Below are 121,205 nucleotides of genomic sequence, written 5' to 3' on the forward strand. Positions count from 1 at the left end.
CGATTCCAGTCTGTCGAAAGCCACTGCCGGTAAAATCTATAACAGTTGCTTCAGCACCTTCTCCCCGTGATCCTTCATCCCAGGATAGCAGCTGGACTCATCTTGGAATCAACAGCAGTTCAGCCCTCCCAACTGTTAGGAAGTCCCAGTGAGTGTTTATAACCCCAGCTTTCAGATGGCCGCTCAGCACAAAGCAGCTCTGTTTTCTCTAACGTAGGTTGGGCAGGGAAGCGGAACTCTGTGCAGGAGGGAGACCACAGGAAGGTGGCATCTAATGAAATGGCGTTTTAGATTGTTGGTGCTGGCAGAGCTCTTGGAGTTCATTTAGGCTATCTTCAGCATCGGTCTTCATCTTCCCATGGTAACGTGACACTAAAATCTTTCTCTCTGCTGCCTGCAGCGGTGGGACATACAAAGACGGACCTGAGCAAAGCACAAACCATTAGATCAAGGAGGGACCTCAGAGGATATCTACTCTCTGCCCATCCCCTACCAGGAAGAAACAGGGAGGGGACTGATGCCAGGTCTGTTTGTGTGGCACAGCACTGGGCACTGGGCAATGGGATGTGGTCCTGGCCCTTCTGGTGAGGAAAATTGACAAGACAATCTGCCCCTCTTCTGACCAGGGTAATGAGTGCTATTCTAGAAGCTTTTCTGGGGCACTGAGAGCAGAGAGGAGGGCACTGAAATGTGACTGTGTAGCAGGTCACTGAATGCTCCTTGGAGGAGGTAAGGCTGAGCTCATTTTGAAGGATGAGTTCGAAACAGTTGGTAGGAAGATAGGTGGCGGGGGGTATGCATGGGGGGGCCAGGAAAACTGAGTTCTGTATGCAGCAATGTCACTCATATGACCTTGAACTAAAAATCTCTCTAGAAAAACACGTGGCAAGAAAATCCTATGTAAGAACACAGAGAAAAGCAAAGCCGTGTTCCTTTCTCGAACATTTCTGTCCTTGAACACCTTTAGCAGGTGACAAAACTCAGAGGGATGACTGTCTACAGTGCTTGTCAATAGCAGTGGGCCCTGGAAATCTGGTGATTCGTTCTTTTTGTATTTAAAGTGACAAGTGAGAACAGCTGCTGTCTGAGGTCTGCTACCGTGAAAACCATAAGAATGTGCAAATTGGGGATTTCTCTGATTGCACTGAGGTCTTGCACAGGCTGCCCCTGTCCACACTTTGGAAATGCTGTGAATGGGCTTCAGCCAGTAGTTCTCTCCAGCAACATCAGTCCTTTGCTCAGGCTCCATATTGTTCATGCTTATGTATTAATTCATTATTCGCACATACTATGTGTTTTTTCAGTGCCATGCGCTAGACTAGAAACTACTCTACAAGGATGACACAGCTACAGTACCCTAAAATACGTGCAGGAGAGAACAACAAGCAAATCAGTGACTACAAGACAGTGTCATAAATGCTATGAAAAAAGCATGCATCGAATGGACATGGATGAGAGCTTGCTGGGTGGAAGAGGTCAGAGAAGGATTCCTGGAAAAGACAATCCTTGAACAGAGATTCTTGAAGGAGAAAGAGATATTAGCTGGACGAATATGTGCATGGGGGTGTTCAGGTGTGTGGGAAAGGATACGGTTAAAGCAGTTTTCTTAAATACATCAATTTTGCCATGCCATGTCTTGAAAGACTTCAAATGCAATTCTAACTACTTAGTACTTTAAAAATAATTCCCGAGGGATTATATCGATCTCTCCGTTTTAATACTCATGAAATTTGGTCTCCTCATGTAATAAGTTTTGAGGATAACTCTTATTGGAGGAGATACTAGAGCTGCTTTATTCATGGACCTCTCCAGTGCCCAAATTTCCTATGCAACATCCTTGAGAAAGAACTTTTCAAGTAGTCTCAGGTATTTTACTGATAATAAAGTGAAAACAGAGAAAGAACTTGGTAGACTTGAACTTCCTCTTTATATTCAAAAGTACATTAAGTATAAAGGATTAAGAACTTGTACTCTGGAACCAGACCATCTGGTATTGAAACCTGACCCTCTGACTTTCTAGATGTTGACCTTGAGCAAATTGCTTAGCCTCTATTATTCTCAGTTTCATCACCTCTAAAATAGTAATAACATATCCACCCCATGGGATAATCTGTGAAGTAGATTTTGCACTTGTACATGGTACAGATAAGTGCTCAATAAATTATATTCTTTCTATCTATATCTATCTATCCATCCATCCATCCATCCATTCATCCATCCATCCATCCATCCATCCATCCATCCATCCATCCATCCATCCATCCATCCATCTATCATCTAGTCTACCTAAATAAGCCCCCACCTCTTACTCCATCCTAAATAGGCAGTTGGACCATCTACAGTTTACACTTGAATTCACATTTAGTCTCACTGAAGTCATCATGAAATTTCAGGGAAAGCATAAAAATAAATTTCATTAGAAAAAAAATGGCTGCTTGCATGTTTTGTAACAATTTATGATATGAGAAACGAGTGCCTCTTGGGAGATGTAACACTGGGAATATTAAATCTCTGAGGAAACTGCAGGGTCCGTGTCTGTCCTGCCCTTTTGTGTCCCTCTCCATGTTCTTTCCAAGGACTAACTGACCCAGGAGACATAGGCCCCTGACGCTCCAAGCTACGTGGCAGCAGTGCAATGCATGGGCAGGCTGATGGGGACGTAGCACTTGTCACTCCCCAGTGCTCCCATAAAAATTGCCAGTATTTATGATACCTCCCCCACCCCAACATAGATATGAGGATGGATTAATGTATATTTCAACCAAACTGAAATTTGATAAACACTGTTCTAGAACCTGAAAGGGAAGCAAAAGTCCCAGGTGAATTAACTTTATCACAATACAAGCAAGGGCATGATTATATTACTTCATTAATTTCAGGCAAGAGTTGGGTATTTAGGTATTAAGGTAATGAGGATTGGAGAGTCAGAAAAACAAAAGATTTAAAAGGGGAACAGGGATTAAAAATGGAGACCTCCAAATCGAGTGCTCAGTTGCTGGATCACAGTATTCATGGGCGAAGGGAATTAAAATATTTATCCCCGAGTTTTAGATGTCGGGGGATCCAGCATTGACAGTAATGTTTGGTCTTTTGGGACCACAGTGAATGACTTTAATGCAGCTTTGAAGCTAAGGAGGAAATTAGGAGGTGAGCAGAAGTTTGAGAGCAGGATCAGTATGAAGAACACAGTAAGACAGCTACAGAATGGTACTTGGTCTGGAGTGTGGTGTTTTTTTTTTCTTTTCTGTTTTTTAATTACAATTTATTGGAGGTGACAATGGTTAGTAAAATCACATAGGTTTCAAGTGTACAATTCTGTAGTATCACGTTGTGTTTCACCACCCAGAGTCAGTTCTTCTTCCATCACCACATATAGAGTGTGTCAAAAAAGTGTACATTTTAAGAAAGGAAAAAAACTACTAAAATTGTAATACTGTATACAGATAACAAAAGATGAATACAAGTCACGTTTGACTTCTGCAATTACAAGAGGTGCTCATAGTGGTTCTCATCAGCATCCAGACACTTCTGATGACGGTGAACTACTGCTTGAGCAACGCTGACCAAATTGTCCACTTGTATACATGTTTTTAGCACCCCTGGTATTTGACTCAAGTGCAGTGTTTTCTAATGGGACAATGGCTGGTATTCACAAGTTGTTTTTAGAGGCTGGAATGCTTTAGGGTAGAAAGAAGGAAGCATCTGGGGAGATGAGCTCTGTGCCAATCAGTCACCATCCTTTTCTCAGTCCCCTCATGGGCTGTGGAAAGCTGGGGTGATGCAATTCTGCTGTGGTGAACTTCATCTTGTTAAAAGGAAAGATAACATCTTGTAAGGTCTATACCAGACAGAGATGATGACTGATGGTCAAGAGAAGAGAGAAGGTACTATAGAGGGAGGGGCTTGACAAAATGGGAAGGAAGAGAGAGGTGACCAGGAAGAAAGGATGGGGCAAGAGATGGGAGAGAAGAAAATGAGTGGATTTTTCATCTGTTGGCCTTTGTGGTTTCTGGATAAATTGATTTAACGGCTCAGGTCTGGATAAGTATTTTGGTATCCAGCCTTTGGCATATGAAGTAATGAAGTATCGCTGTAGATATAAAACCAGGCATGTATTATTCTCCAAAGCCGTGTTTGTCTTTATATATCGTGATGTGTACCATGCTGTTGTTTCAGCCATCGGCTGCCCAGAGCAAGGCTCTTGACACCTTTCTGCTATACTTTGATAGTCTACATTTCCAGAGAAAAAGGCAGGAAGACAAATGTATCAGTCTCCGTTATTTTCAATTCCAAAAGAAGACTTAAATCCAAGATGCTGTCATTGGTCGAGGAGGAATGATTTGAAGACTGAGAGATGCTTCTAAGGTATGTTTGTTTTCTGTGCGTATTGTTTTGGGGGCAAGACATTATTTTCTATTTTACTGCATATGATTTCCTTTGCTTGGAATATTTTTCTTTCTTTTAACTCTGTCCTCCGATGTCAGATGTTATTAGGTTGGTGCAAAAGTCATTGCAGCTTACAAGGTTGAAAATAGTTGCGAAAACTACAATGACCTTTGCACTGACGTAGTATTTTACTTAGATCTCTTCCCTAACTCTCTGCCATTGCCCTTGACCTGTCAGGGTTGAAAGTCATCCCGTATGTGTCTACAGAGATCATTCTCCTCTTTTCCCATCAGAATCCCTAAAATGTCATACTGTGATGGCTGGCTTCTTTAATTCTCTGCCTCCCTCATTGGAAGGTAAACTCTGGGACGGCAGGGCCGTGGGTGTTTTGTTCACCATTGATCTCCTAGGACACAGCAGAAACTATTGTACTTAGCAGGCACTCAGTGGATACTTGTGAATTGAATTAAGTCTTTTTTTTTTCTTTTTTTCTTTTTTCAGATCCTGCAACTAAGAATTAAATCTTTTCAACAACTCTCGCTTCCTTCCCTTTTTTCCCTCCTCCACTTACTATCTACCACTGCCCAGCCTCTCATCATCTCACACATGGATTATGGCAAAACCTCCATGCCCCTCACCACCTCATAATCCTCATCCTCCCAAATCATCATATACACCAATGACAGATTGTTACGCCCATATTCTTCCTGTCACTTCTTTGAAGAGTTCGTAATTGTTTTGCGATTGCCTATCAGATTAAGCTCAGAGTCCTTTCATCATTCCAAGACTTTAATATTCCAGGCTTACCTGAATAGACAAACTCGGGTACCTTCTATTCCCAAATATAAACCCCTTTCCCTAGACAGGCTACTATCTAGTCGATGTCCTTGCTAATCTCCCACATGTGCTAAAATCAGGCTTACCTCATTTACTCTCTGCTGTTCCCTCAACTTCTTCTCTGGTCTCCCTTCTATCTTTCCAATCCCTTGCTTCCTTCAAAGCGCAAGCCTATTTCCATGAATCCTTCTTTTAGTCATTCATGCATGCATTAATCTTATAACCATCTCTGAAATTTATAGCCAGTTATAAAACATCAGTACTCTCTCATTTGTTTCTAATTTCATAGACAATTTCCTCAACTCAATTTTAAGACGCTTGAAGTCAGGGATTATGCCTTGAAATAGTCTATCACAACCTGACCTAGCATGGTAGGTTGATTGATATAATATGATGTTCTTAAGCCAGTTCACTGATTGATATCTAAAAAAGTCATACAAGAATGATATAAGGTACTTAAATTTAAGTTCTTTTAAATTAAGTGTTACCTTGTTATCCAATAGAATAAGTAGAAGTCCTATACACCTCAACTCCATTCCAGGCAAATCTTCCTTAATGGGAACATAGGATTGCAAACCGTGACATTTGTCATGGGTCCCAAGCATTGGGGGGCATTTGATGTCACAGCCAGCCAACAACTGGAGCTTTACTTGGCAACTCAAACAAGCAACAAACAAGGAAAGGTGACAATACCAACTGAAATGCAGCCAGGGCCTGCTGTAAGAGCCCTCCACCCTCTGTCAGTAAAGAAATGAATGATGGACTTGTTTTTATGCTGACAGAGCATGTGTAAAAGAAAGAATCACTGTGCCTGCCCCTGGGGCACTTAAATCCCATAGGGGTGGTACAGGAGCACACACATACCAATGCACGAATATGTCAGGTGCGATAGGTGTGTGTAGGGATGCAGGCCAGAACGTTCCAAGATTTCGGTCTGGGATACTGAAACAAAATGGAAAGTCAGGAAATGAGGCCATGAGGAGGAAAAAAGATGCAAAATTTGGTTTTGAGGCCATTTGAGGGTAAAGCATTCAATTTCATTGGAGGTAGATCAGAAATGAGTGCTCTTGGTGGGAATGTAATTTGGCCAGTTGCGGGGCATAAAGATAACAACTGAAGCAAGGAGATAAGTTACCCAGAGGTTGTGAGTGAGTTTTCCTACATGATAGTTTCTCATCTGTAAACCAATATTGATAATACTTGATTTCCACTTCACGTGAAGTTCTGAGAATTATTCTTAGATCTTGAAAGTGCTTTATTTAACTTGTCCTGACTGATCAAAGGAAGTGAGCTTTCCTCTGGCTGCTGAGAAGTTCCTGGGAGGTTTCAGTAGAGGGGAGGGGTCAGGAAGCTACTTTCCCTTCACCCGCAGGGCACGGAAAGGAGATGGCATCTTGTCTGACTGTGACCACCGCTGGAAGGCACTGATAGAGGTGGCACATCTAGGACAGGTCTCAAACAGCTGTACTTAGGCAATGGTTCTTCAACCATTGCGTAACCAAACTGTACAACAAAGCATCCTGGAACCAAATTGAGAAAATTCAAATCAACTCATCTCAGCATCGTAATAGTTAGCTTAAGCACAGTTAATGATGCCTTGGTCTGTTTATAGTGGAGTGCTGTTTAAAACATCTTTCTGTAAAATACCTTATGTGTATATTTGTATATGCTCTAGCTAGATCGAGCTGCCCCTTTAGACGTGCTTTCTCCATGTTAAGCACTGTATTAGATGCTTTACGCCCAGAAGCCTGGCTTCACAGGTGTGCATTTGCACAATTGGCTCAGAATTCTGTCAAAAATTGGCACTTTTGTAAAATTCTGGGCTCAGAAACAAAGGCCCCCCATTTGGCTTATAGCTCTGCCATCAGCATCTTGAAATTCTTAATAATTTTTGAATGAGGGACCCCACATTTTTATTTAGCACTGGACCTCGCATACTAGGTAGCTGATCCTGTATGCACGCTGTTTTCTGTAATCCTTACAACTGCTCTGTGTGATAGGATATTCAATGCCATTTCACAGATAAGGCAACTGGCGCACACGTAGTAATTTGCCACGATCTTCAACCCCGCTGAACTAGCTGGTCTTTCCACTCGGGCCTGCGGGACTCCCAAGCCTTTGTTCTCAGTCTGTGCTGACAGATGAGTGTGTACCCGAGGGAGCTCACAGCCTCCCTCCATCAGGTTTACCTGAGGAGCTTGTCATGTGCAGATTTCTAATACGCAAGGGCCTGGGAATATGCATTTCATTCACTGCCTGGGTGATGCTTGTCTGCACTCAAGTCTGGGAACAAATCTCTGCATCTGTGGCTTTCCAGCCTTTTGGGCCCCATCCTTGTAAGAAAGACATGTTACATCAAGACCCAGTATACACACATACGACCAAAGTGCCATGAAATTGTATTTACCCTTACTACACATGAGGCATTGATGATCATTTCATTCTATTCTAATTTGTTTTTTAATGCCCATAATGATTCATGGTACAAATCACAACTTGTAATTTGGAAAACACAGTGACTAGAGGAAGAGGGAATATTACATAAGGCTTGAATCTAAGACTGGAGAAAACCGAGGTAGACAGGAAGCTACCATTCCTTTAGAAGTTTTAAACGTTTTTAATGCAACGCTTAAAAATCTGATTAAAACGAAGCCCCATTTTACAGTAAAATTCACATACACACAGACTTTCTCATTTCTTTTCAGGCAGTTTTTGGGTGTCCCTCTTTCTCAGACTGCAGATAAATATTTCTTAATTTAACTGTAGCTCTACGCAGAAGCAAGAGTAAAGAATGGGCAGCTTCCCATCATTCTGTCCTTGGGGGGTCGACGGGGGTGGGGGCTTGAAGTTCCAGGAATTTATTTCCTTTCAGTCTTGATACCCATTGGCTGTTCTTTATTTTCTAGTTATCTGATATCACAGGAATGTAGTCATTACAGAAAAATGTTGCCAAAGGATAAGGATAGCTGATAGGAAGCATTTTTTTAATTTTTAATTTTATTATTAGTTTCAGGTGTACAAAACAATGTAATAGACATTTACACCCCTCACAAAGTGACAACTCCCCTCCCCAATCTAAAGGAGGCAGAGGTCGTTAGCCGAGGTGGCAGAGGTCACTAAAAACAAAGGGTGGGCAGGAGAAAGGACATGTACGGTCCCTGACTCACTTGGGCCCCACTGACTCAGCAGAGGAACTGGGACAAGGAGGAGAGAGCAGTCCCCCTGGGACGTGTTCTGCTCTGACTAAGCACAGCCATGGCATGTCTCAGGAATCCCCGAGATTGCCCAGGAGTGGTGTGCAACCTTGGAGTTGTTTGGGCAAGCCTAGAATATTTAGCTTTCTTTACAAGAAGGCCATATCTATTCCCAGTGATTCAGGAGCTCCTCAGATGCAGCTCTGACCTTGAGGTGGAGAAAAAAGCTGAGAAGATGCTATCTGTAACCGCCCGCCCCCCCACCCCCAGCCCTAACTGCAAACGCCTACTTGCATAGGCATGTGGTCAGCATTCAGAAGAGTTTGGGGGAGGGCACGGGAAGGAGTGATGGAGAGTTGGGAAGGGTGCTTTAGCGCTGCTCAAAGGATGGTTGTCCCCTCACCAGTGCTGAACCCCACATTGTTGATTGTCATTCGGCGATAAGCTCCGTACAAATGGAGAGTGTTTAGAAGCATATAGAATTCGGCAGAGTGATTTTATGTCTGTTGAAACTAATAATACATGTAAGCTTTTGTTTTGTATGTCTACATTTAACATTGTTAAGTTTTTCTGTGAATGCACTCTTATTGCATTTTACAAAAGTGCCAATTTTTGACAGATTTGAAATTTGGTGTGGGGGGTTGTAAGGACCTAGCTTTTCGGCACACATAGAGCAACAGATGCAGGATCAGAAGCCTAGGGGCGTAATCCAAAGACCAGAGTTAGGCACCCCACCCTCAGAACTGGGCCACATAGAAATGAATGGAATTTTCAGTGGTATTTCGGTGGTCACCTGAGAGGGCTCAGGTGAATGAATGATCAGTACTCTATTCTGGAAACTTTCCCTCTGACATCACAGAGATTTTTCTATTTTTACCATAAACAGAAGAGAGTACCTTTAAGCCTATATTTACACATCTATTTATTTACATTATTTGTTTACATTTGAACTTCATTAGGACTTTGAACTTCTTTTCGATGCATTGACTGAAGTGAAAATGGCTGTCTTCATTTACTGGATAGAGAAACTGAGGCACCAAGAATAAACATCACGAGCCACGTTGAAACCCGGAATCAGACCCAGCGTTCCGATCATTCCATCCATCTGGTACGGTTTAACATCCAGATCCCACTTCCTCCCCAGAGGAGATGCTGGGGGGGTTAGGATTATGTTCATGTATTGTTTATTGTTGAAAGCTCTTGCTATCACAAATAAATGGTCTATAAAAATAACAGACAGAAAAGCAAAGCAAACATATTTCTCCAGTAATGCATTCAAGCATCTTACCAGAATAAGTTTCCACATGTTGAACAGCAAAATATTCTTGCAGTACAAATAGTTGTGGTCTTATTTTGGGAAAGAAAGTCAGCAAATGCACAACAATACATTTCAACTCTAAACTAAAATTGCGTTCTGCACTTAGGGAATTCAAAACTTTCGTGATTCTTCTATTTTGGGAGTGCTGCTAGAATTTAGAGTCGCCCAAATCCAAGAAGAGTTGAATGGTCCCAGTGGGAGCAAACTATTAAGGAGTTGAAAAGAGCGATCAGTGGTTCCCAGCATTATTTTAAAGCCATCTTGGTTTCAGAAGCTCATGCTTCTATTCGAGGAGAGGTACTGTTATTCCCACTTGGGGCAGTTTATTTCTTTTTGTCCAGTTGACAGAGTCCTAGAACATTCCTAAATCTTCCGAGGGTCAGCCCATCCTGTCCGGCATTTCTTCAGTGTATCAGCTCAGGCATTTTCTCAAACTTCCACATACCGCTATGCAAATCTAGGTGGCATTTTCTAATCAATATCTTTGCTCAGTGGTGGCCTGTCTATTCTTAAGTGTGCACTGATGGACGACCCTTATAGTCATTTGTAGCATGATAGTTACTTGAGCAATTTGACCTGCACCCACTAAAAGAAAAGACCTAAATCTTTTAGCAGCATAATTAGGCCACAAGCTCTCTCCCAAGCATCATTCAGGCAACATTTCTCACCATTCCTGCATGTAAGTGTGCTCCCCTCCCTACCCGCCCCCTCACACACAAACACATACTCTCCAGGCTGTGTGTTACATCTTTTCATGATTTCTTTCTTAATTCTAGTTTGCTCTTGATTATAATTCTAATCTGATTTCATCCGGATAAAAACATCAAACAAGCTACATAATGCAGTTTGGCCTGGATCCTGCCTCTAGGGCCAGACCTGATTTTATTTCACATTTGTACCAAATAAGTTCACAGCAGTTATTTACATAGTTTTCTGCCCTTAACCCTCAATGTCGTGTTTCAGTTGCACTTATGTTCTCACATGCAGGAGGCTGGCAATGGTTTTTAGGAAGAGTAAATGGAAAAGAGAGATAAGGATATAGGAGTCAGTGATCCTTCCGTAGATTTCCAGGCATCTAGGCCAGAGACCCAGAAATGAATGAAAAGAGGCCTGGGTTCTGGCCTGGAGGGCTGGTGTTTCCAGGTCAGTTTGTCATGAAATGTATGCTACTCGGCAATCATTTCCCCTTTTGATGCTTCATTTTTTCTTTGGGGGAATGAACTAAGAGTATTTGTCTGCTTACCAGAATTTTAGTGTGGATTACCAGAGGTAACGTACACAAAGGCTTTAGAAAATAAACATAAACATTAGCTCTTTTTGTTTCATTTTTATTGAGGTATAATTGACATGTAACGTTATATTAGTTTCAGGTGTAAAATTTAATGACTTGATATTTGTATGTGTTGTCAAATCATCACCACAAGTTTAGTTAACATTGGTCACCACGCATAGTTGCAAATCTTTTTTTTTATGATGAGAACTTTTAAGATCTACTCTCTTAGCAACTTTTAAATAGTTCATCTATTACTATTATTAACTATAGTCACCATGAAATGCATTACATCCCCACGATTTATTTATTTTACACCTGGGAATTTGTACCTTTTAGACCCTGTCACCCACTTCACTTACCCGCTTCCAACCCCCTGCCTCTGGCAACCACCAATCTGTTCTCTGTATCTGTGAGCAGCTTGTTGGTTTTTTTAGACTCCACATGTAAATGAGATCATACAGTAATCGTGTTTCTCTGTCTGACTTATTTCACTTAGCATAATGCCCTCGAGGTCCATCCATATTGTCACAAATGGCAAGATTTCATTCTTTTTCATGGATGAATGATAAATCGTGTGTGTATGTGTGTGTGTGTGTGTATTTTTCTTTCTTTATCCATTTATCTTTTGGTGGACATTTAGATTGTTTCCAACGGTTGGCTATTGTAAACAATGCTTCAATGAACATAGAGGTGCAGATACCTTTTCAAATTAGTATTTTCATTTTCTTTGGATATATTTCCAGAAGTGGAATTGCTGGATCCTATGGTAGTTCTGTTTTCAGTTGTTTGAGGATCCTCCATACTATTTTCCATCGTGGCTGCACCAATTTACATTCCCACCAACAGTGCACAAGAATTGCCTTTTCTCCAAATCCTCGCCAACACTTGTTATTTCTTGTCTTGTTGATAACAGCCATTCTAACAGGTATGAGATGATAGCTCATTGTGGATTTTATTTACATTTGCATGATGATCAGTGATATTGAGCATCTTTTCATGTAGCTGTTGGCCATCTGTAATGAAGACGACAATGATAAGTATTGATTATAATAGAATCGATGCTCTTATATTAAGTCTCTTCACTTTTGTTTGCCTCTAGGACCCATTGACACTTAGCAATTAACACTCTATTTTGTTCTTTAACTTCTCATATCTTTCTATCAATATTGCATGTTCCTAACTGCATGAGCCATGTGACCACGTGTAGAAGAGATTATAAAACAATGAGAACATCTCTTAAAATAGTCAGTTTTCAAGGTTTTATGCTTATTCCAAAATGGCTGTCATCTTTCCGTGTTTTTTTTTTTTTTTAATCTTTCAGTGTGTTATAAGTGCTTCTTTAAAGCATGACCCAACTTGATGAATACAGGAAAATATTGTTGAAACTATTACACTTCTAATTTTGATCAAATGTGAGATTATCCAATTTAATCATCCATGCTACTCATCAATGTTGGTTCTGCATGACTCTGCACTAAAAATAAACCTTGAATGACAAAGACTTACCACCAGTGAGAGTACACAAAAGCTCATGCCACATGCTCCAGAGGCAGTTACAAAACGGGAGTTCCTTTTTGGAGTGAAGGTTCAACTCTACTTTTGTTACATAAGTCTTGCCATATTTGTGTAAAAATTAGTTGCAACATGTTAGAGTCAAATCTTGTGTACAACTCCTCTTAGAATAGTACAAAGCACGTAGTAGGTGCTCAATAGTATGCAATTGATTTGTGGCTAAGGTGGAATTCAGGTTTGATCTGAGACCAGTAGATAGCAAAAGAATGGTTAAAAATATTACAAAGGAAATACATTTTTTCACATATAAGTAAACCTGGATTCTAGCCATCGTAATATTCTGAGATGCATATTCCAAGATTTCAATGCTTTTAAAAAGGGGCACTTATAAGTTTAGGAATTTGGATACTTGTTTTACAACTAGAAAAAGAAGATAAGGCAAATAGTGGAAAAAGTTAATCTGGAGCCTTGTCAATTGAGCTGTTAAGCAATGGGTGGCACTTGCCCAGGGGGTGACTATGGAGACCCAGTTTGGAAAGATTACGGGGTCACTTAAACTGAATCCTTCACTTATGAGTGGCAGGATACTAATGTTGTCTGAAGAAATCTGGGATCGAAAAACATATGTTCAAACTCAGAGAAATTATTCGATCTATGATTCAAAGGTTAAACGAGTAACTCCCATATTCCAGGAACTATACTAGGCCCCGGAAACATAGCACTAGAAAGAATGCTCACAGCGTCTCCCTGTTAGTCATTCTTGTAAGAGCTATGAAAGAAAAGTGGAATATACCACCAAAGTGAGTCTTGGGGGCTTAAGTTTTATAGGACAGAGAAGAACTTTCTAAAGCTGTTTCTTCGTCTGAAAAAAAGTGCTGCTAAAATGGCTATAAACGTAGAGTTGTATTTATTACACGACTCTTGCAGAAGTACTACACTATTGACAGTTTATCTGGGTCTAATGGAAACAGGAAGAAAATGACCAGTGATTGAAGATAAAGCAGTTCATAATGATGAAATATGGAAGTCTACTGGTGTCAAGATAATAAAAGCTGGCATAATATTATAAAATGTAGATCAAATACAAGTCACTTGGTCAGGAAGCCATTTTTATTATGGTTTTAAAGTGCCCAAGCTACTCGTGGAACCAGTTGAAGCTGTTTATACAAAATCTTATTGGAAAAAGGCCAAAATATTAAGAGAGAAAACAATTACCTTTGGATGGGAGAAAAGATCTAGCTACTGCAATTCATTACTTAAAAAAAAAAGAAAAAAGAAACCTGTTTGTTTCTGTTTGTTCAAAGAAAAAATAACCGATGAATAACATAAAAGGTTATTTGTATTATGGGAGCCTCTGGTTTGGAACTGTCTAGACATTGAAAGTGCCTGTCAAACTGTAAACTTCATGTGGGTGGGATTTTTATCTATCTTGTCTACTGCTTTTTCTGAAGATCTTAGATTAGTGCCTGGCATCAGCAGGGCTCAATGTTTTCAAATGAATGAATGAATGAATAACAAAGTAACAAATGGTGTCAATATTTATGTAGTAGTAAAGAAAAAAATCATCAAAATGCAAGTAATGTAACATTTAACATAGAAAAAAAAATTGGAAGGATTGAATAAATTAAATGGAGTTTATGGACAGAAACTACAAAACTGATATTTTCATACTAACAAAATTAGTATAAAAATATAAAGGAACAGTTCACCTAGAATGCCGTCCATGAAATCAGGTAATCAAATTACAAGGTTGTTAAAAGGGTATTAAATTTCATTATGTTCAATTTGTAGTGCAAATGCCAAGTGAAAGAAACTAAACTCTTACTGGGGAATGGCTACCATAAGACTTTCAAAGGATTGTTTTGCTTTCTATGTGACGTTCCCAGAACACAGTTTGGAAGGTACAATAATATGGGTGTATTCATACTGCATGAGTCTTACGTAACCAACGTCCCTTTGTTTGAAGATGAGGCTGTTGATGCTGATTTTCACCTGCATGTTTTCCATGTTGCCAAAGACCAGTGTGTAACACTACCAACAGTCACTTCCACGTGTTTTGCCCTTTGTTTTGCTGTCCCGATTTGCACTGACAAGTGATGCTGTGACAGTCTGCGGAAAATCTTTTGCGTGGGGAGAGCCACCCAATTCCTGATGACTCCCCCATGGCAGATCTGCTAGCTGTTGATTTCAGCACTCCAACAGCACGTCATTGCACTTTTAATTTTCCATCCGACCTTTGAAGCACTCCTCCTGACCAAGGAAGTACTTGCTGGCAGTATACCTTGGTTTATGGAGATGCCCGCTTAAAAGACAGTTTTATGAAATATCAGTGATGAGCAACTCCTATGTGTGGACAAAAATGACTGATCACCATAAAATTACAGAGCAGTAAAATTTAGCAGCACTGTTATGCAACTACTCTATAGGAAACAGAACAGGGTCACTTTGCTACCCCATCAATGACATTTATTGGGAAGGTGTTTGGTATCCCAAGTGAACTCTTATCTACTCCTATAGTCCCTGTTGCAAACTTTAATGATTTTTCTATAATATATATTTAATTCCCATATGATGCTTCTTAGAAATTCAAAAGAATGTGGAGGTGCAGGAAGATTTATATGGGACAAGTCCATGAAGGTCATTTAGGAAATTGTCGGTATCTACTAATTGCTAGGCACTGCGTTAGGTCCTGGGCAAAAAGGGTTAAATATTAATAAGACATGTTCCCTTCCTTGAGCCAGCTCTCAGTGGGCAGGTGACCAGCCAGTTACACAGAGCCAGGAGAGCCACAGCGGAAGAATGTCCAGGGTGCGGAGGTGGTGCCGACAGTGAGGAATTAACTCTGTAGGGGTGTCGGGGAGGCTTTCCAAGAGAAGGTTTCGAAAGACCAGCTCTGAGTCCATCAGGCAGAGAAGAAGGGAGGATACTCCAGGAAGAGAGAACAGACGACACAATGGCGCAGAGGAGTCAACCGGGTGGTGTAATTGGGGGATTCCACACAGGGTGACATTGCTGAGTCTAGGGAGCTTGGGGGCAGTGGGAGGAGATTGCATGTCACTTAGACATAGATTGTGTTTGTGAGGTGCGGGGTAGCCCCACCTGAGCAACCACTGAGCTGACTTCTGAGCTGACACTGACAGCTACGAAGCTATGAAGACAAGTGCAGTGTGTATCAGCACAAAGCTTTTTACTCCTAGGACCACATATACGATGTAAGAGGCAGCAGCCTTACTCCGGTCTTTGAGATAAAATATATCTTTTCTCTTGAGGCCCTTTGCCATTTCAGTAATTCTACATTTACGTAGTGACTGTTGATACGCAAAAAAAATTTACCTTCTTAACCATCAGAGAGCAACTGGAACCCAGTTTATGTTACAAAAAGAACAGATCATTCTTTTCCTGATGGCCATTAACCACGCTTCTCTTCAGAGGGGACAACTCTTTGTTACCTTACAGAACGGCCCATCTTGTAGTTTTCTTGTGTGGGTTAAATGAAAGATTGCAGATAACCTTGTATCCTATGGAAACAAAGTATGCCCTCAAGAAACAGTTCCTGGGATCAAATATATAGTGATAGAAAGAGAACTGACTCTGGGTGGTGAACACACAATGTGATATATAGATGATGTATTACAGAATTGTACACCTGAAATCTTGACTAACTTTACTAACATTTGTCACCCCAATAAACTTTGATTAAAAAAAAAAAGGAAAAGAAATAGTTACTGACTGGCCAAGCCTATCAGACATTTGGTACACTTAATACACCAGCTAGATATATAAGAAGTGTACAGTTTTATGAGTTTATGATGATCTCTGCTGAACCTGTCGCATTTGAGAAATTCTGTTTACAAATGAGTGCTATCTGATAACACTCATTTGTATGAATTCACCATGTTTTGCTTTTAACTCTGTAAAAAAGAAAATTATAATGCTAACTGCTGGCAACTATCAGGTAAACAATATTTCCTTTAAAAACTACAGTGCTTGGCATGTGGTAGAGTGGTACTCAATAAATGTTGAGTCAGAGGATGAAGTATTAATAGCTTCTAATCAAGGTCTTTGATTCCTCAGCAACTAAACCTCTTTATTCTCAATTGTTACCTTATAGAGAGGTGCTGTGCAATAGAGATATAATTTAAGTCACATGTCATTTTATATCTGTCAGTATATCCACATTTGGAAAAGTAAAAAGAAACAGTTGAAATTACTTGAATAATATATTTCACTTAACCCAACATGTCAAAATATTAGCATTTCAATATATAATCAATGTAATATCTGTTCAAGAGATATTTTACTCTCTTCTTTCCTACTAAGTCTTTAAAATTCTGGTGTGCATTTTATAACAGCATGTCTCAATTCAGATGACAAATGGTTCATCAGAAATACTTGATCTGCTTTTATAATTCAGAATATTTATAGTTGAGAAGGTAGGTTTGTGTACCCCAGTTCTTTTCCAACATAATTAAAAATTTTTGAATAACTGAATAAAATATCAGTTTATAAATTATTTAAAATGAAATCAAATAAAAACTTCAGTCCCTCAGTCACAGTAGTAACATGTCAAGAGCTCAACGGCCACATGTAGTTCATATGTACTGTATACGACAGTGTAGTTCTAGAGAATTCTTCTCCATAAGGCTGCTGGTGGGCAATGCTCTTTTAGCACATTTCAGCGTGGGTTTGGCACGCGTAGATTTTATTTTTGTTTTCTCACTACTTCAATTTCTTTCTGAAACCTTTCTTACCCTAATACCTTAGGCTAGAAACCTCTAAATTAAACATGCCACATTTGGCTAATAATCCTAAAGAAAATTACTCAAAGCCTTAAAATATTCTTTCTGTCATTTCTTTGTAGTCACAGGTGTAAGAAGCTATATATAGTGACACCAGAAAATTTTGCTCATGAACGTTCTTTATTAAGGCTATGGCTAAACAGTTTGATTCAATCACAACAGTGCCTCATGCGATTTAAAGGGGGTGAGAGCTTACACAGGGGTACACACTCCTTTTAACCAACATAATGACTCTTTATAACCTATGCTATGTGAATTTTCATTATATAACAAGCCTAAAATGGTAGGCACGAATTATTAGAAAGCCATTTTTTGAACAGAGTTGTTTCTAGTCTATTTTGTTAACCAGAATTGTGGACTTGAGAGTTACCCACCCAATGAAGACTCCCTTTGGATTTAGCTCCACTGTTACAAAACTGGATTTATGGGTTGATTTAAAAAAATAAGTATCTCAAGGGGAGTGGGGGGAGATAGAAAAGGGTAAAGGGAGTCAAATATATGATGACAGAAGGAGATTTGACTTTGGATGGTGAACACATAATGCAATATGGATGATGTATGATAGAACTGCACACTTGAACCCTCTATCATTTTATTAAGCAATGTCACCCCAATACATTTAATAGAATTTAAAAAGTAAGTATCCCTTACTATTGTTATGCAATTTTCAGTTTAGTGTCAATATGTGAACACGGTGGAGCAAATATAGCTAAGGGATTTGCCCATGATTTTTAATGTACTCTATAGTCTTGGAAGCAAGCCACTGTGCCCGAATCTTGGGCTCTCCTTTCAGCTCAGTCTCTAATTAGCCGTTATACCTTCCAGGTATGATGAACCTTATGGGGTGAACCTGTAGGTTTTGTGACTGGTGCAAGATTAACAATACCACATAACCCAGTTATCTTCTTCTGTACAATATTAACTTGGTGTCATAAGTCAGTTGAGTGGATTTTATAAAATGGAAATACGATTGTCTTTGTCAACACAAGGGTCAAAGACCTATAGGATAATATGTTAGTGGGCACTGAAAAGCAAATGATTGATAGTCCAAAGGGGTTGAACACCCATTCACAGATACTTGTTTATTCCCAGGTTAACATGAGCACTATGGTAACACAAGACACTCTGGAGTGACTGCAATGGTCGGTGGTCCTGCTGACCCTGCGTTAGCAGCCCCTGTAGGCAGCCCTGGCTCTGGCTGAACAGAAAAGTGCAAGCTTCTGCCCTGGCAACTTCAGTGCACCTTGGTGATTCAGGATGTCCACGAGAGACTGTACAAGTTTGGCATTCCTGGCTGCACACCAGAATTCAGGACGCAGCCTGAATTCGGTTTGTCAACACCAAAGGGATCTTGTGATTTTCATTTGCTTTGTGAAACTGGCAAGTGTTTGCAAGATAAAATGCTAAAGAAACAAATACATAGATGGTGTTCTAGAAATGAAGACACACTGGGTGAGAACTTTTTCTGAGGATCTCTGTATGTGATATTTTTAGGTCTTTGGGAACATGTTGTAAGGGTCAAGTGTTAACTTTCCGGAAATTACCTCTAATGAATCAGGATAAAAACCATCTGGTGCAGGGGTTCTTTTTTCCAATGTATGAAACTTCAGGTGAGAGGAGGAATTGCCCAGCATCTTGAGATTCCCATTGAAGGATTATGGAAGTGGCTCAACAATTAGATCTACAACCTTCCATCATTGCTCTTTTTATCTTCCTGCGCACCCTTGAAAGGACGTGAAAAGTAAATCTTGGTAAGAAGAAGAACAGAGAGATGGTAAGGTTTTTGTCCTAGAGGCTGAGTGCACAAAATGCAAGCTCTCGAATAAGATAGTAAGCAGCAGCATTGCTTTCTAAGAGGCTAATGGGCCCCTTCTGTAGGGATATCCGCAGGATGTGAGAAGTGGCAGGTGGGTGGAAGGGTGAAAAAGCCACCTGGAGGAGGTAGAACAGGGCCAAAATCAGAGACTGCTCTGTCTCCCTCCCTAATCGAGCTCGCCTAAGTGACGCTTCCTTGTGTCCCAGGAAGTGACGATCAGCCAGTGTAGACGTTGTCACTCCCGGGTCTCATCCACTCCGGGGGTGCTGCGGTGGGCACTGGGTGACCTCTTTCATGGGCCCCATTGCCAAGAGGCCTCGCCGTCCGGAGCACCTGGGCTAGTCCTGAGCCCCCTGCTGGCGCTTCTCGGGGCTTTTGTGCCGTTTGCCCAACTATCAGGGTGACCCTGACCCCAAGGTTTCCCTGCAGAAGGGGACTGAGAGAGGGCTCCAGGAAGGGCAGGAATTGAGAAAGCTTGGCGACCGGGGCGGAGGAGAAGAGTTGAAGAATGCGAGCAGTCCCCGGGTAGCAAACCGGCGGCGCCGGACCCAGGGTCGGAGCGCACCCGGTGCTTCCCTAACGACAGCGATAATACAAGGGCCGCTCCGTGGCATCCGCGCCCTCCCACCTCCAGCCGGCAAAACCCAACCACCGAGAAAAAGAGAAAGCACCCGAGGCTCTCAGACGACCGTCCTCCGCGGGTGGGGCGCCGGCCAGAAATAAACAGGGGCCGGAGCGCGAGCGCGGGCGGGCGGGAGGCGGCGGCGGCCCCGCATCCCTAATGAGGGAATGAATGGAGAGGCCCCGCGGGCGGCGCCCGCCCACCCGCCGGCCGCCGCCAAGTGCCTCGGGGCGCTGCGTGGCGCGCCCGCCGCTCCTCCCGGCTGAGCGGCGGGGGCGGGCGCGCGGGCCGAGCCGGGACGGGGCGCCGGGGAGCGGGCGCCGCCGCTGGGCCCCGCGCGCGTGGCTGCGGCTGCGGCTGGGCCCGCGAGCGCCGCGCACCTGAGGCGGGGCGGGGGGCGCTGTCCGGCCGTGATTGGAGGCGCGAGCTCCCCTGCAGCCGCGGCCCCGGGAGCCTGGCGGGGCCCGGACGCCGCCCCCGGCTCCTCCACCCCGCGGCGCCGCCCGGCCCGCGCCGGCAACCGCCCTCGCCCGGAGCCCTCCCCCGCCGCCGCCCGCGTCCCCGGCGCCGCCGCGGGCAGCCGTCCCCCTCCCCTTCCTCCGCGGCCTCTTCCCCGCGCCGCGCCGCGGCCGCTTGTTGCACCTCCTCGCGGCCTGGGGGAGCGCTCGGCCCGGCCGCCGCCACCCGGTTCCTGCGATCCCCGGAGCCCGCACCGCCGCCCGGCCGGCGAGCCCCCGGCCCGACCCCGCCGCCCGCACAAGATGTCGGCCCGGACGCCATTGCCGACGGTGAACGAGCGGGACGCGGAGAATGTGAGTAACCGGAGCCGACCCTCCTCCGACCCCCGCGGCCGCGCCGCCCCGGTCCCCGGTGGGACACCCGCGCGCGGCGGGGGCTCCGCTGCAGCCCGCCTGCCCTTCGCCCGCCGCTCAGCCCGGTCCCCGTCCCACCCCGTCCCGCTTCTGTCCCCTCCAGGGGGAGGGTGGCGGGCGGTGCGCGGCGCCCTCCGCGCCGAGGGGTCCCCCCGGAGAGGACGGGGTGATGGAGGGCGGAGCGGCGGGCGAGGGCACGGCGGGCATCCCGGCTCCTCGGCGTTCCGCATCCCCACCCGAACGCCCGCTCCCGGGTCACGGACGAGCCCGCCGACTGTTTCTTTGCTTTCCCGTCTCGTTCAGTCCTTTGCACACCCCCTGCCCTCCCCTCCGCATTGCCCCATGACTTTGCTTTTTGTAGCGCGGGGTCCACACTTGGGGTCGTGGGCACCGAGAGGGAAGGTCAGGCTGGAAGGGACGAGAATGGTAGTAGAGATGGCTGTGTGTGTTTGTGCATAGGAGTTGGCAGTGCTGTGACACTCTTCAGTAGTCAGGAGTGCAAGCAGCTCACCAACAGCTTCTTCTGGGGCCCTGGGCTTACAGCAAAATGTGTAAGAGCCGAAGGAAGCCAAGGGCTTGTCGTCTCTTCCTCAAGTCAGGGATAATAAATCAGGGCAGGTTTTACTGTAGCTCTCCTCCTCCTTGGAGTGTCACAAAGGTGCATGTCTTTGAAGGAACGATTTTCTGTGTTTTTGATCAACCTGCCCTCAAGAGTTTTTATCTAGATGCAGACGTCCCTGGTGTTGAAACTCTTGAAAACCAAGGGAACAAGGTCAGTGGTGTTTCCACCTTCTGCAAAGTACAAGTCTGTGTATTTCCACCTTCTGAAAAGTACAAGTGTGTGTGTGTGTGTGTGTGTGTGTGTGTGTTTTCTTTTGTGGAAAAGGTTTTTTAAAAACAACAACAAAAACTCTCATGACCTGTAAATAGGGTTTTGGCTGATTTTCAGACTTCTTTTAAGGAGTTTGCGGGGATGACAAGTTTTGGTTGCTGTCTTCCTAGTTATCTAGTTAACTCCTGGACTCTCCAGTCCTTGCTGTACCAGTGCCGTCACAGGGTTGGTAAAATAAAATAATGAAGTCCTTTGGCGTTCTTAGACAAAAGGTACCAGGGAGAAGACACGCAAACTCACCTTGTAGGGAAGTGTGAACAGATTATTTGATCTTGGAGTAGTGGAGCGCAGTGACTTAATATAATTATATAAAGGGAGAAGAAATTCTAGGAAGAGGCTATTGTTAGAAGACCTAGGAAGATATGTCAGGGTGTGCTTTTGTCCTCTCTAGTGTGGTACCATTACTGAAATGCTAAAGATAGTATAAGTCTGCTGATATCATACGTTATCACTTAATTTGCATCGTAACTGTTGTCTTAACATAATTGATACATAACTTTGATTGAGAGATTGAAGAAGGTCAGGGAAAAAGATGAACATTCTGATTAAAGTTGATTTTAAAGCTAAGTTGGTGCAGAATTTTTCCTACAGGAACTCTAAAAGGACTCCTGTCATTCAGTGTGTCATTTCAGTGTGAATGAAAAGTAAGACCTTTGTTTTTATCAGCAAAACACTGTGTGGGTTAATTAACCTTGGAAGGGTGGAAAAATACATTGCTTTTATTTTCTTTTGCATTTTGAATAGTATGTATAGCTCTTTCCATGCTTATATGAATTAGGTACTTTATTCAGACATGAGATAGCATTATAGAAATATGCAGCAAGGAATAGTGTAAAATGCAGCATCATATGTAAGACAAAAAAGCATATTTAAGCTGAGCAATAATCATGTGATAAATTTTGTTGTACCTTCTGATTTCTGAACAAGACTTTTATGATCTTGTCCCTTGTTGTCCTTATGTTGTATGTAACTATACCTATAATTAACTTTACTCACATCCTGATTTTTTCCTAATTGTTGTGGAAAATATTTATTATACTACAGCTGTTAATTTATCAATAAAAGTATACATTTATCTTGGGTTTTGAGCTGGATGGGATACAGAAGTAGTTTTTAAGACAAGGCCTCTCCCCTCAAGGAGCTTACAGAAAAGGTAAATAAATACGTATAATCCCAAACAAACAGTGTACAGTAGAAAACAGTAGGTAAATAGGGCTAAGTTGGTTTATAAGTACTATAGGTATTGAGCGAAGGGACCGTCAGTGATGGCTATTTAAATCACCAATTGGTCTGTCTCTTTATTCTCTGGTTGGTAGTAAATGTCATTATCTATTCTTACTTACCTCTCATTAATGAAATAAAGTAACATACCTGCTTGTTAGCTAATAGATGAATGCCAGTATTGCAGTCAAAATGTACATTTGTTTGCAGTCGTTCGTTTCCAGTTAAAAAAATGGTTGTGAAAAGTTACATTCGTATGACTGTGAATTAAATGTGGTAATTTAAAAAACCATCTTGGTATTTTATTGACATCATTTATAGTTTATATGCAAATTAGTTTAGTCATACAAGAACGTATTTGGATTTTGTATCATAATATGTGCCCTTCTCCATGTCACTAATAAATGTTGAGGATAAATTTAAAAATTCAAAACAGGGGTGTTACAGCGCTGGTCTCTGATATACCACTACTGTACATAGTAGAGTGAGAAAGAATTGATTTCTTTGAGAACATACCGTGTGTACTTTTTCAGAAGTATTTTCTTCGATATGCATTATTGTGTGTGCATTATGAATAGGCCTCAAATAGCTAAATACAACAGAACAACCAATGATTCACTTTAAAAGCAATAAACACTTCATAGTGAAGTAGAAAAGCCATGTTGCAAATAATATAATTAAATGTATGCAAAAAGGTTTTGATTTTAGGTTGTGAAGAATAAGTCCAGAAAAAGAATGGATATTTGAAATAGGGCTTCCTTCTGTTAGATTATAGTTGGATAATTCCAGTGTGGATATAGATCACATATATTGCCCTTATTCTCATGTGCTTTTAAATGAAGCAACGAAAAAGTTTTTTTTTTTTTCTTCATGTTTTGGAAAAACGCCGATGATGCTAATTTTTATGGATCCAAAATGTCCAGACTGGCTTTCTGTGATGAAATTTTGATGAGTATGAAAAAAATCGATTTGATTCCTTTCGGGGATGTTTTAAAATGGACCTCGGTTAAAGTTATTTTGAAACTTCTAATACTAACAAAACTCTTGCTGGTGATCTTTTTCGTAGACTTGAAACTCACCGTGGAGATTGTAACAAATAATGGATGTCACTGAGGTGACCATCAGTAGTTTGTCCTCTGGGAATCATGGTTACTCACCACTACCCTTGGGTTTGTTCAGTGCCCTGTGCATTCTCACGTCACAGTACCTGTCACGCTGCATTCTAATTGCTGATTTATTTGGCTTCTTTGTTCTGTATTTGCCAGTGCTCAGCACAGTGACTAGGAATAATATACAAGAGATCAGTGCTGTAATTTTCCTTGTTTGAATTTTTCATTTGTCATCAAAACACATTGATGCCTGGCTGTTGGTCTCTTTAGAGTTTCGTTTTGGGATTCTGATTAGATCACGTTAGACCTTCACTCCTCCGTATGTCTTAACTTGTCATACATTTTTTCCCATGAGTTCGTTGCCTCCTGTTTTATGAGCTGTATGATTTGTTTACATCTAAACTCTGTGGATTTATATCTTTCATTAATTTTGGAAATGTGGCAACTATTATGTCTTTGAATATTGCCTTACCTCTCTTATCTCTAGTGTTTCTGGTGCTCCAATTAGATATGCTAAAATTTCTTATCCTCTCCTCCCTATGTATTAATTAAACTCTTATTCATTTCTGTCCCTGTTTTATTGTTTCTCTGCCTTACAATCTATAGTAAAATCCACAGTACTGTTACTGCATATAATATGTTTAGATCTGTTTCAGTTAGCTAAATCTCTTTGGCTGCATTTAAATCACTGTTGACCCCTCTGTTGAATTTGTTTTTTATTGTGGTAAAAAAGCATATAACATGAGATCTGTGCGCTTAACAGATTTCTAAGCGTCCAGTATAGTACTGTTAATGGTCGGAACCATGTTTACATCAGATCTCTAGAACTTTGTCGTCTTGTGTGACTGAAGCTTTATGCCCATTGAACTACAAGTTCCATTTTTCTTTCTCCCCAGCCCCTGACAACCACAGTTCTAACTTCCTGCTTCTATAAGTTTGATGACTTTAGTACTTTGTTTTAGAGGAATCGCGCAGTATTAGTCATTCTATGGCTGGCTAATTTCACTTAGCATAATGTCCTCAAGATGCATTCATGTAGCATATAGCAGAATTCCTTATTTTTTATGGTAGAAGAAATATGCCATTGAATGTGTGTATAGCAGATTTTCTTTACCCATTCACCTGCTGATGGACATTGGAGTTGTTTTCCCTTTTTGGCTATTGTGAATAATGCTGCAGTGAACATGCAGTGCAAATACCTCTTTGAAATCTTGATTTCTGTTTTTTTGAGTAAATACCTAGAAGTGGGATGGCTGGGTCTATTTTTAACTTTTTGAGGAACTCCATACTGTTTACCATATGGCCGTACCAGCTTACCTTCCCACTAACACTGCACCAGTGATCCAATTTCTCCACATCCTCACCAACATTTGTTGTTGTCTGTTTTGTTTTGTATTGTTTTTTGATAATGGCCATCCTAAGAGGTGTGAAATGATATCTCATTGTGGTTTTGCATTTCCCTGATATTAGTGATGTTGAGCACCGGTTCATATGTCTATTGGCCATTTATACAACTTCTTTAGAGAAGCACCTATTCAAGTCCTTTGTCCTTTTATAAAAATCAGGTTTTGTTGTCTGCTATTGAATTGTAGGAATTAATATTTTACATATTAAATTTTCAGGTATATGGTTTGCAAATATTTTCTTCATACACAGGTTGCCTTTTCACCCTATTAATTATTTCCTTTGCTGTACAGAAGCTTTTAAAAAAATTAATTAATTTTCAATTACAGTGGACATTCGATATTATTCTGTATTAGCATGTGCAGAAGCTTTTTAGTTTGATGTAGTCTCACCTTTTTTTTGCCTTGGCTGCCTTTGGTTTTGGTGTCCATAAAATCATTTCCAAGGACAACATAATAAAATTTTTTCCCTATGTTTTCTTCTAGGAGTTGGATAGTTTCTGGTGTTACATTTAAGTTTTTAATCCATTTTGAGTTGATTGTTGTGTGTAAGAGAGAGGTCCAGTTTCTGGATAGCTAGGTTTTCCAGCACCATTTGTTGAAAAGACTGTCATTTCCCCTTGTATATTCTTGGCACTCTTGTCAAAGATCGTTTGACCATATGTGCATGCATAGGTTTATTTCAGGGCTCTGGATTCTATTCTGTTGGTCTGTGTCTGGTCTTATGTCAGTATCATACTGTTTTGATTACTTTAGCTTTGTTATGTGTTTTGAAGTCAGAAATTGTGAGGACTCCAGCTTTTTGGTTCTTTCTCAAGATTGTTTAAACAATTTAGGGTCCTAGTGGTTCTATATTAATTCTGGGATTAGTTTTTCTGTTTCTGTAAAAAAAAAATGCTGTTGGTGTTTTTATAGGGATTATTTTGAACCTGTATGTCTCTTTTGGTAGTATGGCCATTTTATCAATAAGTCTTCCAATCTATGAACACAGGATGTCTTTTCATTAATTTGTATCTTTGTTAGTTTCTCTTAGCAACATTTTGTAGTTTTCTGTGTACAAGCCTTTCCCCTCTTTGCTTAAGCTTATTCCTAAGTATTTGATTGATTTTGAGACTATTGTAAATGAGATTGTTTTCTTAGTTTCCTATTTGCTTTATTTATTGTTATAGTGCAGAAACACAAATTATTTTTGTTTGTTGATTTTGTATCCTGCAACTTACCTGAATTCATTTATAGTTCTAACAGTTTGTGTGTGTGTGTGTGTGTGTGTGTGTGTGTGTGTAATCTGTAGTGCTTTCTTTATATGAGATCATGTCATCTGAGAACAGAGATACTTTTATTTCTTCCTCTCCAATTTGGATGTCTTTTACTTATTTTTCTTGTCTAATTGCTCTGGCTAGGACTTAGAGTACTATGTTGAATGTAAGTAGCAAGAGTGGACATTCAGTTTCTCACTATTGAATATGATGTTAGCTGTGGGCTTTTCATATATGGCCTTTATTGTGTTCACATAATTCTATGCTTAGAGAGTTGAGAATTTTTATCACGAAAGTGTGTTTGATTTTTTTGTCTAATGCCTTTTCTGCATTAGTAGAGACGATCATGTGATTTTTATCCTTGCTCTTTTAATGTGGTGTGTCACAGTGATTATTGTATGTTGAACCGTCTTTGTATCCCAGGGATGAATACCACTTGGTCTTGGTGTATGATCCTTTAATATGCTTTTAAATTTGGTTTGCTAATATTTTGTTTAGGATTTTACATCTATATCCATTAGGATTATTGGCCTATAGTTTTCTTGTAATGTCTTTTTTTCCTGGCTTTGGTATTAGAGTAATGCTGGCATCATACAATGAGTTAGGAAGTGTACTCTTCAATTTTGGGATTAGTTTAAGAAGGATGGTCTTTAAATGTTTGGTGGAATTCACCAGTAAAGCCATCTGGTACTGAGCATTTCTTTGCTGAAAGTTTTAAAATTGCTGATTTAATCTCCTTACTAGTTATAGATCTGTTCATATTTTCTACTTCTTCATGGTTCAGTCTTAGCAGATTGTATGTTTGTAGGAATTTCTCCATTTCTTGTAGATTATCCAATTTGTTGGCATATAATTGTTCATAGTAGTCTCTTATGAGTCTTTTTATTTATGTGGCATTGGTTGTGATATCTCTTCTCTCATTTCTGATTTTTTTAAAGTCTTCTCTTTTCTTTTTCAGTTTGTCTAAGTATTTGTCTTTTGTTGATCTTTTCATAAAACCAACTCTGTTGGCTTTTCTATTATTTTTCTGTTCTCTATCTGATTTATTTTTACTATAATCTTTGTTATAACTTTCTTCCTACTGCTAGCTTTGGACTTCGGTTTTTCTTCGTTTTCTAGTTCCTTGAGGTGCAGAATTAGGTTATTTGAGATCTCTTTTTTAAAAATTTATAGGAATTTATTGCTATAAACTTCCCTCTTACTACTGCTTTTGCTACATCCCATAAATTTTTACATAATTGTGTTTTCATTTGTCTTAAGAAATTTCTAATCTCCCCTTTGATTTCTTCCTTGACCTATTGGTTGTTTAAGAATGCGTTATTTAATTTCCACATGTTTGTGAATTTTCCAATTTTCTTCCTGTTATTCATTTCTAGTTTCATATTATCAGTTTGGATAAGAAACTTTGTATGATTTCAGTATAATTAAATTTATTACTTTGTTTTGTGACATAATGTGATCTATAATAGAGAATGTGCCATCTGTGTTTGAGCAGAGTGTGTTTTCTGCTGCTGTTAAGTTAAATAGTCTGTGTATTTCTCTTAAGTCCATTTAGTCTACAGTATTGTTCAAGTCCTGTTTCCTTCTTGATTTTCTGTCTGGGTATTCTATCCATTACTGAAAGTCGGGTGGTGAAATTGGTTATTGAGTTACTGTCTATTTCTTCCTTCAGCTCTGAAAATATTTGCTTCAGATATTTATGTGCTCTGATGTTGGGTCTATAAATATTTATAATTGCTGTATCTTTTTGTGAATTGACCCTTTAATCATTATATAATGTCCTTTCTTGTCTCTTTTGACTTTAAGTTTTTTACTTAAAGTCTATTTTGTCTGCTGTAAATATGACCACCTGTGCTGTTGTGGTTACCATTTGAAGGCATATCTTTTTACATCCTTTTACTTTCAGCATATATGTGTCCTTAGGCAGCATACAGTTGGATTTTTTTTTTTTTTAAATCTGTTCAGCTACTCTATGTCTTTTGATTGGGGAATTTAATCCATTTATATTTAAAGTACTTATGATAAGGAAGGATTTAACCTTTGCTATTTTAATTGTTTTCTGTCTGTTTTGTAGTTTTTTTGTCCCTCTTAACATCTCTTGCTCTCTTTCTATGTATTTTGTTGATTTTTTGTAGTTGCATACTATGATTCCTTTCTCATTTTCTTTTGTGTATCTTCTGTAGGTTTTCTTTGTCATTACCATGCGGCTTACCTAAAACACCTTATAGTTATAACAGTCTATTTTAAACTCATAACTACTTCAGTCTCATACCAAAATTCTACACTTTTACTACTCCCTCCCCTGCATTTTATATTATTGATGCCACAAATTGAATCTTTTTGTATGTGTAACCATGAACATATTTTTGTTATTTTTTAAATGCTTATGTCTTTTAACATCTAAACTAGAATTAAAATGCACTATCATTACAGTATTACAATATTCTGTATTTGTTTATATATTCCCCTTTACCAGCAAACTTTATATTTCCATGGGTTTCCTGTTGGTTAGCATCTTTTTGTTTCAACTTGAATGACTTCATATAGCATTTCTTATAAAGCAGTTCTGGTGGTGATGAACTCCCTCAACTTTTGTTTATCTGTGAAAGTTTTTGTATCTCTCCTTCATTTCTGAAGGACTGTTTTGCTGGATATAGCGTCTTGGTTGGCAGTTTTTTCTTTCTTTCGGCAGTTTGAATGTATTATCTATCGCATTCTTTCCTGATCTCCAAGTTTTCTGCTGAGAAATCTGCTGTTAGGCTTATGGAGTTTCCTTTGTCTGTGTTAACAAGTTGCACTTTTTTGCTGCTTTCAAAATCCTGTCTTTGATTTTTGACAAATACTCATAGACATCTTTGCAGTCATCCTAATTAAGTTCTCTTGGATTTCTTGAATCTGGATGTTCATTTCCTTGCCGATATTTGAGAACTTTCAGCCATTTTTTCTTTAAATAAGCTTTCTGTCCTTTCTCTCTTCTCCTTCTAGGACTCCCATAATGTGCGTATTCGTTCATTTTATGGTATCCCATAAGTCCCTTAGGCTTTCTTCACTCTTTTACATTATTTTTTTCTTTTTGCTCTTCTGACTAAATCATTTCAAACAACCTGTCTTCAAATTCACTGATTCTTCTTGATCAAGTCTGTGGTTGAACCCCTTTAATGTGTTTTTCAGTTCAGTTATTGCATTCTTTAGCTCCAAAATTTCTGTTTTTTTAATATATATTTTCTATCTCTTTGTTGACTTGCATCATTTTCTTGCATCATTTGCATGAACTCATTGAGCACCTTTATGTCAGTTATTTTGAATTCTTTGTCAGGTAATACACATACTAGGGCTTCCGGGTGGGAATTCCCGCTTGTTCTCTTGAATTTTTTTCTCTTTCCTGTTACCAAATCCTGAGAAAATTTGGTCGGGAAATCGGGAAAATCGGCTCCTTGAACCCAGTAATACCCACAATGGGAAATAAGCTTACTACTCACAATGTATCTCTTAGACATTTTTCCCATTTATCGGTAGGGTTTCCAGGCAGGAATTCCCTCCTGTTCTTAGGAATTTTTTTTCGCTTTTCCGTTCCCACATCCTCAGAAAAGTTGGTTGGGAAATCGGGAAACTAGGCTCCTTGATCCCAAGTGGTTAGTAGTATCGGCTGTCACTTTGTGGAAACGATTCATTGTGGAGAACAGAAAACAGTTTATATTTCAGGATTCGGGAATGGGAAAGTGAAAAAAATTCCTGAGAACGGGCAGGAATTCCCGCCCGGAAACCCTAACACATACCTTTGTTTCGTTAGGGTTGGCTCATGGAGATTTATTTTTTTCTGTGATTGGGCCATTTTGCTGTTTCTTTATGCTACTTGTAAGTTTGTATTAGTATCCATGCATTTAAAAAATTGGCTACCTATCCCAGTCTTTTCAGACTGACTTGATATGTGGAAGATCTTCACCATTCAGTCCAGCTGGAGATACTCAGGACTCTCAAATCTTTTCTGTAGATGTGTCTTCTCAACTTGTGTGCATAGATTCCTGACTAGAGGGATCTCTGGTTTCTTTTTCTTGGGAGCTCTGAATCTCTTGCTCCCTCTGGTGTCTGCTGTACTATAGTTCCTCTGAAGCAGCAGCGCACTGAGCAGCTTTTTGTTCTCAGCAGCCCCCAGGCATCTAGCATTTGCTGATTCCCACCAGCACCCTGAGTAGAGTTGTATAGAAACCAGTCCTTGGCCAGTCCCAGAAAGGCCAGAGTGTTGGGATTGTATGCGCCACTCTTGTCTTTATCCATCTTTTGAATTTTTAATTTTCTTGTTTTTCATTTCTAAAAGTTCTAAGATTTTCTCTCAAATCAGTCTGGCCTTTTTTATAGTCTCTTGTTCCTCGCTTATTTTTGTGATTTCATCCTCATTTTCTTAAACATTTAATATATAGTTCTTTACATTCTGTGCTCGGAAAATCCATTATCTGAAATCCCTGGGGATCTAGCTTTATTGTTTGTATCTAGTGATTCTTGTTCATTGTTTCTTTTTGTGTTTGCTGGTCTTTGCTGATAAATTCTTATTTGCCTGATTTTTATCTGTGTGAAACTTGGGAGTCAAAATCGAGGATGACTTCTAGAGAAGGTTTGTTTGTCCCTCCTGGGAGTCCCTTCTGACCTGGGACACTTTAGTTTCCTTTAAGGATCCTGGCACAATGAGGGAGTTTTAGGTGGATAATATTCTAACCTGTTTATAAAACTTCTAGGTAAAAAAAAACACCTTAGTACATTTTAGAAGTCATTTGTTGTAAGTATTAAAATGATTAGTTTTCAAGAACAGCTAATTGTCATCAGGAAGGGTAACTATTAGCGTTGCTTTTATAAAAAATTTCCACATAATTGGTGGATAGATGGAAATAGGAGCATCATAATTAAAGAAATGAAACCAATAATACACCACTTTTATTTGTGGGAGGTACTATCTTTAGCTATGATAGTCATTGAAATCAAGTACCAATATAAACTGGACTTACCATCAGTCCTTCAAATCTCTGTTAAACCTGGTGACATGATTTGAAAAAATCAAGAAACACACTTATATTGCATAATATTAGTAGTGTTTTATAACTCACTGAAAATTTTGTGTCATTAAAATTTAATATTTCCAAATCTTTTCATCTTTTTTTGTATTTTTTGATGTATGTAATCTGTTAGTAAATCAATATATGTGTAATTTTTACGTCAGCATTTCTAAAGTGGTCCATACTTAAAAATTGTTAAAGGTCGGGGCACTTGATATAAAGTTTGAAGACTATTCTACTCCATAGAGTTTAGCACTGTGCTGTAATTCCAATGTGTGTAAACTTTATCTTCCTAAGTCAATTGAAAGTACTTTGGGGTCAGGGGTTACTTCCAACGTTACTGCTATATATTCTAGGTATTTGGGGGCACTCAACAACTTCATAAATGAAGGTGATTTATTCTCAAGTATAGTGAGTTCATAATCAGCTGGGGAGATCATTTCAAATTCACATTCCCTTACCCCTGCTCTCTCCCACTCTGTGTTTTCCTCAGTTTCTCTAGTGTGGGGTTCAGGAGTCTCTATTTTCATAAACCCTAGGTGATTCTGACGCTGATACGCACTGGCTAGGATTGAAAAACAGTGAATTACGTGATGATGATGATTACGTTGTACTGAATCTCATCTTTTGATTAAAATGAAAGAAGAATTGTGGTTGATGTTTATTATAGAAAGTGAGGTGGGAAAGACGATGAGCCAATCCTTTCAGTAGGTGATGAGAGCAGTAGAAAATAACAGTGAATTGTCTGGCTTGGAGAGAATCAGGTAGCTGTGTGTGCTGTTTGTGGGACTGTTATTGAGGAAGGGGTGATAAGAAATTTCACGTTCTTCCCCGCATTCTCCCAGCTTTATCTGGTTAACCATATTGGGAGTGGTGGGTGGCAGCAAAGTATTATTTCATACCGTTTTGATCACTAGCAGTGTAGTTAGGTTGTAAACAAATCAAAAGCTGAGAAGTATCCCAAGTTTTAATGAACTCCCTGTAAAGGATATAGTAACAGGTTTATTTTAAAGCATGACTGCCTTTCTTTTTGGGATCAACAGTGCTGCTTTCACAATTTCTAAAGAGGGTTTGCTTTTATTTCCTTTTCTATTTGTTTCTTCTCAATGGGAGATGATAGGGATACAAAGGCAAATGAAACCTGTTCCCTGCTCTGGAGAGACTCAACGCCTGAAGACGGAGATAGACAGAGAGACAAATGAGTGCAGTAGAAAGTTACAGTGCCTTGTCGTCTGAGTGATCAGAACACAGAATAAAGAAGGAAGGGGGAGGCGGGAGGGAGTGCTCAAGACAGGTTCATAGCCTTTGAACTGAGTAAGGCCTGAAAGATAAGCTCTCCTTGCCAAGTGTGTGGAAAATTGAGTTGGCGGGAAGAGGAGAATACTGGGCTGAAGGAGCAGGAAGCACAGGCCCTGAGTATCAAGTTCAGAGGAGGGGCGCGGGGGTGGGGTGGGGGTGGAGGGAGAGGGCAACATTTAGTGAGAAGACCAGGGCTGGAGACTAGGCAGGGCCTAGCATGCCTTAGCAAGAATTGGTCCTGGAAGCAGTGGTCACCATTTAAGTAGAGCGTCAATCATGATTAGATTTGGGTTCTCTGGATGCCTGTGTGTTTTGGAAACACCCCAGTTTTAAAATCGAGTGGCCTGCTTTCTCATGGTCCATGAAAGAGCCTTTAATACAGTATTTATAAAAACTTTATTTGACATCTTGGGAGAAGGGTTTGGTAGAAGGGAGGTGGCAATGCTAGTGACCAAGACACCTTGACCAAACTTCATTTAGGCTCCTCTGAGCCTTCTTCCTCAACCAGGCTTTCACGTTGGTCTTCTGTCTGTCTTACCCTTGCAGGGGCCTGCACAGCCCAGTCTTAGCAAGGAATTCTGCTAGGCAGTTTAGCTAGGATGCCTCACCCTTGATACCTGACCACCCTGGATACCTAATCAAGTTCCTCAGCCCATTCCTTTGCTCTCTTAGTTCTTGACCTGCCTTCAGCAAGAATCCCGTTGCCCTAGTTTAGCAAGAACCACCCCCTCCCATGTCTTCCATCCACTGACCCCCTTACTCTGCACTTTGGCTATAAATCTCCAGCTGTCATTGCTGTATTCAGAACTTGATCTCTCTGCCCTATCGTAATACCCCTTTTGCAGTAGTCTTCCTTTAGAATAAAGTCCGTTTAGAATAAAGTCTTCCTTACCATTTTAATGTGTCAGAATAATTATTTCTTTAATACCAGTTAAGAAAAGAGCCACATTTTTTGATGAGATCCCATACACGTGGTATAGTATGTATTGGGAGAAAGTTAGAGAAGACCATGGTAACCATAAAAACATTAGAGCCTCTCCAGACTTTAATGACAAGGATTTAGCAAATGGTATGACAACCTGTCTTTGTGATTTGTATCAGTGGTGAGTACAGTTGACCTCGGGGAAAGGTTATTTAGCTGTGGAGTCACTAGCTAGTTTGTTGTCACTAGCTGTGTATTATTAAATTACTTGGGTAAGTCATTAAACCCTTTTTCCTTTTGGCTCTTACTGATATGTCTCATACCTGTCTATAAACTGTCTTGCATACTTTGCTCTATAGAAATTATTTATTGACTGAATAGCACTGCTAAACCATGTCACTGATTCTTCTGGCCAGTCTAGATTCTTTCTCTTTACTGTTTAAATATCAAAAACTAGAGGGAAATAAATTATGCACCAGTGGCCACTTGTTTAAAACCGGGGAATAGACTTTCCAGTAAATCCTTGCCTGCTAGTACCTAAAAGACATGCTAATGAACAAAGCCTTTGAATAGAGAAGAGTGGTAGGAGCTTGGTTGATTACTTTCACCCTTTTCTTCTACCTCCCTCTCCAGGAGGGGAGAAAAACCAAGGGGAGGGAAGGGTAAGTCAAAGAGGTGATTCTACTCTCCTTTCTACTGGAATTGAGTATTTGTCACACTGCTGATTCTACCAGGTATGCATTTTGTGACAGTAATTTCAAACTGTACTGCAGGTTTCTTAAAGCTGTCCCACATTGAATGCTGCAAACTCCTTGAGGGCAAGAATGCCATTACTCCTTCCCGTATCAGTCAAGCAGTGGTACCTGGCATGACTAGCTTTCAGAAATTTTCAGAATTGCCTGCTGTTTTTTATTAAAAACAGCAAGAATATGTCAGCAAAATAAATCCGCCCCCCCCAAAGTACTTTAGAAAGTGCTGTGTGCATAGTAGCTGCTTGATGAATGTTTAGTAAATATATACAGTTAAGATTCATTCATTTACTGGAAAATTTTATAGTACTGTAAAAATCTGAGGGGTTGCTATGTAGACACACAATTTGCTTTTTAAGAGAGATTTTCCTCGACTCCCTCATATTCATGTTCATAAGTTAAAGTCAGCACTTAAAATTTTACTGCACTCCAAAAAATGTATTTAGCAAGCGCTTTGACATTATGTTGAGACAATTATTAGCTTTTATTAGGGAATAATTACTAGATTTTGTTATGTTTATAGATATGTCAACATACCCGAACTGAAGGGCTTAGAGTAGAACTTTGACTACAAGAGTGTTAAATTGAATCAAATTTAATGATTTAAGGAACAAACATCGTAATTTCTGGCGTGTTTTTGTACTTGTGGGAGTGAAAGAACTAGGAGGTTTCTAAAAGAATTGAATACCATATTTTTAGATATAATTTAGACCAAAGTTTTCTTTTATCCCCTGGGGACTCAGTTGATGACTTCTGGCAAGCAGAAGTGAAAGACCTCCCACAGGATTTTGGCGGGGGGTGGAGGGGTGTACAGGAGAATATTTTAGGGAAGAGTGCCTCTAAAAATAAAATAGAAGTTCCCCCACTCTGTCTGTCTCCTGAAGAGGGGTGACTGCCCTTTGTACACGCCAGTTCAGTCACAGAGGCAGTGTAACTTCATGGTTAAGGCATGTGCTCTGAAGGACTACTGTGTGCATTCAAATGCCAGCTCTGCCGGCGGTTAGCTCTGTGACCCTGGAAAGCCATGCCATTTCTTTATGCCTCAGGTTCTATGTCCGCAAAATGGAATAACAGTCGTGCCCACCTGACAGGCTAGGGTTGTCGTGAGGTTTAAGTGATGGAACACCGACAGTGCCCTTGGAATAGTACCTGGTGCCTGGCGAGAGCTGTATGAGTATTCGCAGCTGCTGTTATTACTGTCGTTGCTCCATTTCGACAGATGAAGTAAATATGCCGAAGTTTTAAGTGCTTACCTCAGGGTTACTGGATTATACATTTAATTTTTAAAGGTGTCTGTATTCTAAGTCATGGGTTTATGTTCCTTGTCATACCAAAAAAACCCACAACTTCTTAATTGTATTAAATTTTAATACCAAAAATTGTATTAAATTTACAATGTGGAGTGAACTTTCTGGTTTGCTGGAATGTGCCCACTGAGTGTAAGAAAGCCAAGTGAGAAGCTGAGTTATCTACAGGTGGCATCGGTGTTCTCGTGGCAGTGGACATTCCTGTAGCGTTGTGTACTAAAGAACACAAACATCATAGTTTGTGACATCCCTGGGGTTGGTTTTTCCCCAGCTTTGGTCATTTGCAAGGTGTATGCCATTAGGCATCGTTCTTGAGCTATAAAATAACCTGGTTAGTGGGGTTGTCAGTTTCAAGTTATTAGGTGTGTATTACATACTTGGCAATAGTAGGTGTCCAGTAATGGGACCAAAGACACAAAGAGTCAAAACGAAGGTGATGAGGAAATTCACAGTTGCTCAGCAGGATATGGTCTTGGTCCTGTCCACAATGATGAAAGCACTCAACTAAACTCACGTTCTTCGGGCTTCCCTTTTCCCCAGGCTCACCATTTTCTTTATGTCAGTACATTCATTCTTCAGACTGAGTACAGATATACTTGGACTTGATTACTGCATTAAACATGCTAATAGAATCTCTCTCGAGACTGCATTGATCTTTCCCAAATATAAACCTAGTCTTAAGTCAGGCATTTACAAGTTGAAGATAGTTTTGATAATGTCATTGTGTATAGCAGAATATAATGGTTTTCTGTTGACTGTTGGGAATCATAATGCTTATATTTTTGCCCCTTAGAAATGACAGATAATGGCTTGATGAGCAAGGTTTTGGTGGAGTTATGAAAAGCTCTTCTAATTCTGCCTTTGTTCTTCTCTTTTAAGGAAATACAGTTCTCGTCATTTTACTAAAAATAATGCTTGATAGGTTTTTCTTTTTATATTCAGAGGAATTAACTTCACCACAGTCAAGTTTATATAATAGTGACTTAAATTAGAAATACGGTCCCATGTTCTACTACCTTTTAAGAGTAAGAATATTGCAATTTTGCTGTATTGTTCCATCAGAGTTCAATCGTGGAAGCAGGATCCTATGAGCCATATACATGAAGGCTTTTCCTATAGGATGAAAGTTACACAGTTGTGGGAACTGGTCATGTACTCTGTATGTGGTTGCTGCTTTGGAGTCTGGTATGGAGAGGCTGAAATCCTCTGGGGCCATCAGGCCGGAAGGAAAGATGAATGGGAAGAGAGGGAGAACAAGATATTGGAACCTATGAGGACAGAATGGACCTCGTGTCTATCTCTCACTGCTTTCCCACCTCTACGATGGCTGACCTGCAGGGTAGGCTGACGTCCTTCATCACAGAGCTGCACAAGCACCTGGACCAGGATTCAGAGCAGCTGGAGCAGGTGACCCGGTGACAGCTGAAGGATCTGCAGAGCCTGGCTGCTACTCCGTGCCCACAAGATGTGCCAACCTATCTTCTATGTCAGGTGTGAGCTGCAAGTGTGTCTGACCTTCAGAGCACATAAAAAGCCACTGATTCAGTTCTGCCTTCCAAATTTGGTGCAAATTTCTCTTTGGCCAATACTCACCCAGGGCCATAGAGGGAAGGGAATTCTGGGAAATGCAGTTCCAGCTTAGCTGAGTTAACATACTAGAAGCCGCCGCGGCCTTTGGCCATCATCTCATGTCACCTTGGCCACCCCGTGTAAGTATGGTATGTGGCCACACTTCTGTTAACCATGCATAACTTCCAAATAAAGATAAAAATAGAAAAAGTATGCTTTTGCCTAATGTGATTCAACTACCAAAACATATTAGGTATACCATAAACATATTAACGGTCTCCTCAAAAGAAGACATGAATCCCCTTTATTTATCTTTGGATGCGGTTCATTTCTCTTCGCAGTCAGACCCTCCTTTTTATACCTTATAACTTCAACATTAGCATAAAAGATTAGCTAATGTTAACACTTTAATATTGGGTGATAGGGAAATGGGGAAGAGGGGTAAAAAGAAATAAATCATTGGTTAAAATATACTCATAAGGCAGAAATACAACTATTACCGTCCTTGTTTCTGCAACTGGTCCCATGGCCGTAAACGACACTTATAATTACCTTCTTCTGCTGCTAATTCCGTGTTCTCTTTGCCCTCAGCAAACACTTGAGCTGATTGTCACGCCTTGCCTGTTGAGGTAACTCACACCTTCATTTCTGAAGAGTCTGGGCCATCAGAAGTCTTGCCTGTGTTGGGTTATTGTAATTTTCCGTGGACTTCCCTCAGGACATGGGAGTAATAAGAGGTGCCCCAGAGGACCCTGCATTCAGACATGCGCCTCCTTATGCCATTATGTAACAGCAACCCAGTTTCCTCTTGACAGTCGGGGTCTGTCCCCCTGGCCAGTACAATGAGCCCCTTCTTTGCCTATGGCTTCTCTGCTGTGATGCAGTCTGAACTTGCCGTTTAATAGAACATCGCGGTCACACCTGGTGGAAGCATTCCTCTGTCAGGTACTGAACTTCTGTGCTAGTAGAACCCAAAGTTGCAGAGAGTAGGAAGAAAAAAAATCACTGGTGGATCAGTAAGGGTAATAGTGAGAGGAGCCACTCTCTCATTTCCAACTCTTGTTTGGGGGGAATGGTACCATATACCAGTCACTGATTCCGAGACTGTATTGCATTCTGGGAGATGTTACCCCAGCTCTGCAAGGTGTCATCACCCAGCTGGAATCGTAACAGAATCCTCAAAAGGCGATTCCACTGCTTCAGGGTGTTGAGGAATATAATAAGACCAGTGAATTCTTCAAGCATGAGCCCATGGCCCTGCTTCATTTGCTATAAAATCAGTTCTTTTCTTAGAAGCAGTGCTGTGTGTAATAGCACAATGGTGAAAAATATATAAGTCTGCCCGTGGAGGTTTTGGCATAAGCCTTATGGACAGGGAAGGCAAATTTATGTTTACAGCAATTGTGTATTCCAGTGAGATCAAAACACTGCCCCTTCTGTGATGAAAGTAGTCCGATTTAATCAACCTGCCACCAGGTAACTGACTATCCTCTCCACTTCCTCCTGGGAATCATGGTGCTATTTGGGGAGCTCAGTGTTATTCTATGCAATTGGTAGTTTAGCCTTGGTCTGTGTTGCTAGGAAGATGGGTAGCTGGAGAAGCAAGGTGACTGGTATCTACAGCATGAGTGCCCTGTGGTGAGCGTTCACATGGGACACAACTGTCCCTACATACTGTGCCCATTCAGGGAGATCTAGTCACATTTTTCTTCTTAAGTTTCAAATCATGTTCCTTCTAAGTCCTTGGTCATTCAGCCATGCCACAAGCACCAGTCTGTGAATTTCTGTAGATTCCATATTTGCCACACTCTCTTTCTGGGCAAAAGAAACAACCAGGTGTACTGCTTGAAGTCCCACCCACCGGGGAATTTTCTCTCTGTCATTCTTATCTACAGGGGATGACATAGCTTTGCTCCAGAATCTCTGAACTCTGCACTGTGATTCACACATAGGGGCCTGGCAAAGGCTCAGTACTTGAGAAATCAAGTGCTTTAAGCTCCAGTGAGTGAGTCTTATGGGTTCCAGTGGCAGAGCAGTGTGACAAGGGACTTAGACCTGTTACTGACTAATGACGTGCATTTTTTCGTACTTTTATTGGCCATTTGTATATTTTCTTTTGTTATGCTTATGTACAAGCCTTTTGCCTGTTGGGTTGTTTGTCCTTTCTGTTCTTGATTTGTAGTTGTTTTTTACAAAATTCATTCTGTATATAAGTTCTTTGTCAGAAAACATATCTGAAATTCAAGGAAGGGTCACAGTTGGAGATAAAGGTTTGGGAGTCACGTGGTATAGCTAATATCGAAAGCCACATGACTGAGTAAATTCGCCTCGGGAAAATGTGTAGCTAGAAAAAAGAGGAGAGTACTATAGTGAACTGAATTGACATGGTTCCTCTCTTCTTGCTACAAACACGTTGGATAGTAAATTTTAAAAAGGTCATTAACTGCATAACAGCTTTAAAGGAGGCAGGGATGAAAAGACATCAAAGCCAGAATGGTGAACACCAGGAAGGCAGCAGCATGGCAGTCCTGGGGCTTCTGCAGCCAGTGTAAACACTGTGCAATGTGGCTGCAGCACCTCGTGGGGACAGAAAGTATGGCATCAACACGCCCTGTGCTGGGGGACAAGACGAACCTCCTCTGTGAAGCTCCCGCCTCAATAGCTGCATCTCTGTGCAAAGGAAACTAAGAAAAACTCTGCCTCTTGGTTGGGGGAATTGACATGGAAGCTTGTCATGTACCCAAGGCCTTACGTTGAAGGGGGAAAAATGTTACTCTAAAGAAATAAGGACTTCAGCTCTATGCTGTGTGTGGGGTAGAAACCCCAAACTGAGAAAGATGGGTAAACATAGTTTCATGACTATGGTAGACTCTGGTAGGAGCAAATGAAAAAGTACTTACTAGAATTACTTTAAAAATCTGGAGTTCATAGGACTGTCACCAAAAATATTTTTTTAATGGACTACATGAAGAAACTAACCATCTTTGAGTGGTGTTAATACATGCAAAAAAAAAAAAAAACCCGCAGAGAAATGCAACTCTAAGAAGTGAACAATCTGAACACTCTGAAATGAGAATATAAATTTGTTTAAAATAACTTTTGTTATTTTATTTAAAATAAGTCAAGAATAAAAACCATAATGAACAAGTGAAAAGAATAAGCTAATTAGAAAGAGAGCTAAATAGAAATTCTAGAAATGAAAGACGTAATCATTGAAGTTGAAAACTCAGTAGAATGGTTAAGCAGCAGATTATACCCAACCAAAAGCAGACGTGCTGGACAGGTACATAGATCTGAGGAAAAAGAATGAATGAATCATAGAGAAATAGACACTGACAGCACTAACAAGCAATTAAGAAATAGGGAGCGTAGAATGGAAAAGTGCAACATATATTTAATAGCCTTTCCAGAAGGAGATAATAGATGAAATATTTGAGAGGCAATAATTGAAAAGATCATGGCTGAGAATTATCCAGATTTTAAGAGGAAAGGACAAAATAAAGATATTTTCTGATCAGTGAAGACTGAGATTTTTCTACCTACATTTCCTTACTTGTACTACCAAAAAGAAAAATGTAGTTTAGGAAGAAGGAAATAGAAGCTAAAAGAAAGTATTATAGTTGGATGTAAGAAATTATAAGCAAAGAAATTTCACGTTGATAAAATGAATAAACACTGACTGTAAAACTAACAAAAAAAGAGGAATTTCTTATTTTCAGGCTGTTGGGAAAAGTGAACAAAAATGCTAGATAAGAATAACATGGAAAATGGCAGAAGAAACGTTTGAGCTATAACTTCTGAGGTCTTGGGTTATGGGAGGAGGATGGAAAATGGATTATTTTTACATTTAAAGTATAGTGTGCAGTTTAAATTTTAACCAAAAGAAATACAATGCATATCAGCTTGGAGTGGGGAGGAAAATTAAACTAAATCCAGTGGAAGGAAGAAAAAGACAAACAATCTAGGTAAAATAATCACAAAATAAATATGAGGATTAAACTCTCCCATTTTAAGAAAGGGTTTCTCAGCTTGTAAAAAAACTAATGAAACCCAACTCTAACTATTTAAGTGACTAAAGAATGATGGCAACGAAAGGTTGAAAAAGGTGATAAATATCAAGTATATTAGTATTAATATCAGACCAGTAAGATAAAGGGTGTTATTAGAGATAAAGAAGGTCCTTAACCCAAATAATCAAAGATATTCACAAGGAGCTATATTAATAAATCTCTAAGTATATAATAACAACATGGTCCCCAAATATATAAAACAAAAAATGTGATATATTAAAGAAATTAACAAATAGTTAAAAAAAAAACACCTTTCAATGATGAACCAAACAGAAATAATAAGAATAAACAAAATTTGGACAAGCAAAATAAGTTTTATTCAATTGACATGTATAGAATTGTATGCTCAAAACAATATACTCTTTTCTTTGAACATATATAAATTATTTCAGCTAATGTACAATTAAGATGAATTATCCTGACTACACATATTAGAAAATAAGGGATTAATTAGCTAGTTTTAGAAAGAAAACTAAATAGGTTCAAGTTAGTTTTGCAATGTGAAGAACAAGTTAAACATAAGGAAAGTAGAAGGAAGGAAATAATGAAAGATTGAGTAGACTTTAATGAGACAGAAAAACAAAGAAAAATGAGAGAAATCAGTAACCCCAAAAGCTGGCTCTTTGGAAGGATGAATAAAATAGCAAGAGGTGGTAAGAACAGGGCCCTGGTGCCCCAGCGTGTGGCACCAGAGAAGAGGAGCAAAGAGCACTGAGTAACTGTGACGTTAGGAGGAAAATCTGGAGTGTTGTGTTGCAGAAGCCAAGAGAGTAAAGAAAGGGAGGACAACTGTGTCAAATGCAACTGTTGGATTTTTCAACATGGACGTAACTGCTGAGCTTGACAAGCCTAGTCTCGGGTTGGTGGAGACAAACATGGTTGGGGAGGGTTGAAGCAAGATTGAGAAGTGACAACAGCGCCTTACAAACAACCACAAACACTTCTTTTAAGAACTTTTTATGTGTAGGGATGCGTAGAAATAGACCCGTAGTTGGGAGGGCATATTTGGTTGTGGGAGAATTTTTTTCTCTTCAGATGAGATACAACGGTATGTATCTGATGTGCTACTGGGTGGAGTCCATTTGAGAGAACTAATTGATTACGCAGGTGAGCAAGAGTGAGTCCAGGAACAAAACCCTTGAAAAGGTGAAACTGAATGGGAGCCTGGGAGGTGGTTTTGACTTTTGATAACAGTAGGGGCATTTCATGAAGGTTGTGGATAGCCTGTTGTTCTGATGTGAATGGAACACTGATTGGCCCTCTGACTATTTCTTATTATTAATAAACGATAAAGGAAAATATCATTTGGCAAGTGAGGGTACAGGAAGAGGGAGGAAAAGGCATGACATGGAAGCTTTAGAGAAGGGTACATGAGTAAACTCACAGTAGAGAGGATTGTCAGGTGGTATTGAGTCTTCATTTGGAATTGATGGCCAGAAATGGAAGTGAAATGAGGTATATGTGTCTCTGGGGGTGTTGAGCTGTTTAGGGGCAGGTGTGGAAGAGCATGACTGAGTTGCACAATGGTGAGGGTTTACCAGATAAATTTGAAAGAGGGAGTGGAAAGCATTTGCAAAGGAGTGGTTATAGCAAAGGATCATGGTATGGTCCCCGAGTCAGGAGATAAGTGAGACAGGACAGGGGTGACCAGTAGTGATAACGGGAAAGGGTCAGTGGATTAGAGATTTTGAAGTTGAAGAACGCTTGAACATTCCAGTGCGAGGTATTGGGCACAAGAATTAACTGCATCAAATGCTCTCAGCTTCTCTATGACAAGACTTACTCAGAGAGGATACATGAAAAGTAAAAATGTCACAAAGTCAAGAGCACAGTTTGATGATAGATTATTTCTATCAGTGCATGACAAGATGTAAGCATTTTCTGGAAAGGTTCTTACTATTCTCAAACACATGGTCAATTTTGTTACTATTGTCTCAGTTATAATTAAGAGCTGCTGGAATGCTAAATTGGGTTTGAGTGAACCCAGTGTGTCAGTGAATAACAGGTCAGTATTCTGCATTTGGAGTTGGCTAGGCAGCTGTTAATTGTGCTCTGTTCACTTCTAATGTTCTAGATTTCAGAATTTCACTGATAAAATAAAAAGTAAATAAACAAATAAACAAAAGTTCAAACCTTTTGGAAATGGAAGGAGGTTGCCAACTTCTTGTCCAGTAAGTGGGGAAAACTCACCATGAGCTATCAGCATAATTATTTCAAAGAAAGGCCAGCTTAACACCCAGCAAGGAGCAGGACATGACCTCTGAATAAAGGATGGCCCGTCACCAGAGAGCATTTGGCAATCTTGTCCCAACATATGCCTATGCATTTACGTACACACCCAAATATATTTTCCTTACTTTCCTGAGGACCTCTGGAAACTTCTGTCTATTTGGGATGATTTCGGAAACACCTAACTTGATTATGGAAAACCTGGGCAGAAACCTAGTTTGCCTTTTGGTGATACAATTATCAACAAAACCAGTAGCCAAGGTACAATGTTAGCCATAAGGAATTAAGGAATTTGAAGGTCCACATAGAACCATGTGAGGACTTCCGTTAAATGGTCAGGACCCTTTCCAAACTCCCACCTCTCCTCATCCAATTGCATTTTGTGCATATCCGCACCCCTCCTCATACGCGTGTAAGCAGGTAACTTGGCTAGAGGCAGACAGGAAAATACGACACAAATTACTTGGCTAACTGGGACTGGCAATTCCTAACAGTAGAAGGAAAAATTCTTGTAAGCAGTAAATTAGTGTAATTCTTTATTTTGGTGAACAGTAAGTAAAACCTGCAAAGATAATGAAGAAAATTATTTAAAGAGATAACACAAAAGCTCGAGTTATTTCCCTGATAAACACCTGAATAATAATGGCTAATTGAATAGCTACAAAGTACCTCCCACTCTGTTGTGTACTATTCATCTTTTTACTCAACAAATATGTATTGCGTTCCTACTTGTGTGTATCGGGCATTGCTTTTAGGCACCCCGGGTATAGAGGTAAATAAGACAGTCAAGAATTTTACTCTTGCAAGGGAGGCCATAGGAAAACTGGCAGTTTTTAAAACTACCAATATCAGATCGTAGTTAAGTGATATGAAGAAAATGAAGGAGAGTTAAAGGAGGGAGAGGAACTGGCGGAAAGCTCTTTTAGAAATGGTGGTCGGAGAAGGCGCCTCTGTGCAATCAAGTGACAGTTGAACATACCGTGTTTCCCCGAAAACAAGACCTAGCCGGACCATCAGCTCAAATGCGTCTTTTGGAGCAAAAATTAATATAAGACCTGGTCTTATTTTAGTATAAGACCGGGTATAATATGATATGATATGATGATGTAATATGATATAATATAAAATACTGGGTCTTATATTAATTTTTACTCCAAAAGACTCATTAGAGCTGATGGTCCCGCTACGTCTTATTTTTGGGGAAACACAGTTGCTTTTTAAGTGGATACTATTATCACACCATTTTCTACTGTGGTAACCTGGGAATACCCAAGATAAATATCCTGTCCAAGGTCACACAGCTAATAAGTTGCAGTGCCAGGATTCAAGCCAGGCAGCCTGACTCCAGACCCATTTCTCTTAATCACTATGGTAAAGCACATGGAAATGAATAATTAAATCATGTTTTCAATGGAAATGTTTTATTTGAACCCAGCCTTTTTTTTTTCTTTAAAAATAATAAAACAGATAATCATGTTTATACAGACTGAATGTACTCCTTCATGTGTTGTCTTCCTTTTGGCCATTTCCTTGTAAATCAGCACATTAGAGGACAGAAGTAGAAAAGAGAAAGGTTGCCAAGTTAAAATGGATTGCATACTTATTTATTAAAAACCTTAGTTTGGTGAAGGACAAAGTAGAAAGCATTGCATTAAATGGCTTGTAAATAGCCCGTGGATTTAATTTCTCTCTGTTCTCTGTGATTTTCACTTAATACAAATACTTCAGAGTTTCTTGTTTTATGATTGGTCTGTAACTTCTTTTTCTGGAAGTTATAGTGAAACTGTATTTAACTAAAAGCTGTTTCTTCTCTGATGAGTATTAGAGACTGATTGTATCAAGGCTCCCCATTCACAGATCTGTGGAATGATCACTCATTCATTCCACACATGAGAGCCTGCCATCGGCCAGGTATCTTGTACAAAGTGTTCTGCTTAGCGTGAAGCAAACAAGTCAGCACTTTTATCTGCCTTCTGGAGATGGACAATTAATTATTATGAAATTATGTTTATCAATATAATTGCAATATAATTGCTAGATAATTGCTAGAAAGGTGAAAGACCAGATGTACATGCAGGTTGTTTCCTACACGCTTTATCCAGTAGGTCCCACGTGGTACAGGTGGGTAAAAGGAGATCCACTGAATCACAGGTCTGGTGACCTGAGAATAACTGTTTAATGTTTGCAAACAGCTCTAGCGGACAGAAAAACAGCACTCTGTGTACCTATCTTGTTAATTATCATTTCATATCAAAACTGTATTTGTTTTTCTCCCGAACCTTTAATATTTAGGGTCATTTCTTATCATTCTGTTTATTCCTCAGCAATTGTCGATTCTCCATGAATATTTGTTAAGTTAAACTAAACAATGTGATGTCGAAGTGGTTTCATCTTATTCCTGAAATAATACTATTTTTTTTTCACCCAAGAGAGTTTATTCAGTTACCAAAGAGGAAATTTTCCAAAATAATTTCCTCTTTATTTTCATCCTCTTCTTTAGAAAATCACATTTTTTCCTTTTTTCTTTTTCTTTTGAGGGAGGAAAATTCTGCTCATAATTTAGAGCAGCACAAAGCTATGTATTTTATGCAAAGCTATGTATTTTATGCAAAAGTCTGTGTGTACCAAGGGTTCTGCTTTTCTATTTCAGTAAGGCAGTGCTTGCACTAGCTCTTGCATGAGTCGAATTTACGGGGGAAATTGGTACACTTCATCACATCCATCAGATATTTGTCCATTCTGTTCTCACTGAGCATTTACTCTGTAGCTCAGAGTCGTTCTGCATGATCATTTCCCTCAGCAGTGACCATTGCTTGAGGCCGGTGAACGTCTGTCACGAGCTAACCACTGATTCTGATGATGCCATACTGTGAGGTCCTTCTGGGAGTCACCAGTGCCCCAGTGGTAATATCCAGAGAATTCTGTTTTAACACTTGCTCGGGTAAACTGGTCCATAATCCCGACTTGTTGAAGTTGTCTTCCGTGTTTTAGAGGAAGAGCAGGAAACACTAAGAGATGGGAGTATGCTGTGCTTGCACTATTCTGGAAGGTGGGCTACGTGGTGAGCTCCTCATCCTGGATCTATGGAGCAACAGAGCATGAGTGGGAGTGGGTGGAGGCAGAGGCCTGCCCAGCCCAGAAGCTCTGGCCATGGATTCAGCTGGAGACTGCCAGTGTCATGGTGGCCGGTGACAGATGCCAGGGGGTTTCTCCTTGTCCGTGACCTTAGAACTCTCTCATCAGATCTTTGATCTCTCCTCTACCATCTTGTTTTTAGTTACATGCAGACCTGGATGGACAACTACAGGCCTCTGGTTACAACAGAGCCCACCCGTCACATGAATGAGAGCCGATGAGGGCACATGTTCCCTGTGGATAGTCGGCTCCCAAAGGGAGACGGCTTCTGATGTTTCTAGACATAGTGAATGTTGGGGAGGAGGAAGGGTTAGGGAGGTAACGTAGCATTTACTGAAGAGCATAGGCTTTAGCATAAGACAGACCTGGCTTTGACTCCTGGAACTGACCATAACTGGCTGTGTGGCCACTGGCAATTTGTTTTACTTGCCAAGCTCTGATTTCTCATCTATAAAATGAATAGTGTTATAGCTCCTCAAGTTTACACTGAGGATTAAATAAAGTCATGTCTGAAACAAAGCACTTACCATGGAGGACACTGTCAGTGTTGAGTAAATGATGGCTGCTATTATTATTATTATTGCACTGGTGGGTAACATTATTCCTGTTTTCAAGGAGTACAGGTAGTTGTCCATGTATTCTGGTCAGAGTGAGAGAAAATGAGGGAGGAGGGGCGAGATGAGAGAACCACCATTTAAGACATAAATAGAGGCTATTTCATGTTGATATACATATGTATGTATATGTGTAGAGCACAGGGGAATGTGTATCAAATAGGTCAAACTAAACCTCACTGAGAGAATAGGGGGCTAGATTTTGTTGGGCCTACCTACCAGGCCTTTATGAGGGCTTTGATTTTTACCCTGAATACAATAGGGCAAGGTTAGAGCAGGGTGACATGAAACGAGTTCAGACTTGGGTGGTAGCAATAGGGAGGGTGAAAGTAGCTGGATTCTGGATATATTTTTAAGGTAGAACCAATAGGATTTCCTGACAGATGGAATGTGAGATGAGAGAGAGGGAGGGCACGTTGGAATGGCCTGAGTTAAGGATGACCCCAGAGGTTTTGGTCTGAGCTCCTGGAAGGATGGATTTGCTGTCAACTGAGATGGAGAAGACTGGTGGAGCAGGTTTTGCAGGAGTTGGGGATGGAGATCAAGTAGGGACATGTGGAGGCCGAGAGATCAACTGGCATCTGAGTGGACATATTGAGGTGGCAGTCTGGAGTTTGGGAAAGATGGCGGAGATAGAAAATTTGCAGTCGTCTGCATATGCATATTACTTAAAGCTATGAGGCTCGATAGGATGACCAAGGGAGTTAGTGTAGTGTACCCAGAGAAGGTGGAATACCAAGGTCTGACTTTCTGGGGCCCTTCACTGTTAGGAAGTCAGGGAGAAGGGAAACCAACAACAAGGTCTGAGAAGGGACAATCAGCAGGAGGAGAATGTGAAAGCCAAGTAAAGAAAGTGTTTAAGAAGGAACAATGGATCAACTATTTCAAAAGATGCTTGTATGTCAAGTAAGATATTTTTCCTCTGTTCTGGTCTCTGGTTTTCATCCCTTCCCCCCCTCCCATTTTCATTCTCTTGTTTGAGACATTGTCTGGAACAGACATTATTAACAGACGTTGTTAAGAACGTGGCTCCTGGACTCACATTCCGGGCGGTTCAATCCCAGCTCTGCTGTTGAGTAGATAGCTGAGTAGCACTGGGAGCTCGGTCAGGCTGGCTCCTGTGTCCTTTTGACACAACTTCATTAATAATTGCCAGCTCTCTTGCTTCTGACACCGGATGTCCCAGGTTTGTCTTGTAAATCTTTTGCCTTCTCAGACCTGGTGGAATCAGCCATTTTTCTCAAGGTGCCATTGTAACTGGGTTATTAGTATTTCTACGCCTTTTTTGTAGACAGAGTCAGGAAATAGGCATTTTGTTAAAGTAAAAAAAAATACCAGTTCATACTAATATTTTTCCTTCAAATTTAATATTGTATAATTTTTGCTTTGATTTTATGTTGAAAATTTTAAATAACATTAATATATAATTATTTGCATTATCTTATATATGTATATAAAATAGTCTCCAAATAATACCACTATTGATCAGACTACTGAATGATATTGAAGAGTTCTTTGTTTTTGTCTATAAGTATATTCCATTAAGGATACACAGGTAAAATACAGTTCTAAAGTCACTTAAAATAATTTTCTGGTTATATTACTAATTTAGCATATAGTTAAGTTCATGTGTGTCATTCTGTTTTAAATATTTCAAGATGACTTTTTTCTTTCAGTTTTGATTTTAGTTTTTGAATGTTTAGACTATGTACATGATTTTAAATTGAGGCTATATAACAAGGTATATTCAGAGACATCTTACTTCCCTGCCTGTCTCTCATTCCTGTTCCTTCCCTCCCATCCACGTAGCCATTTTCATTAGTTTTCCATTTATCACAGACTGTGTGTGTGTGGGGGGGGGGTGGGCGGGGTTTGCAAATATAAGCCAACGTGTATGTATGTTGTATAGTACATTCATCTAAAGTGTTTTTTTTCTTTCCTATTTCCTGGAGTAATTCTTTTTTTTTTTTCCCCAGTCACTGCATTTATTTTATTTTATTTTATTTTATTTTATTTCATTTTTTAATTTATTGGGGTGACAATTGTTAGTGAAATTACATAGATTTCAGGTGTACAATTCTGTATTACATCATCTATAAATCCCATTGTGTGTTCACCACCCAGAGTCAGTTCTCCTTCCATCACCATATATTTGATCCCCCTTACCCTCATCTCCCACCCCTCACCCCCTTACCCTCTGGTAACCACTAAACTATTGTCTGTGTCTATGAGTTTTTGTTTCTCATTTGTTTGTCTTGTTCTTTTGTTGTTTTTGGTTCATATACCACATATCAGTGAAATCATAGGGTTCTCTGCTTTTCTTGTCTGACTTATTTCACTTAGCATTATACTCCTGGAGTAATTGTTATTCATGATTTCTTCATCTGGTTCTCCCTCCCCCCCCCATCCTGTGTCGAAGCATATGTGCAGTGTTGGAATCCCTTACGTGTAGCTCATCCTCTGAATGGGGAGTTTCCTCCAGACTTGCTCTGCTCAAGGATAATGTAGGTGGATTCTCCTTGATTCACCTCCCCATTCAGTGGAAATAGAACTTGAGCTGATGGTGGGTATAAGTGTTCATAGGTTTGTAGTCTCTTTTCAGTTCCTCAGCAGCTTGAGGTAAATGGTGAGTAGAGAGGGGAGATTAGGGCAGAAGGGATCGGGTGACCTCAGGTAAAGGTGTGCAGGTAACCTCACGTAAGGTGTATTTTCTTAGAACAGTTTCACTGAATATTAAGGGTTTTGCCCGTCTAGCCCATAGCGGAATGCACTGTGGATTTTGTCCTGCCTTTCCGGAATGAGCAGATTGACAGACAGTTCTTACTAGTTAGGAAGTTGGGCTGGAGAAAGTTAAGATGATCTTAACACGTATTAACTCTTCAATATAATGAAACATTATATGAACTCTTCATCTATTAACTCTTCAATATAATGTTTCATTAATGCACATCAATACATGTGCATCTAGAGCACCAGGCCCAATATTAATAAAAATACATTAGAAGAAGAAAGTGTTCCCTCTGCTCCCATTTTCCAGCCCCCTAGCTCCCGTTCCTAGAGAGAACTTACTTTTTTAATCTCTGGTGTAATCTTCTGGAGATAGTCTGTGCTTATCAAAGTACGTGGATACATGTATGTGCACGTGCACACACACAAATACCCTGCATGTAACCCATTTCCTGTTGATGGACATTTATGCTTGTTTTATTTTTTGCTATTATAGAAAAAGCTGCAATAGGTATGTTTGCATGCAATTATTATTTTAGCTCATTTATGACTATGTCTATAGAATAAATGACTAGAAGTAAAATTTCTAGTCCAATGACTGTAGGAGTTTCTTTGATAGGTATTGTAAGATCCCTCTATGATAATACGAGTGCGCCTGTTCCTGTGGTAGCTTTACCGACTAACGCTGCCAAACTCTAATCTTTGCTAATCCGATAAATTCATTTCAGTGTAGCTTTAATTTGTATTTAATTTATTGTGATTGAATATCCTTTCATAGGTTTCAAAGTCACGGATACGTCCTTTTCTGTGAACTGTCTGTACCTAACCTTTGCTTGTTTTCACTTGCTCGTTGAGAGTCTTTTATTGATTTGTCAAAGGTTTGAGTATTAAAAAAATCAACCGTTTGCTACCCGTTACAGATACTTTTCTTAGTTTATTATCTATCTTCTTTGATTTAAGGACAGTTTTATAAAAACATCCCGTGTTTGTTTTTTTTTATGATGTCAAAATTTTTCATGGCGTCTGTTGTGTGTCACAGTTAGGAAAGCATTTCCCATGCTGAGACTATAAAAACAGTTGCTAGTCTGTCGTTTATTTTTTCTAGTCCTTACTTTTATGGCTTCTTAGTCTTTTTTTTTTTTTTTTTTTACATTTATGTCCTTAATCCATTGGGAGTTAATATTGGTGTAAGGAGTGATACATCACTTTTAGAGATCTAACTTAATTTTTTTTCTAGTTGTTATAATACCATTTGTTGAATAATCTATTATTTCCCCATTGATATGAGATGCTAACAACATTGATATTGGCGTATCACTAATTCTCCCTTGTATTTGTATCTATTCCTTAGGTAAAATTTTATAAACATGTCGTCACCTGGAAATTCCGTAGAATTTTCTCTTCTTTTATTGTTTGTCATTCATGAGTCACAATTTAACTATAATGATTTTCTGGTTTTCAGTAAGTCAGGATTCTAAAAATTTCAACCTTCTGGAACAAATCCAAAAATAAGTGGGAAAATGTTCCTTTGTGCCTCTCCTATATCCAACTGAATTATTGTTTATATGTGAAGTTAAAATAAAGAAAAATTAGCTGCAGTGATTCAGACAGTATATTACCTATACCATACACCTGTCTGAAACATTTTCGCAAACTGGAAAAAGTGAATCTAAGAAAGGGAACTGCAGGGATATAAGAAACTACCATGAATAATGTAACCAGTAAAAATTATTGCTAGTTAAAAATAATTTCTAATGTGGCTATGAGGTTTAATGCAATTCTTTAAAAAGTTTTAAGAGTAGGATTAGGCACATGTTTAAAAAAATCTGATGAAATGCAGAACAATGTCTGGTGGTTTTAACAAAGCATCCGATACTGGTAGCTTCTGGTGCTTGTCTTGTAGTGTCCCTAATCCAGTCACCCATATCTCTGACTACCTGTACTTCGCCATCTAACAGCTTTCTCAGCTAGTTTTGCTATGATTATTCTCGCATCTCATCGGGCCCTCCAGTATATGGGCCTTTACTGCTCCCTATCCGTCCACGCTTTTTTTGTCTTCATTTCTTTCACTATACATGTTAGACTTTATGATCCATCATTTCAGTAACTCACCAATAACCTAACATGTTTTGCCACTTTCTCGCTGTTGGGTACACCTGTTTGGCAAACTTCAGACCAGGAAAAACTCATATACCTGCTTCCTCAGATCTGTCCCTGGGCGATTGAGTATTAACTGAGGAAAATGATGGGACTGGACAGATTAGATCCACAATAAATTCGTGTTCACCAGTCTCAACTAGACTGCCAGTACTGCCCAGTAGCCCTACTGGGCTTTTTCTGTTAACTCATTTTTCCTCTACAGAAATCATTTCAGATCTCTTCTCCTCTCTGCAAACCAGTGGCCTCTCTTCACTCTTAGCAGGTGCGCTTACTTCCAACCACACAGAGAAAGTACGAGCCATCAGATTGGAGCTACCTCGACTTCCTACTATCAAATGTACGCACCTTTCTACATCTAGACCCGATTTCTGTTCCTTTCTATTTGTTATAGAAGAGATGTCTTTCTTCTTGCATTAGGACAATCTCTCCATCTGTCCTCTGCATCTTCTCACTTTCCACTTTCCCAGGAAACGTACTTATCTTTTCCCGCTCTTGTCGCCCTAGCTTTTCTCTCTCCACTGGACCCTTCTATTAGGATTTAAATATGCTCAAGTCTCACCCATCTTAAAACAAGCAAATGAACAATAACCTCCCCACTGTACCCCTGTCACCCTGTTGCCTCTTCTTCAAACTCTGACTTCCCAGGGGCATTATCTGCCCTCGCTGCCTCCATTTCCTCATTTTCCACTTTCCTCCACCCACTGCACTTGACTTTTACCCTTAAAATTGTTTAAATAACCACCAATAGGATAGACCCTTGAGGTAGAGCTCCCAAATCACTATAAGAGAAAAAAAGGAACACAGAAAATCCGATAAATATAGGAAAAATAAAGCAGAAAACACAGAGTAAAACACAAAACAAAATGCAGAAATAAGACCACATATGTCAGGGGTTACAATGAACATAACAGGTTAAACTCTATATGATGTGATTTAGTTATGTAACATTCTAGAAAAGCAGTAGTTTCAGAAAGCAGAACAGTGAAAGGAGGGCATTGACAACAAAAGGGCACAGGGAACGTTTTTGGCGACATGAAACGCTTTACACATTCACGTCGTTATGGTGTTTCATGACTTTCTGTGTTTCCAGTGAAATCCAGTGAATTTCATTTTGTGTTATTTATACCACAATGAAGCTGACAAAGTTTAATAGAAGCGTCATACTATATTATTTGGCTTCCAGTGAGTTAGTATTTACAAATCATCATGTAAACACAATACTTTTTAACTGAAGTTTTAATTACATTAGGAAGATGAGAAGAGGGAAGGGGGAAGAGGGAAAAGATCTTAATCTTAGTTGACCCTAGTAGGAAATTGAGAGAATGTCTAAGACCGGTGAACCAAGAATTAGCAATGAAAGCATTTTGTTTAGAAACATCTAAACAAATGCTAGAAGAAAAAAAGGAAGGGAAAAGGCTCTGGGAGCACGCTTGAAGTCTGAAGGGTGGTCCAGGGGGCTGATATTTTTTCTTAGTAGTCTATTAGAGTTATTTGATATTATCGACCATGTGCGTATATCATTTTAATAAAAATTAATTTAAAAATTGGGGGTAATGAATTGCTAGAAATAACTATAACAAAACCAAAAATGGGCACCGAACCCAACTTAGGTGAGAGGGGAATAGACGCACTGATAATATGTGTGGGTTTTCCTGGGTGGTGATATCTCAGCTGAATATGAAAGGGTGAGTTCAGAGTTCACCAAATGATTCTTTCTGAATGTAATTGATTAATAAGGCTGTTTCCTCCCTTTTATAACTTTGTAGAACTCAAGTAGTGCTTCCAAAAGATTGTATTGACTTACTTGCATTTTCTAGGTTTATATTCATGCCAGCAGTGGTGGAAAGATGATACAAATAAATCTTTCCCCTGTCTATTTTTCATCTTAAAAAGCACTGCTCGTCTATCTAGCACTACAATTGAATGAGAGTGTTTAATAGGTTATTCTCATCTTGTTTCTGTTTTTATGGCTTATCACTGAGTGCTACTCTATGATTTTCAAATCGAGGTGATAAACTAATATTTTTCTTATATAGAGTTAACTTTGCCTTCTGGTCATGTACTTAATTTTATCCTGAGTGAGTGTTTAAAAAATTAGAAAGTAGTGACATATAGGATAATGGCTGAACTTGAGCCATGCTTTGCATGAGACTGGTAATGGAGTCGTCTTCTTTATGGTAGCTTTAAGAAATTCCTGATCACAAATTTTTAGGCAAGCTTTGATCGTGTAGATAGGACAACATAAGTCAGAATTAGTTACTTTGCAAATCAAAGATATTCCCCTCTTTTGCTAATTTGTTCTACTCACCTTCAGCTATTTTTAAGAAGCCATTTAGATTTACAGCGCAGTGGTCAGGCACCTACAGAGTCTATGAAGTGGTCTCCCTAATAAGACAAGTGCTCTTCTGACACCCGGCATAATCTTTACAACGTTATTGATTATATTCCCCAAACTGTCTTTCATATCCCTGTGGCTATATTGTGTCTACTGATTTGTCCTTTCTACTCTCTTTACCGTCTTCCTCATCCCCGCCACCCTCCCATCTAGCAACCATCAGGTTTTTTCCCCCCTATATCTCTGAGTCTGTTTCTGTTTTGTTTGTTCGTTTATTCTTATTCTACTCCCACATATAAGTGAGATCATATGGTATTTGTCTTTCTCCATCTGGCTTACTTCACTTAGCATACTGGTTTCTCTAGGTCCATCCGTGTTGTTGCAAATGGTAAGACATTTCGTTCTTCTTTATGACTGAGATGTGGAGTACAGCATAGGGAATAGAGTCAATGGGACTGTAACAGCTGTATATGATGTCAGAGGGGTCGTAGATTGGGAGGGGGAGGGTTATCACTTTGTGAGGGGTGTACATGTCTAACTGTTACATTGTTTTGTACACCTGAAACTTAAAAAAAAAGAAGATACCAGTTAGAGGAAGATGTTCTGGTTCACATGTGTGATTCTGTGTTCTCACAAAAGCAGCTAGAACTTCTACGCATGTAGGAATGTAGATAAAACTGATGTGAGCAGGAGCTGGTGAAATGCTTCACTGGGACGTCAGGTGCTGGACCTGCAGGTGGACAGGCCGTGCTGGCCGTTGCACTTGTGGGCTAGTGTGCGACAGGCACAGTGACACCAACTGCCAGAACCGCATTGTGGAGCTGTGCAATGAATATCCATCTGGTCACGGAGCCAAGGCTGTCAGTGGCTCTTGTTTGGGCACAGGAGGCTGAGAGAGGGGGTCGGCAGGAACTGATTAGACACACAGCTGACGTGGGCAGCTGGTTGGTCAATGGCTGAGTTATATGGCCAGCAAATGAAAGAGTGGACATGACCAGGATTTGGTCTAGTTTCGAGAAACGAACTGTACTCAGGAGGTTTTGTCTGGCATCAAAGACGTCTTAATGAAGAAATCCTGGACTGTGGTGTCATCTCAACCTGAAGGGGTAACAACCCTTAGAGGAGTGATGGCCTATGGGGCTCCTAGCTGTCTAACCATTTGTAATCCAAAGCATATACCTAAAGCTATGCAGAACATTTCATTTTAAATAGTTATATTCCCGCTGGCAAACGGAGCTAACGTCCAGTAGAAATTATAAATAGAATGCTCAAACTTAAAAATTGTGTAGTGCAATGTATTTTCATTGAAGATGAAGTAGTAATGAAAATGATTTGTAGTCTTTGTAACTGTCCTTTTATAATTGAACTAACAATGAAATCTTGTAACCTTTTTCTTAGCATACATCAGTGGATGGATACACTGAACCGCATATCCCGTCCACCAAACCGAGTAGCAGACAGAACAACCCTCGGTGTAGAAATTCCATTACATCAGCTACAGACGAACAGCCGCACATTGGAAATTATCGTCTACAAAAAACAATAGGGAAGGGAAATTTTGCCAAAGTGAAATTGGCAAGACATGTTCTAACTGGTAGAGAGGTAAGTTTTCATGATGCCTTTTATTTAATATTTACTTGAATATTGAATATCTACCTTTCTAGAGTCTTGGTAAACAACCTTTCCGATAGCTGATGCTGGAAATAGATGACAGTTCCAATATGGTAAATAATGGAATATGTGTGAGTGGAACACACACACACACGGCTATATCATAGCATAAAAAATTGACTTTTAAACGTGCAGAAAAGAAATATCGGTACATAGCAGCGTCTTAAAGATCAAGTCTGATGCAAGTGAGCTTTTCTCATATTTGGCTTTCATTATGTGGTTTCTGTAAACATTTCTGGTTATCTTTGCTCCCCAGCCCCAAGATCAGGGCTAGGGTAAGTTCTTAGTAATTACTGCTAAAGATAAATTAGGTATAAAGGTGTAGAAAGTAACCCACTAATTTTTATTCAGTTATAGACCACATTGAGCAAGTGTTGTTTTTCTCAGGTGGTAAGAGAATTGGGTTTCTAAAATCCCATGTGTTGTAAATTGTGTAATGTAGCAAAATTTTATATATTGAATAATTATTAATATTAACATATTTAATAAATTATATGTTAAAGGTTACAAATAGTTAAAATCTAATGCTCTATATTACATAATGTTTACTGGATCCAGTTAGGACATCATGAAAAATCTCAGTCATAAATGTTTTTAAGGGGTTTTCATTTTGCTTTTTACATAATATTATGGTTACTTCCAGTTACATTGAATCCTCTCTTCCATTCTAACCTCAGGAGCTCAAATACAGGCTATATTAGATAAAGACTTAGAGGACATTCAAATCCATTTTGTTAGTCTGCTGTAAGTAAGCTTTGGTGTCCAATTTTTCTACTCATGTAATCTTTTTATTCACTTAATACTTAAGTTACTGAAAATGTATAAGCTCCTACCATTTGATAATTGTAACTTATCAGGATCGTGAGTAAAAGATGAAGATACAAATGATTTTTACTTTACAAGGGGAAACTTAGAAGAGATAACAGAAGCATATTTTCCTTGACTCAGAAAGAAGTAGGTAGAAAACTTGGATCAGTGGAGTATATTCTGAGGGCGCCAAATTATCAAGACTTTACCATCCAATCATGTGAACCAAATGTAGCTTCATTAGATCCAATTAGGAATGAAATAAAAGATGTTTCCTGTATAAGTCTTTGTTCATTAAAATATATATATTTGGAAATATAGTTCAATGATTCTCTTTTTCAGGTTGCTGTGAAAATAATAGATAAAACTCAGCTAAATCCCACCAGTCTACAAAAGGTATTTAATTTTTTTAATAGTAAGTAATTAGAATGTGAGTTTATTAATTAATATATGAGTTCTATAAAGTCGTTTATCCTAAATTTCTAATTAGGTACATTACTACACTTCATCAATATATGAAAAAAAGACATGAGATAAAACAATATTTATAGTTACTATTTAACATTTATCAAGTGGCTGAAAAATATCTACTACTAAAATGCATGGACGATATGAAAGGAATTTATGTATTTCAATTCAGTAGAATAAAACTTTGTGTCATATTTTGAAGCATTCAGGATTCTGCTTTGTTAAAAATCTGTTTGTAAGTTAATATTTTCCATAGATGGGTTTCCTTTTAATTACTCCACTGGCTTTTTTTCCTTCTCCCATAAGATCTAGTCTTTCAGCTAACTTACAGTAAAAGATATGAACATTTCTTCAAAGTATAAAAATATAAAACAACGGGGAGAGAATATAAAACAGTTAGAATGGGGGTTGCCCTGGTAAACCCTGGAAAACTTTACGTGTTTCATGTTGCTTTATTAATTGCTTATGTGAGAAAACTTTCTCAGATAGACATTTTAGTTTATAAATGAAGCAGATATGTTAACATTTCTGCCATATATGTTAAGTTTGTGTATAGTGGGATAATATACATTGTGATGTTTTTAGAATATAAAAGGATGACAGTTACATACGAGTATGTCAGTGTTACATAAATAACTTTGGATTCCTAAAACAGAGCGAACCTTATAAGAAATTTTTAGTTTCGTGTGTTTAACTACACCTGCTGTGATTCTAACATTTAAATTAAAAATTCGTATCTGTGATATCAAGGCTTTCCGCTTGGCTTAGTGCGAGGTAGTTCAGTTTGTTTTATATTTCTCCTTAGATATCTGGCTTTGTACTTACTGAGATTCCTTTTAAGTTTGACAACCAATGTAACTCTTCATAGCATTGATATTTCTGGTCAGTGAGAACGCAAAAGGTTTGCTGGATTCTTGTTTCTCTGTGAGAGTGAGATAATATACCTCAGGGATGTCTTGAGGGAGAACCTTCTAGCACCAGTCTTTCAGCTCACCACGATGCGGTAGAAACAGTTATAAACAGGCATGCTCCCTTGGTGGATGAATTCTCCAAAGATGCTGTTTTTTCCTAGGCTGGAGCCACAGTGGGGCTAATTTTTGCTGGCCCCTCTGCTAGGAATCCTTTTAAAGGCATGAACTGCAGAACTCTGCCCAGTGACCCTGTCCATGGTGCATTTAGCTTTTCCTCTCTTCCTGGATTAAGCTGTGGTTTACTGTGCTAAATTGAGGGATTTTAAGTTTAGAATGATTCCAGGCCTGTTGTGCTAGTTGGACACACAGTAATGTAACTCCCACTCTGTCTTTCCCAAGAAGGCCCAGGGGAGATCATAGAACCCAAGTGCTTGTTGAAACATGCAAACACGAAGCTGAATAGTGCTTTATTTATCTGAATGAGTAAAAAATGTACTTGTTGGTGACAAGAAATTTCTGTTGCAAATTGTGCTAATCTTGCTGATATGGTGTTGCTTTTCTAAACAGGCATATAAAGAATGAAATTTTTGTTTTCTTTAATCTGTGAAAGTAAAAGCTAACATGGAAATTCACTAAATGTAACCAGTCCACTGTGTATATGTTGTTGTCTTTTAAGTAATTTTCATTTACGTCCATCGATTTGGTTTCTGTTAAAAGTTTTGGGGAAAAAAACAGCTAAAGGCTTGATTAGTTCTCATGCACTGTGGAACATTCAACATTTGGCCTTACCCGTTAAATGCCAGTAGCATTTCCCAGTCAGTCAGATCTGAAAATCTAAAAATAAATAGAAGATCTAAAAATAAATAATGGAATGAAAAGTAAGACACTTGTTTTCCTTAGCATTGGCATTCAAGTCCTATACGTAAAATATAGCAAAATGTGCTCTCCAGGTCTTAGGTATGCTCGTTAAAAGGGAGATCATACTAGCACATATATTTGAACTAAGGATTCATTTTCATCTTATACCAAGAGTGTTTGGTTAAATCTTGTCCTGGACTTGATCTGAATTTAAGCTGTTCTTCATTTATCGGCTTCTGTGTATCACATAGTTACAGGAAATATTCCTTTCTTTGCCAACATCAATGATCGATGAGAGTAATCTAAAGTTGATACCTCAACTGTTCAAAACTTCTAAAATGTCAAGTTCTTAAAAACAGTTTGGTCTCTGGAATTGTTAGGCATCTTTATCTTCAACACTGTTCACCAAATATGCTATCATTCGTATTTCATATTTTGAATTCATGGAATCCAACTTGAAAAGTTTTCATAGTTCTCAAAATATTTGCATAGATGTTGTTTGTGCTTCTTCCTTTTTGGAGCCCTGGTCCCACCTCCCATATTAGTAGTTTCTAGAGCAGTCTATCAACTTTACTAGTGGTTCCTGGGGGTCTTTTAAGCCGCCTAGTGATGTGGGAGGAAAAGCAAAACAATGAAGCACTTTTATTCATAATTCAGACACTTGAAATGTAAGATTCATGATCGTTTTCTCAGAAACTTCAGCAGGTTTTGAAACTGGGACACGTTTAATGTGTACACAGATGACAGAGTTTGTGTCAGCCGGTCTCAGCTCAGACAGCTCAGCCTATCTCACCGGGTGCAGTGTATCTATTGTCTGTATACTGGTCATTAATTTGCACTTTCTATTATTTTACTATGTCACGTTACATTCCCAATTCACAAAAATGGCTCAGTGGTTCAGAAATGATTTGCTGAGTAGTAAAACCATAATGAAAATAGAAACAAGATTGAGACAACTCAGAATTATGTTGTTAAATAAACGAGGACTGTTGCGTTGAAGTTATAGAGAATGTCAGTCTCTGCACTAGGGCAGTGATTTTGCATAAGCAGGAGAGTATAAAAATAGTCAATAATTGACATTTACTGTTAGTATCTGGTGTTTTCTGTTATATAAAATGTTGTCCAGTGGTGACCCACACCACTTAAACTTGGGTGAATTTTCAGATAAAACCAATAGGCCTCTCTAGTCAGCTGGTTAAGTTTTCTAGACTATCTGCAAAATCATCTTTGTCATGTTGATAAATTTGGTCATTAAAGGCAGAGGAAGAGGAGAGAACTGTGAAAGCAATATTCGAATTAATAATTTAGCAAATTATCAAGACACTAAACGTGTAAAACCAATCACAAAATTGACAAATATTTTGATCAAGGAGAAAGCAGAAAAGGCTCTCTGGCGGTATTCCTTAACCAATATCTCTGTTGGACATATGTTAAAATATCAGTTACTCTCACATGTGCATGCTTTATAGCATGTTTCACTTTACAGCAGAACAAAACCACTTATGTGCCGAGTGCTCCTTCCATATAGCTCTTTTCATGTGTGTGACTCATGTGAAGGAAAAGTCTTGACCAATTCTTTTATGGGTCAAATGAAAACCTACATGATAAAAGAAGAGTTAGCATTTTGTGAACTGGGCTATAGACTGTAAGAGCTGTCTTTGAATCAGTAATGACGAAATACCAGGAGGGCCTGTTTTGTACTCTGCAAGGAGTCATACTGCCATGTGACTACATAAGATGATACCGAATGGCCAGTCACTCATTGCTTCATTCTGCATGAAGTTAGTGGTCAGCAACATGCCTCGGATCTTGATTTTGAAGGAAATGCTGAAAACAGAGATTATCGTAAAATCATAGCTATTGAAAGATGTGTCTCTTTAGCATACAGTGTGAAGAATTGGCAGGAAGTGTATCTTTTACACTGAAATATGACAGATTTTGAGGGAAAAGGTGTTAAAATAAGTTTCTTTTAAAAGGTGACACCAATAATGTTGGTGTATAGCTAAAATATCAGCAGTTTAAATGTAAGATAACCAGATTTTCTGAAAAGACCAAACTGTGTTTTAAGCAGTTTATTGACCAAAAATCTGACTTTTAAAAACTTTGTTGGCCCTCTTTAGTTATTGGAGTCATTTCTTCAGGGAAACCCTTCCTGCCTCTACAATGTTAAATTCCCCTGTCCTCCTTAAAATTAAGCACTCATGACCAAAAATTATACATAAAGAAGCACTTTGGTTTGTTTGGGGTTTGGTAATAGTGTTGTTTTGTTTTTGATACTTGTATTCTACCTCTGATGTTTAAAACCTCTGCTCTAATTGCTTGACCTTTTATTGGTTATAAAGCATGCACCTATTTCTATGGTCTCCAGAAACTATATAAGATTTACTAAAACAGATACACAGGAATCTTTTTCATGGAAATGGAGGAAGCTAGGAATCTTTAAATCACCTAAGAATTTTAGACTGACCATCTGGCTGTTCTAAAAGTAACGTTCTCATATGGTTATTTGAAGAGTCATAGGTACATTTTTTCTAAGTTGGGCAGTTTGTTGACATAGTAAACTAGTCTATTTTTAATTTTTCGATGGGGACTTCAAAATGTCTTTCCCATTTTTAAAAAAGTTGCTTTCTCATGACTTTTTTTTGGACTAAAATGTTTCATTTCTAATTTTTTTTTTTTTGAGAAATAAAACATTACACATACAGTTGAAACATATGTGTCATTTCTTAGTTCTATTTCTATCTTTTCTTCCCTAGGAAAAACTACTATTCTGAATTTGATCTTTCTTATTCCCATTAAACTTTAAAAATTTTTTTACATGTGGATATGTACATAAAATACTACATATCGTTTATTTTTAAACTTCCTATCCTTCTGCAACTTGCTTTTTTTCATAAAACATTGTCTTACAGTTTTATTGATGTTAGTCTATATAATTTAGCTCATTTATTTTTACTACTATTATTGTGTGACTATGCCACAATTTACCCATTCTCCTTTTAATAGATATACTACAGTTTGTCCCTTTTTCTGTTAGTGGATATTTAGATTGTTCCTGGTGGTTTTTGTTTCATTTTGGTTTTTATTCTAGTTAGTTAGATTTTGTTTTTGCTATTACAATGGTGCAATGATCATTATTATGTACATGTTTCTGCGAAGATGTGTAGAAGAATATATCTCTTCAAGTGGAGTTGCCAGGTTGAAGGGTGTGCATATTCTCAACTTAACTAGATATTGTCATACTGCTCTACAAAGTGGTGGAACCAACTTATACTTCTGCTAACACTGTCTGAGAATTACTGTTACTCCACTTTCTTGTTCCACTATTACTAATTTTTGCCAACCGTATGGATGCAAAATGGTATCTTTTTTTTCATTTCTATGATTTCTAGTGAAGTTGGCCATATTTTAAAATGTAATTCTATTTTATGTTTAATATCACCTCTCTGGAATTATTTGATTTGATATCTCAAACAATTATATTTACTTAGCACCAGTTTGAGCTCATAGTTGTGTAAGGTGTTGGAAATGACTTAAGCAATATAAAGCAGGTACTAGTTCATAAAAAATTAGAATCTTATAGTCTATGAAGATAAAACTTTGGGAAAGTAGAACAGCCCATCATTTAAAGAGTATTTTCTTCTATTACTTTGCAATGTATAATTGACTACAGGTTGTCAAGTATGGGAAGTACTACTGAACAATCCTTTTGTTTTAGTTAGAAATCATCTCATATAGATTCATTTAATATATTCAGGTCTCTGTTTCTGAACTACTATTTCATGGGAAAAGTTAGCCTAAGTTGTTATACTGCTATGAGCAATAACTTTATAAAATATTTGATGTGCGAATAAGATGTCTGAAAGCTGAAAAAGGAGCAATATGATCCCAAAAACTAAAAAGCAGAGACTTTAATCTCAAGGGATCTGTTAATATAGGCAAATCATATATTAAAATCCCTGATTGAATGGCACCTCGGAGAGAGTTTAAACAAGGTCCTAGCAGTCTCTTGGAACTGAATGTCACGTGCAGCGTAAAGCAGCACCCACACTTTACATTAACAGGCCAATAAGGTGCTGTCGAAGATACAGACAGAATTTTTACAAAGCTCACAATGAAGGCAAACCCAAATCAGACCAAATACTTGAAAGGCCAATGAGATTGTGCTGAAAGGCACAAGAAGGTCTGGATGTCAACCTCCTTCTGAGCCCAGTTTACTGTGACTGCTGATAGCCTGGACGAGCTCTCTCTGTAGGAGTCAGCTTGCTCACTGCCTTTGTCAGGTTCTGAATGGCCACGAAGTTGTTTTCTGCATCCAGATCAAGCCAGCAGCGGAAGAAGTCCTGTGACACTGACGAGCCCAAGGGCGATACAGCGAGCAGGCCTGGGGGAGAGATGACGTGTGTTCGACTGGCCCCTGGCTATGATGCAATGGGTGATGGTCTCAATTGTGTCCACTTGCCCGCTTAGGCCCAAGGCATGGAAGGAGCAGTAGTTGAGAGGAGAAAAGGAAAATGTTCATAGTCGAGGCAAATGTTGATTAACACTGATGCAGTTTGGCTGATCCTGCCCCTAAGCCCTAAGCAGGAATTGAAAAGAAAATACCTCTGCACAGAATTGAGGATTGTTTACTGACTTCCGTTATCTAGAACCAGACCAAGGACCAAGAAGGAAACAAAGGCCTCTGACTAACCAGAAAAGCTGTCACCAGGTCCGAACAGTGCAGTCCTGCCTTTTAGTCATAGGCGACCCATCTGAAGTCTTCACTCAACACTGACCTCTCTAACGCAACATACAAGTTTAACAAACTCGGACTCTTTGTCCGGCCCTCAACACAGTTGAAACCATAAGTTCGAAGGGCACAAATGAATTCGGAGCCATTCTTAAATTTGTGTGTGCCAGAAACATCACAACGTCACCATTTAAAAATGAGAAACGAAAAGTAGAAAATCAACATATTTGCAAACCTCTATTTTTCTGACTTGTGCCTGGACATATGATCCATACAATAATTGACTTTTTAAATCATAACTCCATTTCAGAGTAGACTTCTTATCATTCTCTATATGTTCAGCTCTCTTTCTCCCCTCAACCCACTCCACCTTCCCTAAGGAAGAGCAGACACGGATAAGATTGGCCCCCTGGCTGCTAAAGGTCTGCACTGGGTTAAAAGATCACGTGTGTGTGTGTGTGTGTGTGTGTGTGTGTGTGTGTGTGTGTCACTGTTGCGCCCTCTCCCTGCTCCCTTTCACTCAAGCAGCTGGTGCAGAAAACTCTGGTATCAGCCCAATCTCACCTCTGTATAGCCAACTCAAATATTAGAGTTTGGGCAAGGGTTAAGGGGAGACATGGAGAGGAAGAGACATCTTCGGCCTTTACTGAATCCACATGCTACTGTTCAGTTGGCCCAAATTCTCTAGATTTGGAGCGTTAATGACCCAAAAAAATCTAGCTAACAATTCAGTGCTTCTTTGAGAGGATGGGTTAGAATTCTGGCATTTCATTACCCTGAGTCAGTACACCACTTAAAACACCCTAATCACCTCCAGTGGAATCTACGCTTTCTCTTTCGGAATATCAGTTAGTGGTTCTATTTTCTAGAATTAGTTGCTTGATTTTGAATCTTAACACATACTCAAAGCAATGTATAGGACAGAAATGCCAAATCATGCTTTTAAAAATGAGCCTTATATTGTTTAAAAGTAAAAGAAAGGGAAGGGCAATTTTAACATTCATATTTCAAGTGACTTACTTTCATTTCATTTGGTTTTATATAAAGTGGTAAATATATTTTTATTCTTTAATATTATTGCACAAATCTCCTTAAAAATGCTACTGAAAATAGTTGGTTTCCTTTTCAAGTCTTATTTAAACATAGCTTTATATCATTTGATCTTTCATAAAATATTTGCTCAACCAATAGATATGACGACAGTCAGAATCCCTAAGGAAGGTTGTTTTTAGATAAAAATCATGTGAAGGATCATTTAGTATCATTTCCACAGTATTTTCCTTTTATTCCTAGTTAATGAAGAGCAGTCAGAAAGAAGTGTTATTGTATATATTTTATTGTTTTATTGTATATGTTGTTTTATTGTATATATTGTTTGATTGTATATATTGTTTTATTGTATATATTTCTCACACACACACATACACATACACACACACCCATTCGAATTCATCTACCAGTGTCGAGTTCATCCTGTAGTGTCTTACAAGCAGATTAATTTCTTCAAATGGATGTTTTTGTTTGTTCTCTGCTTAATGTCCTTTCTTTTTTTAATTAAATTTATTGGGGTGACAATTGTTAGTAAATTTACATAGATTTCAGGTGTACAATTCTGTATTACATCGTCTATAAATCCCATTGTGTGTTCACCACCCAGAGTCAGTTCTCCTTCCATCACCATATATTTGATCCCCTTTACGCTCATCACCCACCCCCCACCCCCTTACCCTCTGGTAACCACTAAATTATTGTCTGTGTCTATGAGTTTTTGTTTCTCATTTGTTGGTCTTGTTCTTTTTGGTTTATATACCACATATCAGTGAAATCATAGGGTTCTCTGCTTTTTCTGTCTGACTTATTTCACTTAGCATTATACTCTCAAGATCCATCCATGTTGTCACAAATGCTCCTATATCATCTTTCCTTAACGCCGAATAGTATTCCATTGTGTATATGTACCACAACTTCTTTATCCATTCATCTATCGAAGGCTTAATGTCCTTTTTTAACAGAAGTATGTCTACCTGTTTTCTTTAACAGTTGTTTCGAGAAGTACGAATAATGAAGATACTGAATCATCCTAACATAGGTATGAAATTTATATGTAAATTAATGATTTAAATTAATGATGTAAATTAATGATTTTCCTTCATCTGAGAGAATTTGAAGTTACAATTTTAAAGATTTTCATATAAATAGAAAAGTGGTAACATGAGAAACTGATACTTTGGGTAAAAATAGACTATAAAGAAGTTAACTGAAGGCTACAAATTGCTGTTTTCTACTAGTTTGTTATCTTCTCTCCACTAAAATGATGGATGAGACTTGGCGTTTATGCATATAAATGTTTTTTGTATCTCCTTACTCATTCTCTCTAAAAAGGGAGTTCATGCCATTTAGGTATTTCTTAAAAAATGAATTCTACATAATTTATGTAGAATTTATGCATAATTATGTATAATTTATGCATTGTGGTTTGATCATGGTTTGTAGGCAAAATAACTAATTTAAATTTAAGAAAATAAAGAGCTGATTTCAATTTTAGTAAATTTATTTCCATAAATTCTGGTTTCCCCCCATATTTACCAATATATTTATTGATTACATATGTTACACGAAGTCATTTGATTATAAGTGGAGAGCAATTCTTCTTTTAATCTGTTTATTTTTGAAACGCTTGTTTCTTGCACATTTAAAAATCTTTGTTTATTAGAAATATTATTAATGTGATCATTGTGGTGTATAATTTCAACTGTATCAGCCTGATGATTTAATAGTTTTTAATCAGAAACTTTTATAATGTCACATAATTATAGAATTTTGTGTGTGTCTGTACTAAGATTTTTTAACATTTTATGATAGGCTGATGATAATATAGTGTCTTTTAAAGCTGTAGTTAAAATTTTATTCTAAAATAATTTTATTCTGATTTTAAGATTTTCCTTTTATTACCCTATTCTAATTAGAAAAAGTAATGGTTTTTTTAATCCCAGAAACCTAACTCTCTTTTGACCCAGCAGTTGGTTCACTTCGTGGTAAGTAGTTTTCTTCCACAGTAGTAATAATCCCTGAGAAAATTTTTAAATTTCAAATTATCACTAATAATCTATAATAAATACTCAGATTTTCCACTGGTTTAGTGTTACCTTAAATTTTATTAAAACATATGCAATATGTGCTAACAGTTACAGAGTTGTATCTCTAATTTCTTTTTCAGTAAAATTGTTTGAAGTTATTGAAACAGAGAAGACCCTCTATTTAGTCATGGAATACGCAAGTGGGGGTAAGGATAAGGGGGATTGAAAAGCTATCTGTGATGAGACATACAGAATTGTCAACACGTAAAGTTTCATCCTAACACTTATGTCTTTATTGTTGTCAATGAATCTATAGTTTTATTAAAATGCCTTTAAACAATATCTTAAGGAAAAATCAGTGTTTGCTTTCAAAGACCTAATGATCCTATATTTAAAAGTAGGATTTGGGGCTTATTTAAAAATTACTTAGGGACGTTTTTCAAAACTAAATTTGCACTGCTACCTACGAATGTTTTGATTCTGTTATCTAAATGTTACAGCATACCATATTATGAGGAGGACTAGAAGCTCTTGGCTATAAGCGGGAAATCTCAAATTCAGAATGTAATAAAGTATATGGTAATAGCATATTCTATGTCAGATATTTATTTCACTGATTGTTCATATATGACAGATTCTCAATATACATGCATTTTCAAGATCATCCATAAAATGTTTCAATTTAAACAAGTATTAGTTTATATATTTTCTAAGTTAGAAGACTGAGTTGACAGGCAAATAGTAAGATGCTTTTGTACTAGAATGTAGTGTATGTTTTGGCTACATAGGGTCAAAAATAGGAATGATTTTTAAACATTTTTACATATATATATATATATATATATAAAATGGTCATTTTTATCTGCACTTTCCCTCAAATGACAGATACATCAGCTCAAAAATCACAGTTCTGTCAGACATAGATAGGGCTTAATTTTCTCAGAAACAGGTTTAAAATTCATGGATTTAAATCGTTCAATAAGTAAAAAAAAAAAAACTTGAAAAATTTTAAAGGGTCAGATAATTTAAGCAATTGAAGAAGAGGGAGGGCAGCTATAATTATTTAAACCACTTTGGCTAATTAACTTTTTTGCTAATCAATAGAAAAACTTAGTGTTATATCCTTTAGGCTGATAAAGTTTATAGATTTTTCTAGTGGTTCAGATTTGGTGTAACTAGAATAAAGAGGATGTATTCTAGTCCATAGCATCTAAATTACATATTTTTATACTCTTAGATTTCAAAAAGTTTTTACTACAAATATTTAATATGTTTTCATTGCTTTTTCAATTTTTATGCAGATTAAAAGCTTTAATAGATTTAGTAAATTTTTGCAAAGCTTTATTCCATCCTGAAAATATTTCAATGTAGGTTTTTTGGCTTAACCTGAAAACCTATGTTATTAATTTTTATTATTATTGGATTAAAAAAATTACTCAGCCATGCAAATGTACATAAAATGTAGGTCTATAATAAAACGAATGAACCTACAAATACCACATAATGAACTATTACTGTATTTTTCTTTCCTTTAGTTAGATTTATATAACAGTTTGTCAGCGTGGGAACCCTGACAATGTAGTTAGACTTTTTTTCATTTTAGTCATCTGAAGTCTAGGAAAAGGGGCTAGACATGCTTTGATATGAGAAATTATAGACTGCTAAAAATCTGTGGACAGCATTCTGTTTTTATGAAGGTCCACCACACATAATACGTATGTGTGAATACCTCTACGGTTTTAACAATGAATGGTAAGTACAGTCAACTCTCTATTGTGCTAATGAAGGGGAGCAATGGCTGCAGGAATAGAGGCCACTGGTGTCCTCACTGCTCTCCTTCAGTAGCGTAGTTGGGTGGGGCGGTGGACTGGAGAGAGACGTGTCCTGGAATTCAGCCCAAACCTGAACCGAATGGTCTCTCATTCAATCCGCTTCCTACTAATAACGTTTTCTTTTGTCTTGTCAGTCAACGGTCCTGTAACAAAACCATCATGGTTCTGGCAGTAAATCTAGAATCATTTTCTTGCCCTTTTAATCTATAAATGGCAAGATGACTCTGGAAAATAAAACACTGAATATTTTTCCTTCGAAGTTTCTAGATAGTTTAGGTTTGAATCTGACATGCACACAGAAATCTAGCATGAACATAGAGGGTCACACAAAACGGCCTCTTTGTCAGGCGTGGATCAGTTGATTCTGGTTCTTTAATGGGACAAAAGATTCCCAGTGATGGGAAGGCAAGGAACTCCTTTTTCATTTTGAACCACGTTTTGTCTGAAAAAGTCTGTTAAAAGAAGGTGTGAAGGCTGTTCCGGATTGGTGTGTTTATTCCTTCTTTCGTTCATGCAAATAGTATTTACTAAATGTTTTCTGTGTACTAGGTAATATTCTGGGTTCTAGGAACACATGGTTGAACAGAGAAAGTCCCTGCCCTCAAAAAGGTTACATTTTAGTTGGGGACGCAAACCATAAACAAACGATATATAGTAAGTGAAGGACTGAGTCATGTCAACATTTGGGGTCTGAGCGTTCCAGGCAGAACTTAAGAGTAGTCCAAATTTTTTAACTCTCGTGTATATCTTTCCCAGGCTAACCACTCATATCTAGAATTAACTACTCTCTTGGGTCATCTAGAGCATGCATTCATTTCTCTGTTTTCATCATCACATTATATCATTTGAATATGCGTGATAAAGCATGCCATCTGACATTGTAGATGTATTAGTTTCATCTGACATACCATTAGATATTTGATTTTTAATATTTATATTCTAAGATTGATTCTGCATATATGCATATGTAATATATCTGTATATCTAGATTCAAATATGCCATTTATTGAGTGCTTACTATATGCCAGTCACTGTGCTAATAAGCACGTGCATTATTTCATTTAATCCTCACAAAAGCCATGTGAGATAGACAATAGATAGAAACTGGGTCTTAATGAAATTAAGAAATGTTCCTAATGTCTCCCAGTAGCTACTTATGGCTAAACCAGTATTCATACCCAAATCGGTCTGATTCTAAAGCCTGAGTTTTTAATCACTGTGCTGTACTTTATAAGAACCCTCTAAGCCATTTTGTGAGCTTTCTAAAATTTGCATGTATATCTACATAGTGCAAATTGTAATGATAATAACACAAGAAACAGATTTCTCCCTCACACTGAGATATTTCATTTTTGATGTTGTAACTAAACATTAATTTGGTTTTCTTACTATTTTTGACTAAAGAAAAATGAAGAAACTTACAGGCACATGAAGTAATGGATCTAGTGGAGGAAAGTTTCTACCGTTTCTAGTTGTCTTTAAATTATTTCAGCAAATATGTATTGTCTATCCACTTTGTGTTCTGTCATGAGGATGGGGCAACAAAGCAAGTATGGGTGTGGTAATGGTGTGTTCAAGCAGTTTGCAGTTTGTTGAGGGTAACAAGAGATGCGAATAATGACGGTTTAATTCTGTATAATAAATAATTAAGTACAGAATAGATGAAGTGAGTCTGGTGAGAATCGGAAGGAAAAGAAAGAAATCAATGTGTATGGAAGTAGTGAGATGGAATTTGGCTAAGACCACATGACCAGGAGAATTTAAAGGAGAGAGAGCCAACATAATATGACTTTTGTTATATTATTTGAAATGTAGACCCCCAAATACAAAACCAAATGCAATTTTTGATTGCCCATGCTGTGGCTTCCCTTTATTAGAACGGATAATAAAGAGTTGACTGTATTTTTTTTTAACATAATAATTGAAAGCAGAAAGCAAGTTTTCTTGGTTATGTTTTATGACTTATTTTTAAAGAGATTTGCTAAATCATAAAGGTGCTATAGATACTCAATTCTGTGTATAATTCTTTTTCCCCCTATTCATGTAATAGTTTATGATTTATACAGAACTATCAGAAAATTGTGGGCCAAAGTTTCTTTAAAAACAAAGCAAAAACTTCACATTGCATATATTGTTAATTGAAAATCTATGTATATTTTACTGCCTGCTTTACCTTTTTGATTCAGGTGAAGTATTTGATTACTTAGTTGCCCATGGAAGAATGAAAGAAAAAGAGGCCCGTGCAAAATTTAGGCAGGTATGGAAAGTAGTTTTAAACTTTGTTTTGCTGATTATTTTTTTTTAGTGATGTACAATGGACAGTATCACAATCTGGGCTTCAGGGGACATGGTATTTTAAAAAGAAAAATTCCTGCCTTCTTATACTTTTTAAGAATGGAAAATGGAAAAGGAAATCTGTTCTTCCTGAATTTAAATTTAAAAGTTGCAAATGGTGATTTTCAGATGACCATAAATATGACATATGGATAGGTGACACTCGTTTCATTCTTTGACAGTCTTGGAAACACAGGCTAGACTACAGTAGAAAAGAAACACTTAATCCTTTATCCAATAATGGTCATCAAGGTTTGTTAGCTTTATGTGTACACAGCATATGTGTGTACTGTTTAAAGAGGTTATTGCATTATTTTCTTTCATAATTAAAGATGTCTTTGTGTTAGAACTCATATTTTTGTGGATGTAAAGACTATGGTCAATTTTATTTAGTCAGGTAGGCAAGGATCCTTACAAAGGTAGCAGAAGAGTGTGGTAAGATGTTTATATTTCCAGGTCAACTTGAATATGACTTGTTACACACATGATAAAACAAGAAAAAGTAATTTAAGTTTAGCTAGGATTTTATTTTTAATTTTTAGGAATCAAGGGATTAAAATTAGCATACTATATAGATTACTGTAGAAATGGCAAGTTAATGACTTGTAAATTGTTTATAAAATTGATTGAGGTCAAGTTTTAGCAGACCACTTAACTATACCCAAAACTTTGGGATTTTAATTATTTGGAATTTAAAATATTTCATTTAAAATAGCCCAATACTTATTCTATAAGCATGAACACTGATTCTACAATTAAAAGGGTCCTGTATTCAGTAAGTTTGGGAAACGCTGATATCAGATTTTCCTCTAAGACATTTTACATGCATGTTAACATATAAACAGCTGGAGAAGCCCTGAAGAAGGGGAAGAAAAAACCTGTTTAACTTTTTTTCTGTTATCGCCTTCTCCAAACTGATCATGGAGTGACTTTGTATTGTGAAACCTCTGTTAATATCTCGTGATATTAACAGACTCGTGACAGACTCGTGACTTTTGGAACACAATTTGCAAAATGCTTTATACCAAAGACATGCGTAGCCCTTTTATTCCAGATAAATCCCTAGAAGCATTCATCTTAAAATAGCTGAATCTGAACACAACCGGTAATAAGGAGGCAATGTTGAGAAACGGAATGGTGTTGAGCCACATACTGTTAAATTCTTTCTTGTCCATGGGATGGACGTCCGTGTCCAGGCTTACCTTAAGTAAAGCACTGCCGACATCACCTTAAATATCATTGTTGTCTCACTGTCAGTCAAGGTAGTTTTAGTTAGTAGCTGGCCAGCAAGAAAGTTCCAGTTGCCATTAAATATTCCCATTGGGATCTTAATGGATATTTTAAAGACTGTTCCTACTCACTCTATTCTTTTTAGTCAGCTGGTTTTATTTATTGATTGAAAAATGTATAGAAACTATACTATATTGAATTAGAGAAGGTTAAGGTGCCTGCACGTCTTTACTGATGGGTTGGCGCAGAATAAGAGGCTGGGACGCAGATATTTTCAAAAAGATTCAAGTAATCATGAATTGGCTTTTTAAAAAACTAAAGTCGGAATTCTTTTGAAATCAGCTTTATGTTCTTTACGTTGTACAGGTTGAGTGTCAAATGTGTGCTATTTAAAATGTGAAACAATGGGAAATATTTTTTAATTATTATTTATTATAAATATTAAATGTAATTACTATCTATCGATGTTCTCCCCAAATAAAAAAAGGTAACCAACTAACATTTATTTTAAAACCAGGGATACAGATCATACACACACCATTTTGTAGTTATTTAACAAAAGGTTATATTTGTTTATAAATTTTTTTTGAGGAGCTTATTTTTCTTTATAAATTAAAACTCTTAAAGAATTAATAAATGTACATTTTCTTTTTATTTGTTCTGTATTTTATGAAATTACTTTTTTAACTTTTTAAATTTATTTATTTATTTATTTATTTATTTATTTATTTATTTATTTATTTATTTTAAGGAGGGCGCACCTCACAGTGGCCCGTGCTGGGATCGAACTGGCCACCTTGGTGTTATCAGCATCATATTCTAACCAGCTGAGCTAACCGGCCACCCCTGAAATTATTTTAAAAAATTTTAACAGTGCAGAGATGTACTGTATTAGCAAGGATATACATATATACGTCTTACATATATACCTCCTCTTAGATACTAGGACAGTGTAAGACCACGTCAGCAGCCATTGAACATGCAATGCCTCTGCATTCCTTAGGATTTGAGGGTGTGCAAGAAAATTACAAAACTAACTCAACTTTTCCAATATGAAGGCTACGACTTCAAGCTTGGGAATTCCTGACTCACCTATAAGTAACTGCAAAGCAACCCCAACAATTGCACCTCACACCAAAACACTGACATGTCTGGTCTTAGGGGCAGTGCAGGGCTGATTGTAAATCATGGTTTCAAGATGCAAAACAGAAGGACCATAAGAAAGTTTCTACATCCTGTTTATGGAGGTGCAGAATGTTTTGAGATGGGAAAGGCTGGCCATAGAATAACACAGTAAAACCTGGGCTTGTGGGTGAGGATTCTTGAAGAGAGTCAGAAACCAGAACTTCTCTTCCAGAGCAGGAATGGTCGGTACCCTGCTACATAAGTCAGGTAATATTATAAACTACCACGTTTGACTGCTAGAGGTCAGAGATCGTAGAGTTTGGGGAACATGAATGCTTTTAGTACGGAACATTTTCTTAAATTATCTTTGCATTCTTAAGGCTCAAGGGGGTTTTGTCCAGAAGTGCTTGTAGCACTGCTTTCACAGAAATTGTTCTGTCTAATGCGAAATGCATGTTTGGTAACCAAATCATTATCTATAATGTGCCTTCTTCACTGTATCAAGACAAAGAGAATGTCATTATCAGCAAATTTCTGTCATCCATGATACAAAAATAGCCTTATAATATGAACATCTATAGCCCATCTATTATGTTCAATAAGATATTAATATTTACATATAAATAAATTTGTTTATTGGCCAATAAACATATTTTAATGAAAATTGGACATGAGAATTTTGAAGCATATTATTTAAGAAGACGAATACTGCAAATATTCATTGTAGGATTCTGCTATCTATTGATCATAATTCTTCACAATCACTCTGCTCAGAAACATGGAGTGGTTCTGTCGTACCTTCTTAGCTGAGAATTCAGACTTGCCAATCTGTCTGTCCAGGTTTACCATTACAGTTTTCCCACCTACTTTTCAAATACCTTGTGTTGCCTCCACATTAGCACATTTCAATCCACCTTACCTCCTACCTCTCCATCACCCGATCTCTGCGTTTCAAAACATTACCATCTTTCAGGGGTGGCTTAGATCAAATTGCACCAACTCCAGGAAGCATTTCTGACTGAATTGATTCTCTGTTTTTTATGATGCCCTTACTTCTTTGCACTTGTGCTTCTATGATTCTGCCTCGTATGACACTTACGTCTGTACTTGTTTTCTCCTCCTGATCAACTTTGAGCTCCTGAAGGGCGGGTCCATGCAGTGTTAGGTTTTGCATTCCCCTCCAAGCAGCACATTTTCCTGCACATAGCAGGTGCTCAATAAACTTGACTGTTGAATCAAAATAAATTTAATTGACGGACGTCTTATTCATTGTGTATTGATTTTGTTTTGAATTCATGTCTCCTCTGTCTGAACCATTTATCTACATTGGAATAATTTTATACTACTAAACTATCAGTTTCACTTCTACTTGGAAGTTTGTTTTTTTTTTTAACTCATATTCCTACTATCATGGTCATACTTCATATCACCTTCAGACCTTTAAATATCTCATTTCTCTTTCCATTGGTAAATGCCTGACCAATATTCAACATGCACACTGTGTTTACATTTAACCGAAACCACAGAATTGGATGTTCTGCTGTGCATTGAAATGGTCGTCTTCCTTTACATCAGATAGAATCATATGTAAAAAATAGCTTCTACTTGAATGCTGTCAGAATCTTTCTGTTTATGTATTTAATGTAGTAAAGAACTATCTAAGTTTATAACCTATTTCTCATTTGTACCTTTGGCTCTTAATCTGCTCACTTCCTCTCTGTTTAACCCTTGTCACCAAAGAGCCCTCTGTAATGGTTGACAACATACAAAATCTAGTTACAGGTGTAAATTACTTGGCCCAGCTGAATTAGTAACAGGTTTAAGATTAAATTTCATTTCCCCTCTTTTCTTTGATAATTGAGTTTCTTTTTAAGGCACAAAAATTTTCCCATTTCTTTGTATATGAACAGACAAATATAGGATATTGCTAAATACCCCACTGACAAGTTCTTAGTATTATAAATTGGCCTCACTAAAGAAACATGCCTTGAACACATTCGATGTAATTCCTAAAACAGAGTTTTGCATTTTGAACTTGAACCATCTTGGAATACTGATTCGTATTTGCTAAAGCTCTTATTCCAACACTGGAATAAATAAACCATTTGACCAAAACTATAAATCATACACTTTTGATCATGTAAACAGAGAAATATAACAACGCATACAAATCTTCATGGACTCTGACAAAAAAAAACAGTGTATTTTAGCAAGAGAATACTACTTTTCCACATTTAACAGTGAAAGTTTTGTCACTTTAATATATATATAGATTCCTGAACTAAAGGAGCAGTGAAATTATTAAATATTACTTGGAAATCTAACTTAGTAATTTATCTAAATTGGAAGTGATAATTGGAGAAAATTGTGATTTTTTTTGACCATAAATAATTTTTACTCTTTTATCCACTATTTCAGATTGTATCTGCTGTACAGTATTGCCATCAGAAGTGCATTGTTCACCGTGATCTTAAGGTAAGCCACTGATTTCATAACAAAATTCTTAATTAGTAACAGACATTTTAGAATATTAGAACTATTTTTGATCGCCTGCCTAATTGTGTCAGGCATTAGACAAGGAAATTACTTTTTATTTAATCCTGACAGCAACTTTATAAAAAGCAATAGTCTCACTGAGACAATGAAGAAACGATAAATGGGAAGTTATCTAGCATTAAAGACTAGAGGATTTGATTTGTCATGAATAAGCTTATTTTAATTGATAAATGTGGGACTTAGTCTCAAACTAAAAATGCCTGAGGTTGCATTAAATCAGAAGCAAGGTTAGGGCACATATCCCGGTTTGTTTGATGTAAGAGTCAGTGTTTATTGTTATTTATATTAAAGCCCAAAGTAATAAGGAAATTATTCAGATGTTTTTATGAACATCAAATGTGTGTGAATAGTATAAACTAGCATACTTTGGAATAAGAAATGTATGATAGCCAAGAAATGTTTGTGGTAATGAACACAGAAGCACACATATCACATTGAGGTACCGATTTCATTTCCTTTGGGTATAAATCCGGAAGAGGGATTGCTGCATCATGTGGTGGTTCTATTTTTAGTTTTTTGAGGAACCTCCATACCCTTTTCCATAGTGTCTGTACCAATTTACATTCCCATCAATAGTGTACAGGGATTCCCTTTTCTCTACAACCTCGCCAACACTTTTATATTTTGGACGATAGTCATCCTAACAGGTAGTAGATGATACTATGATTTTGATTTGCTCTTCCCTGATAATGAGTGATTTTGAGCATCTTTTCATGTACCTGTTGACCATTTGTATGTCCTCTTTGGAAAAATGGCTTTGGCCATTTTTTTTAAACATTTTTTTATTAGTTTCAGGTACACAACACAATGTAATAGACATTTATCATTTGTATCCCTCACCCAGTGACAACCGCCCTCCCCCATCCACTACCCCCTGACATCACACACAACCATTACATTTCCACTGTCTCTATTTCTAATGCTGTACTCCACTTCCTTGTAACTATATATTTATTTTATGTATGCATATATATAAAATTATAGTTGACATTCATTATTGTTCAGCTTCTTGGGTTGTTTTATTGTTGTTATTGAGTTGTAAGAGTTCCTTGTATAGTTTGGATCGTAGCCCTTTATCAGACCCATGGTTTGCAAATGTCTTCTCCCAATCCGTATGTTCCCTTTTTATTTTGTTGATGGTTTCCTTTGCTGTACAGAAGCTTTTTAGTTGGATGAAGTCCACTTGTTTATTTTCACTTTGATTGCCTGAGGTTTTGATATCATATCCAAAAGGTTTATAATATTGTGTTGAACACTGGAAATTTCAGAAGCTACACACACACACACACACACACACACACACACACACACACGCGCGCGCACACACACAGGTAACTATAAAGGTAGAAAGTCTCTGGGCTAAAACATTTGTCTTTTTTTTCCTTTCTCACAAATTGTTCCTTACCTAGGAGTCTATTCTTCTTTTTACTTCTTTTCCAATGGTTTCTATTAATGACTAGCACTAGTTTGTGTTTTATTGAAAATTCTGTTTTAGACAGTAAGTCTACTCCTGTATTTTGGCTCCATTTTTCTGAACTTAGATTTTCTAGTTCTGCAGATTTTTCTAGTTCTGTCCTCCTGCAGCTATTTGAAGGGGAAATCACTTCCTCAGAGGAAGAGAAAGGACTGTTCTCCTGCCTGTGTGTTTGACTTCCAGTTTATCACCTCATTTCTTACTTGAAAAAAAATATGCAAAAAATTATGTTCAACACCCTGTGTCCTCCCTCCAGTTCAATGCAGGGAGTTTCCGTGTGCTCCTGGAAGGAGCAGAAAGAAACCCCCCAGCTCTCAGAAGCCCCCACCCGCTCTGCCCTTCTGAGCCAGCCTGGGTACTTTGATGTCCATCCAGACATCTTTAAAGAGACCAAGAGAAGTCCAGCTTGCTCCCAGATGGTCTCGGAAGTTTACAATGACCAAGCCCTTACATCAAGACATCAGAATAACCTGGTTTGGTCATGCAATCTGGATATGTTATGATTTAATATAAATCTCCCAAATTGATTTTCTGGTATCATAAGTATGTCATAAATCACACCACATTTTTATATATTTTTGGGTGCTTGATATATCTCCATTTTCCAAAACAAATATCCCAAACTAGCATACCTTAAGGAAAGAAAAGAAGAAGGGGTGTGGGGACGCTATGATGTGCAGAGTGCCTGACTGATGACCATTGGACCGTCCAGTGACAGAGAACTCTGTTCATTTTAGTCCAATTGTACTCTTTCTTGGAACCTGATAAAACACATCTACAAAGTAACCTGTAACTTTGTTAATCTATTAGTTGTTAACAGTTTGAAACAAAACATGTACAAAAGCAAATCCTTTATTGAATTGCTTGCGTTTACAAAAGGCACATGAGCAATTTTTTCTTTGAATGATTTTGATTTAGGATTTTGGAAAACCAGCATTTTGAAACATGGGGGTGGTGGGGATCACTGCTTTCTACCATACTATACCACCAGAAGAATATCTAGTTTTAGAACAGCAAAAGGAAGCTTAAAACAGACAGGATCTAAGGGAGTCTGTATTACGGTGCATTGTTTTATTGAAAGAACAGAGCATGAGGAAGCGTTCTGTAAGAGAGGACAAAGGATTGAATTCAGGGGTCACAGAAGCCCTGACTGGCAGTTACTTTAGGTAATAGCCTTGCGTTCACCAGTGCTACTCCATTAAAATAAATAGAGCACCTTTGGGTAAACTTGGTAGTTTTAAGCCCAAGACAGATTAGTGTTATGTTGACTTCTGTTCTTCAGAATAGGTCATATTAAGATACAGTTCCAGGGAGTGGCCAGGTGACTCAGTTGGTTAGAGTGCCAGCTCTGAACAGCAGGGTTGCTGGTTTGATTCCCGCATGGGCCAATGAGCTGCGCCCTCCACAACGAGAGTGAAAGACAACAATTTGGAGCTGATGGGCCCTGGAGAAACACACTGTTCTCCAAAATTCCCCAATAAAAATTAAAAAAACACAAAACATACAGTTCTAGGATGTTTCTTACCTTGAAGAAAAACGTGGGTTTAAAATAACCTATGGAACAAAATGAGTTTTAAATAACTTTTCTTAAATAGTTGCAGTTATGCATCTAAATGAGAGTTTTTACAGGGTTAACATTTAATCTTCTGTAGATGTAATTCTGAATGGGTATGCGCTGAAGTACAATGCTGGCCCTCTAAACTTGGTATTACCTTTAAAAATGAGGGGCAAGAAATACATGTTTGGGATCTGAAACAATTATAATGAATATTTTCCGGTATGTAGGTTCTTTACATTGTCCTTTTTATGATTTTCCTCTTAGGCTGAAAACCTTCTCCTTGATGCTGATATGAATATTAAAATTGCTGACTTTGGTTTTAGTAATGAATTTACAGTCGGGAACAAATTGGACACATTTTGTGGAAGCCCCCCCTACGCTGCTCCTGAGCTTTTCCAAGGAAAGAAGTACGATGGGCCCGAAGTGGATGTGTGGAGCCTGGGCGTCATTCTGTACACATTAGTCAGTGGCTCCCTGCCGTTTGATGGCCAGAATTTAAAGGTATCAGCTACATTTGATACTCATGATTTATACACAAGCACAATCATTTTGAAAGCCAGTTATCCGTGCTTTCTTTTGCTTTTCTAAGGAACTGCGGGAGCGAGTATTACGAGGGAAGTATCGTATTCCCTTCTATATGTCCACCGACTGTGAAAATCTGCTGAAGAAATTATTAGTGCTAAATCCAATTAAGAGAGGCAGCTTGGAAGTAAGTAGTGTCCTGTTCTCCAGGTTTAAAGTTTCACAATTAAAATATTCCAGGAACCGAAGAGCATTTTTACTATTTTTTTTCCCTTCTGTGTTTTTAGGGAAATTGCCAAATCATCCAATTTGTCTGTGTTTACAGCTAAAGAAAAGTAACATGATTCTTTCACTACTCAAAAAGTTCTCGCAGAAAGGTTCCTCTAAATACTGCTATTTCCTCTTGGTCCTGAAGTGAGTGAAGTATGAAATTCAAACAACATAAAAATAGGGATAAAGTTGACTTTTAGTTAGCGAATGAGGAAAACTAGCCTCTGGCAGAATTGCTTGATCCAATATAGAAACCTTGTGTTTAGGAAGTACAAATATTTCAAAGATAAAAGAAGACAATGAAAATTCTAATCCAATAAGTACTTCATTTCTGTATCTGAAGTTAGAATCTGATGTAAAAAAAGAAAATCAATAGAAATCTCTCAACATCAGTACAGAAAATTTACAAATATTTAAAAATGTTGAACATATTGGAAGCAGGTATTTCATTTAACACACTGTTGTGTTGCTTCCTTACATTCCATATGTGAGGTGATTTTTCATGATAGACACTACTATAAATTTACAAAGTATATTACAGCAGAATAACATCCTGATACTGCGATGAGTACCACTTATTTTTGCCCGTCTCTTTTTGACGAGTGATATTTTAGCCTGTGCTAACGTAATTTCAGAGATTCAGCGTGTATTGTTCACTAGTACTTTTTTGTCTTCATTTATTTGCCTGAATAGATAGGATAGAAAAATTCAGAGCATTAACCTCATTTAAACTGTACTTTTTTAGTGTAGCAATGAGGCTTTCTGGCACGGACTCCATGCTGGTTAGGAGGCCGCCTTATAGTGAACCATCCCTGTGTACAGAGCTCTCAGGTTAGTTTGGGCTTTGTCATTTTATTTCCACAAGTATTTTTCACGAAAAGTATGTTTTGATGGAAGTTAAGGGATGGTGACTTCCATTGGGAAATTATTTTAAATGTTTTATATCACTGAATCAATTATCAGATACTTTTTAATGAATTATTTGTTTAAATGTGATTAGTTCCTTCCTCTGATTTTTGTATTTTTCTTTTTCCTCTGGGGTGGCAAAGGATATGTTAATAATGTTTTAAAAGAGAAACCTGTGCGATAGAGAAGCCCACTTTTATATTACTGCTTTTCTAAACTTACTTTCAACCATTATTCATAGAAACTTCTGTGAAGTTAAAATTGTTGACTCTCATATCAGTTCTAAAGTTTAGTCTTGCTGTATGACTCACTTTTATCATAGGAGCCTGGTTTACCTGAATGTCACTTAATAAAATGTCCAGAGTTGAGGCATCAACTCAGCTAATAAGCAGAGCAAAAAGACCATACAAAAATTATTGTTACAGGATGTTACAAATCTCTATGGCCAGGGGATAAGATGTACTTAGTGTCTTAAAGATGATTCATTGACAGTAGCCAAATATTTAAGTCTTTCATCCTGAGCATTAAAATTTGAATGATTAAAGTATTAGAATTCTGAGCTGAATTTAAAAGCCAAATGGTTATTATGAAAACATTTGGTCATCGGAAGCTCAACTTGATATATTTGAATATAGTTTGGAACCTCCTGTCCCAGCTTATCGAAACTAAGTTTGTCAGCCATGGAACCATGAGCCTGTATTGGAAATATTATCATAATATTGCAGACATTACCATACAAAGGCTGGTCTGCTTCATAGTTCCCAGAAATGACTTCCCAGAGGAACCTGACACCATTAAAAAAAAAAAAGATTTCTTACTCTAGCACCTAAGACATTGCCCTTGAAATATGTCAAAATTTACATTAGTCTTCACTTTTATTTTTTATACCAACTTTATTATCAATTTTACAACAAAAAAATTCATGAACTATTAAAAATATAGCTGTTTTCTAAACACCGATCGTTAGCGTATAAACATAAAATTTTATACAGTAGTGTTTCCGTATCATTTTTCCCCCCAGTAAGTTGTTTATTTTTTTAACATAAAAGTCTTAGTATGTACTTTTTGCTTTGTTGTATGAGTGAGCGCCTTCCTTTATCAATAGCAAGGTTGTCGTCCTTGGGTCATGTCATAATTGATTTAAGTAGTTCCTACTTATTGTACATTTAAGTTGTTTTCATTGTTTTTGCAATAAGTAATGTGATATACTTTTTTCCCTTTCGGATATGTGGTTAGACAAATTCTCCAGAGCGTAATCACTGGGTCAGAGGGTACAAACAGTCTGATAGGTCTGTGTGCGTTATTGCCAGAAGATCGTGTGTGACCCAAGGCCTTTGAAAGTAAAGCATTCTCCACAGCTTGATTCAGTATTGGATATAATAATTTCTAGTATTGGATACCTTTATGATAGTCAAATATGATAAAAATAGTAGTCAAATATAAAAGTATATAGTTTGCCATAATTTCTCTAATTTGTATTTATTGCAGTAGAGATAATGCTCAATATTTTTAATGAATAGGTTAACAGTACTTCTTAACATACACGCTCTCTGTGCCCCTTAACTGCTTGTCCAAGGGGGGCTGGTTAATCAGCCTTGTACGTTTGTATCATCTCTGTGCATGTTCATATGAAGTATTTGCTGGTAAGTCTCATATTTAAAAAAAAAAATGGAACTTTATTTTTTTCAGGTATTACTTGATGTCTTGAGTTATTGAATAGAATAAAATACTAGTCTTTTTTCACTATGTAATTTATTAATATTGAAATCGATTTAGAGAATCTTGTATGGCTATTTATTGTTTTACTAAACTTCTTATTTCACTTATTTAACACCTTCCTGTTGCTTCTCAGATATGACTGCATACTTTATTAAAGTATTTCTTAAAGCCTTATCAATAAACTACCTTATTTATCTTCCCATAAAAACTGAGATTAATTTCACGTTCAACTTGCTTTATGTATAGTTATTTCTAGATCTAAGCAGTTTTATAATTTTTTCAGTCTGTATACCTATATAAATACCTAGATACTGTAAATACTCTTCCTAATTGCACTAATAATGAAACTAATATTTTTTTCCTATTTATTGGACTATTGGTATGTGTAGATTTTTTTTTTTATTAGAAAGAAACTCAAAAACTTTTCTGCTATCCCCTCTACATATATCTTCTTTCATTTTTCCAGTCCTTAACCAGGATGGACAGTGTTACCTTTCAAAATAATGCAAAATTTGAGCTAAAGCAAAGCTCCTTCTTATTGACCTTTCTCTGTCATCTTTGGTCCTCTTCAAAAAGTATTTATTTTTACTTTTCAGCTGCTGCTAAGATACTCTTAAATATCTTGTTGAAGTCCAGCCACTACAAGTGACAGTAAAGCAAAAAAAATAATAATAATAATAATCTTTTATTTTAAAATAAAAGATTTTTAAGTACAAATTCAGAAGCGTATGGTGTACTTTACAAAGGTTGAAACCATTTAAGAAAAATTATTTCCATCTGGCTATCCTATAGTTCATAACGTTTTTATGTGCACCTAAGAGTAGGGTGTGTATTTCCATTGTTAATTTATTTAATTCCTTATAGTCCATCTGAATCAATTATTTTGTTAGAATTTCTCAGCAAGTAGTCATTTGTGTTCATTGGCTAGAGTGATGGCTAGAGTAAACTTTCTTTTGTTAAGTTTGGAATCTTGTTTGACCTTTTGCTGCTTGTTTTGAGATATCTAAAAGAAATCAGAAATGGATTCATTTAAGTGGTCTAGTACAGTTTTTGGCCCGGTGATTTATGCCCTGCCTGAAACCACCCAGTTAGGGTTCCCTGAACACTGTGCTGTCACACAGCACCTCCATTTCCTGCGGACATTTCTCCTGGGCTTTTAATGAACTCTGGGGTTCCCATCGAACAATTGTGTATCAGCATGAGGTTCACACAGCTAAGGGACGGATACTTTCACCTGTCTCTTCGCTTTCATTTATCCATGTTTGTGTTTTCTGTGCCTTATTCATTTATCCATGTTGTGCTTTCTGTGCCTTATTCTAAATTCAAAGGAAAAGACCTTTGAATTCAGAGTTAATAGAATTAACTCCCCTACATGTTCCCTTAAGCAGATCTTTCTTCCCCCCTTTACCTTCCATTCCTTTCATCGAAGGAAAATTTTTCTCAGATTAACTTTGTTTTGCTTTGACACACCGCTGTGTTTGAGAGACCAACTTTGCTAAGTGGACTCTTGGAGATCCCCAATGACGAAAATAATAAGAAAGGCAAGCAAAGCCGTGTTTTTCTCTTTCTGTACCCGATAGCCTTTCAGTATCACTGTGATTTTCCATTTCCCCTGAGTCAGCCTTGCCTCAAACCTCATTTTGTGTGAGGACTAGCAGAGTCAGGGCTCCTTCTCTGTGTCCTCAGATTGTTCCTTTTCCAGGGCTGTTTCTAAAATGTCGCTGATTGTCCTTGTTGATGAAATACAGCACTTCTCCACTGCCTGTCAGATCACGTGTGCGGGGATAACTGTGTCTCCCACTCTTCCATTGCGTTTGTTCCAAGTCAGCGTGGAGTACGTCCTCCCTGTTCCCCGTCTTATCCCTCTGCCTTGACTTTTGCACCAACCCACATACTGCTTACAGTTCACGAGTCTGTTCATCTCCTACCTCCGTGGGGTTCCTTCCTGAAGGCTCCATTCCACACTGCAAGTTGTTCTTTTTGGTCTTTAGTAAAACTCACTGCTAATAGCTCCATTTTCAGTAGTTAATTCTATCGTGTCTTCACGTATTGTCAGGTTTCATGAGTGACTCTTGTATCCCATATAAAAGACAAACCGCGTGAGGGCTTGGTCCACACATGTATTTTCCCCTTGAAGTGGACAAATACATAGTGATTTTGAGATGAGCACCAAATAAACAGTCTGACTTAGAAACATGAGGAGTTTTGGATTATCTTAAGTGTGCTTTTAATTGCTTACCTTCCAGCTAATCTGTGATTATTGCTCCTGTATTTCTGACTTAATTCGTGGTTACCCTCGTCTGCCAGGCCCCTGAGGCAAAATCCTCAAAACCCTCCCAGATTTCATCCTTTCCTTCCTTCCCAGAATGAATTTTGTCACCTCTGCAGGTTTTCTTCCTTCCATTTCCCCATGTCCAGTTCAGTCCTTTGTTGTCTGTCTCCTGGACATTTTACCTGCCTCCTAAGCTGTCTTCTTATTGTCAGTCTCTTCTCTGTATTTTATTTTACTCAGGCCTTATTTTAAAATACTACCTGGTTCAAAAGCAACAACAAGCAATTGTGCTGAGGAAGATAGTACAAAGCACACTTTTTCTCCTCAAGGTCCTTAAATACAGTGAGGGAGACAGACCCGTACACGACTAACTGGAATAAAAGGGAGAATGTAATAATAGTGACAGTAGGACATAAACAGTTCCAGGGGACACAGAGGAAGGACGGATGAGTAATGCAGACAAGAGGTTTTGTTCACTGAGTCTATAAATATATGTCGAGCACTTAAGCAATGGACATGCACGACTGAACAAATCAGACCTAGGTCATTCTTTGTTTGGGTCTATGGTCTAATAGCGAAGATAGATAATTAACAGGTAAACCCAAAATATTTACCTCATGACATGTTGCATTCATTGTAGATAAAGATCAGAGTGTCATGAAAGAGAGTAGTAGCAGAAGGGGCCAGAGTTGGTGTGGCCCTTGAAAGGTAAAAAGGAACTTAGATGGAAAAAATATGGGGAAACATTCCAGACAGATACCCTTGTCCTTTTGGCCACTAAGAAATCCAAACCAGGAGTCATGAACTCATCATCTCCCGCTACCATACTCCGAATATGGTTGTCTGGACATCCCCTCCTCCCATCTCCTTGGGTCCCTTGTCACAGTGGAGAGGGGACTTTTCTCTTGTTCAGGACCCACCCATTCCTTCCTGTGCTGGGTACCTCACTCCATCAGTAAAGCTTTCTCTCCTGGGCCATCCCAACCTCCCCTCTACTGACTTCTTTCCCTCCACCTTCACACATGCTGAAATATCTCCCGTTGAAAAAAAGGCATCTTCAACCTCACTGTCCTCGTCCAGTATTGCCTTCTTGTGCCTCCCTTTCTGGCCAGACATTTTAAAAGGCATCTCCATGTAGTCACCAATTCTTTGCCTATCCCTTTGCCCCCAAGCATTGCCTTCTGGCTCCCAACTCCACTGAAACTGCCCTCAGTGGAGTCACCTGTCCTTGGTTGCTAAACACACAGGTTTTAGTTATCACCTTATTTAGTTATCACCTTATTTGACAGACAGGACACCACTGTCTCCTCTTTGAAAAACTCTTGCCTTGCCACCATCAGTGTGACTCTGTGCAGATTTTCCGCCTCCCTTTACTTTTTGGGTTACTTTTATTTCTAATCCTTCAATGCTGGTGTTCCTTGAGGCTCTCCCCTGAGCCCTTTTCTCTTCATTCTTTATTCATTCCTCTTGGAGAATCCCACAACTCCCTCAGCTTCTGTCATCATTTGCCGGCTGACTCCTAAGTCTCCATCCCTAGCCCAGATTTCTCTAGAGCTTCAGAAGTTTTTACAGAAAATGGCTGTCTGACCCTCCCATAGCGCCTCAAACTCACCTTGTCTGAAACTGAGCTCCGTCTTCCCCCCTCCAGGCTACTTCTCTTTCTGAATTTCGTTTCTCAGGAAATGCTAGCAGCCTCGACTCAGTTGTCGAATCCAGAAACCTGGATCATCGATTTCTCTGAGCTCTTTCACCTCCCCCCGCCCCACCCCCCATATCCAATCATGAAATTTTGTTGGTTTTTACCAGCCGTATATTGACAATTTCTTTTTTTTCTGTTGCCACTGCCTACCTTTAATTCTGGCATCATCTCTCTTCTAGATTCCAGCTAAGAATGCCTCTTAGTTGGTTCTGTGCCTCTAGCCCCTCAATCCACTCTCCACACACTGGCCAGGGAGGGTTTTCAAAATCACTCTTCCAAGATATCCCTTACATGATTGAAAGAAACCTTCAGGATTTGGTCCCTACTGCTTTTCCACCTGAGTCTTGTTCCATAGCGCGTGTCATACTCTGCTGTCTAGTCAGACTGAACCCCCCACACATGGCCTGCTGTGGTTTGCCCGTGGCCTCCACACCTGCCATTGCCTCTACCTGGGTCCTCACCGGTGTTTTTGCCTCCCTCCCAAATCTTTGTTGTGTGATTAACTCTTAATGACTCTTCCAGAATCAACTTTCACTTAGGGTTCTACTATTTAGAAGTCTCATTCCCTGAGTTATTATTTTCAAACTCTTAGATTTGTAGTCTTAAATTTGAGAGCATCACTAAGGACTTAATTTGAAAAACCAGACGTATTTATGTCTAGCTTATGTTTGTTAGTTTTCTTGTTTGCCCCATCTCATTCATCATAATAACAACAAACATTCAGCTCCCAAGAAAAAGGAACATGTTGGTAAAAAACCAGATTCCTTTGTTGGCACTGATGTATGTGTGTGGAGAGCTGGGATTTGTTACATATTTATTTTAAACATGTGTAAAGGCTTTCGTTTTTAAGCACCTGAGCTGCCCTCTCCATACGCCTCCCTTGGTGGCAGCGTTTGTGCAGTCCAGGTGTAGAAGGAGGTAAATTAAGGTTCAAGGAGCAGATGGGCTAGATTAAAGCTTGACAAGTACAGGAGGGATTATAGGTGCTGTGTAGCTGTCCTTATGGAGTACATTCTATTCTTTGAAGATTTTTATTTACCTTCCAACCAGGAAACTCTGCCAACAACAAAATTTTGCTTCTGCAGATGTTGGCGCCTGACTGTTGTCTAGGCTTCTGCCAGGCGTCCTGTGTGAGAAGGGGGAGATAAAGGGCAGGAAGAACCTTCCAATTCTGGAAAATCATGTGGTGGGAATTTACAGCTCTGCTTTGTCCTTTGTTTTTTTTTCTTCTGCTGTGGACCTTCCTCAGCACTTTTTCTTTCTTGATGAATAATCACTCAAGACTTAGCAGCAGCATTCTTCCTGTTTAAATTTGTAGTGGGTCTACTTTTACTTAAATTAGTTGGATAATGTACTTAAATTACCATTGCTCAAAGCGGTTATAAGAAATAAGTTATGGCTGCATAAAATTCCATTGTACGTATATGTACAGCACGTCCTCCTTATCCATTCATCTGCTGAGGGACATCCGGGTGCTTCCATGTCTTGGTGCTTGTCAATAATGCTGCAGTGACCGTGGGGCGCAGACATCTCTTCAAAATCCTGTTTTCAATTCTTGGGGATAAATACCCAGAAGAGGGATTGCTGGGTCACATGGTAGTTCTATTTTTAATTTTTGGAGGAACCTGCATACTGTTTTCCACAGCAGCGACACCATTTTACATTCCCACCAACAGTGCACAAGGGTTCCAGTTTCTCCACATCCTCGCCAACACTTGCTATTTTCATTTTTTTCAATGTGGCCATCATAACAGATGTGAAGTGGTATCTCACTGTGGTTTTGATTCCCCTGATGATCAGTGATGTTGAGCGTCTTTCCATGGGCTTGTTGGTTATTTGTATATATTCTTTGAAGAAATAGCTATGCAAGTCCCGTGCCCATTTTTAAATCAGGAAGCTTTTGTCATTATTGGGTTGTAGGAGTGCTTTATGTATTCTGGATATTAATCTTCTATCTGATGTACGGTTGGCAACTATTTCCCTCATGCCATAAGATGCCCCCACTAGGTTGCCTTTTAACAGCCCAGCACTGACAGCTATTTCACAGCTTCAGCTGACATTTGACTCTGGTAATTCATACCAACCCCTGTTTCACTCTAAGTCTTGACAATTCCTGACTCCAGACTTAAGTGTTGGTCACTCGCTCATCCCATATTCTCTGAACTACCTTTCCTGACTAATCCTGATTTTCATTCTCCATGATCTCTTCTAATGTTTTAGTAAGTGGTGGTTTTAAAATGCAGGTGTATTTTTGGTGGAAGGCCAGGAAAAAAATGATAATCTCTTCATTAACCTTAACTGTGAAAATATGAAGTGGAGGTTAAAATCAGTAGGTTCTCACATTAAAACTTTCAAGTGTGAAAATAGTCCCTTTAGAGGAACATGGACACCTGGCTATTTTGAATCAATAGGTTTGGTGAGTGTGTGAGACAATAGTCATTATTGTCATAGGATATGTAAGTGTGTCCCAAAGTCCTGCACCTCTTATTGGCTTGCTAATCAAACTGGAAACAGTAACTTTAGTTTGAAAACGTCACGTGAGTCTTGATGAGTGAACCAATAAATGTCACATTTACTAAAATAGAGCTCACTTAAGTGGTTGAATGTTCTGGTAGGCTGAACATAACGTAGAATTTATTTCCTAGCAAATAATGAAAGATCGGTGGATGAATGTTGGTCATGAAGAAGAAGAACTAAAGCCATATACTGAGCCTGAGCCAGATTTCAATGACACGAAAAGAATAGGTAAGTATTTAAACATTGTGAGAGGTGCTGTCCCGAGGTATAGAAGTCCTTTATTCTACCAAAGTAGAGTTTCAAAGCATAGGAAACAATTGAAAAACACTGGCATTCTCATCTTTTCTTTCCCCGAATATACACGGAACATTACAAATTTCAAGTTCCTTTGTTCTCATGCATTATATATTCTTATCTAATTCAACTGTTGACAACAGTGCTGTAAAATTTTAAATTATGTAGATAGAACTCATTCTTTCCTTTTAGCAATTTGTAACAGGGCAATGACTGATTTAGGTATCCACCCTGATTAGACGGATAATTACCAGCGAAATAGCATGTATTTTAACCAGAAATGGAGAGGCCCTGAGTTGATAAAGAGGAACGCATTAGCTCTCTCTTTCTGTTTTCCACTTTCTGTTTCTCAGCAGGGCCCATCCTCCCAGGCCCATCCAGCGCTCTGCTACCCACCTGTTCTCTTCACATGTCCCTCTTCATTCCCAAAGCCATCAGAAACTCACAACTGAGTCATCTCAACTCTGCTCCTACCAGGCTGAAGGGCAGAGGGAGGAGCATTTTAGGGTGTTAGGAATCTGATCAGAACAACTGTGGCATTCAGGCCTTCCAGGGAAGAACCAAGCTGCCTTCAGATCAGAAAGCAGAGATGGTTGAGATGAGAGAACCCACTCTATGAGTGGCTGAGGGTGTGTTGAGAGACAGACAGAGAGAGAGAGAGAGAGAGAGAGACGGAGAGAGAAGGGATTTTGTATGTGTCACAGAGAGACAGATACTGTGTCTCTGGCTGCACATAGGCACTCAGCTCAGGAATGTGCTAGGTAATGAGAAAATGAGTGAGTCCATGTATATATAACTTATGAACTTTCTGTATGAAAAATTGTGAATGTACAGTATCTGAATATATGGCATATTATGGTATGTTAATAATCCAGAAGTTATATAATTAGTTACACTTTAAAACTTAAGAACTTAGTTTTCATATCTAATGTTGGCAGACTTGCCCATTTTTGTTGATTTGTTTACTAAAATAAACCGATTTTCAGAAAATTTGCATTTTATTTATTATTTTTTATTTCTAGACGTCATGGTCACCATGGGTTTTGCACGAGATGAGATAAATGACGCCTTAATAAATCAGAAATATGATGAAGTTATGGCTACTTATATTCTTCTAGGTAGAAAACCACCTGAAGTAAGTGTTTACCTTTTCAGATTAATGTAAATCATTTCTTATGCTAGTGACTGCTAAGTGAAAGAGGCAATGTTAGCAAACTACATGTTAGTATTCTGCATGGAAGCAAAAATAATATAAAGACCCAAACATTCTCACTTACTAGAATTCAAAGCTTCGGATGCTAAGTTGTGAACGGACTTCATTTCCGAGCACTAGAAGAGGGTCTGTCATGAAAGAGCTGTGCTACAGTAATGCCTTAGCTCGAAGAGGGCGCCATTCAGTCTAGTCTTTGAGGATGGCATCCCCGGAGTTGTGTATCCAAATGTAGCAGTGCTGCCCAAAGAAATTCGGTTATTCTGGTTGTGCAGGAAAGACTGTCCGAAACAATAGGAAGTGACAGCATTTACAAGAAAGTGTATGTCTTAAGTGAGTTATATAGGTGGGAAATCAGGAAAAGATTGGTGATATTTTACCTTATACAGTGTCTAGTGGCTTTGGTACGTTCAGTGGGGAATTCTCAAGGCCAGGACAAATCTGTAATAAGGAGGTCGATTCAGGAATTAACTGGATGCAAATGGTGATTGAACCATAAAAGCTAATGATTCCAAATATATGGTGATGGAAGGAAAACTGACTCTGGGTGGTGAACACATAATGGGATTTATAGATGATGTAATACAGAGTTGTACACCTGAAATCTATGTAATTTTACTAACAATTGTCACCGCAATAAATTAAAAGAAAAAAGCTAATGATCTTTTGGGACAGCAAATACAAAGATATAAATTGAGAGTCAAGAACAGAGCCCAGAGCACTGACAACTTGTTGAAAATTTGACGTCTGTGGAAAGCATTTTATAGAATATGCTGAAATTATTTATAATTAGATAGTAACTCTTAGTGAAGCAGTACATTCAGCTGACATTTGTTGAACCCACTCAGGACCAGAAGCTATGCTTGGTGCTATGAATAGAAAGATGAGAAAGTATCTGCTTTCACAGGAGCCCTGAGTCTAGTGGGAAGATAAGCAGGGAGCAGTGTGGTGCAGTGTGGTATGTGTGTGATTGGGGGAGGGTACAGGGAAGTCTGGGAGCTCAGAGAAGGATGGGCATCTACAACAGGTTAAGACTTGTTAGAGGCAGAATTAACAGTACTTGGGCCCCTGTTGGAAATGAGGGTAAGAGACCCTCAGATTTCTAGCTTAGGTGGCTGGTTTTGTAAGATCCACTGCCAAGACAGGAAAACAGTGGATTTCAGGGGAAAAATAGGAAGTTTGTTCAGTTTGGGGTGGTTGAATTTGAGATTGTTATTGGATGGAGTGGTCTGATAGACATTTGGATATAAAGAGTTAGGTCTTGAGGGAGTGATTTGAATAACATTAGTAGATTTGGGAGTTACCATCAAAGGAGCACACAGTAATGTGCCAGGAACTGTTCTAAGGACTTTACCTACTATCAGGTGCTCTTATTATAGTGGAGGAGAGGAGACTCACTGGAGAAGTGGCATCAGAGAAGACAAGTCAAGAGAATTATAAGAAGTGGGAAATTGTACAAACAGTTATCTCTCAAGTCTTTGAAATGTTTCTATTTAGATTTTGGGTTTCACTCCTGAGATCTTTAGTTTTCCTATTTATTTAAATATAAAGGAAGCACTGATTTTACAAGTATATTATCCAGCCCCTGCATGAATTAAAATGAAGTTTGAATCATCCTGAATATAAACTAAGGAGGCTCCTGTAAGTAGAAAGAGCCTGAATTTTGGAGCCACGTTCAATGGATTTCATTCCCCTCTCCCACCCTCCCCAACCCCAGCCAGCCACTAACTATGTGACTTAGGCAATTTATTCATTTCTCTGTGCCTCCTGGTCTATAAAATGAGGAGAATAATAGTACCTACCTCTTAGGATCACTGAGGGTTGAATGAATGAATACTTCTAAAGTTCTTGGAACAGTTCCTATGTGCTCTGTGTTAGCTATTGTCTATTATAATTTTCACTATCTGTATTATTCTGCTATTTGTCATTAACATCTTTACGTATGAATTTGGGTTTCCCATTGGGATGCCAGTCATTCAGTCAAAAGTTTGTGGGCAGCAAACATCTTTTAGGTCACAGACAGAATGATGGTGTACCCTGCTTAGTTCTAAGTCGGTGCAGTTTCTCGATCAGAGCCAATAAACCAAATATCATTCTGTAAATATGGTGGAGGAAACAAAACAAAACAAAAAATATGTGCACATACGTGTGTGTCTAAAGTTAAAATTTTAGGTTTTATCTTGAGTTTGAATCCAGAGATGTCCCATGACTCCTCAGTTTTTCCATCTAGCTAGTGCAGGTGAATAAAGCATAGGCTTCTATAATGACTAAATAAGTAATTTGTAGAAGGAGCTTAGCACAGTGCCGAGGACATAATAACCATTCAATAATTGTACCAGTTCTTTGGTGTTTTGACTGCAGAGCCCAGGCTGCAGAGCACGTGGACAAGGTAACAGAAGGTCACACATGCTCACCGATGTACATTGTCCTGTTCCTTCCCACCCTGTTTGCCAGCTTGCAGTTCTGTATCTAAACTTTATTTAAGTTCTGATTATTCCTTGTATGGCTTGGAATCGGTTAGAAAATCAAGAGTGCATATTGTTTGCATAAACATTTTCGGGTTTCAAATCCCGGTTGTCTTTCTTCTTCTTCCAGTTTGAAGGCGGTGAGTCATTATCCAGCGGAAACTTGAGTCAGAGGTCACGGCCCAGTAGTGACTTAAACAACAGCATTCTCCAGTCCCCTGCTCACCTGAAGGTCCAGCGAAGCATCTCAGCAAATCAGAAGCAGCGGCGTTTTAGTGATCATGGTGGGGGAAAAGTCAAATAAGTGAAAAGATGGACCGAGTCTGCCCACACTTGTGTTTTTTTTTTAAGCGTTATCCATTCACATCCTTATGTGCTTGTGTCATGCCAGTTACCACAGATTTCTATTGCTGAATGATAACTATAATCCCTTTTATAGGGACTGACCTAATTTGTGTGATTAAACAGTTTAATCTTCAGAGTGTACCATATGCAAGTAAAGAGATTTTTTAGTACAGTTTTTGCTTGTAAGGAGAAAATATGTTCCTTGTTTTGTAGCTAATTGTGCATTTTTCATTATTATCATAGCTGGTCCGTCCATTCCCCCTGCCGTATCGTATACGAAAAGGCCTCAGGCTAGCAGCGTGGAAAGTGAACAGAAAGAGGAGTGGGACAAAGATGTCACAGCTCGTAAAGTTGGCAGCACGACAGTTGGATCGAAAAGCGAGATGACTGCCAGCCCTCTTGTAGGGCCAGAAAGGAAAAAGTCTTCAACTATCCCAAGTGTGAGTAAATATTCTAATCTACTGCAATTTGGGGTGGGTATTTGTTGTGAGAATTTTTTTTTTTTTAAATCTTTATCTTTTTAAAGAAGAGTTTCAAAATTTTATAGTGACTCATACATTTAAAGAACACGCAAAAGGGGCCAAGCTTCTCATCAATGCAATTTAAGAACAAAAAAATAAACTAAGAATTCTTTAAATCACACTTAACCTCACCACAGAATCATACATTAAACTTGACGGCCTCATTTTTCCTGTTTGTAATCTTTACTTATTATTATATTGGTGCATTTAATTTTACATTTACAAATAAGCCATCTGATGGAGGCAGACTGTTACTACTTATTTTATAAAATTAGCTCACGTTATTTACTTAAAACAGCAACCAAAAAAAAAAAAAAAAAAAAAAAAATATATATATATATATATATATATATATATATATATATATATATATATATAATGGGAGCTAGAAGAGAGATTGAGACGTTCTCCTGTAAGGTAGCAGGAAAGAAGAAAAGGATAGAAAATATAAAAGAAAACTAAGATATATAAAGGGTAAAAGTAGAATTGGTGACATGTAGATAAGAGGAGTTTAGAAAGGAAAGGGAGTAAAATGAACGTAAGAAATATTGGAAGAAATAATAAAGAATAAAGGAAGAAAGAAAACTCCATTAAAAGGACTCAGAAAAGCAAAGAGAGGCCAGAAGGAAAAACCTACTCTTGGACTCATGAAAGTGGAATGTATAGAACCAAAAACAAAATGCAGAATCTTTACAAGGTCCCAAAATGGGGCAGCAGATAACCTCAAAAGGAATAAGATTCAGACTGACATCAGATTTCTCAATAGTTATATGGATGCAGGAAGATAAATAGATCTTTTTTAAAATACATATTTTTTTAAAAAGAATATTGAAAGAAAAGCACATTGACCCAGAAATTTATATCTAGCTGAATTGTCATTTAAATGTGAAGGTATGATAGGCAAGTTCTTAGGCATAAAATATCTCAACTCGCTTGCTACCCAGTGAGTGACCCCATTTGAAAACACTGTACCATTGGAGGAACTGTAAGAGCCGTATCTAGAAATTTGCTGCATAATGTATGGGAGTTGAAAGGGATCAACTAGCTTATTAAAGTGTACTCGTACATGTGGTAACATCTGAAAAGAAACAAATGAAAATCCAGAACCAAAGTTCGGGACAATACCCAGGAAGTGAAGATGGGGTGGAGATTAAAGGAAAATGGAAATATGCATTTGTCTGCAGAAGATAGGAAATAGGGATGAGTTTAAGAAAGCAATAGTAGTAAACAAACGTGAGTACAGAAACTTCAGGGCAAACAATATAAGAACAGACATAGAATTTATAACTTTTAAACTAACAAAGGCAAAAGAAATTGATCTAGCCTGTGGAATGTAGGAAAAGAGAGAAAAAAATTTTAAAGTATTTTAAATAGAAACATGAAATAAGATACCAAAAAGCCCCACGTAACCTGAATTGCAGGTGGGTTACATCCCCCGTACCCATTGTTTTATATAGTTAATGGAAATCACAGCTTTTTAAAATGCTATTCGATTATCACCTCCTAGACTATGAAATACATGGGCATAACCTCTTCGAGAATTGGAGGATATAAGCACTTACCTGTTCAACTGATGTGTTTGGAAGTGATTTAACTATAATAGGGCTTAGTACCTTGTTTTTAAAAGTAATTTTCCTAGGCCAGCCGTCATTTTCCCTCATCTAAACATCAGCTAGAGGACAGTTTCCAGAACATCATCACCTACTAGTATATAACAGGAAGAAATAATTTAGTCCCTTATTTTCTGCCACACCCTCAAATTAACCTGTTGTTCAACTCAGCCTGGGCCAAGTCTTACCTAAAAAATGTTTTTAATAATCTTAGCCTGTTTTGCTACCATACTTCTATAGTTTTTAATTTATGTTTTTTGTGTGGCTGGTGACAAAATTCTTTCCACCTAGGATCCTGAACTAATGAAAGATTTGGAACCTGCCTTACACATTTTGTATAGATGAGGCTTTTTGCCTTCTCCAAACTTAATTCAGGCATACTATCTACCGTGTTTCCCTGAAAATAAGACCTAGCGGGACATCAGCTCTAATGCATCTTTTGGAGCAAAAATTAATACAAGATCCGGTCTTATATTATGTTAGATAAGACCCAGTCTTATATTGTTGTAAAGTAAGACCGGGTCTTATATTAATTTTTGCTCCAAGAGACGCATTAGCACTGATTATCCGGCTAGGTCTTATTTTTGGGGAAACATAGTATTAACTTTCTAATCCTTGTGATTAAACAGACTTTAATTACGTATCTTAAAGCATCGAGAAAGCTGGGTTAGCGAAAAGAGGAAATTTTTGTCTGTTGGAGTAAGGATTGAGCAGAGAGTACCTTATCCCTTCTGAAAATCATTCCTGCATAGTTTAGTACTTACTAACAACTAGTCAAGATTGTGGCGGCACAGCACGGGTCACACATTTGGTAAGGAGAGCCTGACCCATGGTAAGAAGAATCAACCCCTTTTGGCTTATTCTTTCTCTTTTCTCCAGAGCTTCTCTGACTTGGTTTGCCTCCTGGCTAAAACCCGAAATGAGGAAATACTCCCAGAGTGCAGTGCTTGCACCTCTGTTGGTGGCCTCATGCCTTTGACCCTGAAGTTTTGTTCTCCTCAGCGTTACCCTTGACTGTGGCGCTTCCCAAGCAGGGGAAGCAGGGTCTTCCCAAAGCGCCCACCATCCTCACTGCCACACATTTTCTGTTTGTGATAATATTTCTGTGGCGTGGTCTCTCTCTCCTACTCCCATAAAAGCCACCCGTACAACTCACCTGCTTTTCTCCCCAGTCCCAGCTTACAAAGGAGAGAATAAAAAAACCCAGCTTTCAGGCTTCTTTCAAAACACTGTTTGCTGCTGATGTAGGACATTGAGCTGCTGGGAGACAGGGAGCTAAAACGTCATGAGCTTCTTGTGCTCTGCCTGTTACTCCTACACTCTGAGAACAGTGCTAAGAGAGCTAGTTAGCAGTAAGATTCTGGTTGGTAAAGTAGAATGCTACCAGGGGTTTTTTTCAGTCACTTGCAGCTTAAATTCATTTCTTTGACTTTCATCACTACAGTTAGAGTTTTAAAAGTTTTAAAATGTCTTTTTTTTGCCTTCTTAAAGAACAATGTGTATGCTGGAGGTAGCATGGCAAGAAGGAATACGTATGTCTGTGAACGGACCACCGATCGGTACACGGCGCTGCAGAATGGGAAGGACAGCAGGTAAATGTGGGACCGCCAGCGAGTCCTGCCTCTGTTCTCATCCTGCTGAGTGCTCTTGCTAAAACGCTGTGCTCATGGGTCAGGAGGAAAGGAAACACAAAGGAGTAAGATGCAGACAACCTTCTTACTGGGGCGTCTCCTTCTGTACCAGAGGGGATGGGTGGGAAAATAGCTAGGGAAAGCAGGAAGCAAATGTCTTAACCTGAGAAGTTCCAAATAAAATCTATGTTTGCAGTTCTTTCCTCTTTCCCTATAACAAAGCAGATCATACCATCCTAGTCTGATCTTCGTAATTTGAATCTTATTCTCTTATCTACCTGCTACTTCTTACCTGCTTCTCTATCCCCCTCCCACCAACTCATTACTGTGTCCAAATAGCAAGGGTTTGATTCTTCTTCCTCTAAAGAAATGCGGCCAGCTCAGGTGACCCTTGAGAATGATAAAGTTCTCAAAAGTGTTTCATTTTAAACAATGTCAAACCATATTATTTTTATGATTTTAAAATTTGAGCTTCTTTTCCTCATGACTTGTAACACAGGACTATTCACCAATATAGTACAAAAGAACAGGGGGCCTAGAATTCTAATAAAATAGAATTCTAATAAAAGTCTATTCTTAGGTCCATTCCTAGTCCTGTCAGTAGACTGGACAGACCATTCTTACATTTGTTTCCTCTCCATTAATAGACACCTAAAATAAGTGTTATTGCGAGGCTAGAACAGTATCTTCCTTGCACATAAGATCCTTTAGGCTAGAAAAATAATTGGGGATTGATTTCCAATTTGCTATTTTTCCTATACTGCAATTCCTAATCTGCCATTCCTTTAATCTGCAACAGTTAACCTATCGATTAATGACATGAGCTAAAAGTGTTTTCATAATGTTTCCAGCAATAGTCTTTTTGCTATAATTGTGAATTATTGTATCATGAGCAATGAACACAGCAACACATCACAACAAACTGTGGTTTTTGGGAAAGTGAACAACGTCTCCACTCATAATCATTGATCCACAAAAACCCTCTCAGGTTCACACAGAGAGGACAGGTGTGTGTGACATCCTTTCCACGGAAGGTGGTGGTAAATTTACCGTGTACGTTTTTAACAAGAACATTGTTTTGTTAATCACTAACAGTGCCACTGAGGTTCATTTCTTGTGCTTCCATCAGGAGAGATGTTAGTCAATTTAGGTTTTTAAAAATCTAGTCCTTAAATTTTAGTGAACTGCGTCTTTTCTTCTGTCTTACATTTCCATGGTCTTCTCAACCGTGTTGTGTCGAAAGCCTTACAGAGATGTCCGCGAGTAGCTTATCTTCTGCTGGCTCTGCTGTGGCTCCTGCTGTCCCCTCAGCGCGACCCCGCCACCAGAAGTCCCTATCTGCTTCTGGTCACCCTATAAAAGTTACACTGCCAACTATTAAAGACAGCTCTGAAGCTTACCGACCCGGGTAACATGCTGGTTGCATTTCATTTTGTTTGTTGATAGGAGTTGTTAAAAATATGGCACCGTGTGAAAAGACAACGTTAGGCCATATGCCATTAAGAGTTTTGTGAAAAAATGAAGGTTTGTGGCAGAGGAAAAGTTGGATTGTAACATAAACTTACTATATCTTCTAGCTGTTGTCAAAAAGATTGTTTATGACTTAAATAATTTTCTAGAGTAACTTTCTTGAAGGATTTTATTTTAAACCCATTCTTAAAAGTGAAGTATGACTGCCTAATTTGTCATTTAGGTAAATTGAGTTTCTTATGGTTTAAAAAGGAAAAAGAAAATGACACTGGGAGTTGAGCCCTCTGTGCAGTCGTCCTGGCTCCTGCCAGGTACTTGTTCTTAATAAAACTGGCCTTTTCGTTTCCCTGTCGATGAAGCAGATGCTTCCAAAGAGCCCTTTCAGGTATAAAATTATATGACTATTTTTCTCGTATTTGCCTATGTTAGGATTTCTCGACTTCAGGAACATCTTTGATTGTTAGGTTTGTTAATCACATTGGTGGAGCCTTGTGCTATCACTGAGGCGGAAATTGTACATGGGAAATGGTTCCATGGAAATGTTTTTGGACAAGCAGTACAATTCATGTTCCACATTGCTGACTGGTCTGATGTGATTCTCGTGTTTAGCATGAGTGACAGCTCTCTCCATCATTATTCTGAATAATGTATCTTAATTTGTCCCCACAGTACAACCCAGAGAGTGCCTGCTGCTTCCCCATCTGCTCACAGTATTAGTGCCACCACTCCAGACCGGACCCGTTTCCCTCGGGGGAGTTCAAGCCGAAGCACTTTCCATGGTGAACAGCTCCGGGAGCGACGCAGCGCGGCTTACAATGGGCCACCCGCGTCCCCGTCCCATGAAACAGGTGCATTTGCACATGCCAGAAGGGGAACGTCAACTGGTATCATAAGCAAAATTACATCCAGATTCGTTCGCAGGTCAGTTCTGATGTACGGTGGTGTTTGGTGTCCTCTGGGAATTATAAAGGAAACCGGGTTTTTTTCTTTAATCTTGACAGTGATTTTTCCAAAATGCTTTCATGACCTTTTATTAGAGTTGTACTTTTTATAGAAGTTTGAAGAAAAAAATCAAGGAAGACATAAAGTCTTTTTCCTTAAGAGAAAGGGGGAAAAATGGACAGCATGATAATTTAAAAATTCTATAAAATAGAGTGGAAAGAGCAAAACTTGACATCAGAAATGTGTTTTAATAAAAAGTTTCACCCCGACTTAAAAGCCTTGATTTAGAAAAAGGAATAAAATAGTTTACATGTATCCTTCAAATAATATTTCTTAAGAATACCTTTAAACTGCTCACTAATAATACATAGTTTTCCTTTTTTCTTTCTTATAAAATAGTCATATAGATTACTTCTATAATTTAACATCATAAAATCTTAACAGCAAAACATAGTAAACAAAATGAATACAAATATAGTAAACTAAACTAATTGCATCTTTTCTAAAACATAAGCATATATCGATATACAATGATTGTACAAGTTGCTGAATACAATGCAGGTGGATATGAACTTGGTCTTGTTACCAGGTCCCACCAAAAGCCTCCTGAAGTCCTGCATGTACAAAGCGCTGTGCTAGGTGCTAGGCTGGACGCAAAGATGAAGGAGGCAGCATCTCTGTCCTCCAGATTCACACAGTCCTGAGAGAAGCAGGCCTGTAAACAACCAGCCGCGGTGTAAAACCAAGTATGTGCTGAACAAGACGTATGGGCAGCGTGCTGGGTGTCCAGAAGAAGGCACACTGTTCCCATCTGGGGAGAAAGTTAAGACTCCAGACCATGTAGTTACTTGAGCAGATAAGAAAATATGGGTAAGAAATCATTATATTCTCTTTAAATATATATATATATTAATTAAATACTTGATTTCCAGTGTTCTTAGTGTCCCTAGCGTTTCAAAGCAGGGATGTGGAAAAGAGAATAGGCAGCTCCTGTCTCTCGCCCTTTTCGCGGAGCTCTTTATGGACTCAGCTCATGGACCAGTTTGTCCAGGACCACACAGCTGGATTTAAAACTTGAAATACTCAAATGCAACATCACTTTCTAACCAGATCACTCAACGATTTCGTACCCTTTAGGCAATTACCAGGCAGCATGACACCTTGCTAGAGAAAGACCTAGAAGCTCCCAACAGAGTCAGCATGACAGTGAGACGGTGCTGCTGGCTGACTATCTGCTGGGCACTAGTGAGATTACCAGGAATTCCTGCTGTTGGAATTGGGCTGACTATTTAAAGCCTTTTTTTGTGTGTGTGGTTGCTGGATTTATAATAAAGCCCCCAAAAGACAGAAACATTGACGATATCCCCTGCCCATTACCCCCACCCCCAAAGTCCTACTGTAGGAAAATAGTTTGTATCTAAGGTGATGTCTCCAAGCCCAATGGGGTTTTATGTTGGGTTTTTTTCAGTATGTGATTTTTTTTTAACATTTTCTTTTATTAATTTCAGGTGCACAAAACAATGCAATAGTTAGACATTCATCATTTATATTATATCCCTCACACAGTGACAACCCCCCGCTCCTCAACCACTATCCCTCTGGCATCACACACAGCCATTACATTTCCACTGTCTCTATTCCTAATGTAAAGCCATTTTTAAAAGCCAGTACTTGCTCATGGTTATGTGATGATTAATTTTAAATTGAAGATAAAATAGGTTTTGAGTTTAATGCGTGGTTACTAATTGTGCATTAAACATTGTGCACAATATTTCTCTTTGCAATGAAAATGTAGATTCTAGAGGGAAATTAGGAGCACAAGACAAGAAAGAAGTCAGCACAGAATATTAGAGTGAGAAAGTGCTGTAGAGATAGTCTGCTTGTAGGTTAGGATAAAGGAGTGCCATATAGTCATTTCACAAATATGTGAAGACCTACTACGTGCTTGGCACTTTGCTAGGTGCTGTTGATCAGCAATGAGACTGACCGGGCCACTCTCTTCCTGTGAGCACCTTACTCTCTTACAACGTTCTACACAGTTGGGACTTTCCTCACTGGGCTTCCAGTTTTCCTCCTGCCGCTCAAATTAGCTGTCCCTTCCCAGGCTCCGTTGCTGGTTCTTTTTAGATCCCTTTGCCTTCCCCCCTGACCTCTACATATCAGACTGGCCCAGGGCTCAGTCTGGACACGTCTTCTCTGCTCATCCTCGCTCTCTGGGTGATCTCATTCAGGCACATGACATTGAATTCCATCTTCCATTAGCAAATGCCAAAGGTATGTCTTTAGCCCAGATCTCTCCTCTGAACCACAGACCCATATGTCCAGTGGCTACTTAGCCTCTCCACTTGGATCTCTAATAGACTCTCAAACAGAGAGTGTCAAAACTCTCCTCCCGCTCCTCTTCCGCAAACCGGACCCTCATTCTCCACCATTGTGGCTAATGGCAACACCATTCTTCTCGTAGCTCAGACCATGACCCTTGACTTATCCTTGACGCCTCCTTTTCTCATTCTGCACGTAGTTCCATTAGCACATTGCGTTGGCTCTGCCTTCGCAGTTCTTCCAGAATTTAGCTGCTTCCATCAATCCCGCCACTGCCTTCATAATCTAAACCACTATTAATCTGCCGCTTCCTAACTCCTCAGAGGTCTCCTAGCTTCTGCTCTTATCCTCCTGTTCTGTTTCCAATGATGTAAGTCCTCAATTTAAAGGCCTCAGCTTGCTTCCGACTTGCTCAGAATACCACTCAGAGCCCTGACGGTAGCCTCCGAGGCCCTCTGTCATTTGGTGGGACGCCCATTTCTGCTCTGACCTCATCTGCTCCCACTCTTCCCTTGCTAGTTCCACACCAGCCCCAAGGGCACCTGACGAGTGTCCTCCCACCTGGTCAGCACTTTGCACTCGCCATTCCTTCTGCCTGCAGTCCTCTCCCCGGCGCCTGCGTGGTTCCTTCTGTGCCTCCCTCAGATCTCTGCTCCCGTGGCCTCCTCAGCGAGGCCTTCCCCGGCCCCCCATTTAGAATCACAGCCTCTTCCTCCCGACACCCTGCTTTACTTTTCTCCACGGCACTAACGCTCCCTGACATAATGTATACGTTTACATGTTTGTTAGTTGCCTGTCTCTCCCACCTAGGAGGTGATCTCCATGAGAATAGGCACTTGTTTGTTTGTTTGCTTTGTTCTGTGCTGAATCTTCTGCCGAATTTTGAGTACCGACTATGATACACAAAGAGGCATTCAGTAAACGTTATTGAATGAATGTATGAATAGTGTGGAAGACAATGTAAAAAGCAAACAAAGAAATAAGGTTATAATTAATTCTGGTAAGTGCTGTGAAGAAAGCAGGTCCTGAAATAGAGAATGAGTTGGGGAGATCGGGGTGTTCAGAACTAGCCTCTGTGGGGACCTGGCAGGAAACTTTCTAAGTTTCACCAATGCTCTGATTACATTTTGAACAATGTCATTTAGTAGAGGGATTTTGGGCAGAGGTACTAGGAGGGAGTAGGGAGGTCGTGTGCGATCCTTTGTCATCAGCAATTTGGCAAGGTTTTTCAATGTCTTGATTTTTAACACATTTTAATTAATTCTGGATTTGGTTGGAGAAGAGAAAAAAAAATCTCAATTCTCCTCCAAGGTCACTTGTCACCATGTGAACAGCTCTGGCTTTACAACTGTGTCTGTGTTCACTGCAGTGCATGAGGTCTGCCCTTACGTAGCATTTTGTAGCTTGAGGCTGGGCTGTATAATCTACCACAAATGATTTAATGCAGGAAGACAAGCAAAGCATTGGTTTCAGTCCCAGAAATGAACCTGCTAAGTTCTTTCGCAAGTGCCAGACTGGAAATAACAGTTGCTCTTTCTGCATTTACAGCATATTGAACTTTGGGGAAGGTTGGAGGCTTGGAGACAAACTGGAGCCTTATTATTTAATATCCTCCACTCATTTCTCAGGTTATCCGTTTTTCTCACTTGTCTCTTCTTAAGTCCATCCAGGGCTCAGGCCAGGCCTTTCCTCCCTGTCCCCTTTGCCTTCTTCACTTCATGTACCTAAAGCTTGGAGAAGTGGAACCCCCACGCTGACACCCCGTGTGCCCAGCCCCGGAACTGAGTGTGCTCAGGGGCAGGGCTGACTTTACAACTTGGGAGCCAAGACGCCTTACAAACTTTGAGACCAATCAAGTGGATATGGCACTAAACGTCTCAGAAGATGATTTTATAGGGGAAAAAACGTAAAGGAATTTGGGTTGTAAAGCTTTAAGAAGGGAAGGATAGAGAATAATTTAATCATTCATGTACTTGAAAACCATTATTACGGAGAGGAAGCCAGTTAGTAGTTCTTGGCCAGTAAGAAGACTATACACTAAAGTGACCATGTGAGAGGGTTGTTTACCAATTAGGAAAGCGATTTACACTAGAACCATCTATCAAGGGAGGCTGTAGACGTACTCTTTCAAAAGTCTTTATTAAACAGCTTTTAAACCCATTTGCTCTGGGTAAGTTCCATATAACTAGTCTCTCTGCTGGGGATTATATCAAACCCGATGATTTTTTTAACCCTAGCTGACTCTTGTATAGGGAATAACCTTATTAGTTAATTGATTATGTTGCTATATATATTTGGCTTGTTTTCAAACATTTAAGTGTTGGAGAGCCATGCTACACGGCATATGCTGTTACCACCTTCTGTGCTCTCTATACCCCCACCTGCCTCCCATGTGGGTGCCTACGGCTGGCTTACTGGACTATTTAAAATCATTGCCAAGTACGGAAATTCTTCCAGTCCTGTTCCTAGTGGTACCCAGGAAGGCAGGAGCAGGGTGTGGGAAGCGATGCGACAAGTCAGTTGCTATTTCCACAGTTGTAGCAGGGGAAGTACCATCGAAGGGGCGTTTCATTCCTAACGCTGAAAGTTTGGCGGTGGGGGGCAGCTGTCTGCCTGCTCGCAGCAATTTATGAGGCAAAGCATAAATAGGACCGAAAAATCCAGGGAGACGCATGCGCCTTCCTCCTAAAGGAGCTGTGTCCTCGCTGCAGGAACCAGCAGCCTGACGGCCTCTGTTGCTCAGCTGACAGACGTGCCCTTCACACGTATCCGTTCATCCACATGCACCTGAGCTTGTGCGTTTCACTTTGCACTTCCTCAAATCATGTTTTATTTACTTCAGCATGCTATAATAAAAATAAGTTTGTGTAGATGAAATTGAATTTTCGTTATGCTTCCCAGGGAAAATGCCAGTGATTAAACATAGAAATTTAAGAAACCCCCATTGAATGTGAGAATGTATCTTATCATCCTTTTTAACTTGGATAGGAAAATGATTGTTACATAATGTGTTAGTCAAGAAAGGCCTGTAGTTAGAGACCCTGAGAAGCATAAGACATTCCTATTTTTAACCACCCGGTTAAAATGCCTTCGAGTTTTAGAGCTTAGTGGATGGATGTGTCTTATTAATTTGTGGGATGAGGAAAGTGGCACCGATTTTATTTCTGTTGCAGTCATTTTACATAAATAATATAAGTGTATCTGGTGTGGCTAAAACAGTAAGAAAACATTGACGGAAGGGTTCAAGTTGTTAATGTTTCCCAACTATTTAACAGTATTTGGCTATCACAGGCCATCTCTTCATATATTTAAACTGGCTTATAACTTGATACTCCTATATAGATATTTAAAATTACCTTTGAAAATGACAAAGTTAAAATCTTGGTTGACTTAAAAAATATTAATTACATTCAACAAAAGGACAGTTAGTAGTTTTCCCGGTTTTATTTCACAGGTGGAAATCCAGGTAAGATCACTATTTCTGTTTAAGAGTGAATTCATGTTTTTAGACTCACCTGCTTGGATAGGCTGTTGGTTTGCTGTTAACATTTTGTCATGTTCATGACTCATTAGCATAACTTATGAAATAAGTTAATTGCTTATTTAAAAAATCGATATTTATTTTTAGAAATACTTGTATGTGTTGAGCTTTATTTCTAATTGCAAGGTTAATTTGTATGTTTTCTAAATTGAGCGACTACTAGAATTCTGTTTAATAACAAGTATAAAGTTGAATCTTGCTGTTGCTAATTATTAAACAGTTTTAACTTTAGATTGAACTAAACTCAACCAAAACGATAACTTTAAAAAAAAACAAACATGTCTGAAAATTGGAAGATCACGTAAAAACAAAATAATCCTAAACTGTCACCTGGCCTCTCCTCTATGCCAATACCCAGTAGCCGCTCAATAAATAAATGACAGTGAAGTGTGGTTATGTTGAAAAACATGAGAAATAGTACTAGACTGCCTAGTAGTAGAAAACTGTCATGCTAAAAGTTTGCTTGAGTTCATTTTAAACTCATTTCAGATGTAGGTTTTCTTGATATATTTTTCACTCTTATCATTAAATCTCAACCTTCACTTTGTTTTGAGGGACCCAAGTGAAGGCGAAGCCAGTGGCAGAACCGACACCTCAAGGTGAGGAGCCACTATTAATACTTCGCCGCCAGGACCCTGTGATGCAAACATGCTTTTGAAATCCCGACAGCTCTTAATAGACACGAGTAGAACTAACCAGTAGCTAGTATGTGTGTTTTACATTTTTATATTGGGATGGGTTTTCCTAATGTTGCCTCGCATTTAATTACATTTACTTACCTGTAAGATTGTGGTTTCTAAACATTATTTTGAATTGTATGCTTTGTAGAGAAATCGCCTTTCTGTCCTATCCAAGATGTCTTAGCAGAAGAATTAATAGATTAAAACGGACTGATCCTTTTCTCACTAAAATGATGTAACCAAAATTAGTCTTAGTCAGATGACACAAAACCCCGAGATAACCAAATGTGTAGGGAAATTCGGTAACTCTCGCCCTGCTGTACTTTATGGTTTTGACATTTAGCTCTGGTTGTGGATTTGTTCTGGCGATGGGGCTCAAACTTGAGCGCAGTCAGAATAAGCGGGGCAGGAGGGGTAGAGAAAAGAGATGGCTGGGCCCCACCCTCAGGGCCTGTGATTGGGGCACTGGGACGTCTAGCAACCACGTTAATAACATGCTAGTACTTGTGTTCATATTTATAAATGGGAAGTCTAAGAAACAGGCATTAAAGCCCATATAAACCTCAGACCCTTGACAAGCAGCTAGCTCCTCAGGACAAATACCCCCGCTCCCTTCAGCTCAACACGAGCCTCATTCTAATTTCTAGTTTTTAAAATCATTTGAAATATAAAACATGAAGAGCTTTGGGAAAAGTTCATTAAGCATTCCCGTGTAGTCCTTTTTACAGACTGTGCTGCTGTGTTTATGTTTAATCATAATAGCTGAAATGTTTGCTTATTGAGGTCGGTTCCGGAGTCACCCCGGTAGGGAGCCAAAGCAGGCAGGACAAATGTTTTGCACGCGCTTCTGCCTGTGAAATGAACATGAGGGACTTTAGTTTTAAGCCCCTCTCTTACTGGGTCATCGTTTTTGAGCCCCCTGCTTGCATCTCATCCTTCCTACTAAATTTCCCTCTGGGACACTTAACAGCGTGCAGTGTCACTAGTGGCTGCTAACACCACAGTTAATCTGCATGCATTTCATCCTTTTAAGGTGACTACCTGTCCCTTTTGTTTGGTCCTTGTCGGGCTTTTTTTTTTTTTTGCTTTTGAACAAACTTATTAAATACCTACTACCCATAAGGTAGTTGCTGGCTGTTTTCATCCTCACAACCAGGTGAAAAGCATCCATTTTAGAGAAGAAGAAACAATAAGGAACATAGGTAGGGCCAAACCAGTTCTAATGAGGTTCTGTCTTTCTAGAGAGATGATGGGACATGATGGTGGAAAGCATGGGCTCTGGAGCCAGACCCCCCAGGTTTCAGCTGTGTTCTACCGCTTACCTAACTGGGTGACTGTGGCACAGTCACTTTCACTCTTCGGGTCCCCAGTTCCTCACTCTGACTGCCTCCTGGGGTTGTTGTGAAGGGTCAGTGAGGAGGAAGTGACACGGCTGGGCACTTGGAACAGTTTCTGGCACCTACTAAGTGCTTAGCAGATGTTAGCTGTTGTTATTCGCATCGGCATTCCCAGGGCCTTTCTACAGTTAACGTTACCATTGCTGGTGCCTCTGAGATACTTGTAGCAAAACGTCTCGTACGTGCCTATTGTCTTAAGTCACCTGGTTTCCTTGAGATGCACGGAAAAGCACACTTGGAATAAAGACACCTGATTTCTAGTCTTCACTTTTCAACTCATTAGCTCTATGCCCTTTAAAAGAGTGATGTAAGTTTCCTAGCCATCAGTTCTGTTTTTAAAATGAGTGCTTGAGCAAGTGGTCTTTTGGGTCCCTGGCAGCCCCAGCTGATTCCACGAGTTGCACACGTGGTCCTGATAAATGACCCTGGTCTGATCTACACACCCAGAGCGGCCTGTGGCTTAGAGTGACGAGGAAAAAGAAAAAGAAAGAGAAAACGTTGGAAGAAATACTCCCCATACTTATTTAATAGTCTTTAGAAATTTATTTTCTCTACTTATTTCTTTCCTTATTTTCTCAAGTTTGCATAGTTCATACAGCTTTGGAGGCTCAGATACTTGGGAATGAGGGGGAAACAAATACACATGTATACATAAAAATTCATGTATGTAAATGTATACAGGAATGTATGTTATATGATAATATTGATATGAAATATATAGTAGATTACGAACTTCCAAAGTATGTGAGATAGGCTAACAAGTTAACCTATATCTGGGTAATTGCTCAATAACTTGAATTACAGCATCTTCTGAAAAACAAATAATCTACTAATTTTATCTTCCTATGATTGTGTGAAATAAGTTTTCTGGTTCTCTATTATTTATGGGAGACCTGCAGTCAGGAAAATCCTGTAAGGCTCATGACGCCCTTAACAGATACGTGTTAATTATCTGCTGTGTGCCCAGCACAGTTCTAGAGGCCTGTGAATATCAGGGAACACGACAGACAAAGCTCCTGGGCCTCCCAGAATGTACAGTCCCATGGTAGATTCCGACGAGTAATAAACGTAATAAATAAAAGAATTAAATAGTTTATTAGAATGGGATAAATGCTATGGAGGTAAAAATGGAGCAGGGTGAGGAAGGCTGGCCATGCCAGGGTAGGAGTAAAGGGTGCAATAGGGTGGTCAGTGTACATCACGTGGAGAAAGTGAGCAAAGATTTGAAAGATGTAAGGGAGTTAGTCATGCGGCCGTCAGAGGGAAAAGCATTCCTGGCCGAGGGAACAGCCTGTGCAAAAGCCTAAGGCCAGCCCATACCCTGTGTGTTCAAGGAATAGTGTGGAGGCCAGTGTGTCTCGAGAGGAGTGAGTGAGATGGAAAGTAATAGGTGATGCGGGGTTGCGGGGAGGAGTTGGAGTGTAGACTATTTAAGGACGTTTCAGCAAAACGCTGACACCGTCAGAGGACCTGGTGTCTGCACTGTGGTTTGTGGCGTCGCCTGACATCTTCCCCTCATTGCCGTACCACATCCTCGCTCAGCACAATCGGGGGTAAATAACCCTCTGCAGCCATTACTGCTATCCATGTCCCCAGTCTCTCCTACCCCAAGAAAGGTAGCATTTTCTTTGTATTTAAAAAATGTGTATTTACAAGCAGAATGCTAGTGGTTTCTTTTTTTGTCCAAATGCACAGAAAGTCGAGAATCTGCTTTTGCAAGCTTACACAGAAAAATCCGGAAGGAACTGAAAAAGTACTAAGTCCTTCACTTCCAGCTGCAAACTTGTTTCCCACAAATATATTTAAGAAAATATGCTGTTTTAGATTCAAGATATTAATAGTCAAAACAGATGGCCACCTGGGGTCTGTGTTTGTAACAGCAAATGACATAAATCTTTGTATCTAACCTGCAGGTAGTCTGCAGATTAGGTAGTTTTATTAAGCACTTAGATTTTATGTGTGTCTTGATTTCCTAGCTGAATGGAATTTTTGTTTCCATTCTTTCCCTTTGCCCTCTTCTTTCAGAAGTACATCCGGGGAACCAAAAGAAAGAGACAAGGAAGAGAGTAGAGACTCCAAACCCCGTTCTCTGCGGTTCACCTGGAGCATGAAGACCACTAGCTCCATGGACCCCAATGACATGATGAAAGAAATCCGGAAAGTGTTAGATGCGAATAACTGTGATTATGAACAGAAAGAGAGGTTTTTGCTTTTCTGTGTCCACGGAGATGCCAGACAGGACAGCCTCGTGCAGTGGGAGATGGAAGTCTGCAAGTTGCCGCGGCTGTCACTCAATGGGGTCCGCTTCAAGCGAATATCTGGAACGTCTATTGCCTTTAAGAACATTGCATCTAAAATAGCAAATGAGCTTAAACTGTAAAGAAACTCAAATTTACAGGATCAGGGAAGATATAACCATAGTATGGGGTACAGTTTTTGAATGTACTGGTAATGCCCAATGTGATTGGCCTGTGAATCTCCCCATGTAGAATTTGCCCTTAATGCAATAAGGTTATACATAGTTATGAACTGTAAAATTAAAGTCAGTGTGAACTATAATAAATATCTGTAGCTAAAAAAGTAGGTTCACATGTACAGGTAAGTATATTGTGTATTTCTGTTCATTTTCGAGTTGTATAATAAAACAGATGATTGCTCAAAAACTTGTATAGTTGTCTAGATTTCTGCACATAAATGTACGCTTGAGTCTTTGAGTTGAAAATATTCTTCCCTGTTATTTACATTCTGGTGGGTTTTTTAAATTCTTACCTCCATCCTGCAATTTTGAAAACTGTGTCCAGAATTAAAAGTGCACAGAAATAGTCTTTGTGATTGTAGCATGGACTTTTAGAAGTTATTTGAAAGTCATATTTAAATTTAAAGCAGAAGGTGATCCATAGATCAGCTTTATTATACACAGAATTATACCTGCTTATCTTTGCTCTTACTCTGGTTATCAGAGAAGGTTTAGTTGAGAAGATACACAATGTTTACAGTGTCGGCACTTAAGAGTTTTTAAAATAAAGTCCATGAAAATAGATAATAGCTTTGCCTTGAGCTTCCTAAGAAATCCTGGGGGAAAGTAAAACCTACGCCAAATTTCTTTTAGACTTTCGAGTGTTTTCTGGCCCACTGCTAATTGTAGCAGCACAATTAAAAAGAATCAATACTTTGTCCGGCTGTTATAATGTAAACTGTCACTTAGGTTTGCTGGCTTCCGAATCGCAGTGTCACTGCGGGAATATAAGAATACCCGGAGTGTCTCCTAGCACAAAGTCATCTTTCCAGTGTCGATCAATGTGTCAGTTAAGAAATAATGCCACCTCAGGAATTAACTGGCATTGGGAGTGTCTGCCTCGCTCTCCTCCCCTCCACTTCCCCCACCCCCAACCCAGCAATATCTGTAAGTACTTAACAGACTTTTGAGCAAAACATCCTGTTTATATCAGTATATTATTGATTTATGCTTACGTGGTTGTTCGGTTTGTTCCCATGTAACCTGTTTGTTTTTTACTATTTTGCCAGATTTCTTGTATTTATTCCACATCGTTATGCCTATAATGTGCGGCTTTGTAAAACTGGGCATTTGCCTACTTTCCTTTCATAACTAGTGACATAGGCGATGTAAAACCACTAGTAAAGGTACACTTTAATACTTGTTATTTTATACTGAATTAGCCTTGGAGGTTGACTGTGCAATGTTATTTAATGTTGTAATTACTGTAATATCTACATATGGGCCCCATCTGCACACTCCTGAGAAACAGAAAGTATATTCAAATTTTATCAGTTTAAAGAAAAATAAAGCTGTGATAAAAACTGTAATTCCTACCTACATTAGAACGCTCAAAGTGTAGGGGCTGCCATTTCATAATGGCTTCCAGGCTAGGAGGACTTTTCCATTCTGTGATGTACTGTCCTGTAGCTTTCTTCTGTACCAATTCTGTTCTAAAATGAAGTGTATGTTTGCCTTAGCAAAGGGTGGTGTTTGGGGTGAAAACAACAGCTGTGTAGCCCCTTTTTAATCTAGTGTTCATTCAAAGAAAATTGATGCAAATCTTTTCACTTTCACTGGTGCACACGGAAATTTTACTTGAACAGTTCTCGTAATAAAGCACTTGTCTTTTGCTCTTTATCAGAATGTGCATTACCTGTTTTCTAGAACAAAAGTATTCTGTATGGGGAGTTTATTTCATGTGTTCTAAATATAGATGGGAGGGGATGAAGCTATGTAGGCTTTCACGATGTCATTATGACAAGAAAGACTTAATCTTTTTATAGAAATTCCTACTATTGAAACACGTTTTAAAGAAAACAGACATCATGTCTTTTCCAAGGTAGAAACTGAATTTTTTTTTTCATTGTCTCACTCTGATCGACTCTTCTGTGTTTGTGGCAAGGAATTTTACTTCAATATTTTTTATGAGCTACAAATGAAATCTTGATAGTCACTTTAGACTTCCCATTTTATGTATTCATAAAAACATAATACTTGAAGATTTAAAGGAATTTTACAATAATTTCATAAATAAATACCAGTTTATGTTCATTGGCTATATAAGATCAGATTTCCTTGGCTTCTGTTTAAATATTATTTGATAGGACATGCCTAATGTCAAATTAATTACCATGTAGAGACTGAGGCACAATACTAATATGAGAAATTAAAATTTGATAAATAATATGAAATATATTCCAGAACCTTGGCCCTGTAATATTCTCTAAGGTAGGATTTGATTTAAAGTCCAAAAGGCTTTATTCTGAAGTGATTTTCACCAACAATATCATTTTACAATGTGGGCAACAAAAAATTTGTGATGAGACACCAATTTACTGTAAATAAGTGATTCCATCAGCATATGTAAATTAATCTAGATGGTCTTTTTTAAATCAAGATGAACTGCATTTTTTAAATACCTGTTGAGATGCCTTCTGTAGCTTAAGACATATACAGGAGTTGTCAAAGGTGGTTCCTTCTTCTCCAAGATCTGGGAAGACAAAGCATAATCACAATAACAAAAACACATCCAAATAGGAAGGGATGAATGTGTTCAAGCAAGCACAGACAACAGGTAAGTGGTATAGGATTTCAGAGAAGGGTTAGTTCTATATGAGCATGAGAAAGGAAGGCCTTCTGAGGGATTTGAAGGGTGGATAAAGTTTAAGAGGCAGAATGGAAAAGACCCTGTAGATGGAGGGAATACGTGAGAAAGGCTTGAAGTATTCATGGTTGTAAGATACGTGTTGAAAATGAACCACTTGTTTTAGGGGATGCCAGGGTGCACACAGGTTAATGAAGAGCAGATTATGTAAAGCACTGATTGGCAGCCTGAGCTCAGACTTCATCTGTAGTTAGAGGGGAGCAATTAGGAGGCACAAATAAATGGAGAGGTATTCCATGCTCGTGGATTGGAAGAATTCATATTGTTAAACTATCCATACTACCCAACAAAACTATCCATACTACAGATTCAATGCAATCCCTATTAAAATTCCAGTGGCAATTTGCACATTAATAGAACAATCCTGAACTTAGTATGGAACTACAAAAGACCTGAATAACTGAAGCAATCTTCAGAAAAAAGAACTGGGCTAGCGGCAACATGCTTTCTGACTTCAAGATATATTACAAAGCTATAGTAATCAAAACAGTATGATACTGGAATAAAAACATATGTAGATCAATGAAACACTATGGAGCCCAGTAATAATCCCATGCATATATGGTCAATTAATTTTTGACAGAACCCAATGGAGAAAGGATGCTCTCTTCAGTAAATGGTGGTATGAAAACGATATTCACAGGCAAAAGCATGGGACTAGACCCATATCTTACGCCATACAAAAAATCAAGTCAAAATGGGTTAAGGACTTGCACATAAGACCTGAAACTGGAAAACATCTGAAGAAAACATTGGAGGTAAGTTCCTTAACGTTGGTCTTGGCAATGATATTTTCGATTTGACACCAAAAGCAAAGGAAACAAAAGCCACAATAAATACATCAAAGTGAAAACTTTCTGCACAGCAAAGGAAACCATCAACAATATGAAATGGCAACCTATAGATGGGAGCAAATATTGCAAACCATATGTAAGAGGTTAATATCCAAAATATACAAGAAACTCATGCAAATCAATAGCAAATAAAATAACGCAATTTAAAAATGAGCTAAGGACTTGAATAGACGTTTTTCCAAAGAAAAACAGGTAGACAACAGGTACATGAACAGGCAGTCAACATCACTAATAGGGACACGCACATCAAAACCCCAATGAGATACCACCTCACGTCCATCACAATGACCGATCACCGAGAAGATGAGAGAGAACAAATGCTAGTGAGGATTTGGAGAAAGGAAAGCCTTGCACCCTATTGGTGGGAACGTAAATTGGTGCAGCCACTATGGAAAACAGTGTGGAGATTCCTCAGGGACAAATTCAAAATCAAACTACCTTATGACCCAGCAATCCTCCTTCTGGTTCTATTTCCAAAGGAAATGAAATCGCTGTTTTGAACAGAGACTTGCTGCTTCCCTACGTTCATTGCAGCATTATTCACAACAGTCAAGATATGGAAACAAGTGTGCAACTAGGAATCAATGAATGAAGAAAATGTATTTATATATACAATGGAATGTCATTCAGCCTTAAAAGACATCTTGCTATTTGGGACAATGTAAATGAATCTGGAGAGCATGATGCTAAGTGAAATAAGCCAGACAGAGAAAGACAAATGCTGCATATTACCACTTATACGTGAAATCTGAAAAAAAAAGCCAAGCTCATAGAAACATTGTGGAATGGTGGTGGCCAGGACCTGGGAGGTGGGAAAAATGGGGAGCAGTTGATAAAAAGGTACAAACTTTGATTTATAAAATGAATAACATCTGAGGATCTAATGTATAGCATGGTAACTATAATTGACGATACTGTGTTGTATAATTGAAATTTGCTAAGTGAGTAGATCTTAAGTATTCTCATCGAAAAAAATGTATGTGAGGTACGGGATGTGTTAATCAACTTGATAGTGGGAATCCTTATACATATATCAAATCATGTACACTTAAAATGTTACAATTGTGTCAATTATACCTCAAAAAGCTTTAAAAAAAGAAAAAAAATAGAATTACCATATGATCCAGCAATCCCACTCCTAGGTATGTACTCAAAATAACTGAAAATGGACTCAAATGGATATTCGCACACACATGTTCACTGCAGCATTACTTACAAGAGCCCAAAGTTGGAAGCAACCTAAGTGTCCATTGGCAGATGAATGGATAAATAAAATGGAATGGATAAATAATGGAACGATATTCAGCCTTCAAGAGGAAAGAAATTCTAACATACTACAACATGGATGAACCTTGAAGGATTTATGCCAAATGCAGCCAGCCAGTCACGAAAAGAAAAATGCTGTACGAGGTAGCTATGTAGCAGCCAGTTTCACAGAGACAGAAAGTGGTTGCCAGGGGCTGAAGGCAGAGGAAATGGAGAGTTGTTTCATGGGTACAGAGCTTCAGTTTTATAAGATGAAATAAATTCTGGAGATGGGTTGGACAATAATGTGAATATACTCAACAGCACTGAACTGTACACTTATAAATGGTTAAGATGGTTAATTTTATGTTATACTTTACCGCAGTTTAAAAGAAAAAAAACACAGCAAAGGCAGAAGGAACCCCAGCTCCCAGGAGTCATGCCCTCCCCCTAGGTAGACATACGTTCTTCAGAATCACTATTGTTTTCTAGAATCAGCATATAAAACTCAGTACCTATGACTTCATTTAGTGGGACTCATCTGCTGTTCTCCTTTCAAGATGGGTGATTCCAAATTTGTATGCTTTTGGGTGACTTTGAATCTCACTGTCTCCTGTTTCTCTCCATTTGGAGTGAACTCATTTGGGGAAAGAATACATGACAAGTATAACTAGGAAGCATGAAGCTGGAGATTTCTTTCCTGGTGGCATTTTGGTATCTCTAGTGTCAATGTCACCTCAGTTCTTGCTTTAAAAAGACAGTTCCCCTTTTCATTTTCCCTACTGCTTTCTTGCAGCCCTTCTTCCAATCAAATGAAAAATGCATTATTATTATTATTATTATTTGAACATGAAATGGCTGCAAAATAGGCAAACAGCAGACATTTGTTTTTTTCCCCTCACCTGTTTGTAAAGGGGCTAGAAAGGGTGCACTGAGGCAAGCCCTTTGTTTCAGAGGTTAAGTACAAAATGGGTTCTCAAACATAAGCAGTAATGTTTTCTTTCTTTTACAAGTGTAACCCTGTTTGTTACCTAAGTGTGATTCCAGACAGAAATCGGTTCACATCTTTAAACTATTCTACACTTTGTCTTTTCAGAAAATCAAGAACAGATGTGGCCTGAGAAACCACATTTCATTCACACCCTCATTTCTTTACTGAGGAAACTGGATTCAAAGATGTAAGTGATTTGGTCCAAAGTCTGGCCCGGGAAGGTTCTGGAACCCCAGCAGCTAGCATTTTCCATGATATGTAATCATCAAAAACAGTCCCTTTTACCTTTCTCTTTGTGGCCTCAATTTTAGAACTTTGGTCTGTCGAGCTGCCTTTAAATCATAATGCCTTCATCAATGATAGATTCTGGTCCGTGCGAGACAATCCTGCTACCAGATTAAATGGTTAGAATTCCAGCCAAAAGCAAAGAAAGGCCACACCATTTCTTTTAAACTTGTGACACATTGAAATTGTTGTTAGTTCCAGTTATTACCAGACAGAACCACTAGAGGTCAGAGAAAAACCCTGTCCAGGAGGCAATGCTCCCAGGCTACCACCCACAAAGATTGGAACCCACAAACCTGTCTACGCAACACACCCCAGTGCCCCTTCCGACCCCCCACAAAGTGCTTGGTCTCTGGCCCACACATCCCCTAGATGTAAGAGTAGCATGTCTTATTTCTTCTCTCTAGTCACGAATTTGAGGCTCAAATCCTTCACAACTTAAGTTGGATTTTGCAATTTTTTTGATTCTCTTGGGTTATATAAATGTCTTTCCATCTGGCTACAAAGGCACCTAATCCCATTCCATTGGATCCCTCATATCCAAATGTAATGCTTTCCTAAAGTTTCTGGAACTTGGTGGAATCCTGCGTTCTTTTCATGTTGTGTAACTCTAACAGGGCCGAGAAATAGATATTAAAATGATATTAAAAATAACATAGTCTTTCATAGGCATATTCTTTTTATAGCATATGGTTTTTCTTTTCTCTTAGAATACTGTGATGAACCAATGGCTTTTCATTGGCTTAATTTGTTTCCATTATTTGTGGTCCTTAGTTCTTTTTTGGTGATCAAAATGTCACAATTTAGCCAAAGGAATCATTTAACGGGCCCATATAGCCTTTTGCCAAAAATACATAAATTTTTTAAAGTGTCTTTGCTTTCTGGTAATGACATCCCAGGCCCAGCTTATATTCTAAGCCCCAATTCCTTTTAGGGGAAGTTGATATTAGAGACCAAACTGTGAACACTAAGGGTGCTTATCTGACTTGGTGCTACTGGGGTAACGTGACTTGTCGGCCATTTCAGTGGACAGAGCTGGAACAATACATACATATACACACACACACTTACATAATAACTTCATAGCCATTTTCAATGTAGTCCTAAGATGACTTCACAACCCCAATATTTAAATTCTTAATCCTATATTCAAACTATAATTATACCTCTTTTTGTAATAAATAATGCATATAATTGTCACTCGGAAGCTCTTAATTTATAACAAAGCTACCATAATAGCTTATTTATTTTACTTGCCAGTAAAAGAAATAGATTCAAAACAGTGATACCAGTACTAACACTAATTATGAAGCAAATGGAATTCAAATGTTTATTTGTGCATGCTTTTGTCCTTAGAGTGCACCTAGGACAGAGCAGAAAATTACTTGGCTCTAGAAAACTCTGAAATAATTTCTCACTCTGTGGGTTATGGAGATTTTGTCCAAATGTTTCCGTGCATTTTCATTTTGAAAGGGGTCAACATTTGACCATTCTGAGTGCTTAGGATTTTAACTTCTACTTTCTACTTTGCAGCTGTATTCAGCCCCTGGCCAAAGGTTAAGTCAGCTTTGCTAGTCTCTTCATGAAGGTAAATAGAGATACTGCAATGGTTCAATCTTCAAAGTACTGAACCTTTCATTTGGTCATTGTCTGGCTCACCTACAATGACTCATAGCATCGTTACATGTGTGAGATTTACACACATATGTATAGATATTCTATATGTATGTATTCTATATGTATTCTATATATATGTATACACATTCTATGTATTAGAATATACATATATATATATATACATTTATACATATATGTATTAAAATGAAATACTGTTGGCAAGGAAGGATATATACCAATGCAGATTTTTTTAGGTTTTGTCAGAAAAATTCTTTTAACTTATAAGGCCATAATTCTGACCTTATTTCTGTACACATATACTTTTTTCTATTCTTGGTATTAAGTGCAAATAGCTCAGTCATTTTGCAAGTCTTCAGTGACTTTTGAATAAATGCAACCAAATAAGAGATAATTCCATTATACTGTTAATTCTTTTAAATGTTAGGTATCCCGGAAATTTAACGCTTTCTCCACAGGAGACTCTGGCTCTGCTTCTGACACAGAATGATTCAGAGGATTCTGGATCTGGCCATAGCACGTTGGGACGCTCTGAAGTCCCCATACATACTAAATGCTGTCGCATGTGACGGACGTGCGTGCACAAACCAAAATCATCCCATGGTGCTATCCAGGAGTGGTGACCGCAGGGAAGCCCTGGTGATAGAGGGAATTCCAGAGAGGGACGTGCCTCTGTCAGGCATGAGCAGCCAGGCATAGCAGCTGGCATTCCTGGACAAGTCACTGAGCTGGGTGGGCGGGCAGAGGAGGGGCCTTGCCTGGCACTGTAAGGCCACTTGGGGGAGGGGGCTAGGACAAACAGCCAAGCTTTTAGTTCCCAGTGTGGGCTGGCAGGCTGTATTGGAATCTGGAAGAGCCCCAAATTTAAAAATTAACAAATCACGTAGCCTGGTGATTGCTGCCTCACGCCCAGAATTGTGCTGAGAAAGGGCAGAGGAGGGGTACTGGGAAGCTTTCTGGAGCATTCGTTTGCCCAGTGGTTGGTGCCAAAGGTGAACCGAAATGCTGACACTGCTCCAATCCCTTCCCAGACCAAATACTGACAAGATCGAAGACTTTGGCCTCTTGACGTGGCCTCCCAGAAGTTTGAGGCTTGGCTGGCCAGAGGTAAGCCCAATCTAATTAGAGGGGTGGCCCAGCTGCCCCTGTCCTGTTCCCTCAGGTGGCCTCACACTACTCAGCCCCTTACAGCAGCCTGAAGACAGGAAACAGCTTGCTGTCTAGGGGAAAGAAGAAACAGAATTTCAAAGAGTTCTTCAGATTTCAGGTGAAACAATTTATGGAACACCCTTGTTTTACACTTGTAGTAAATGTTGGTTGTAACATCTTTTAACTGTCATCTCATGTTCACTTTGTAGTTACCTCAAGTCTTCCCTCCATCTTGGTACTGAAAGCCAACCCCTTAACTGAAATAAAAAATGTTCTGTGTCTGAAATTCCCAAGCTTGCATTCAATGGGATCTGCAGGAATGGGATTACCATGATATAGTTTTAAAGAAAATACTCAAAAACTTCAATGCAGATGTTAAATTTCTCCATTCTATTAGGTCATCTATTTTTTTTATCCCCTTTTGAATTGAAAGATAGTTAATATAGAAGGCCCCAAATTAAAAATACTCTTTTAAAAGTAAATGTTTTAACCTGAGAGGAGATGGGGGTTAATCATCCTCCCTTTGGGGGCTATTCAAAAGCTAGGATTCAGCTGGGCTTCAAAACTGCTCCCCCCTCACTTTAAATTGCAGCCTTTGAAAAAAAATTAAGCCTGTTGTATCTGTTTCATTGTTTATAATCAGTTCTTATCAGCTCCAAAGGTATTTCTTCTTGAGTCCAAGCCTTTCCTATAAAAATAAACTAAGAGTTTTAAACAACTTTAATTCATAAAACTTCAGGTCCATACAGGTCCCCCCCTTTTTTTCTGTTTTTCCAAATTCACACATTTATTACAGAGTAACAATTAAATAAGATTAAAAGGTAAAATCTTCATATGCCTACAAATGGAAACTTTGTTTTCAGTTAAATATATGTAACACTTTCTGTGCAAGTTATTCCAAATAAGGGACTGTTTTTAAGGCTGAGATCTCTAAGCATTGTTTTACTCCGTAACTGATGGTATATTTTCAAGAGTCTTAGCTCTCCAATGTTTTTGCTCCTTTGGAGGGCAGGTTTCTAATTCTTAGCAATAAGGACAGATTCCTATGGATTAGCACTCAGCATTCTTCCCACTCTTTTTCCTGGGTGCAGAGGCTAGGAGGTGAAAACAGTCCCGTGGGTACTGGAGGGAATTCAGCAAGTTAACTTATAATCAAGCACACTCCCTAGAGCTTTGGAAGGCAGAGTGGGGTGAAAGACCTGCTTTTGTATTTTTGCTGCTTCTGCTAGTAAATGTGGCCCTGCGGGTGTTGGATGTTTTCTGTGCCAGATATCAGGATCTGGTCTCCAATCTGGTGAGTATCAAGAGCCTGGCAGGAGATGTCTGTGTTTCGCCAGCGTAGACCTAGCAGGCATGGCTTGAGCTGGAACTCACTGTGAAGATGGCAGCTAAGGTGGTTTGTCCTTGTAGCCAACAGCCCTGGTGCTGTCTTCCTGGTGCCCCAGCTTCCTGACTGCAGTACAAGCAAAAGCTCTGTGACTGTTCTAGGAGGTGGCCCAGTGTGCAGCCTGCTCTCCCAGCCCTTTCGGTCATTTGGAAGCACTAAATGCCCTATACTGAATCCTGTCCCACGTGGCCATCTAGAAGGGCATACAGGCTCAGGATAGGAAAGCCAAAATGACCAGCAGGACTGCTAAGGAGGGAGTAGGTAATAGGGCAGGGGGGAGTGGGCATTTGCTGGGCTGTGGCCAGTGGAATAGAATGTTTCAGTGGGGGCTTCTAAAGAAACAAGGAAAGTGCCATCCAAACACCTGCCAGGTCCAGAGGTTGAGCCAACATCTTGGGTGGTCCCAGTGAAGGGAGAACTTTTCTGCCCTCTTCTCTGTTTAGAAGGGCCAGAAACCAGTTTGCAAGATTGGGAGCTGAGACACATCAGGTGGGGAGAACAGAAGAGAAACATTGCTTCCCTAATCCCCCTCTTACAGACACACAGCCCACATCAGGTGCTGCCTGAAGAAGGAGCAAGGATTAACTTTAAACCAAGTTCAAGGCTCTGAGTATTATATGGAGTTTGACATTGTAAGATTTACAATTACATAAATTGAGACCGTGTTTGCAGCTTGGGAACTTTTGATTACCACTGAGCAATCAGAAAAACTATAGGACTGCCCAAGTTTTCACCCAGGAGCGTAGGAAGCACTCCCACACTGGATAACTTTTAAAGACAATGGTAAGAAACCTAAAGATGGTTTCTAATTACATCTTGAGTCTGCATGCTGGTTATAGAGACTTAATCTGGAGATCAAT

At 38.7% G+C, this 121,205-nt stretch overlaps 1 protein-coding gene across 6 annotated transcripts; it reads left to right on the top strand.

Moving 5' to 3' along the window:
• Positions 1-20,136: 20,136 nt before the first annotated feature.
• Positions 20,137-111,776, top strand: MARK1 (microtubule affinity regulating kinase 1). Of its 6 annotated transcripts, none has more exons than XM_081039218.1 (18): positions 20,137-20,569; positions 56,070-56,273; positions 57,492-57,545; positions 66,159-66,207; positions 67,336-67,401; positions 71,214-71,284; positions 76,135-76,191; positions 79,569-79,805; positions 79,894-80,013; positions 89,338-89,437; positions 90,526-90,638; positions 93,309-93,462; positions 93,767-93,963; positions 97,146-97,246; positions 98,529-98,693; positions 99,425-99,676; positions 106,115-106,159; positions 109,663-111,776. In XM_081039218.1, exons 1-18 carry the CDS (start codon positions 20,519-20,521, stop codon positions 110,015-110,017), a joined length of 2,391 nt encoding a protein of 796 aa, XP_080895344.1. In that variant the 5' UTR covers positions 20,137-20,518; the 3' UTR covers positions 110,018-111,776. The 6 variants fall into 6 exon arrangements, with proteins under 6 accessions (XP_080895344.1, XP_080895343.1, XP_080895342.1 ...); XM_081039214.1 differs by lacking the exon at positions 20,137-20,569 and adding an exon at positions 20,789-21,401; XM_081039219.1 differs by lacking the exon at positions 20,137-20,569 and adding an exon at positions 52,539-52,673.
• Positions 111,777-121,205: the final 9,429 nt, after the last annotated feature.

Source organism: Rhinolophus hipposideros (genome assembly GCF_964194185.1).
Source record: "Rhinolophus hipposideros genome assembly, chromosome: 26".
Taxonomy (NCBI): Eukaryota; Metazoa; Chordata; class Mammalia; order Chiroptera; family Rhinolophidae; genus Rhinolophus; species Rhinolophus hipposideros.

What these genes read in the sequence shown, in the direction of transcription:
- MARK1 (XM_081039214.1), top strand. Translation starts at nt 21,177, where the DNA reads ATGTGTAAGAGCCGAAGGAAGCCAAGGGCTTGTCGTCTCTTCCTCAAG. An exon ending in CAATGACACGAAAAGAATAG is followed by an intron (nt 89,438 to 90,525) that starts GTAAGTATTTAA and finishes TTTTATTTCTAG; the next exon opens with ACGTCATGGTCACCATGGGT. An exon ending in GGCAGAACCGACACCTCAAG is followed by an intron (nt 106,160 to 109,662) that starts GTGAGGAGCCAC and finishes CTCTTCTTTCAG; the next exon opens with AAGTACATCCGGGGAACCAA.